The sequence below is a fragment of the Oncorhynchus masou genome, chromosome 10 (assembly GCF_036934945.1).
Source record: "Oncorhynchus masou masou isolate Uvic2021 chromosome 10, UVic_Omas_1.1, whole genome shotgun sequence".
In the NCBI taxonomy this organism is placed as follows: Eukaryota; Metazoa; Chordata; class Actinopteri; order Salmoniformes; family Salmonidae; genus Oncorhynchus; species Oncorhynchus masou.
The window spans coordinates 30,306,789-30,448,763 of NC_088221.1; the positions used below are offsets into that span (position 1 = coordinate 30,306,789).

The window sequence follows — 141,975 nt, forward strand, 5'->3', positions numbered from 1 at the left end:
AACATTGTATATCATACACTGCATTTGAGGAACAATGGGAAAGTAATTCTGCTTTGAAAGTTAATCAACTTGTAAACTCACTTTCGAGAAAATCACCGTTGAATGTTTTGGTATCTAGTGAAGAGCTCTTCGTCTACACCCATTCAGCATCGTTCACACCCTCTTAAGCTTGCACACTTGACACTCTGGCCAATGATTTGTTTACCTTTGGATAACATGAAAACAACCTAACCAGCTCTGCTGGTAACAATTTCATTACACTTTTTTGCAGACGTTTACTGGCACCGGCCATATATAACAGAGATCATCCGTTCACCTACACTGCGTCTCACAAAGACACAGCAGTTGGAACCAAAAATCTCAAATTTGGACTCATCAGAGCAAAAGACCGACTTCGACCAGTCTAATGTCCATTTCTCGTGTTTCTTGACCCAAGCAAGTATCTTCTTATTATTGGGGTTCTTTTAGTAGTGGTTTCTTTCCAGCAATTTGACCACGAAGGCCTGACTCCAGGACACCTACACCACCCGATGTTACAGGAAGGCCATAAAGATCATCAAGGACAACAACCACCCGAGCCACTGCCTGTTCACCCCGCTATCATCCAGAAGGCGAGGTCAGTACAGGTGCATCAAAGCTGGGACAGAGAGACTGAAAAACAGCTTCTATCTCAAGGCCATCAGACTGTTAAACAGCAACCACTAACATTGAGTGGTTGCTGCCAACACACTGACTCAACTCCAGCCACTTAATAATGGGAATTGATGGGAAATGATGTAAAATATATCACTAGCCACTTTAAACAATGCTACCTAATATAATGTTTACATACCCTACATTATTCATCTCATATGTATACGTATATACTGTACTCTATATCATCTACTGCATCCTTATGTAATACATGTATCACTAGCCACTAACTATGCCACTTTGTTTACATACTCATCTCATATGTATATACTGTACTCGATACCATCTACTGTATCTTGCCTATGCTGGTCTGTCCCATCACTCATTCATATATCTTTATGTACATATTCTTTATCCCCTTACACTTGTGTATAAGACAGTAGTTTTGGAATTGTTAGTTAGATTACTTGTTGGTTATTACTGCCTTGTCGGAACTAGAAGCACAAGCATTTTGCTACACTCGCATTAACATCTGCTAACCATGTGTATATGACAAATAAAATTTGATTTGATTTGATTCACGCAGGCGCCTCTGAACAGTTGATGTTGAGATGTGTCTGTTACTTGAACTCTCTGAAGCATTTATTTGGCCTGCAATTTCTTAGGCTGGTAACTCTAATGAACGTATCCCCTGCAGCAGAGGTAGTGGCGGTTCTCATGAGAGCCAGTTTCATCATAGCGCTTCATGGTTTCTGCGACTGCACTTGATGAAACTTCTAAATTTCTCTAAATTTTCCAAATTGACTGTCATTCATGTCTTAAAGTAATGATGGACTGTCGTTTCTCTTTGCTTATTTGAACTGTTCTTGCCATAATATGGACTTGGTCTTTTTCCCAAATAGGGCTATCTTCTGTATACCACCACTACCTTGTCACAACACAACTGATTTTGCTCAAGCGTATTAACACCTGTTCATTGAAATGCATTCCAGGTGACTACCTCATGAGGCTGGTTGAGAGAATGCCAAGAGTGTGCAAAGCTGTCATCAAGGAAATAGGTGGCTATATTTTTAATTGTTTAACACTTTATTCTGGTTACTACATGATTCCATATGTGTTATTTTATAGTTTTGATGTCTTTAATGTTATTCTACAATGTAAAAAAAAGAAGAAAAAAATTGAATGAGTAGGTGTGTCCAAACTTTTGACTGGTACTGTAGTTTCACTCCTGACCAATTTCCTTTCAGGAGGGTTAAGAGAGAGAGAGAGAGCAGGAGGGCTGACAGCGAAAAAGAGAGAGCATGGGTTTGGCAGAGAATTAGAGGGAGAAGGAGAGAGCAGGAGGGATGAGGGAGATAAATTAATGGCTTTCTAACAGTACAGTACAGCTGAGCCTATTCACTGCTTCTGTAGCGAAGCTTGTTGCTAAGCAACCACTTAATCAATACCTGCTGCCTGCCAGAGTTGGGCACTACACACATTTTTTTTACCACTTACACATGATATTACATGAACCAACTACTACTGATATTCCGTGCATGGCTTCTGTAGGAATGACATCATTAACAGACACAATTAGTGCTCTGTGTGTGTGTGTGTGTGTGTGTGTGTGTGTGTGTGTGTGTGTGTGTGTGTGTGTGTGTGTGCGTCGTATATACGCGCCTATGGATGTTCCTATTCTTTCTGAGAATCATTCAACAGATCATTAAAATACATGTACAGTATGTGGGTGTGTGTAGTTGTACATGTGGGTGCATGTGCTGACACTATGTACGCACATGAGAAGGCGTTAAGTGTTACAGTAGGCTGTTTTAAAGTTGGGATGAAATGTTTAAATACAATTAAAAAATGGTGATAAAATCAAATCTGTGTGTTAGAGTAATCGTAATAACAAGGCAAAATCAGGAATTTAAAATATGCTTTTTTTTTTACATTTCAGCTACAGTTTTTCAAGACAAGTAAAATGAAATAAGCCAAATGAGTCTTGGTTATAAACCTCTCCACTTCTCCACGACATGTCAAAGAGACTGCTTGAGCAGGACACCCAAGTCTAATCTGATTAATCTCAAGGAGTTTCATTTCTTGATTATTTATGATTCATCAAGTCATGCACCATATTGCATTAACTCAAATGAATCATACCGCCATGTTGTTTTACCAGTATTAGAGCAGGGCAGTTGACTGTTACCTGCAGTGCTTTCAGTGAACACAGCCAGAGTCTATACACTGTGCATGGTCATTGGATGGTCCCGTGGGGCTCGTACCGACGCTGCCTTCTCCCCAAATGAAGACAGGCTGGTCAGGTCCTCATTCAGTGAGAATGACACCTGGGGATACACCACAGACCCATGAATCAGCTAACATCCCAGCATAGGTGTAGGCTTTTGTTCCAACCAAGCAGTAACACATCTGATTCAACTAATAATATTCTATGAATATATAAACATGACATCCAATAATTCAACTTATATCCAATAATACAGCTACTGTTTTCTAGAATACTTCCAAAAGTTGGAGGTATTAGAGGATGAGGAACAGTGTATGGGTTTACAGTGACACCATGTGGCGACAAGTACCAGACTTACATCTGCTTTTCCTTGATTCCTGTAGGACAAAATACAAAAAGGAAACTACAACATACACTACACACATTTTCTCATTAGACAACTGACTCCTGAAAAAAACTCAATTCAACATTTCTATTTTTGGCATTGTTGGAGCCTTCTGAAAATACATCATGTTTTCTGTAAAGAACAAATGTGGAGTTGTAGCCAAAAGCCAGTTCTTACTTTCCAACCTCTCCTTTTCCTGAAGCGTTGGCGCACTGCTGGGCTCGGTACTGGAAACCTGATCAGGTAAAACTAGAGACCGGGGCAGAGGTGGTACTGTCGTTTAGCTTGCTAAATGCTAGGCTAGGTCTTCAAGACAACTGACAAGTGTGACCAACATGTTTATGGATATGACTTATCGTTCAAATACATTTTAGGCAACAAACCTTTACTAGTCATACGCCATGGTTTTGCTTAGCTCCGGTTAAATCAACCCCATTTTTTTCCGATATAGCAGCAAATCCTTTGATTTATGTTCTTCACGTGCAGTTGATAACAGTTGGGTCACAAACAGTTGACGACCTTAAGGGAAAAAAACACAGAAATTTGATCAATGACTCTACTGCAGCGATATTAAGTTACCACCCACCGACGGTCGACAGTAGAAAAAAGAAAATAAATATATATATATATTATTATACTTCAAATTGTTCAAACATATACGACACTTGAAAAATACATTCAAAATGCATATTTTGTAAAGAACATAACCAAGCACACACACACGTGTGTGTGTGTGTGTATATATATATATATATATATATATATATATATATATATATATATATATATATATATATATATATATATATATATAAACGTCAGAGGTCTTATACTGTACATTAAATTATACATATCATATCAGCTTGTATGGAACAAAGGCAGCACTGCGTTTCAGGACTTGTTTGTTTTTAACAAATCTTAATGATTGCACAAAAATATCAAGCTAACTTTAAAAAATCAATAATGAGTGGGTAGTCTTCAAAAATCCACATTTGTGTACAAATAAATAGTCTAAAACAATTATATTATTGACCAGGAAATTGAAATCGTTATCATCTTGGAATAAACGAAATTGTATGTGAACTTGTCAATTTTAATATTCTTTGAAGTTAATTAGTCATGTAACTCCACCCAGAATGTGGTAATATGATTGCAATAAAATATGTTAAGTAGTTTCAATGTCATTCCCACAAAATGTACAGTCATTTACATTTACGCTTTACATTTTAAATGATTCATTTTGGCCTTGGTTGGTAAAGGGAAAGATACATATTTTGTTCTTATTTTCTTCATTACAGATACATAAAAAATTGGACAGATATAAAAATAAATGATAACTGTTTTTGGAAATAACTTGTCTACCATGTTTATTGTTACACTTCTTATCCCACAAACAACAGCCATCTATGTACAAAGAGAGTAGGCAAGGAGACACATCTGAACATAACATCACCTTTCACCAGCAGTACAAGACTAGAAGAAATAGCATTCATGACTGTACAGTATTGCTTAGGGCAACAAGGAAAGTCATGTTTTATCATAAAATCATTATAGCGGAGGATATTACCACTTTCATCTGAAAGAGCTGTAACAGACCAAATATTTTTGTAAATCCATTCTTCAAAGTAATTGGTCTTGTTATGGTACAGAATACACCTGTTATTCCACATTGGTGTGTTATATGAAGTAAAGTTGTGTTTTATATGCCAATTTCTAATATAATAACATTTTATTGGTGAAATGCAGAAAGTTTCACAGGTAATTTGTTAATATTGAAGATACATCTAAGCAAGAAATCTATTCTTCCAATATTTTTTTTAAAGAACGTGGGGACACTGAACCACAGGCCATCCATATCACAGAGAAAAGACTAACCACATTAGTTTAATATACCATTCATACATTCAAAATCAATAACATTCAAGCTCCAATCCTTGTATGGTCTTAAAACATCACCCTTTCCTATGCAATGAAATGAATGGATGGTCATGTATGGCCATAAGCTCAAATGTATAAAAATGGTGAAATTGGGCAGCTTTGTCGAATTACACGATTAATGTTGAATCGTGGAGAGGTATAAAAACAAAGAGAGTCACACACTCCACATGTATTACCTCCCAGTAATGTATTGGGTAAATAAACACCAAAGTTTCAGCATCACTGTGCCGCCTTCGGGGTGATGTCATGCTTGAACCAGGTTATGTAGAAAAAAACAGTGCAATTATTGCAACCAATGACAATAGTGAGGGGTGTGTCTTAATTGCTAGGTTGATCAGAATGAATTGAGCAACACTGTTAAGAGACAATAGCCCACAGCATATTGAATATATTATGACATTGCTATCATTGAGGTAATATGGACATGTAGGTAGAGTTATTAAAGTGACTATGCATAGATGATGACAACAACAGAGAGTAGCAGCGATGTAAAGGGGGTGGGGGGGGGCAATGCAAATAGTCTGGGTGGCCATTTGATTAGATGTTCAGTAGTCTTATGGCCTGGGGGTAGAAGCTGTTTAGAAGCCTCTTGGACCTAGACTTGGTGCTCCGGTACCGCTTGCCGTACGGTAGCAGAGAGAACAGTCTATGACTAGGGTGGCTGGAGTCTTTGATAACTTAGGGCCTTCCTTTGACGCCGCCTGGTATAGAGGTCCTGGATAGCAGGAAGCTTGGCCCCAGTGACGTACTGGGACGTCTGCACTACCCTCTGTAATACCTTGCGGTCGGAGGCCAAGCAGTTGCCATACCAGAAAGTGATGCTACCAGTGCTCTCGATGGTCTCGATGGTGCAACTGTAGAACCTTTTGAGGATCTGAGGACCCATACCAAATATTTTCAGTCTCCTGAGGGGGAATACGTTTTGTCATGCCTGACTGTTTTGGTGTGCTTGGACCATGATAGTTTGTTGGTGATGTGGACACCAAGGATCTGAAGCTCTGCCTCACAATACTCTTTAAATTCTATTGAAGGAATATGGCTTTTAATTTAAAAAAAATCATTGCAGTTAATGGGCGAGTAGGATGAGGAATATAAATGTACAGTTGAAGTTGGAAGTTTACATACACTTAGGTTGGAATCATTAAAACTAGTTTTTCAACCTCTCCACAAATTTCTTGTTAACAAACTATAGTTTTGGCAAGTCATTTAAGACATCTACTGTGTGCATGACGCAAGTAATTTTTTCAACAATTGTTTAAAGACAGATTATTTCACTTATAACTCACTGTATCACAATTCCAGTGGGTCAGAAGTTTACATACACTAAATTGACTGTGCCTTTAAACAGCTTGAAAAATTCCAGAAAATGATGTCATGACTTTAGAAGCTTCTGATAGGCTAATTGACATCATTTGAGTCCTTTGGAGGTGTACCTGTGAATGTATTTCAAGGCCTACCTTCAAACTCAGTGCCTCTTTGCTTGACATCATGGGGAAATCAAAAGAAATCAACCAAGATCTCAGAAAATAATTGGAGACCTCCACAAGTCTGGTTCATCCTTGGGAGCAATTTCCAAATGCCTGAAGGTGCCATGTTCATCTGTACAAACAATAGTACGCAAGTATAAACACCATAGGACCACGCAGCCATCATAACGCTCAGGAAGGAGACGCAGTCTGTCTCCTAGAGATGAACGTACTTTGGTGCGAAAAGTGCAAATCAATCCCAGAACAACAGCAAAGGACCTTGTGAAGATGCTGGAGGGAACAGGTACAATGGTATCTATATCCACAGTAAAACGAGTCCTATATCGACACAACCTGAAAGGCCGCTCAGCAAGGAAGAAACCACTGCTCCAATACCGCCATAAAAAAGCCAGACTACGGTTGGCAACTGCACATGGGGACGGCACAAGATCGTATGTTTTGGGCCAAAATCCACCCAACTTATTGTGGGAAGCTTGTGGAAGGCTACCCAAAACGTTTGACCCAAGTTAAACAATGTAAAGGCAATGCTACAAAATACTAATTGAGTGTATGTAAAATTCTGACCCACTGGGAATGTGATGAAAGAAATAAAAGCTGAAATTAATCATTCTCTCTACTATTATTCTGACATTTATTCTTAAAATGAAGTGTTGATCCTAACTGACCTAAGACAGGGAATTTTTACTTGGACTAAATGTCAGGAATGGTTAAAAACTGAGTTTAAATTTATTTTTCTAAGGTCTATGTAAACTTCCGACTTCAACTGTATAAATATATATTATTTCTGTAGCAATCAACTTTGGTTCTGACCTTTTATATTAACATACTATGGATTTATAACGTTCCTTTCCTCAAGTCTGCTAAAGTAAGTGTTTTCTTTTCTCCTATCCACTTTAATCTGCTGGCCTTCTTTATGTTAACGTCATCCAATTTGGATTGTAAAATATGTATCTTATTTTTGTCATCTACAGACAAATCTGACTTGTTACAAAGTATATTGATTTCGTTAACCAAATCGAACTCTGTCTTTTACACTGAAAAACCTTTTTACTAAAAGAAAATTCACATATCTTAAATTTGAGATATTCCCATCTCCTTCTGTACGCACATACAGTGGGGCAAAAAAGTATTTAGTCAGCCACCAATTGTGCAAGTTCTCCCACTTAAAAAGATGATAGTGGCCTGTAATTTTCATCATAGGTACACTTGAACTATGACAGACAAAATTAGAAAAAAAATCCAGAAAATCACATTGTAGGATTTTTTATGAATTTATTTGCAAATTATGGTGGAAAGCCTACCATCAGTAACACACTACGCCGCCAGGGACTCAAATCCTGCAGTGCCAGACGTGTCCCCCTGCTTAAGCCAGTACATGTCCAGGCCCGTCTGAAGTTTGCTAGAGAGCATTTGGATGATCCAGAAGAAGATTGGGAGAATGTCATATGGTCAGATGAAACCAAAATATAACTTTTTGGTAAAAACTCAACTCGTCTTTTTTGGGGGACAAAGAATGCTGAGTTGCATCCAAAGAACACCATACCTACTGTGAAGCATGGGGGTGGAGACATCATGCTTTGGGGCTGTTTTTCTGCAAAGGGACCAGGACGACTGATCCGTGTAAAGGAAAGAATGAATGGGGCCATGTATCGTGAGATTTTGAGTGAAAACCTCCTTCCATCAGCAAGGGCATTAAAGATGAAACATGGCTGGGTCTTTCAGCATGACAATGATCCCAAACACACCGCCCGGGCAACGAAGGAGTGGCTTCGTAAGAAGCATTTCAAGGTCCTGGAGTGGCCTAGCCAGTCTCCAGATCTCAACCCCATAGAAAATCTTTGGAGGGAGTTGAAAGTCCGTGTTGCCCAGCAACAGCCCCAAAACATCACTGCTCTAGGAGATCTGCATGGAGGAATGGGCCAAAATACCAGCTACAGTGTGTGAAAACCTTGTGAAGACTTACAGAAAACATTTGACCTCTGTCATTGCCAACAAAGGGTATATAACAAAGTATTGAGATAAACTTTTGTTCTTGACCAAATACTTATTTTCCACCATAATTTGCAAATAAATTCATTTAAAATCCTACAATGTGATTTTCTGGATTGTTTTTCTCCATTTTGTCTGTCATAGTCGAAGTGTACATATGATGAAAATTACAGGCCTCTCTCATCTTTTTAAGTGGGAGAACTTGCACAATTGGTGGCTGACTAAATACTTTTTTGCCCCACTGTAACTCTCATCCTGAAGAAAATCAGCGTTAAATGTCCAGATTTATGGATAGTAGGTTTTAAACCGCGAGATATGACACAACGATCAGTGAGAATAGAAGCTGAAACATAAGTGTTAGACATAGGTGGCTAAATTATTTGAAATAAGTCAATAATCAATTCTTGATTTTCTGGGACCATTGGTTTTGAACCATGAAAATGGCTTAATAGCTGGTTTCTGAACTATGCATAAGAGTCACAAAAGTTGGAGATAAGACTATTTTAATGCACATAATATCTGGGGGGGATATCTATTAGTTGACTCATCTGGGGCCATGTTGAAATCACCCCCAACAATTATATTCTCTGTAGGAGAATAACCCTTTTAATTCTGAGATAAGATCTTTCAGCTTGTTAAGTGGGATTAAGTTTTGGTTGTTGTTATTATAGCCATCCACATTATAGTAAAAAAAAGTCCCTTCAACATTCAGTAACACAGCTAACCAGTGACCATTTTCCATCAACTTTGTTGAATGAAATAATTGTATTTTATTTGTCAACATGTCACGCCAGGGTAAACCTACACGAACACAGACCTTATATATGAAGTACAGTAGTTCTAAAATCCCAGATGCAAAAATGAATGGTGAAAAAACTATTGGAAGTATTACCGGTTTTTACCGCTAGGTTTTATGGGTATTATGATGCTTCCACTGTGCCAAACTATTGTGCAATTGTGATAAGCTTTCATGGTGAATTTGGTCCATTTTATTTATTGAAATATATTTTAAATAGCACACTAGCTCTTAGCGTATTGATACATTTGTAACTATATATGGAGCGGGTATTTGGTTACAGTAAATGCAGAGTTTAATTCTAGATGGGATGAGATCTGTTCACTCAATGATTTATTGACATGACTAATTTATCACTAAATAGAGCTTTTCCACATGACTAGATCAAGGGAACAACTTCATTCACAATTGGGGTGATTAGGCAGATACAGCATGTAGGCCTAGTCTACATGTAGGCTATTTATGTGGATAACCTGAACATTTTAAGTTCTCAAATATAAAAAATGTTTGAGGTCAGACCACCAGGTCAAAACATTGTCCCCTGTTGCTCGTGTTGTTGACTAGACACATATCCTGTTTTCCTCAGCGATCTCACCACATTGTGGCCCAGCAGCACCATGTCCTGGTCCACACAGACCTCTGACTCCTACATGACGGCTCTCAGAGCCTCTCAGCCTGACTACTGTTCATCACCTTCACATTTACCTCAGAACCCTTCACCACATCAGGGCACTTCACCCACAGACTTCCTTCAGCCTGGCAAGACTTATCTTCCTTATGGGAAAGTGTCGAAAGGCTATGAACAAGGACAGAGTTAGAGGCCAGCAGATCATGCGGTTACTGTACAGTAGTATCCAATAGGCACTCACTCAAGCTTGAGCACACAAACATTAGTGTAAGAACGCACACACGCATGAACAATCTCAATACACATGCTTTCAAGACCAGTCGGGTCGATGCATCAGCGAGTGATTAGCAGTATGGAGAATCCCTGGTGTACTCTAAGTTCCTTCCTATTCAGTAGATTCTCCACACACTTTTCTCAGGGCTCAGATTTCACTCTGACTGTGTCACAGTGGCTTTTCCTTAAACCTGAGAGAAGTGTTGACAGGCCTCTTGCATAACGTCAGAAACAGCTGAAAGATCCTCTATCCCATTTTTCATCATGAGCAAAATGAACACTGCCATGGCTATGACATAGGGCTTTGATTCTCCTGTCAAGGTCAACATTATTTTGAGGTTTACATTTATGTAATTGTTTATTTCACTTGCTTTGGCAATGTAAACACGTTTCCCATGCCAATAAAGCCCCCAAATTGAATTGATGGATAGAAGGAAAAAGAACAGATAATTTACCACTATTGTTGCTTTGATCACTCTCTCTGTCCGATCACTCACTGCCCAGCACCCAGTAGAAGGATGGAGCATTCATAAACATGATTAGATTCAGTTAGCTAGGCAGCGTAGCAATACATTCCAGTCTCATAAATCTATAGAGAAGGGGCCAAATTGAATCATGCTGTTAAAAGGAGAACAGTGTTGTTTAACACAACTAAATATTTGTTTAGTACGCTGTTTGGCACTGTTAACTGTAATAGTCTTGTTATTTTAAAAACTATCAGTCAGATATTGTTTATTTTTCATTGCTCCAATTCATTGACTGACATACAGTGGGCTGTGCGTGACAAGTCGGTGATATGTGAAACGTATAAGTGCTGCTCTGTTAGCTGTAAGAGATGTGTGTTTATGAAGTGGCACCATAGAGGAGCTTTAAAAGGTTGTTTCATGTGTGTTCAACATACCTCTGTTCATGGATTATCTAACAAAGATGTAATATCTCCCTGTCTCTGTCATTCAGATGAGCTCCTTCCTTCCTCTGGGCTAGAGAGACAGGACCAATGGGCAAGACTAGAGCAGTTGTCACACCCTGATCGGTTTCACGTCTTGTGCTTGTCTCCACCCCCCACCAGGTGTCTCCCATTTTCCCCATTATCCCCTGTGTATTTATACCTGCGTTTTCTGTTTGTCTGTTGCCAGTTCGTCTTGTATTGTCTGGTCGTCCCAGCGTGTTTCCTGGTTTTCACTGTTTTCTAGCATTTCCAGTTCTGACTTTTCACCCTGCCCTGACCCTGATTGCCGTTCTGTATCTGCCTGATTCTGACATGGTTTATGAACTTCTGCCTGACCTGAGCCTGTCTGACGTCCAGTACCTGTCGAACTCTGATCTGGTTACGTACCTCTGCCTGTCCTCGACCTGCCCTTTGCCTGCTCCCCGTGTTATAATAAATTATCTGAGAACTGAACCATCCGGCTCCTGGGTTTGCATCTGGGTCATATCCATATGCATATGGGTCATATGTCTATACAGTGCCTTCAGACAGTATTCTCACACCCCTTGACTTTTTCCACATTTTGTTGTGTTACAGCCTGTATTTAAAATTAGATACCCCATAATGTCAAAGTGGAATTATGTTTTCAGTGATGTTTACAAATTAAAAATTAAAGTAAATACGTTTTCAACCCCTTTGTTATGGCAAGCCAAATAAGTTCTGGAGTAAAAATGTGCCTAACAAGTCACATAAGTTGCACGGACTCATTCTGTGTGAAATAATAGTGTTTAATAGAGGGAGGACACTGTAATTACCAAACCACTTCTGATGACCAATAATTCACATTATAACCTCCAGACCAGGGGATGCCCAAGCTTTTGGACTCAGAAATGTAATTTCAGTAATCAGCTTCAGTCCACACTTTGGGCAGCCCTGCTCTAAACAAATCAAAACATTCTGGGCATGTAATGGCCACTCCAAAACTGAAAGTTAACATTGACAATGTGCTCAGTAAAATGACAATCCAATAGCTCTTCTCTGATAGGATGGTGGAGATGAATTGAGGAGGGATGGCTCATTAATAAACATCTTGTTTTTATTTTATAATTCATTTTCTCACCCTAGTGTTTGCAGTATGTTAAATGTGACATGCATGATGCCACTCCATTTGAACCTGTCCTCCACAATTTAACTACACCATTTAACTACACTTAACTTTACACGCCTTGTCTCTCCACGTGATCACAGACACTTATCTTCACAAGGATCTTCCTGGATGCAATGGACAGTGTGCCGGAAGTCTAATCTGCCAATATATTTGGGGCCTTCCTTTGAATCAATGCCTTTGTAACGTAGACGCAAGGAGATGGAAAGCAAGTGCAGTTAGTGAGTTTAAACATGATTATTTGTTTGTTTTTAATTTAAAGAATTTTACCCCTCTTTTCTCCCCAATTTCGTGGTATCCAATTGTTAGTAGTTACTATCTTTTCTCATCGCTACAACTCCCGTACGTGCTTGGGAGAGACAAAGGTCGAAAGCCATACGTCCTCTGAAACACAACCCAACCAGGCCGCACTTCTTAACACAGTGCGCATCCAACCCGGAAGCCAGCCGCACCAATGTGTCGGAGGAAACACTGTGCACCTGGCAACCTTGGTTAGCGTGCACTGCGCCTGGCCCGCCACAGGAGTCGCTGGTGCGCAATGAGACAAGGATATCCCTACTGGCCAAACTCTCCCTAACCCGGACGACGCTAGGCCAATTGTGCGTTGCCCCACGGACCTCCCAGTCGCGGCCGGTTACGACAGAGCCTGGGCGCGAACCCAGAGTCTCTGGTGGCACAGCTGGTGCTGCAGTACATGTCCTTGACCCATTGCGCTCTAGTGACTCCTTTTGCGGGCCGGGTGCATGCATGCTGACACGGTTGCCAGTTGTATGGTGTTTCCTCCCGACACATTGGCTGGCTTTGCAGCGATAGGACAAGACTGTAACTACCAATTAGATATCATGAAAAATTGGGGAGAAAAAGTACAAAAGTTTAATATGACCCGACTTTGGACACGGGAGACTCTCACGAATACGATTGTATTCTCCATTTTGCTCCACGACCCCCACAACTCGCATGGGACTCATCTGAAGGTAACCTGGTACCGGTTTAGAAATAATGAATGGAAGTATAGAGGTAGTTTTTGTGCCAACAAAAAAAGGGGTTAAATACAGTGACTTCAGAAAGTATTCACACCCCTTGACTTTTTTCACATTTTGTTGTGTTACACCCTGAATTTAAAATGGATTGAATTGAGATTTTTGTCACTGGCCTACACACAACACCCCATAATGTCAAAGTGGAATTGTGTTTTTCAAAATGTTTACAAATTAATAAAAAATAAAAAGCTGAAATGTCTTGAGTCAATACGTATTCAACCCCTTTGTTATGGCAAGCTGAAATAAGTACAGGAGTAAAACTTTGCTTAACAAGTCACATAAAACAGTATGTTATGGGTATCCTTGTAATCGTTAAGGACTGGGGAGTTTTTCAGGATAAAAAAGAAATGGAATGGAGCTAAGCACAGGTAAAATCCTAGAGGGAAACCTGATTCAGTCTGCTTCCACCAGACACTGGGCGATGAATTCACCTTTCAGCAGGACAATAACCTTAAACACAAGGTCAAATCTACACTGAAGTTGCTTATCAAGAAGACAGTGAATGTTACAATTTTACAATTTTTACTTAAATCTATGTCAAAATCTTAAAATGGTTGTCTAGCAATGATCAGCAACCAATTTGATAGAGCTTGAAAAGAACAATGGGCAAATATTGTATAATTCAGGTGTGGGAAGCTCTTAGAGACTCATAGCAGTAATCGCTGCCAAAGGTGCTTACAAAGGATTGACTCAGGGGTGTGAATACTTATGTGAATTAGATCTTTCTTTCCTTCTCAATACATTTGCAAAATATTCTATAAACATGTTTTCATTATGCCATTATGGGGTATTGTGTGTAGATGGGTGAGAAAAATAATTAGTTCATTACATTTTCAATTGCTTATGATTTTTTTTGGACCGTCTGTTTTTAATTTATGAATGTGTTATTCAATGTGTTTCTATAGGCTATAGTAGTAAATATATATATTTTTATACCTACATTGGTCCTAAAATTCCAAATCAAATAGCTTAATGATCCATGGTATGACCATCATTAAACAATTCCATATGTTAGCTTAGTAGAAATCCCCCTCCACACTACGAGGTTGGAATAATACTGTGCAATGATTTGATATTGAGATAAAAACCGATGCATTGGGCCTTTAAAGCACTATGAATTACTCATGATTTGGGTCTGACCAAATCATGGTCTGGTACCACCAAGTGTAAGAGTTGGTGATACCAGTGGAAAATGTTCGTCTGTAGCCTTGTAATAGTAATTAACACTCATGGAAGGTGTTGATTCAGGGGAACATATATGACAGGTACTAATTTGCAATATAGACAAAGTTGTTAGCTTGACGTTGATAATGTATTTTTATTTTTTATTTTACCTTTATTTAACTAGGCAAGTCAGTTAAGAACAAATTCGTATTTTCAATGACGGTCTAGGAACAGTGGGTTAACTGCCTGTTCAGGGGCAGAATGACAGATTTGTACCTTGTCAGCTCAGGGGTTTGAACTTGCAACCTTCCGGTTACTAGTCCAACTCTCTAACCACTAGGCTTAAGCAGACAGGCAGAGAACAAGAAGAAGTACATAGTGACAGCAGAGAATATGCTGAGACAGACAGCACAACAGGGAGGCAGACAAACTGTCTAGAGCAGAGGATCAGTTATAGAGGTGAGCTGTATCTCCAGTGGTGTTTTTACATATTGTATTCGTTTTAAACATGAGCTAGATAAAACAGTGGAGGTCCCTCTCACCAGTCACTTGTACAGAAATGGTTGAGAAACACCATGCAGTCATTTTAAGTGGCAGCACTACTGCCTGTGTCTAAAGGCGTATAGGGTCAGGGTGTATTTGTGTTTGGCTGGTGGACCACCGGGGTATGGTGGTGATATGAGTTGACGGTGCACACAGTGATATGGGTTGGTGTAGATAAAATGCTGAATTTTTGTCCCAGTCCGCCCCTGTGCTATTCAACTAAAGAATTGATAAAGATACCAAATATTTGAGTATATTCTGTAGCACTCTGGCTCTATATACTACACTAGCCAGGGCTATAGCCTACGTGAGAAGAAAAAGTAATGAATGAATATGCGGGGCCATAGGGTATTTAAAGTACTGAGTACAACAGACATATTTTCTGGTAGGCGGACTGTCCAACAAATAAGCCATTGCTTCCCAATCTCTCTCTCTCTCTCTCTCTCTCTCTCTCACTCACTCACTCACACTCACACACACACACACACACACACACACACACACACACACACACACACACACACACACACACACACACACACACACACACACACATAAACGGGAGGTTGAGAGGACACAAGGTCCAGACAGAGGGACTGGGACTGGCACTCTAGACTGTACCACTGGGCATTGCCCGCTCTTCTCCCGACCCTAAGCCCCTGTTGTTTCAGAAATTCCTCTTCTGTTCACCAGTATGCTGAACTGAACTACATCCACAACAGCCTCCCTAATATCAAGAGCTGTGAAATGCAGTATAGCCTATTGGTTTGCCTTTGAACACATTGAGGTGTTATTTATTGTGTCCAGCAACGTGTTGATTGACTGACTGTCCTGTGAAGGTTAAAAACCTGGGTTACAGAGGTGCCCAATTTACAGTAGACCTACTGTTGTGTTGCATGTTGAGTAATACATCACAGAGAGATCATACATGTACAGTACAGGAACACCTTTGTCATTCCTATCAGAGAAATGAGTGTTTACAAAATGAAAGCCGTGCCAGGTGTATACATTGAGCATTATTGTTAGGGCAGGACAATAGCGCTCAGTGTGTTTTGTTGTGAAGTGCCAGTGTGATTTAAAGCTGCTGACTGCACCAGACGCTTACATTGCACTCGCCTCTCACTGGCTCTCTCTCTCCCTCCGTCATTTGTATGGATGGACACAAACTCTGTCTGCCTGCATGGTTTGGTCATAGCCTGCTGTTGCCTGCCTGCCTGCCAGTCACCCACAATGGGCACATGTTCTCTCTCTCTCTCTTTGTCTCTGTCTCACTATCTCCCCCATATCGCATTTCTCTGATTCTCTCATTATTTCATTCACTCCCTTAAATCTTCCTCTCTCTTCTCTCCCCTCCAAACACATACAGTATCTCTCTCTCTCGACAACTCTCTCATATACTCCATAAAGCATCCCACAGTGTAACAACCCGAAAGGCCTTCTGGTGTTTTAATTAACTAGTTGGTGGCTGTGACTGAGTCAAGGAGTTAGGGATAGGAGGAGGAAAGAGAATAGGAGGAGGAGAGGAGAATGTCTTGACGAAACAATAGTCAGAGGGGTTGGCGAAACGAAGCACATCCAGATGGAATCAGACTATCTGCTGTTATTCACGAAGACATTCACAACAACAGGTGGGTCTGTTCTGATAAAGCAGAAAGCACAGGAAAGCAGGGAGGTTGAAGCGCACACACACACACACACACACAGGCACACACACACACACACACACACACACACACACAGGCACACAGGCACAAATACACACACAACCAGAACACACTTCCTGGAAATGGGAGGGGTTGTTGACCTGGAGTACCAACACAATACACACAATACCTCAGCCTGGTCCCATAGGCTAGACGTAACATAGTAAATCCGAGATGGTCAAATTAGAATATGTTACATTTGGTTTTGTTACATAAGCTCCTGCTGGGCTCCCGAGAGGCGTAGTGGTCTAAGGCACTGCATCTCAGTGCAAGAGGCATCACTACAGTCCCTGGTTCAAATCCAAGCTGTATCACATCCGACCGTGGTTGGGAGTCCCATTGGGCAGCGCACAATTGGCCCAGCATTGGCCAGGGAAGGCTGTCATTGTAAATAAGAATTTATTCTTAACTGACTTGCCTAGTTAAATAAAGGTTACATTTAAAAATATATATATAAAAAAAACAAGAGATGGTTACAAGTGTGAGTCTCATCACTGACAAATTTAGCATGTTAGCTAATTAGCAACTTTTCTATTACTTGTTACTTTTTGCGACGTTGCAACTACATGTTAGCGAACCTTAACCCTTTTAGCTAACCCTTCTCCTAACCTTAACCCTTTAACCCAGGGGTGGGGAATTCCAGTCCTTGAGGGCCTGATTGGTGTCACAGTTTTGCCCCAGCCCCAGCTAACACACCCGACTCCAATAATCACCTAATCATCTTCAGTTTAGAATGCAATTTGATTAATCAGCTGTGTTTGCTAGGGATGGAGAAAAAGTGTGACACCAATCAGGCTCCCGAGGACTGGAGTTGCCCACCTCTGCTTTAACCTATCTCCTAAACTTAACCCTAACCTTAAACCTAACCCCTAGCCTAGCTAACGTTAGCAATCTAGCTAGAATTCGTAACATATGATACGTTTTCAAAATTTGTAACATAGTACTTTTGCAAATTCGTAATATATTATACGTAATGGGTGATGGACATCCACAAATTAATACATACGAAACTTAACATATCATACTAAATAGTATTTCACGGATCTAAGTACAGAATAATACGAAATGCTCTGAGACCAGGTTGCAGCCCTGCATGTAGAATAATCCTCAATGCAGTGAACACATGTGTCTGGTAGCTCCATTTTGTCTGCAGAATAGTCCAGTACCTCTCTGCATGCCTTTTGTTTCACAGTAAAAACACAACTGATCTTGTTGTTTGTGTTGTTCAGACCAAAACATTTCCTTTTGGTCAGACATTAAAGGGAAAACAGAAGTCTGTGGCCCTATGATAACTGCATAACTATACATGGCTGATGGAACACATATATACTTTGAGTGATTGCTCACCTCATGTTGATACTCTTGTCTACTGTTCATGAAAATAATGTGATTGGCATGATGACACGGATAATAACACATTTCCCTATCCATCTCATAAGCCTATTTGAAATTATGTTATTAACCACATAAAACGTATGCAGTAAAGTTGCCCAAGGATAATGGGAATATTCTGCAAGAGTCATTTAGTTCCATCGTCTATGTCCATCGGTATTTTCCGGAACATGATCTCTTCTAGGTCTTCTGAAGCTAGTTTTTGCGAGTTGCCTGTCTGTCTCTCCCCTGTTCTCCCCCACCCGTTTATCCCCAGACTGCTTTATGTCTGGCTAGTCTGGGCGTCAGTGAGCATGCGCGGTCGCCATGTTAGCAAGTTCTCTCCTCCCCCTTCGGTCTCGTCACACTCCGACAGCTCGAGTCACAGTGCAAGAAGGCGGACTGGCTGTAGATGGCTCTTGGATCAGTGAGTGATACAGCAAACATTGGACTATAACAAAGACTTGTCTGAATGGATTGAACTGTTTTGCGAGACATTGAAGTGGATATATTCTCCTAAGGATAACCTTATATCGGTGAAGGATTGCTTGTTTATTTTATTTTTTTGCTTCTGAGAAATTAAATAATGCGACTCTCCACAGTGTGTGGATAGTGATGGAGCGAGCTAACGTTACACTTCTATCTCAGCTCTCGCTTTGGATGTGTACTGCATACTCTCTTTGTGTTAGCTATTTATTTTAGATAAGATATTAAACGACGAAATGCTGGTTTGTGTGTGAGAAAATACGCGTATGTGACTGGATAACAAGCCCATCAGCTGACGTTAGCCAACTAGCTTGTTAGCATTTCTGCTCGCCAATCGACTGTCAAACGCGAGCATTCTCCGTCACGAGAGGGGACGTTTATATACCCATAAAAGCTAAATAATCGAACCTTGTATTTAAGACGGATTTATTTATTGTCAGCTGATATTATATTGTTAAATATCAGTCTTTTGACCTAGTCTTTGTCAAAACGGCGGCCCCAAAACATTGTAACTTTAGACGAGACTATCAGAGTCTAGCCGCTACCCCCTGGAATCTTTCAAAATGCACCATCCTGATTCTGCAGGAGACTCTGGCAGCGTCAGAAAGATGGCGCACCCGGCGAATTTTCCTAGAAGGGGTAACACTGGCGCCGGGAGTGGCCCCATGTCAACACCAGCTAGTTCGGCTGTTAGCAACAGCCACGTCCCCGCTGAAGACTACCAATCCCCCCTCCTGATGCAGTCTCAACCCCTTGTTGGATCATCCTCCCCCGGGCCTCCGCACCCTCCCCACAGCCTGAACCTGCACTCCCAGCCACAGCCCCAGGCTCTGTCCGGTGGGTCACAGGTGAAGAAGAAAAGCGGCTTCCAGATCACTAGCGTGACCCCAGCCCAGATCTCTGTGAGCACCAACAACAGCATAGCAGAAGACACCGAGAGCTATGATGATCTTGATGAGTCTCATACGGAGGATCTTTCCTCTTCAGAGATCCTGGATGTCTCCCTCTCTAAGGCCAACGACATGGCTGGGGGTGAGAGGAGTTCCTCGGAGGAGACACTGAATAACTTCCATGAGGCGGTCACACCCGGGGCAGTCTCCCCCAACCAGCCCCCCCACTCCTTAATCCAGGGACCCCAGCACGGTGGGATGGTTAACGGGAATGTGCACCACCACCATCATCATCACCACTACCACCATCAGCAGGGGCAACATAATCATCCTCACCAGGCCCTGGCTCAGCCTCCTTCCTCAGCCCCCCACTCAACCCCCACGTCTGGAGGAGTTGGTGGTGGCTCAAAGATGCCTTCTGCCATGGGGGTCCTTCTGGAAAATGTTTCAGTGGGTTCTGCCAGTGTTGCTGCTCAGCCTGTAGCAGTTGTCCCTCACCCTAGAATGCATGGCTCTACTGCTGGTGCTACCATTAGCATAGCTAATCCCCTGACCAGCAATATTAGTATTGTGGATATGTACATCTCTTCCAATGTGCCTGTGATGGGGGGTGTTAGCACCAGCGCTAGCAGCAGTGGTGGTGGCTTCCCCCCCAGTGTGATGAGTAGCAGTGGTGGGGTTGGAGGTTTGATGGGGAGTGGCTTTGGCAACACCAACCCCAATATCAATTTGATACAAAATCAATGCTCTGGAACTGTGAACTCGAGCATCACTATGAATTCTGCTGCTGCCACTGCTTCTGTGGTGTTGGGGCCCTCCAGTGGCACCCAGGGTGGAGGAGCTGCCATGCCCCAGCCAGGAAAGAGCTCTGGCATGGCTTCGGCCTCAGTCCCCTCCTCCCAGCCAGCCCCAACCCTAGCTCCTGCCACCACCAGCTCCCGTTTCAGAGTGGTCAAGCTTGACTCCAGCTCGGAGCCTTTTAAAAAGGGCAGATGGACATGTACTGAGTACTATGACAAGGAGACCCCAGGTTCAGCCCCTGCCCCCTCTTTCTCTGAAGTTTCTCTACCTAGTGGATGGGGTGTGGAGAGCATGCGACTGTGCGGGCCTGAGATTGTGACAGGGGGGTCGGAGAGAGAGGGCATCAGTGGGAGTTCAGTGAACAGCATAGTCAGCACACTGAGTCACTACACAGATAATGTTGGCAGTGGAGAGGCCGGAGGCACCCCATTACTCCAGTCTCAGTCTCACTACCAGGACTACTCCAACCCCCCTAAGGCCTTCCAGACCTCCCACCCCAGCCTCCCCATGGGGGTTTCCCAGCCTCACCTGCTGACCACTGTGGCTCCCTCAGTCCCCGCCAGTGCTCATCAGCCTGCCACAATCAACATGGCTGGCCTCAAGACCACCCAAGGCCACCCTACCACTCCCATGCCCCAACAGCCGCTCACCTACGCCCAGGCAGCCTCTATCCCAGCCCCAGACTCAGCTCAGGGACTAGTGGGGGTGCATCAGCAGCAGATGAGCTATGCTCTTCCCCAGCAGCCTTCTGTCCCTTCCCATGCAGCCCCAGTGCACAGGCTGAGCCAGGTTGGAGGTATGCATCCAGACTACCCTCATCCCCAGGCAGGCCTACCCCAACCTGTTCTCCCACAGGCCCTGCCTGGACCCGGGCAGATGGAAGTCCCGCAGCAGCAGGTGGTTGGCTCCATGCTCCAACCCCAGGGTCTTCTCCAACAGCAGCCCCAGCAGACCTCTCTCCAGGCCTCTGCGGCAGGAACGGGGCTAATGCCTCAGATGGGCCCAGGAGTGCCCGGGTTTGGGCAGCAGCCACAAGGACACCCTCTCCCCCTGGACCACCAACATCAACAGCAGCCATCACTCCCGGGCCAAGCCCAAGGACTTGCCACCCAGATTCCTGCCCCCCCTAACCAGGGCTGCCTAGCCTCCATTGTGCCTCATTCTAACCCCCAGAACGACCCCCAGCCCCAGAACAGCAGTGGACTGGCCCAATCTCAACTCCAGACCCAGCCACCCAGGGTCAGCATGCCCCAGGCTGTGGCTGCCCAGGCCAGCGCCCTGTATGCCAGCCTGCCCTCCTTCACCTCCACCCAGCTGGAGGATGCCCAGCGCCTGCTCTTCCAGCACCAGTCTGCCTTGCTGGCACAGGCCCTGCCCAAGTTGGCTGGGGAGGGTGGCTCTGAGATAGGCACAGTGCTGGGGACTGAAAGTAACCCTGCCGCCACCGCGGTCAGTGCCTTAACCGCTTCTGCCGGACTCTTCAAAGCTGTGGACGGAGACGATGATGGGTGAGTCCCAAATCTAAGCCATTAGTATAGGTTTTTGATCAATTGATTGCTTGATTTGATTTTGGGGTATAGAACAATATTTCTTTAACATATCCACTAATCCACTACAGTAGTAGGCCTGCTGATACAGACAATATAACTAAAGAGATGGTCCCATGTTTTCTCATTTATCCGCAGCAAACAGTTTGTTCCCTAATGTTGTTTCTGATGTGCTGAATGGCATTCAGACCATGAAATGTTAAGTCAGTGTTGGCCTTAAAACACAGTGTTCTGAACATGACGTTACATTCTAGCATTGAAACAGTGAATGCACTTTTTAGGGAGGAATCGGGGGAACCATGGTACTACCAATTATGTATATATACACTAGATGACTGATCGGGGGCACTGTGTTGAAGCCACGTGCCTCAATTTTGGCACTCCCCTACCGTTTGTAAAAAAGAAAAGACAAATGCAATTGTCTACTTTAGTTTTTGCCACATGTATTCTATTACAGACACCTTAATGCATTCTTTAAAATGATATAATGTGAGCTAAACATCAAATAAAACACACAAAAATATACAATATAATTTTCCTTTAAAGGTTACTTTTTTTTGTTACTGTCCCCAATACAACAACAAATACTTAAATACATGTAATTTTGTCCTTTAAATGTTGAACTGAAATACTGTAGAATTCCATTCATTCCTACTGGGGAGTGTCAATATGGCTTACCGGTGGTTTCAAAGCCTCAATGGCCAATACATGGCATTGACAGTCCAGGGTTAAAATACAGTACTTTCAGAAAGTACATTTTACATTTACATTAAGTCATTTAGCAGACGCTCTTATCCAGAGCGACTTACAAATTGGTGAATTCACCTTCTGACATCCAGTGGAACAGCCACTTTACAATAGTGCATCTAAATCATTAGGGGGGGGGGGGTGAGAAGGATTACTTATCCTATCCTAGGTATTCCTTGAAGAGGTGGGGTTTCAGGTGTCTCCGGAAGGTGGTGATTGACTCCGCTGTCCTGGCGTCGTGAGGGAGTTTGTTCCACCATTGGGGGGCCAGAGCAGCAAACAGTTTTGACTGGGCTGAGCGGGAACTGTACTTCCTCAGTGGTAGGGAGGCGAGCAGGCCAGAGGTGGATGAACGCAGTGCCCTTGTTTAGGTGTAGGGCCTGATCAGAGCCTGGAGGTACTGAGGTGCCGTTCCCCTCACAGCTCCGTAGGCAAGCACCATGGTCTTGTAGCGGATGCGAGCTTCAACTGGAAGCCAGTGGAGAGAGCGGACCCCTTGAGTATTCAGACCCCTTGACTTTTTCCAATTTTTTTTAACGTTACAGCCTTGAATTAATCAAATAAATGATATTACATTTACATAAGTATTCAGAGCCTTTACTGAATAATTTGAAGCACCTTTGGAAGCGATTACAGCCTCGACTTCTTGGGAATGACGCTACAAGCTTGGCACACCTGTATTTGGGGAGTTTCTCCCATTCCTCTCTGCAGATCTTCTCAAACTCTGTCAGGTTGGATGGGGAGTGTCGCGGCACAGCAATTTTCAGGTCTCTGGCTGGGCCATTCAAGGACATTGAGACTTGTCCCGAAGCCCCTCCTGCGTTGTCTTTGCTGTGTGCTTAGGGTTGTTGTCCTGTTGGAAGGTTAACCTTCACCCAGTCTGAGATCCTGAGTGCTCTGGAGAAGGTTTTCATCAAGGATCTCTGTACTTTGCGCCGCTCATCTTTCCCTCGATCCGGACGAGTCTCTCAGTCCCTGCCACTGAAAAACATCCCCACAGCATGATGCTGCCACCACCACAATGCTTCACCGTAGAGATGGTGCCAGATTTTCTCCAGGTGTGATGTTTGGCATTGTCTTGGTTTCATCAGTCCAGAGAATCTTGTCCATTAGGTGCCTTTTGGCAAACTCCAAGCGGGCTGTCATGTGCCTTTTTACTGAGAAATGGCTTCTGTCTGGCCAGTCTACCATAATGGCCTGAATGGTGGAGTGCTGCAGAGATGGTTGGCGGTCAGCTCTAGGAAAAGTCTTGGTGGTTCCAAACTTCCATTTAAGAACGATTGAGGCTACTGTGTTCTTGGGGACCTTCAATGCTGCAGAAATTTTTTGGTACCCTTCCCCAGATCCGTGCCTGGACACAATCCTGTCCTGGAGCTCTACGGACAATTCCTTTCGACCTCATGCCTTGGTTTTTGCTCTGACATACACTGTCAACTGGGGGGACCTTATATAAACTGCTGTGTGCCTTTCCAAATAATGTCCAATCAATTTAATTTACCAAAGGTGGACTCCAAGTTGTAGAAACATCTCAAGGAAGATCAATGGAAACGGGATGCACCTGAGCTCAATTTTGATTCTCAGCAAAGGGTCTGAATACTTATGTAAATTTTATTTTTATTTTTTATCTTTAATAAATGTGCCAACTTTTCTAAACCTGTTTTCGCTTTCTCATTATGGGGTATTGTGTGTAGTTTGAGGGTAATTAAAAAAAATACATTTCAAAATAAAACTAACATAACAAAGTGGAAAAAGTCAAGGGGTCTGAATACTTTCTGAATGCACTTTACATCATTGGGTACTTCCTAATGGAATGGTGCAACCTGCTGAGTGTCTGTGGTTGCTAGGACTTGTGCTGTGGTGGTTGAGCTAGTTTGGATTGGGGGAATCCAGGTCGCCACGGCAGTACCGTGTGTGGGTGAATGGGATGCCAGACTGCTGGTGAGATGGTAGACAAAACAGTGTGTGTGCGCACCCACTGTCTGAGAGAGCTGTATGCTAATCTGCCCCTCCTCCACCTTAGACACTAGACAGTGCAGTGCTCAGCTGGAGGTGACATTTTGACTACTTCAGACTGCAGTGACTGCATTTAGTGTGATTATATATATATATATTTACGTGCACACACACACACACACTCTCAGTGCCCCAGTTGTGTCAGCTTTTGACAGATGTCGCACAGATCCATCCTTGTCTGCTGCACAGACCACTTTCTGCTACCACAATATTGTTTTCACCCTTTCCAATCAGTGCAGATGAGAGGAAACAAGGAGAGGCTAGATTGCCATACACACTCAGCACTTTGATGTCTTACTGCAGGGAAAAGGTGGTTTAGGGTTCATGAACATTTAATTTTTAATTCATTTTTTTAATTGGACCTTTTATTTAACTAGGCAAGTCAGTTAACCTCTTGGAACTACCCATCCCGGATCCTGGAGAATTGTCATCAACTACACTAATTAACATAGTGCAACGGTCAAAAAATATTACTTGAAAATATTCATGAAATCACGAGTGAAATATAGTGAAACACAGCTTAGCCTTTTGTTAATCACCCTGTCATCTCAGATTTTGAAATTATGCTTTACAGCCAAAGCAAGACAAGCGTTTGTGTAAGTTTATCGATAGCCTAGCATAGCATTATGTCCAGCTAGCAGCAGGAAGCTTGGTCACGAAAATCAGAAAAGCAATCAAATTAATAATTTAGCTTTGAGCTTCGTATGTTTTCACTTACGAGACTCCCAGTTAGACAGCAAATGTTCCTTTTGTTCCATAAAGATTATTTTTATACCCAAAATACCTCCGTTTGTTGGTCACATTATGTTGAGAAATCCACCGGAAATAGCAGTAACGACAACGCAGATTTTTTGTTCAAATTATATCCATAATATCGACAGAAACATGGCAAACGTTTTTTATAATCAATCCTCAAGGTGTTTTTCAAATATCTATTCGATAATATATCAACCAGGACAATTGGCTTTTCAGTAGGAGCAAGAGGAAAAATGACTACCTGTCTTTTACGCAAGAATCACTCTGAGAGCCCTCAGCTGGCCACTTACGCAATGTAGTCGTTTACGCTCATTCTTCAACATAAAGTCGTGAAACTACGTCAAAATGCTGTAGACATTTTAGGGAATACATCGAAAAAGGAATCTGGTTGATATCCCTTTCAATGGCCAATAGGGGTGCATAGGAACACAACGGTTTCAAAACATGAGTCACTTCCTGATTGGATTTTTCTTAGGTTATACTCACAGACAATATTTTTACAGTTTTGGAAACTTTTGTGTTTTCTATCCTAAGCTGTCAATTATATGCATATTCTAGCATCTGGTCCTGAGAAATAGGCCGTTTTCTACTTATGTTAGGTTAAATAATGTAATGTTAACTTGTTTATTTGAATGTAAAGCTTTGCACACTAGCAGAAAATCTTTCATGCTTTATCTAGAAGACCATTGAATTGAATTTAACTGACCATTGGTCAGTGGCAGCGCTATGAATGTGAGGGAAAGTAAATGGAATTTCACTCTTTAATACGTTTAGAAGTCCGTGTTTGAGATTAGTGCGGAATTATTTTTTTATGTGCTTTGCAGCTGAAATTTAACTGCTTTTAGGTTACCAACTTTCTTAAACTTTTTTTACTTTGTCTAGAGCCGGAGTTTAGGTGAAGGTTCTGGAATATGGTACCAGTTTGGAGAGCACACCAACTTTGTAGAAAAGTGTAGTGAACCAGGGTTTTGGACCAACAATAACTTTGTCTTAATCGTTTTGAGTATTCTACAGCCAGCTAGACATGGTCATATGGAGGTCTTTGCTACTGTTAGAAACCCCTGGGCTGCGGCTCACCTCCCCAGCCGTAGCTATATTGGACCTGAGGGATGGCTACTCCTGTCACATGACGGTGTACTCTGAGGAATGTGTCATTTAGGAGGATAATGTGGATTATAGTCTTTAATAAACGCAGCATTTGAGCTCGCAGCCCAAATCCCTTTTCACAAATGAGCAGATTGTCTTGGTGAATTAGCCTCCTAACCAGCTGTTTACCTTCTTAAATAATTAATAACTTTACATTGACTTGTATTGAGTTTAGCCTTAGTCACCTCAGGATAATCAAGGAGTTTTTGACATACAATTACATTTTCTGCAAATGGGGGTAGTATGGTCATTGATGTTGGTTAGATGTATAGGCCTAGTTTTTTTTAGTACTTGACATCTTGCTGTAACAGATGTCAGTAGGATGATGTTTGATAATGATGACTGGCTGTGTCAGTGACACGCCTAAACAGCCCAGGCAGCTCCACTGTCAGAGTTAATCAGCACAGCACAACCAACCAGCGCAGGCAGCGGGAAGAAATGAATGCTCACTCAGTGTAGGGTTGGGCAATGTCAAACTTTGTCCTATTGTGATTTAAGTACCCATAAAACATTGATATATGAAGGTATCGCCCTATATTGGCCAATATTTGTTTGGTTAAAAACGAAACAGAAAAAGACGTCTTAAAAGGACCGCTAGCACAAGCTCGCATGCTTAGGGCGGGACTAGAGAAATCATGACAAAATATATTTTGGAGCCAAATCTTTTTTATTTGCCTTCTTTTGGAGCTGTGGCACGAAAGAGGTGTGTGTCTGTGTGTGTCGACCTGCAAGTGACAGTCAGGAAGCCTAGCTGGCTGTGTGATGGGTTGTAAAATCATCAAGGTCCCGGCTGCAGGCAAACAACTCTGATTTCCCCAGAACTGGATAATTTTTCATTGATTTGCATTTTTGCCTAATCTTCCTCTCTTATCAGGCCTTATTACCTAATTCTATACGTGGTAGGTAGGTTGTAGCCTATATTACTAATAGTAGGCTATGGAAATAGGCTGTGTAGAGTAGGCCTTTAATCAAATACTTTTTTTTGTCACATGCTTCGTAAAAAACAGGTGTAGACTAACAGTGAAATGCTTACTTTTGAGTTGAAAGTAAAGAATTAAAAAATAATTGAAATAGTGACACAAGGAATAAATACACAGTGAATAACGAATAGCAGAGTCGATGTGCAGGAGTACGAGATAATTGAGTTACCTATGTACATATAGTGCCTTCAGTAAGTACTCACACGCCTTTTTTGCAAATGTATAAAAATTTTTTTTGTCAAAATGGCATGTGTATATTGATGAGGATAAAAAAAAATCAATAACGTAATACCCCATAATGACAAATGTTTTTTAAATACATTTGCAAAAATGCATAAAAACGCAAAGACAGGTTCATTATGGGGTATTGTGTGTAGATTGCCGAGGCAATAGTTTTCTTAAATCTATTTGAGAATAAGGCTGTAACGTAAAATGTGGAAAACGTCAAGGCTTCTGACCACTTTACTTTTTCCACATTTTGTTTTTCTCAGAAATATATCCACAATACCCCATAATGACAAAACATGTTTTTAGATAAAAAAATAAAATAAAAAACGTATTTACGTAAGTATTCAGACCCTTTGCTATAAGACTCGAAATGTAACTCTGGTTTGTCCTGTTTCCATTGATCATCTTTGAGATGTTTCTACAACTTAATTGGAGTCCACCTGTGGTAAGGTCAATTGATTGGACATTATTTGGAAAGGCACACACCTGTCTATATAAGGTTACACAGTTGAGGTTGACCAATTTTATGATTTTTCAACGCTGATACCGATTATTGGAGGACCAAAAAAGCCAATACCGATTAATCGTCCGATTTAAAAAAAATAAATAAATCAACAAATATAAAAAATAAAAAACATTTTTAAATTTGTAATAATGACAATTACAACAATACTGAATTAACACTTATATTAACTTAATACATCAATAAAATCAATTTAGCCTCAAATAATGAAACATGTTCAATTTGGTTTAAATAATGCAAAAACAAAGTGTTGGAGAAGAAAGTAAAAGTAAATATGTGCTATGTAAGAAAGCTAACGTTTAAGTTCCTTGTTCACAACATGAGAACATATGAAAGCTGGTGGTTCCTTTTAACATGAGTCTTCAATATTCCCAGGTAAGAAGTTTTAGGTTGTAGTTATTATAGGACTATTTCCCTCTATGCCATTTGTATTTCATTAACCTTTGACTATTGGATGTTCTTATATGCACTTTAGTATTGCCAGTGTAACAGTATAGCTTCCGTCCCTGTCCAACCTCTTCCCTGGGCTCGAACCAGGAACACAACGACAACAGCCACCCTCGAAGCAGCGTTACCCATGCAGAGCAAGGGAAACAACCACTCCAAGTCTCGGAGCAAGTGACGTTTGAAACACTATTAGCTAGCCATTTCACTTCGGTTCCACCAGCCTCATCTCGGGAGTTGATAGGCTTGAAGTCATAAACAGCGCAATGCTTGACGCACAACGAAGAGCTGCTGGCAAAACGCAAAGAAAGTGCTGTTTGAATGAATGTTTGGGCGCCTGCTTCTGCCTACCACCGTTCAGTCAGATACTTAGATGCTTGTATGCTCAGTCAGATTATATGCAACGCAAGACACACTAGATATTACTAGATATTATCATCATCCATGTGTAGTTAACTAGTGATTATGATTGATTGTTTTTATAAGATAAGTTTAATGCTAGCTAGCAACTTACCTTGGCTTTCTGCATTCGCGTAACAGGCAGTCTCCTTGTGGAGTGCAACGAGAGAGGCAGGTCGTTATTGCGTTTGGACTAGTTAACTGTAAGGTTGCAAGATTGGCTCCCCCGAGATGACAAGGTGAAAATCTGTCGTTCTGCCCCTGAACGAGGCAGTTAACCCACCCTTTCTAGGCCATCATTGAAAATAAGAATGTTCTTAACTGACTTGTCAAGTTAAATAAAGATTAAATAAAGGTGTGAAAAAAACACCGAAAAAATGGCCAAATCGGTGCCCAAAAATACCGATTTCCGATTGTTATGAAAACTTGAAATCGGCCCTAATTAATCGGCCATTCCGATTAGTCGGTCGACCTCTATTACACAGTTGGCAGTGCAGCATTGAAGATCCCTAAGAACAGTGGCCTTGATCATTCTTAAATGGAAGAAGTTTAGAACCACCAAGATTCTTCCTCGAGTTGGCCGCCTGATCAAACTGTGCTATCTGGGGAGAAGGGCCTTGGTCAGGAAGGTGACCAAGAACCCGATCACTCTGACAGAGGTCCTCTGTGGAGATGGGAGAACCTTTCAGAAGGACAACCATCTCTGCAGCACTCCACAAATCAGACGTTTATGATACGACAGCCCGTTTTGGAGTTTGTCAAAAGACACCTAAAGACTCTCAGACCATGAGGAACACGATTCTCTGGTCTGATGAAACCAAGATTGAACTCTTTGGCCCGAATGCCAAGCGTCATTTCTGGAGGCAACCTGGCCCCATCCCTACGGTGAAGCATGGTGGTGGCAGCATCATGCTGTGGGGATGTTTTTCAGCGGCAGGGACTGGGAGGTTTGTCCGGATTGAGGTATAGATGACCGGAGCAAAGTACAGAGAAATACTTGATGAATACCTGCTCCAGAGTGGACCTCAGACTGGGGTGAAGGTTCACCTTCCAACAGGACAATGACCCTAAGCACACAGCCAAGACAATGCAGGAGTGTCTTCGGAACAAGTATCTGAATGTTCTTGAGTGGCCCAGCCAGAGCCCGAATTTAAAACCGATCTAACATGTCTCGAGAGACCTGAAAATAGCTCTGCATCAATGCTCCCCATCCAACCTGACAGAGCTTGAGAGGATCTGCAGAGAGGAATGGGAGAAACTCTTCAAATACAGCTGTGTCAAGCTTGTAGTATCATTCCAAAGAAGATCGAGGCTGTAATCCCTGCCAAATGTGCTTCATCAAAGTAAGCAAAGGGTCTGAATACCTATGTGAATGTGATATTTCACCTTTTTGTTAAAACATTTTTTATTAATACTTTTGCAAAAATGTGTAAACATGTTTTTGCTTCGTCATTATGGGGTATTGTGTGTAAATTGACGAGGGGGAAATAAATAAAAAATATATTTTCAGAGTAAGGCTGTAATGTTATAAAATGTGGAACAAGTCAAGGTCTGAATACTTTCCGAATACACTATAGATAATAGAAAGTAGAAGCAGCAGCGTATGTGGTGAATGTGTGTGTGGCGTCAGTATGCATGTGTGCGCATGTTATGTGTTTCAATGCAGGTATTCCGGATAGCCATTTGATTAGCTATTTAGCAGTCTTGTTTAGCAGTCTAATGGCTTGGGGGTGTTCAGGAAGCTGTTCAGGGTTCTTTTGATTCCAGACTTTAGTACCGCTTGCCGTGCGGTAGCAGAGAGAAGTCTATGGCATGGGTGGCTGGAGTCTGGGCAATATATTGAATTAATTTGCACGGTGCACCTTCCCACACAGACACCAAGCCCCTTACTCTGTCACTCACATCAACAACCACGACGAAAGATCACTACTTCCTCTCTGACCACAAGCAGTTTAAACTCTATTTGCATTTGAGGTTTGGTCCAACGGAATGGGTCGTATGGACACTGAAACAAAGATACTATTTTACTGAAATAGAGAAGTTAACCTTTCTAATGATACCCTTTTTATGTAGAGCAGACCATATCAAAACGAGAGTATGAATGAACATGATTGTGGAAAATGTACGCTCAGTTTCTGTTGCGCGTGGTATTGCGGTACCACGTACCACGAGCAGCATTTTTGCAACAGATTTGTGTGCTAGCTGTTTAGTCAGTGTTTTTTATAAATGTGCAATGAGCAATAAAATACTAATTTCTATCAGGAATTGGCATTCTGTTCTAATTCTGAGAAATAACCATCTTCTTATCCAGGTAGGCCACTTTGTTTCAACAATCTAAACAAAGTGAACATGTTATGTGGTTCGAACAGTTGGAAACCGACAGGAGGATGTAAGCCTATTCATAACAGTTCAACTGTTCTACTTTGTTAGCAAGCGAATATATCAAAGTTGGCTTGACTTTAAATATAAAGATTGGCTGGCCCATCACTAGCATGTTAGCTTGTGCTTGAGAGATTGTTTGAGACCTGTGTTCATTTTCTATGCCTGCTACAAGACGTTGGTCACCATTAGTGGATGTGCATGGTTCTGGTTAAATTTGTAACAAAAATTGTCCTTTTCATAGACTTAAGATCAGTGATTATTGCAAAAAAGCAGGTTAAGCTATTTTGAAAAAATCATTAAATGATTAGTGCGTCTTATAGTTTAAGGGTTATATTTGGTCTAGTTATAATTTTACAAGCCCTGAATTCATTACATTATTCCTGACTGTTTGAAATGCAGTGTATTGACCTTTTAATTGTGCAACAAAGCTTATTTTGAGTGAACGTTGAAAAATCTAGATCCAGAAAGTATTCATGATCCTTGTCTTATTCCACATTTTGTTGATACAGCCTGAATTTAAAATGGGTGAGCAAAATAATTGTATCCATCTAAACACAATACCACATAAGGACAAAGTGAAAACATATATTTTTTTAAATGTTTGAAAACGAAATAAAGAAATTTAAATAAGTATTCACACCCCTGAATTAATACATGTTAGAATCACCTTTGGCAGCGACTACAGCTGTGACTCTTTCTGGCAAATTGTCGTAAGAGCTTTCCACACCTGGATTGTACAATATTTGCCCATTTTTATTATTTTCAATCTCTCAGGAAGATTCACTGTCTTCTTGGCAAGCAACTACAGTCTAGATTTGGCCTTGTGTTTTAGGTTATTGTCCTGCTGAAAGGTGAATTCATCTCCCAGTGTCTGGTTGTAGGCAGACTGAACCAGGTTAACTACTAGGATTTTGCTTGTACTGAGCTCCATTCTGTCACTTTTTTTATCCTGAAACTCTCCTGTCGTTAACGATGGCAAGCATACCCATGTCATAATGCAGCCACCACTATGCTTGACAATGTGGAGAGAGGTACTGACCCCAAACACAACACTTTGTATTCAGGACAAAAACATAATTGTTTTACCACATTTTGGCAGTATTACTTTAGTGCCTGTTTTGAAATATATGTATTCTGTATAGGCCTCCTTTTCACTCTGTCAATTAGGTTAATATTGTGGAGTAACTACAATGTTGTTGATCTGTCCTCAGTTTTCTATCACAGCCATTAAACTCTAACTGTTTTAAAGTCACGATTGGCCTCATGGTGAAATCAATGTGCGGTTTCCTTCCTCTCCGGCAAATAAGTTAGGAAGAACGCCTGTGTCTTTGTAGTAACTGGGTGTATTGATACATCATCCAAAGTGTAATTAATCACGTCACTATGCTCAAAGGGATCTATTTTAATCCATTTTAAATTCCGGCTGTAACACAACAAAATGTGGAACATTTCAGGGGTGTGAATACTTTCGAAAGGCACTATGTATGTATGTATGTATGTATGTATGTATGTATGTATGTATGTATGTATGTATGTATGTATGTATGTATGTATGTATGTAATTCACTAATAAATTGGAGAAAAAAAAATTGATATGATTTTCAAGCCATATCTACTGGAGTCTTTGACAATCTCTGACATCGCCTGGTATAGAGGTCCTGGATGGCAGGGAGCTCGGCCCCAGTGATCTACTGGGCCGTACTCACCACCCTCTGTAGCGCCTTGCGGGCGTGTGCCTTGCAGTTGCCGTGGTGATTCAGCAAGTCAAGATGCTCTCAATGATGCAGCTGTAGAAGTGTGGATGATCTGAGGGTCCAGACCAAATCTTTCCAGCCACCTGAGGGGGAGAGGCGCTGTTGTGCCCTCTTCACAACTTTGTAGGTGTGTTTGGACTAGAGGTTGGCCGATTTAATTAGGTGCGATTTTCAATGACGGCCTAGGAGTGGTGGGTTAACTGCCTCAATCAGGGGCAGAACGACAGATTTTCACCCTGTCAGCTCGGGGGATCCAATCTTGCAACCATACAGTTAACTAGTCCAACGCAATAACGACCTGCCTCTCTCGTTGCACTCCACAAGGAGACTGCATGTTACGCGAATGCAGAAAGCCAAGGTAAGTTGCTAGCTAGCATTAAACTTATAAAAAAACAATCAATAATAATCACTAGTTAACTACACATGGTTGTTGATATTACTAGATATTATCTATAATGTCCTGCTTTGCATATAATCTGACTGAGCATACAAGCATATAAGTATCGAAGTATCTGTCTGAATGGTGGTCGGCAGAAGCAGGCGAGTAAACATTTATTCAAACAGCACTTTCTTTGCGTTTTGCCAGCAGCTCTTCGTTGCTCGTCAAGCATTGCGCTGTTTATGACTTCAAGCCTATCAACTCCCGAGATGAGGCTGGTGGAACCGAAGTGAAATGGCCAGCTAGTTAGCGCGCGCTAATATTGTTTCAAACGTCACTCTCTGAGCCTTCTAGTAGTTGTTCCCCTTGCTCTGCATGGGTAACGCTGCTTCGAGGGTGGCTGTTGTCGTTGTGTTCCTGGTTCGAGCCCAGGGAAGAGCGAGGAGCGGAACGGAAGCTATACTGTTACACTGGCAATACTAAAGTGCCTATAAGAACATCCAATAGTCAAAGGTTAATGAAATACAAATGGTATAGAGGGAAATAGTCCTATAATTCCTATAACTACAACCTAAAACTTCTTACCTGGGAATATTGAAGACTCATGTTAAAAGGAACCACCAGCTGTCATATGTTCTCATGTTGTGAGCAAGGAACTGAAACGTTAGCTTTCTTACATAGCACATATTGCACTTTTACTTTCTTCTCCAACACTTTGTTTTAGCATTATTTAAACCAAATTGAACATGTTTCATTATTTACTTGAGGCTAAATTGATTTTATTGATGTATTATATAAGTTAAAATAAGTGTTCATTCAGTATTGTTGTAATTGTCATTATTAAAAATAAATAAAAATCGGCCGATTTAATCGGTATCTGCTTTTTTGGTCCTCCAATTATCAGTGTTGTCATTGAAAAATCATAATCGGTCGACCTCTAGTTTGGACCTTAATGATGTGAACGCTTGATGCTCTCTCCGGCTCCACTACAGCCCGATTGATGTGGATGGATGTGTGCTCGCCCCTCCGTTTCCTATAGTCCACGATCAGCTCCTTTGTCTAGCTGACATTGAGGGAAAGGTTGTTGTCCTGGCACAACTCTGCTAGGTCTCTGACCACTTTTTTTTTTATAGGCTGCCTCGTCGTCGGTGAACAGTCCTACCACCGTTGCGTCGTCAGCAAACTTGATGATGACATTGGAGTCCTGTGTTGTCATGCTGTCGTGGGTGAACAGGGAGTACAGGAAGGGACTAAGCAAGTGATGAACTTGGAGGGGACTATGGTGTTGAATGCTGAGCAGCGTTCTTGCATAGGTATTCCTTTTTTCCAGGTGGGTGAAAGCATGTGGAATGAGTGAGCCGTCTGGCTCTGTGGGGGCGGTATGGGAATTGGAGTGGGTCCAGGGTGTCCAGGATGATGGTGTTGTGGGCCATGACCAGCCTTTCAAAGCATTTCATGGCAAAAAATGTGATTGCTATGGGGGGTGATAGTCATTAGGCAGGTTACCTTGATGTTCTTGGTCACAGGGACTATGGTGGTCTGCTTTGAACAAGTTGGTATTACAGACCGGGTCAAGGATAGTTTGTCAGTGAAGACACTTGCAAGCTTGTCAGCACATGCTTCAAGTACTCATCCTGGTATTCCGTTTGGCCCGCGGCCTTGCAAATGTTAAGATTTTTTTTTCCCCCCAATGTCTGTTGATCTGGGCCATATAGCCAAAACCTATTACTTTTTGTTTTATAGTGGACACTCCAGAGTCTATTTTAAATGCCTAGTTTTGTCATTTTTATTATAGTCTAAGCTTTGCTCAGCTTTTACTTGTCCATGTATTTTTCCATCTTGATATTTTTTTGCTCAATTTCACATCTTGTTGCAGGTAATATTTGTCATTCAAAATAAAGCTGTGATAGAGAATCGCCTATAGACTCTGACTTACACAATTGTTCCCATTTGAAAGCTGCAACATTAAGACCCTAAACACTATTAGAATAGCCTATTTGGGAAATAGCTTTACCTTGTCCTAATGCTTTTGATAAGCTATTTTAATTAGTATTGCTTTTGATGCATGCATCATTTCTTGTATGGTAGGCTATGCTTTGCTCAACTACGGTTTGTTCAAACTACTCATTCGATTTTTCTATCTTTCTGGTGTTTGTTCTACTTCTCTCATTATTCTGGGGAAGGGGATACCTAGTCAGTTGTACAACTGAATGCCTTCAACTGGAATGTATCTTCCGCATTTAACCCAACCCCTCTGAATCAGAGATGTGTGGGTGGCTGCCTTGATCGACATCCACGTCTTCAGTGTCCTGGGAACAGTGCCTTGCTCAGGGGCAGAACAACAGATTTTTACCTTGTCAGCTCGGGGATTCGTTCCAGAAAACCTTTGGTTACTGGCCCAACGCTCTAACCACTAGGCTATCTGCCTATTATGTGTTTAGGTTATTCAAAAGCGACTTAACTTTCTGAGAGCGGGCGCTTAGCTCGCCGTTAGATTAATGTATTGTTTGATCATGAAGTGTCACGGCTGGAGAAAGTCGGGATACATAAGAACTGAAGTCCTATTCATATCCAGTGGAGATAAAATACAAAATTTGACTTTAAAAATAAGTAGACACTTGAGCGTCCACAAAACGAACATAAAGGTTCTAACTATATGGCCCAGGACATCTGACATTGAGAGAAAAAACGGAACACATTTTCTGACTGGAAATTTTGCGCTGCTTTGGTAAATCTTAGTACATTGTTGGGTTGCATTCTGCTCTTTACTGCTTGGTGCCAGTCAAGTTGAAATACGCTGTTCATCGTCTGCCACATCACAATGTCGTCACCATCGACAATGGCTGTCAATCATTTTTGATATCTGAAACTACCATAATATTGTTTAACCCTAGCTCAGTGGTAACCTCATTTACATTTGCTGCACACTCAACCAGGGTGTCAGTGTTGGGTGAGAGAGAGAAAATGACTGCCTACTAGGACTGTTCTGCCTCTATTGTATTAGATGACTGTTCTGCCTCGATTGTACTAGGCTAATTGACAACATGTCTTCCACCGTTTTCCCTCTCGTCCTCGTAATGCTCATAGTGGCCTGATTTTTACCACTGTCAAATGCAAGGCATATGGAGTCATATTTCTGATGTTTTTTTCTGTTTAGTTGGATCCCATTCATAACACAAGGTTTCATCGCGTTATCCTTTTGGTTGCAAACCCTGCAAGTACCCACAGCACTTGTCCTTAGTCAATAATAGACACATTGGATTGTTCTTATGCTGGCAGATTTCTCAATTTCACTGATATTCATCATTTTATTAGGACCAGAAGTTTTTTCACAACATTCACAGCCCTAACTCTGTTGTTGGACATGGTGATGATAACCTCTCACAGTGAATTGCGGTGTTGTTAGGTTGGGCTATTTTGTAGTTTCTTCTAGTTTACCATGACTGATACAAGTGCCAGTCATTGTTTTGTAAAGGACATGTCACTCCTCTTCCATGTAGACCAGGGCTGCAACAACCCTCTTCCTGGAGATCTACTGTCCTGTGGGTTTTCAGTTCAACCCTCATTTAACACACCTGATTCTACTAATTAGCTGCTCAACAAGATCTTAACTAGCTGAATCAGGTGTGTTAAATTAGGGTTCGACTGCACCTACAGGACAGTAGATCTCCAGGAAGAAGTTTGTGCAGTCATGATGTAGGCTAATGGTGCTGTGAAAACCAATTAAGGCATAAGAAGAAAAGGTCACCTGAAGAACTCTGATGCAAGTTTTTCTTCATGTAGACTATAAATGACTGTCGTAGAGCAGCCAGCAACACTGTGTCATAGGCCAGGACTCCTCTTTGTTCTAATGAGCAGAGCCAGGCCATTCGGTCTTTGTCCGGTCCAACAGATTAATGACTGCAAGACAGCCAGGCAGGACAGGGCAGGCAGCTTGTAATGTTTGTTTTAATGGCCTGCTCTAACCTCACTGTAGCTCATATACAGTCCACTGTCAGTGTCTTGTCTTCATGTGTGGGGGGGGGTGTCTCCTCTCGCGCTCTCTCTTTCTTCCGGGAGACAGCAGGAAACATGCCATCTTAGCCCTCCTCTGAGCCACTATGTAGATTTGTGAGTGTTGCATGATGTGTGTGACTCTTAATACTACAATAAGAGGTGGTTAATGGAAGATTTTGTAGACTGAAAGTGGTATGTAAAATCAGCAAAAAAAAAAGAAACGTCCTCACTGTCAACTGCGTTTATTTTCAGCAAACTTAACGTGTAAAATTTGTATGAACAACTGAGACATAAACTGAACAGGTTCCACAGACATGTGACAAACATAAATGGAATAATGTGTCCCTGAACAAAGGGGGGGGGGGGGGTCAAAATCAAAAGTAACAGTCAGTATCTGGTGTGGCCACCAGCTGCATTAAGTACTGCAGTGCATCTCCTCCTCATAGACTGCACCAGATTTGCTAGTTCTTGCTGTGAGATGTTACCCCACTCTTCCACCAAGGCACCTGCAAGTTCCTGGAAATTTCTGGGGGGAATGGCCCTAGCCCTCACCCTCTAATCCAACAGGTCCCAGACGTGCTCAATGGAATTGAGATCCAGGCTCTTCGCTGGCCATGGCAGAACACTGACATTCCTGTCTTGCAAGAAATCACGCACAGAATGGGCAGTAATGGCTGGTGGCATTGTCATGCTGGAGGTTCATGGAATTACACTTAAAAATCTTAATGTATTTGTTTTCTTCCAGACCCCCCCCCCCAAAAAAAAAAAAAAATTTTTTTTAGCGTTGACTTGAAATCAGAAAATTTCACTATGATCAATTGTAATTTTAAGAGTGAAAAACAAAATCTAAAACCATATATATTTTCCCAAAATATGTTCAGTAAAAATGTTTTTTTGGGCGATATTGCCAAAATATATGGTATTTTTTAAATTTGATGGTATTTTATGTTTTTGATTAATAAAAGTTCTACATTTGTTTTATGAATAGTGCGTGACCCTAGGGTGGCAACACATATATTCTAAATTATTTCAATGGGTCTTTCTCCATTCTGATTGTTTTATACTGTTCAATTCAACCTTAAATAATTTCCTGCATTTCCAACAATTTCTGCATTTCCTGCACTCATTTGAGATAATTTCCACACTGCCACAATATGGGCAAAAACACTAGGTCTTATTTTTAACCAAATGTTGCAATTGCGATTTAGATCAAACACTTGGGTGAACTTTTGGAGTCATGGAAATGGAATGTTTATTTTAATTCTATAGTTAGAATATAAATAATAGTGGGCACTTTGAATACAGTGTTTGACACGAGAACGAATAAAAATGCCATGGATGAGTTATTGTGACAGGGTAGGAACCAAAGTTATGTTCAGTGTTTCCTATGGGACCCTATAGTCTTTGGCTACATTACATTTTTATTCAAGCTATGCCTATTCCTCTTTAGAAGATTTAGAAGATACCGTTTCACAAACAACCTGCTGATTTTAGGCCTCCACCAGTACTGCTGTCAGGCTGTATTGGCGAGCTACGTTTGCTCTGACTCAGTACTTTTATTAGCTAGCCAGCTAACTAGCGATTAGCATTAGTGGCTAACACGATTTGGCTTAACTTGCTAAGAAAATACCATCTAGCTGTTTGCAGATGTAAGAAACACAAACTAATATTGTAATTATAGAACGCTTATCGCGTAATATTAAGATCAAAGTAGAAACCACATCGTTGTCATCAACATTATTGCATGTGCTGCATTGACCATGCAGACTGAACGAAAGTGTCTTGTGGTCAAGCAACAACATGCGCTCCTTGATGAGGTGGAACTAGGTCTGTGTGGAAAGAGAGAGTGCGGAGAGGGATGACTCAAGTCGCGTAAACTATAAAAATGGACGTTACACACGTATCACACGTATCACATTTAACAAACCAAACATTTAAAATACCGTTGTAGAAGGTAAAGTAGAAATCCAAACAGGTCCGTGCATCTATACCGGTATATAGTAAAGTACGGTATACTGTCCAGCCCTAGGGCCCCCTTAGTAGTAGTTTATTAACCATTCTTTTACTAGGTATATTAACAGAACAGTGCACTACTTTCTCTTGTACATTAAGGACCTGGGAAGAGATGCAGAGGAGAAGAAAACACGGTGCCTATTTGAAAGCTAGATACAAATAAGTAGCTTGCGACGTTTCATTTTTTTAAAGTAACTTCCATGCTAGAGAAGGTTGGAGAACCCTGGTCTAGTGAGTGTAGGTTCAGTGCAGATGGTTTGGGTTCCATTAATTTACTTTATCAGTTTATGGCTTGGGGGTAGAAGCTTTCTCGGAACCAGACGGTCCGAGGGCCGATGCTTCTGTACTGTTTCCCGGACTATAGCAGAGTGAACAGTCTATAGCTTGGGTGGCTGGAGTCTTTTGAAATTTTCTGACATTGCCTGGTATATTGGTCTTGGATGCCAGGGAGCTCAGTCCCAGTGATGTACTGGGCTGTCCGCACCCCTCTGTAATGCTTTGCGGTCAGGGGCAGTGAATTTGCCATACGAAGCGGTGATGCAGCCAGGTAAGAGTAGGTAACAACAACTCAAATCTCTTCACCCTACTGGGGAGGAAGAGGTGCTGTCGTGCCGCCTTCGTGACTGTGCGGGGGGGGGGGTGGACCATGCTAAGTCCTTAGCAATGTGGACACTAAGAAACTTGAAGCTCTCTACCTTCTCCACAACATCCCAGTTGATGTAGATGGTTGCGTGCTCTAACCTCTTTCTCCTATAGTCCACGATCAGCTCCTTGGTCTTAATGACGTTGAGGCAGAGGTTGTTGTCCTGGCACCACACTGCTAAGTCTCTGACCTCCTCCCTCTAGGCTTATTCATCGTTGTCAGCACACAGTCCTGGGTGAACAGGGAGTATAGCAGGTGACTAAGCACACACCCCTGAGGGGACCCGGTGTTAAGGGTCAGCATGGCAGAGTTGTTGTTACCTACTCTTACCACCTGTGTCCGACCTGCCAGGAAATCCAGGATCCAGTGTCAGATAAAGGGGTTCAGTCCCAGGGACCCTAGCTTGGTGACAAATTTGGAGGGGACTATGGTGTTGAATAGAGATGCTTATCTGTGTTGTCTCTGTTGTGAATGTGATGTGGCTGTAGGGCAGGGAGCCATAGGAGTGAGGCTGTCATTGTGTGGAGATCATCTAGATTAGCTCCCAAATTAACACCAGGGACAGAGAGAAAGTGGCTCGGGTCAGCCTAGTTTGAACCAGTTTAGACCAGTACGGAGAACTTGGAACAGACTGGAGTGAAGTGGGGAGCATGTCATCAGATGGTCACTAACTGAAATATGAAAAGCACTCAGACATCCAATGATTCTTTATGCAGGTCCTTGAGAATGTTTAAGTTATGACTTGGAGAAAACATGTTAGTGACCGGTGACATGCTCCATCTGGCCATGCTACTATTAGCCTACTAGTTGGTGGGTGTTGCCTACCATGAAGCTTTGCGTCTTCACCTACCACCTAGCTCTGAATCACTTCCACTGTCATTCAACAGATAAGAATAGATGATCTGACGCAGCAGTAATTGTCTGACTGAGGCCACAGCCTCATCTGTTTGCCTTTTTAGAATGCTGATCCATCAAAAGAAAATGTATTTGTCATGTTCTTTGTAAACAAGTGTAGACTAACAGTGATGATGGAAATAAATAATAACACAAGGAATAAATACAGAGTAAGAAAAACATGTATACAAGAGGTAACGAGTTGCTGTACGGGGTAATTGAGGTAGATATACAGTTGCAGTCAGAAGTTTACATACACTTAGGTTGGAGTCATTAAAACTAGTTTTTTTCAACCACTCCACAAATTTCTTGTTAACAAACTAGTTTTGGCACATCATTTAGGACATATTCTTTGTGCATGACACAAGTAATGTTTCCAACAATTGTTTAAAGACAGATTATTTCACTTATAATTCACTGTATCCCAATTCCAGTGGGTCAGAAGTTTACATTCACTAAGTTGACTGTGCTTTTAAACAGCTTGGAAAATTCCAGAAAATTATGTCATGGCTTTAGAAGCTTCTGATAGGCTAATTGACATAATTTTAGTCAATTGGAGGTGTATCTGTGGATGTATTTCAAGGCCTACCTTCAAACTCAGTGCCTCTTTGCTTGACATAACGGGGAAAATCAAAAGAAATCAGCCAAGACCACAAGTCTGGTTCATCCTTGGGAGCAATTTCCAAATGCCTCATGGTACCACGTTCATCTGTACAAACAATAGTACACAAGTATAAACACCATGGGACCACGCAGCCGTCATACCGCTCAGGAAGGAGACATGTTCTGTCTCCTAGAGATGAACATACTTTGGTGCGAAAAGTGCAAATCAATCCCAGAACAGCAAAATACCTTGTGAAGATGCTGGAGGAAATGGGTACAAAAGTATATCCACAGTAGAACGAGACCTATATCGACAACCTGAAAGGCCACTCAACAAGGAAGCAGCCACTGCTCCAATACCATCATAAAAAAGCTAGACTACAGTTGGCAACTGCACATGGGGACAAAGATCATACTTTTTTTTTAGAAATGTACTCTGGTTTGATGAAACAAAAATACAAATGTTTAGCCATAATGACCATCGTTGTTTGGAGGGAAAAGGGGGATGCTTGCAAGCTGAAGAACACCTTCCCAGCTGTGAATGACTGGGTGGCAGCAGCATGTTGTGGAGTGCTTTGCTGCAGGAGGGACTGGTGCTCTTCACAAAATAGATGGCATCATGAGGCAGGAAATTTGTTGATATATTTAGGTTGATATATTGAAGCAACATCTCAAGACATCAGTCAGGAAGTTAAAGCTTGGTCGCAAATGGGTCTTCCAAAGAGACAATGACCCAAAGCATACTTCCAAAGTTGTGGCAAAATGGCTTAAGGACAACAAAGTAAAGGTATTGGAGTGGCCATCACAAAGCCCTGACCTCAATCCTATTGAAGGTTTTGGGTAGAACTGAAAAAGCATTTGCAAGCAAGGAGGCCTACAAACCTGACTGTTACACCAGCTCTGTCAGGAGAAGTGGGCCAAAATTCATCCAACTTATTGTGGGAAGCTTGTGGAAGACTCCCCGAAACATTTGACCCAAGTTAAACAATTTAAAGGCAATGCTACCAATATACTTGCATACTATTGTTTGTACAGATGAACGTGGTACCTTCAGGCATTTGGTAATTGCTCCCAAGGATGAACCAGTACTGTGGAGGTCAACAAAAAAATGTCTGAGGTCTTGGCTGATTTCTTTTGATTTTCCCATGATGTCAAGCAAAAAGGCACTGAGTTTGAAGGTAGGCCTTGAAATACATCCACAGGTACCCCTACAATTGACTCAAATGCTGTAAATTAGCCTATCAGACGCTTCTAAAGTCATGACATAATTCTTTGGAATGTTCCAAGCTGTTTAAAGGCAGTCAACTTAGTGAATGTAAACTTCTGACCCACTGGATTTGGGATACAGTTAATTATAAGTTAAATAATCTGTCTGAAAACAATTGTTTGAAAAATGACTTGTTTGCACAAATTCAATGTCCTGACCGGCTTGCCAAAACTATAGTTTTGTTAACAAGATATTTTTGGAGTGGTTGAAGTCAATTAAACTAGTTTATGTAAACGACTTCAACTGTACGTACGGTCACTGTGGGTCGAGGCACCGATGACTGATTTGCGAGCAAGGAGGCCTACAAACCTGACTGTTACACCAGCTCTGTCTGAAGCTATTAAAGTACCTCAGAAGTAGTACACTATAGAGAATAGAGTGCCATTTGAAATGCAGATTATAACAGATAAATCCCTGTACATATTCCAGTCTCTGCTTGCGAAACAGTCCTGTAGCTTAACATCTGCTTCATCGGACCACTTCCGTATTGATCGCGTCACTGGTTCTTATTGTTTGATTTTTTTTTGCTTGTAAGCAGGAATCAGGAGGATAGATTTATGGCCAATTTGCAAAATGGAGGGCTAGGGAGAGCTTTGTATGCGTTTCTGTGTGTGTATTAAAGGTTATCTAGAGTATTTTTCGACTCTTTGCACAGGTGACATGCTGGTAAAAGTGAGGTACGACAGGTTTCAGTTTCCCTGTCTTACGGATACAGGTATCCTGTGGGGTATTTGTATTTTTCCTCTGTCCTATAACAGGTGGCAATCATCACACATCAATCTGAAGACACCTTCTCCTGTTTCCCTTACCCAATCACATCCCCTTTCCTTTGGTTTAAAAACCCAGTCAGTTGTTTTCCCCAGAGTCTCTCGCTCTCTCTCTCTTTGGATTTGCTGAAAACCACATTCTTTCATACCCCACCGTTTAGTTTGTGCGGATACGTCTCACATTGTCTGTTATCATGTGAGTGTGTTCTGTCTGCTGTGGTGTATTATGGTTGGTGGGAAAAGGGGATAACCAGCCAAGTCGCACTTGGGCATACATTACCCATAGGAAAACTTTGTCGAAATACCCTAGTTAGAACTGGGTGGACCACCCCCTGTATTTTATTGGTTAGTTAGCTAGCTGTTCTTTAGCCAGTAAAATTTGCTTAGGGTTTTTTGGATATTTATGATTTCTTTCCTTGGGTCCAGCTCCACCCCTTTTCCCCACACCCCGTTACCGTTTGTTTGACAAGAAACCGAAAGTGTTTGACGGAAGATTTGTATTTTTTCTGTGGATTTCTTTTAGTTCTCACGGTTTCTTTTCATTATTGTGATTTGCATGAGATATGTTACGGTCTCGTTTCCCTCCCCCCAGACTGCTGGGAAAAGGGGGTTCATAACACCCTGCATTAAAATCATCGGCCACCAGGAGCAGTGGCTCTGGATGTGCTTTTTCTTGTTTGCTTACGGCCGTATACAACTCGTTGAGTGCGGTCTAAGTACCAGCATCTGTTTGTGGTGGTAAATAGACGGCTTTGAAAATGTATCTCTCTGTAAATATTATGGTCTGCAGTTTATCGTGACGTATTCTAATTCAGGCGAGCAAAACTGTGAGACCTTTTAATTTTAGAGATTGCGCACCAGCTTTTGTTAACGAAATACACACCTTACCCGAAGCTGCCGTTCAGTCCTGACGAGACATAGAAAACCAGCTAGATGTGTATTATCCATTTCCATGTCCAGCCACGACTCTGAGGAACATTGGATATTACAGGTCCCGTTAATAGGATAGTCTTGAACGGAGCTCGTCAAGTTTGTTCTCTAGTGATTGTATGTTCGCCAGTAGAACAGACTGAGGCAATATTTTTTCTCCAAGTAGTCTCGTCAGTGAGCCCGCTTGTTTGCCTCTCTCGCTCCATCTCTTTCAAGTCCTAGGGATTAGGGCCTGGTCCAGGATGAGCAGTACATCCACAACTGCCGAATTGTTGAAGTAGAAACCAAATCGAGGTTAGCCATCGCTGATCTGATGTCCAGAAGCTGTTTTTGGTCATAGAAAATTATAGTGGAAATATTATGTACAAAAAAGTTGATCAGCGTAAAAAAACACAAAATAGCAGAATTGGCTCGGAAGCCCGTAAAACGGCAGCTAACCATCTCTGCAGCGCCATCTCTTTTTTCAGTCAGTGGGAATGTCTTCAGTCATATTCACATTTGTTTCACTCAGAGGGGGTTGAAGTCATCTCCAAATGATGCAAATGTGACTGTGTGTCTGAATGTGTGTCCATGTTGATGTCATCTCCGCTACAGAGAAACTCTCCCGTGGGATCTGTGATCTCTCTGGGTCTGAAAAGAGCTTCCTGTCCATGCTCTCCCAGGAGCCTTTGCTTTTCAATGATGTCATTGGGATTAGGTCCTTCTCTTCCTGGTGTCTTTTGTTCCCGCTGCTCTGAGGTGTGTGTTCATGCGCTCCATTAGCTTTCAGAAATCAACATTTTCAAAATGCAGACTACCAGAAAAACATTTCACTTGCGTTTCATATTGAAAGTGTTTTTTGTTGCTTCAACAGAGTGATAAGACGTATGCAACTAGTTTTTCTAATACATTAGTGAAAGACATTTGGCAGAAAATAATTGTCATAAGATGACAACAGAAGTGCATTGCTTTTTGGCGTTCTTCGCAAAATCACTGCATGGCCATCATATTTCATAGAAAGAATGTAGCCAGCTCCATGTCCTAATGTTTCCTTGCAGTTAATCTTGCATTTAATCTTGCTACCGGAGAAAACTAGCCTACACAGTCTGAGCGCTGTCTGGTGATCCAATGATGAGAGAAAATATATTTCATCTGAGTGGAAATGTGCAACTGAAGCACAAAATTTGGAGACTGAAGCAGAGTAGAATTTACAATAAGAAGCATTTTAGATCTGCGTTTATGAAACGCAGCAAAAAATCTTTTCCTGCGATTTATCTTTCCTTTTCAGCTTGGAAACACAGAATCCTGAGTTAGGCTTACACAACCCAAGGTCTGTGTCTGGCTGTGTGTCTTTGTTCCTGGAGCGTTCTTAAGACAAATGACTGCTTTATCAGGACTGAAACATGATCTGGGACCCAAAATGGCATCAGCAGTCTCTTGCTGTCACCTGTCCTGACTGTCTTATCCCAGCTGTGTGTGGACCGCAGTATTGGATTTTATAAACTGATTTATGTGTTTACCTCTTGTGTTTAGATCCCTGGCTTTATGCTAATTATTTCCTCTGCTTTATTGGATGCTAAAAAACTTGTCATGGTCTGCAAACATTGATTATAGGCCTCCTACTAGACTACCATAGCAGCATGCACATTGTGCTTGGTAATACAGGGTGGAGTGGAGAGAGACTCTATAATGCTATATTTATGGTCCTAGTTGGGAAATAGTTTTGGATTATTTATCTTCATGCAGCGTACGTGTTACTCTCTGTGTAAGTATACTACCAGTTTCCATTTGCCAGTAATAGCCGGCTTTTGGCCTATAAAAAAAAATAAAAAAATAGAATAGCCAACAAATTAAATTGCCGCCGGCCAATTGTCCGGGAGAAGAAAAAAATCCCATTGCAAAATAATGCTTTTTTGCCTATTAATTGATGGAAACACCAGTCGATGTAAATACATTTGATTGGTCATGCTTATCAGTCTATAGGTTAATTTGCATAATTTAGTGGAATTAAATTGGTGTGTGTGTAGGCAACAGTGTATCTTACTTCACACCCGTACAGCAAACAGAGCCTTTGAGTGGAAAATGTGTCAGACAGTGGGAGAGCTGCTGCAGCATCTCAAATGGCAACAGAAGGCAGTCTTCATCAATGCGTCACACTACTGTGCAATGAGCTGGTGGCAGTAGGCTATGCGTTTTGAAAAAGTAGACTTATTTGTTTGAATCCTGCATGTTTTCATACATATTATGTGGCATGTCTTACCTTGCTTCAAAGTAGCCTATTATTAGATATCCTCTCTTTCTAGCCCCCTCACCACACAGGTTATTCAATCATTACATCCAAACTGCATGAGTGTGTCAATGAACATCTGCGTTGCCAGGCGCTAAAATGGTACTTGGTTATATTTTTGACGCTGCAAGTCCCGCCTCTCCCATCTCCTCATTGATTTTTAGGAGCATATACCCATGTGGCTGATTCTGAAAGTTGAACTGAAACTAACTAGAAAACGGTAAACCTAGTTAGTTTATCTGTGGATTAATTGTCGGAGTAGAGGACCTTGTGCATTTCAGGTAAAATAATGACCCGATGTTTATAGTAACAGCAAGCTAGATAAATTGCCATGAATGTTTCATGCGTTTTGACCTGTCCCCAAATTAATATAGTTGGTTCAGAGTTCGTTTTGATATTTCAATCTGCGTGTCCTGATTGCATCTGGTGTGGATGGACAAAACAACATGTGTGCGATGGCGCATGCGGACAGGCGCATGCCCGGTCTACACAGCATGTCAGCTCGTCTGGGCATGGACTCTACAGGGTGTTGAAAGTGTTCCACAAGGATTCTGGCCCATGTTGACTCCAATGCTTCCCACAGATGTATCAAGTTATGGGATGTCTTTTGGTTGGTGGACCATTCTTATTATTATAAGAGTGCGCAAAGCTGTCAAGGCAAAGGGTGGCTACTTTGAAGAAATATTTTAATTTGTTTAACACTTGGATAGTACATGATTCCATATGTGTTATCTCATAGTTTTGATGTCTTCACTATTATTCTACAGTGTAGAAAATAGTAAAAATAAAGAAAATCTGTTGAATGAGTAGGTGTGTCCAAACTTTTGACTGGTACTGTATTTGTTTACATCCCAGTTAGTGAGCATTTCTCCTATGCCAAGATAATTCATCCACCTGACACATGTGGCATATCAAGAAGCCGATTTAAACAGCACAATGATTACATAGGTGCACCTTGTGCTGGGGACAATAAAAGGCCACTCTAAAATGTGTAATTTTGTCACACAACACAATGCCACAGATGTCAAGTTTTGAGGGAGCGTGCAATTGACATGCTAACTGCAGGAATGTCCACCAGAGCTGTTGCCAGAGAATTGAATGTTAATTTCTCTACCATAAGCTGGTTTAAATTGTTTAAGGTATCTGTGACCAACAGATGCATATCTGTATTCAAAGTAATAAAAAATCCATAGATTAGGGCCTCATAAATTTATTTAAATTGACATATTTTCTTATCTACTGTGACTTTCAAAGATTTTACTATGTGTTTCTATTTTTGTTCTGTGTGTGATATATTGATATCATTTATTGTTATTTTTTTAATGGGTTGGTCACCCCCGCCTCACGGGGATGCGTGCTACGCACCTGCCAATAACAACAAGGTAATTATAACTATAAGAAAAATATAAATTATATCCAGCTCAGGGCTCCAGCTATGCATTTGGTTTGCCAAGTCAGCCTTTCTTAAAGTATGGGTCGCTACCCAAAATGGATTGCGTCGTGTCAGAGTAAATTCATAATTATTTAATTTATTACTGGAATGAATTTGGCCAAGTGCATCTGCGCTCTCTGTCCAGTGCTCTCTGCTTAGCAGCCGTCTCTGCTCAGTTTGGCAGTTGCGGGAGTGGGAGTTGTGCTTCGCGAAGATCGCGCCGCAACACATACCATGCAGCGCTGTCATTCAGCAGCAGATGATGCGCTGTCAGCCGCTGACATATCATTCTCACTCGCCATCACTCACCGCTGTCATCAAATGGACTCATGCCAGCCGCATGTTCTGACTGAGCTCAATTGTCATGAACCGCAAATACAGTGATATGTTTCTCTCTTTCATACAAACTTATTACGAGAAGCGCCCACAATGTGTTTTGTGCGGGGAAGTGCTTAGTAGTGCTTCGACAGTGGAAAAATAAGTCAGCTAGCAAGGCGAGGTCATTTTAACAGGTGATGATAAGCAGAAATAAGGGAGTACTAACTCTCATAGTAGTTGATGTGAGTTCTTTCAAACAATCCCCTGGCCTTGTACACAGCTAATAGCTAACATTAGCCAAAGCAAGCTAGCTACTGTGCAACCCTTAGTAACAGTACAGATGAAAAATGATCAGGCCTACTGTAGATCTTACTATAGAAATGATTGTTAAGCTAGTCTAGGTTGGAACTGTTGCTGTTAAAATAAAAAGTACATTTGATTCTTAACTGGAATAAACTGATTGAAGCGAGATACGTTTTGAGGCAAACCCACTCCCACAGTTCTGGGTTGCTCATCTACAGCAGGAAGCGGTCTCCTGACTGAGAAAGCAGTAGATGTTCTGATCCAGTTTGGCACCACATACCTATGCGAGTCTGTTGCACTGTCAAAAACAGAGCTCAGAATAGACATGCTTGTTGAACTTAAACCAGACACACACCTCTCATTAGGACTGTGTCATGTGTGTCTGGTCTACATCTGTGTGATGTGATCTTTCAGTTTATTCCAGTTCAGAATAGAAAATGTGTTGTATTTTAACAGCAACAGTTCCAACCTAGACTTTCTTTCAACAATCATTTTTTACAGTAAGCTGTGCCTGATCATTTTTCACCTGTACTGTTACTTCGGGTTGCACTGTCAAAAAGACTGTGTGTGCTGTTATTCATCTGTGTGATGTGATCTTTCAGTTTATTCCAGTTCAGAACAAAAATGATTTATTGTATTTTAACAGTTCCAACCTAGACAGATGTGTTTTTAATGGGGGGAAATAAACATGAATATATATTTATATGGATATTTAATTGTTATTTGTTTTTGTCTATATTGCATTAATTTTAGGCAGAAGAGCAATATGAGGGAAACGGGAAACTACACACTGCTCTTGATAGTATCACTGATCTTTAATAAGTTTACGTATCTGCCTCACAGCCTTCGTCAGAGCTTTTGTGAGTAAAATTTTTTTTTGCACCCTCATGTAGACCTAGCCCCACCCATATCCGTTCAACGCATTGAAAGATGTTGGAGGCGAAGGAAAAGCTACCAAATATAACAATATGCATTCATAAATATTTGAATAGTGTGTAAATAAGATGTATTAAACACATCTGTAAAACCACAATGAGAACACATCAAGTTTTCATTAATCATTGGGTACATTGTACGAAAAACAGAGTAATCTTAAATAGGGACATAATTTATGTTCAAATTCACAACATAACATAGACATTTCATCATTAAGGCCTTTAGGAAATAATCTCCGGAGGGCGAAAATCCCCAAATATTCTCTTTTACTCAGTATTATTGATATCACCTCCCCTGTCTGATATCTTAGCTTTCTAGGGTCCTGTGTGGCTCAGTCGGTAGAGCATGGCGCTTGCAACGCCAAGCGTCGTGGGTTCGATTCCCGCTGGGCCCACCCATATGTAAAAGTAGTGGCCCCAGCCGACTTGTAAGTCGCTTTGGACAAAAGCGTCTGCTAAATGGGATATATATTATTATATATTATATATTATATTATTATATATTTCTCTACGCCACAAAATCTAGAGGTAGACATTCAATGCTCTAGGTCATTAAAATGTACTACGACTGGATAATTTAGTTTCTCCTGATTTGAACTTTTATGTTCACTGATTCTCTGTTGTGGAGCCCATCAATGTTCCATTCGTTTGGAGGTAGTTTTCATCATCAAACCTGAAATAGTGATGTCAAAACATATTCAGCTCTAGAATAGTTTGTTGGTGGATATTCATAAGTATCTCTGTCTCCCAAATAGTGAGCTGCCAGCCACCTCACATGGGGAATGCTGGTGTATAGACTCGACATCTAATGTGACCAAAATACAGTCTTCTGTTAAACCCGTTATTGGTGAGATCTTGTCTATGGAGTCTTTCACATATGATGGCAATGCTTGCACATGAGTTTTAATAAAATAGTCTACAAAGATCCACAAGGGCTCTAGCATTGAGCCTATTCCTGCAACCACTGGTCTGCCTGGAAAATTGCCTTGTGTTTTAGGTTTGTATAATTTCGGTAAAATGTACAGGCATGAACGTATGGCAGATTTGCAGCAAAGATATTCATGTTCAGGTTTTCAGAAGGTTGTTTTAATGGGGCTCGAGATTAGAGCAGATTTCCCTTTGCAACACCTGTGTGGGATCAACACTCAGTTTTCTATAGAAACGTTCATTGCTTTGTTGTCTCTGAATGTCTTTATTTTCATAGTCTAAAACAACCACCGCACGCACCCCCCTTATCTGCAGGTTTAATAACCAAAGATGAATCTTTCATTAATTAATTAAGTACCTATTCTTCTGTTCTAGTGAGATTCTTCTGAATGTGGTTTGTTTGTCTCATATTGTCTTGCGAAAGAATTTAAACCATTCGATACGAAAGTAGATCTGCTTATCTGTACATGTAGGTAGAAAAGAGAGGCCCTTGGATAAGACTGAGACTTGTGCCTCAGTAAGGTATTTTTTGGAGAGGTTAATTACCGTGTCCTGCTGTAGCTCTGTGTCCACGGCCTGTGTTCCTGGTCCCCTCTTCGACTGGTTAACTCTCCTACATCGTTTCTTCCCTTTTGTGGAGCCTTGTGTTGCTTCCGGGCTAAAAAGATTTGTGTGCAACGGTAGCTGGAGTCGCTGTCTGTATGGAATTCACTTTTAGTGGATGCCTCTGTGTCCAAGTTTCCTTGTCCTCCTGCTTCTTCGCCCCCCGATCAGTGGTGAGTCATTAAGTCGGCCTCTCTGTGCTCCTGTCTTTGGGCCTTCCCATGCGTACACCTGGTTGAGCTGGTTGTCCTCTGTCTCGCTGATATTTCTTGATCTTTGTTGTTTGTAGAAAGTCTCTGTATTTCCCAATGGACTGATTGATCTTGTCGTCTATGGCTGTGAAATTTTTACCAAGAATCTCCATTATATCCTCATGTTCGCTAATCTTAACTTCAACTTTTACTTCCTTCGACACATGTTCAACGATTAATAGCATTAAATCTATAGAACATTTGAGGATTTCACCCCATTTCTGAACAAAAGTTTTGTCTTTTTTCCCTATTGTAGGCTCTTTCTGTATTCTCAGTCCTCTTGGAATGTGCTTGTTGCGCCAATACTCGCTAAGAGTGCAGGAACAAACAAGTGAATTTTTTCCGGAGTCTCTGGAGTTGGATTTGAAGTTCGACAGTCGAGTGCGGAACTGGGTAGTCCATGTTGGAGGTAGGGAAAATAATCTTGTTGGCGTCTTGTGTGAATGAAAGGGTACTCGCACAATACGTGTTAAGTGAGTTGATCTCTCGTAGTGGATCCATTGTATACTTGGTACTACTTTTTCTTTTTGCGTTTACTTACAAGATTTCAGAGTGACAAATAGTCATTCAAACGGCACTTGCACATCTGAGCAATCTTTTTTGCAGGTGCATGGTAACGTACGCTAACCCCATTCTGTACAAATGTGCGTAACCGCGACATTCAAAGGAGGCTGCAAAGAAAACAACTAATGGGACTGTAGCAACTGTGTTGACATCAAAATCTGTGGTGTGAACTACGTTTCTATTCAAGCGTTGATTGACATGGTAATGGCTCTATATAGTATCTGAGAAAAGTTGAAAAACCTGACCCCTCTGCCGCTGTACGTTACATCGTGACCTGTCATGGCGTAACGTACAGCACGCATAAAGCAACTAATTCTGCCTACCAGCCTCTCTCTACCAGGTGTAACACTTCTCTCACCGTTTAAAAACAAGAAAGCGACAGGGTAAGCGGGTTACCGAGTCATTTTTTGCGTCATCACTGCAAGTGATCATGACTCTCAAAAGACAATGTTTACTTCTGAAGATCACTTTAGCACCGCCCTAAAAACCAGACTCAAATTTGACACACACCTTCAAATAGGTATGTAATGACACATTATATAAACTCTTTATAGTGTATTATTTACATTTTAGAGGCGATAAGTTGGACAGATCGAGTGAAAAAAGCCGCTGCCCCACACGACATCTCTCCTTCTCACTATCACGCAACAAGTTTCGCTTCCCCACCCGCCATTTTAAAAAATAAAAGAAGACCCGACGGAGCTCATTGCCTTGATTCATGCAGAGATGGGCATCATGAAGGCCTTGTCATTGATTTGGTTGGAACGGGGAGAAATGGTGTTTTACAATGGTATTAATATTACAGTTGATCTGGAAGTATTCCGTTTTTCAATAAGGTAAATTGTATGGACCAGCGCGATGTACAAAAGTGAGTGAGTTTACGTTAACAGTTGAACAAGATGAAGGAGAAAGGAAACTGCACACTGCTCTTGATAGTATCACTGATCTTTAATATGCTTACGTATCGGCCTCACGGCCTTCGTCGGAGCTTTTGTGAGTTTCAAAAAAATGTGCACCCTTATGAAGACCTAGCCCCACCCACATCCGTTCCACGCATCGAAAGGGGTTGGAGGCGAAGGAAAAACAAATAAGTGCTAAGACCGATACGTACGCTTATTAAAGATCAGTGATACTATCAAGAGCAGTGTGCGGTTTCCTTTCTCCTTCATCTTGTTCAACTGTTACCATGCACCTGCAAAAATGATTGCTCAGATGTGCGAGTGCCTTTTGAATTTAGGCGTAAGTGCAATGAAATGTACTGATTATGTATAGTTGCTTATTTTCCTAAGCTTGCGTCCCAGGAAAACACTGAATTTCTAATTTGGGTCCCAGGCTGAAATAGTTTAAGAACCCCTGCACTAACTTGCTGGCTACGTGGCTCGATGTCAAGCTTCTTGATTACAGCAGAGAAATTAAATCAGAGAGATCCTATTAAATTAGTATTCTTAATTCTAATTTCTATGCATTCGCCACCTTCTACACAAATCACCACCTGGATCGAAATCCCTGTTGCCTAAATAGTTTTGTGTGTCTCCACAAAAAATAGTAATAATGGTGCCTCTTGTCTGCACATTCGGTAAAACCGTATACCCAGGTATGGTACAGAAACGTTATGAAAATGTGCATACCGCCCAAACCTACTAAGTACTCTCGGCTAGGAAACGCCATTGGTGTGTCTGAGCCCTAAGTCCTGTTATAATACTCCACTGGCTGTGCTGCTGCAGGGCTCTGTTAATAGATTCAGACTTAGCCAGCCTCTCTCTTTGGAAAGCGCTTTAATGTAAACAACATTTATTATGCTGAAGCCTCTCTCTCTCTTGTCGTCTCTGTCCCTCTTCTCCTATACAACACAGCCCAGAGAACACAGCAGTGCAGCAACGTGTGTGTCTGTGTGTTGCAAAGTATTAGTGGACAATTAATACCACTATTTGATCCAGGTGCAGATGTGCCTTTGCTTTCTGATGTTTTATCTCTCTTTTGATGATTTCTATTTTTATTCTAGCCATTAAGGGGATCAATTGGTGTGCGTGTGTGTAGGCCTTGTTAATGCTAATGGATTATAATGGACAATAATGGCCTGTGTTTGTAGTTGACCTTTCATCTCAGAGGCCTTAGAGCTTTAGATAGCATAACACCCTCCTTCACCAATGGATAGGAGTAGGAGGAACCACCTTTATATCAAGTAGATGTGGGACACCACTTAGAGTCAAGCTTTTCAACAGGCAAAGCTCCTCCTTTTAGGCCTAGCCTTTTACCTTCTTGATGGGGTTTGATCACATTGTATTGGAGCTCTTCTAATTTGAGCAGCGTTTCATTTAAACTTCAGTTATTGTGAATAAAGCTCATGTGTGAGTCATTCGCTCTGTCCTCTCTCTCGTGTCTGTCTCACTCTGTCTCGGTCTCTCCTTCTGTTGCGCTCTGGTTCTGTCTCCTTCTGTTGCGCTCTGGTTCTGTCTCCTTCTGTTGCGCTCTGGTTCTGTCTCCTTCTGTTGCGCTCTGGTTCTGTCTCCTTCTGTTGCGCTCTGGTTCTGTCTCCTTCTGTTGCGCTCTGGTTCTGTCTCCTTCTGTTGCGCTCTGGTTCTGTCTCCTTCTGTTGCGCTCTGGTTCTGTCTCCTTCTGTTGCGCTCTGGTTCTGTCTCCTTCTGTTGCGCTCTGGTTCTGTCTCCTTCTGTCGCGCTCTGGTTCTGTCTGGTTGTTGCCTCTCACTCTGTCGCGGTTGCGCTCTGTCATCGTGTCTGTGGTGGTCCACTCTGTCTTGTGGTTACGCACTCCTTCTGTCTCAGAGACCAAATTAACCTCCTAAATGAGCTGCTCTGTCTCGCTCTCTCTGTTTCGCGCTCTCTGTCTCGCGCTCTGTCTCCCATGCCCTCTGTCTCGCTGTCTGTTGCTCTTTCTCTCCTTATATTAGTATTGAGAGGTGTTGATGGACTCTACTAGTCAGCTTTCTGAACATGCTGTAATGTGCTGAATCATGCCTGAAATTCCTGTGACCAATACGCTGTCAAGTCAGGACCAGGAATGTGTACACACAGGCACACACACCTGCGATAAATGACTTTGCACATCACACACTGTCTCGATCTGCCTGAACCCCCCTCTCTGTGGATGTGCTGCAGCCTTAAATGAGTGCTCATGTGGCTCTGCTGCTCTAGTGAGCAGGCACAATTACATTTCTCCTCCTTGTGTCACTGGCTGGACAGGCCCTGTCTAATCAAGCCAGGGAGCCCTCCTTAACGGCCTTCCTGGCCCAGCCATGTGAAATTAGGTCACTGGGCGACAATGGCTTGGTCTGGCACAAAATGATTTTATCCCCCTCTTTCTTCCTCTCTCACTCTTGTCTCTCATTGCCAAAAATAGTCCAAGAAAGTTATTCTGAATTTGCAAACTCCCATATTTTCCCTCAATTACCTGCCTCAAATCGGTAGTATGTAGTCACACATTCTTGAAGACCTGTTTGGGTTTTAGCTGCCATTTAGATATTAGCTACCACGTCATCAAGCAACAGATTTCAGCAAAGCACGCAACAGAACAGTGTACTGTCTACACTCGGTTTGTTGTTTTTATGAAATAGGTTTAATTTAATGGTTTTGAATCATAGCTGAAGTTTGTATTGCTACTGGTTCTGCGACATGGTCCGCCTTTACAGCTGGGAACGCAGGTTTGTGTCCGGGATTCCTGTTAAGTAGCAGTTAGTGTTAGCTGTTAGCCTGCTCCATTTTCATGATGGCTATCTGTCCTAGCCCACCAGTGTTTTTATCCACGGCTGGGCATAAATGCTTCAGGTGTGAGCATTGTGATTTCCACACAATCACAAGATGCAGATAAGGTGGAAGTGGAAAATGGACAGGGATGTGTCTGCCCTAAATGCACCACCATCAAACATCTTGGGGAGAGGTCCTCCGGCTGTTAGCTCGGCTGAGAGAAAGGAAAACCTGCTTTCTAAGTACACCGACCTTGCTGTAACCCAGGCAACCCCTATCTCAGTTAAATTCCTCCGATTAGCAAAGATTTTGAGTCTGTCCCAATCAAACGCTCAGATGTTAAGCCATGGGAGACTGGACACTCGCAAGCCGTAGGAGATCAGGGAGGCAGTCTTGGCCACCCATCTATCCAAGAATATCCGGTCCAGCTATCAAACAGCCTTTCCTGGCTTGAGGCGAACCTACCAGCCCCGGGAGTCAGCACGAATCCTAGGTGTATACCAGCCGCCCAGTGGCACCCTTTTGGCCTGCCTACTGTCTGTGGACCGACCCAGGAGCACGTGTTATTGCCCACAGTTCTGACCAACTACTCCGATATTGACACCATCGTCACTCACACGGGTTTTAACAACCGTTGTTTTAGGCGATCTGAGGGAGGACTACAAACATATTTTTTAACGACCCTCGCTAGCACAGGGAATCATTTTTTTTCTGGCCCCCTCTCGTGCTACCGAAGGGGTTTGGAACGCTTTAGCTGACTTTTTGCCTTAAACGAGTACCTAAAGAAACTTTGGAATGACAGGAATGTCTCTTTTTGTGTCAACTTTGATTTGCTGTGGGAGCAACCAGCACTTTTTTAAGACTGGATCCATCCGAACCACATGGATTGCAGGATTATCATCCTCTATTTTTACTGGTGCTCTCTGCTTTAAGGGCTTTTCATTTGGCGACTTTGGATCTTTTGAGCATCTTGCTTTACTGTTTAAATATCAGCCACCATTGCTGACCATAACCTTGTATAGGCCACCAAAGCACTGCCCACTTTCTTTATTGATTTCTGAGAACTATGATGAAATCATTGATGGGTGATTTTTAATATTCATGTTGACAAAGAGACTTGACTGCAAGGCCATTGGATTTATGCATCTTTTGAGCTCTATGGACTTTATCCAACATGTTACTGGACCCACCCATAACCGCAGCCAAAATCTGGATGTGGTTATTACCAAGGGGCTTTCTACTGACATATCCTCTATTGTTGATGTTGCTTTATCTGATCATGACTGTTTTTTACTAGCTTGTAGCCCATAGCACAGGGAATTACTGAACACATTATTAAGAAACGCTATCTTACCTCTGAAGGTACTACAGATTCTGTGTATGAACAATACTCCATGACCTTTTCTGCCTTCCTCTGGTGATGATTTAGTTAACTTCAATAGGAATTAAAGGCAACTGTTGATACCATAGTTCCAGTAAAGTTGAAAAAGGACACATCCAAATGGAGACCCCTTGGATGAGTGAGGAAACGTATCAATTAAAGAGAAATTGCAGAAAAGCAGAGTGGAAGTGGAGAAAGTCAGTTACAGGTCCATTATGATATTCTGAGAAAGCAACTTGGCATATACAGTACCAGTCGAAAGTTTGGACACACCTACTTCTACATTGTAGAATAATAGTGAAGACCTCAAACTATGAAATAACACACATGGAATCATGTACTAACCAGACAAGGGTTAAATACATTCGATTTTAGATTCTTCAAAGTAGCCACCCTTTGCCTTGATGACAGCTTTGCGCACTCTTGGCATTCTCTAAACCAGCTTCACCTGGAATGCTTTTCCAACAGTCTTGAAGGAGTTCCCACATATGCTGAGCACTTGTTGACTGCTTTTCCTTCACTCTGCGGTCCAACTCATCCCAAACCATCTCAATTTGGTTGAGGTCAGGTGATTGTGGAGGCCAGGTCATTTGATGTAGCACTCCATCACTGTCCTTCTTGGTCAAATAGCCCTTACACAGCCTGGAGGTGTGTTGGGTCATTGTCCTGTTGTAAAACAAATGATAGTCATGCTAAGCGCAAACCAGATGAGAAGGCGTATCTCTGCAAAATGCTGTGGAATCTAAATAAATCACAGACAGTCTCACCAGCAAATCACCATCACACCACCTCCATGCTTCCCGGCTGGAACCACACATCCGGAGATCATCCGTTCACCTACTCGCCATGTTACAAAAACACGGTGGTTGGAACCAAAAATCTCAAATTTGGACTCAGGCCAAAGGACAAATTTCCACTGGTCTAATGTCCATTGCTCTCGTTTCTTGGCCAAAGCAAGTCTCTTCTTCTTATTGGTGTCCTTTTAGTAGTGGTTTCTTTGCAGCAATTTGACCATGGCCTGATTCACGCAGTCTCCTCTGAACAGTTGATGTGTCTGTTACTTGAACTCTGACGCATTTATTTGGGCTGAGATTTCTGAGGCTGGTAACTCGAATGAACTTATCCTCTGCAGCAGAGGTAACTCTGGGTCTTCCTTTCATGTGGCGGTCCTCACGAGAGCCAGTTTCATCATAGCACTTGATGGTTTTTGCAACTGCACTTGAAGAAACTTTCAAAGTTCTTGAAATGTTCCGTATTGACTGACCTTCATGTCTTAAAGTAGTGGACTGTCATTTCTCTTTGCTTATTTGAGCTGTTATTGCCATAATATGGACTTGGTATTTTACCAAATAGGGCTATCTTCTGTATACCCCCCTTAACTTGTTCACAACTCAACTGATTGTCTCAAACGCAATTGCCTTCCAGGTAACTACCTCATGAAGCTGGTTGAGAGACTGTTAAGTTGTCAAGGCAATGGGTGTCTACTTTGAAGAATATTTAAATGTTTTTATAACACTTTTTTTGATTACTCCATGATTGCATATGTGTTATTTCATAGTTTTGATGTCTTCACTATTATTCTACAATGTAAAAAAATAAAGAAAAACCCTGGAATGAGTAGGTGTGTCCATACTTATGAATGGTACTGTATAACAAGGCAATTAGAAATGCTAGACGGGCTCATTTTTCACTCATACTCTAAATAATTAGTGCTCTTCTCGACCATTGATGTCCTGATATAGGATTGAGGTCAGGGCTTAGTTATCGCCACTTCAATACCTTGACTTTGTTGTCCTTCCCCCGCAAACCTATGTGAACTTTCCTCCACATCTAAATGTAATGATTTGCGGCTTATTTCAGAGATAAGATGACAAACATTCGGCTGGGTATCAGTCAACCAAGACCTGCCCTAGCCTACCACGCAAAGGGACTATGTATTTATTTTCCCTGGTTGACACAGACATGCTCAGCAAGGTGATATCACAAATGAAGCCTTCTACCTGCCTTTTTTTGATTCTATTCCCTTCACCCACTTTAACAGTTTTTAATTGCATATCTGAAGAAGTGCAACTACCGTTAATCACTCCCTTTTCACAGGCACATTCCTCACTGCACTAAAAACGTCTAAGTTGAAACCCCTTCCTGAAGAAAAGTAATCTAGATTATTCAGCTCCTAAAGTGGAAAATGATTTTAGAGCCAACACAGAGGCCTAACAGCTCTCTGTCCTTGTGCTCTTGGATTTAAGTGCTGCATTCAACACTGTTGATCATGTCCTTCTGGACAGACTGGAGAGGTGGGTTGGCCCTTCTGGTCCAGTTCTAAATTGTTTTAGGACCTATAACCGGTCGAGAGATTTTCCTGTCACCCTTGGTGAACATTACTCAGAGAAAAAAAAAATCACGTGGCGTTCCACAAGGTTTGATTTTGGGTCCGGTATGGTTCAGTTTATGTTACCCTTTACCTCCGTTATCAGAAAGCACAGCATTGATTTTCACTGCTACGCAGACGATACACAACTTTGCATTTCTGTGTCACCAGAGGATTTTAGCACCACATATAAATTATTAGATTGTATTAGTGATTTAAATACTTGGATGGCTCACAACTTCCTCTAAATCAAGACCAGACGAGGTACTTACTGTTGGAGCCAAAGCACAGAGAGAGAGAATCTGGCCGCACGTTTTAATTCACGGGTAATAAAGACACAACACCAGGTAAAAAAAACCTAGTCGTTATTTTAGATTCTGAACTCCATTTCGAATCCCACATTAGGAATATATCTTTACCACCTGAGAAACATTGCCACGGTGCAACCGTTTCTCTGGCCTTTTAACTATCTCAAAGCCTAGGACAAGGAGGCATGGAGAGGCATCCTTTAGTTACTGTGCCCTCAGCCTCTGGAATAGGCTGCTGGAGAACCTGAAAGGGGCCAAAACTGGACATATTTAAAATATCTTAAAACACGTATTTTTAGTATGTCAGCATTATCATACAGCGCAACCTACATTCGCCTTTAGCTTACCCCTCTGCAGCATGCTCATCCCTTGTTCTTGCTTTCAGCACTGAGTAGCCCTTGTTCTAGCCCTTAGCTTAGCATTCAGTCATTGTTTTAGTATCAGTGCTGTGGCTGCCAGGTCCTCACCCTTCACCACACCACTGACTACCCCCTCTCTCTCCCTGGCTGGCCAGCACTTCTCCATACCCCTTTGTCTGTGTCTCCAATGACACCCTATTCGACATATAGTGCACTACTTTTGACCAGAGCCATATAGGGCAAAACATTTTGTGCACTATATGAGGGATAGCTAGTCATTATGAGTTTTCAGCCTGTCTGAATGAGGTAAGATGGCAGTGGGACAGACCGTCTGTCTGACTGGCTGGCCTAAAGCCCCTAGCACAGCCATTCTCCAGCCAAGAGTGACTGCATCACCCTCACCAAGCCTCTATACACACACACACAGGCAGCAGCAGCACCACCTCTCAATGTCCCAATCACGCTTCATGCAGAATGGAAAATCTCCTGGATTATGTTTATGCATAGTGTATAGACGGGTGAGTTGTTTAGCAACAAAACCGATGCGTGCACAACAGTGGAGAAAAACAGGCGCGGTTGGCTTAGAATGAAAGGACTGTTGACAACATGTAAACTATTTCCTCTCCGAATCTGTATTGAAACCATAAATACATTTGCATAATGATCACTTGTTGTCTCAAATACATTGTTACGGAGAGGGGGAGTGAAGAGAGGTGCTTCAGGGATTTGTTGGCTGCTTGTTCTCATAAGAAGGCAGGGAAACTTGTGTGTTCTGCCATGGCATGTTCAAAGTTTAAAAGTGCGGCAGCTTCTATTCTTTTACAGTATATCTTCAATCGCCTGGGGATCGCCTGGGGCTTCAGTCAGCCATCTGACCCCCATCTAAACTCCAACCCTTCAGAAGCCTGTTCAGTGAGTCAGCAGGTTTAACCAGCTTCTGATGATGATGATGATGATGACACGGCTGTTCTGTCTGTCTATGCCGGCATAGATCTCTCTGACAGGTGCCATTTACTGTAGCGTTGCCCCGGGTACATCTTACCGTACCTGCTTATCTGGGCTCTCTGCCGAGTTTGTTTCTCCCATACTTCCTCACATCCTGTAATTCCCTTTTTATTTGTTCTTTCACTCCGGTGCTTTCCACCGCTGCAACCGCAACAGCTTTGTTATTATCTAAATTAAGAGGGTGGTGACCGCTTCTGAATAACAGAAGGCATGACAGTCATTCTGATCTTTGCACTGCAGGGGGAGGGGGGGGGGTGCTCATAAATTGAGATAGGAACTTTTCAATCAATTGTCATCGTTTCTGGTTCCATAGCAGGTGTTGTCTGGCTGTACCCAGGTCCCGGAGCTCTTCATATTTATAATGTATAAAACCACATGTTAGTTCTGTTAATTTACTATCAGTTTATTGTTATGATGACTAGTTTTCATGGTACCCAGTCGCTTGTACCACATCGTATGCAGACACACTGACATTCAGAGCTCCAGTGCCGGTATTATGCAGTATTGATGGGGGGGGGAAGATATCAACAGAAATAAAATATACATCACCTCAACTCAGGGCTGCTCTTTCACAACTGTTTAGTGTTGCATCAGATACACATGACTATGAACAGGGTGCATGTAGGCTATGTCCTGCAATAACCACAATACAGGTTTTCTTAAAGCTACTGTTTAGTCTCAACCACACACTGACGTCATTGGCAGTGAGTCGTGCTGACCTCAGTCAGAGCTCGTTAAAGTCCTAATATTACACAGATCCATTGTCAGAAATCATATGTCCCAACCTGGTTCATTCTTAGTGGTGTGAGTGAGAATGGGTTTTGTTTGTACTTGTCTTTTCAGCTGACAGAACACACCCACAGGCAGAGAACATACTGAAGGTGCTGGGTTCTTTTCTAAAGTTGCATGGATTGGACACACACCCACCTAGCTACACCCACACAGCCCTGTGGTAATAGAGAGGTGTATGTAGTAGAGGAGAAGGATTCCCCCTCATGTCTTGGATTCCACCTCATGTCTCGGATGGATGTGTTGTGTTCAGAACAAGGAGACGTTTTAACAGACTTTTTAGGGCCGGTAAGGTACCAGCAATCGCGGAACATTAACGTCATCCATTTATCTGTTTTCCAAGCTGTATCACACACTATTTTACATAAAGCAGGTTTTTAAAGAGCAAAAGATCTGCTTTGTGTTTTCATTTTTGCCATGGAAACAATATTGTGACACTGGTATCGTCACAGCCTTATGACTTTATTTTTGTTTTGGAACCAGCTAGTTCAGGTTACATTACATCATCCTGTACTTACTCATGCTCACATGAATAGTCAGGGAAATTATAGTTCTTCAAAACATTCATGCATCACCGACACTGAGTACACAAAACATTAAGAACACCTGCTCTTTCCATGACATTGACTGACCAGGTGAATCCAGGTCAAAGCTATGATCCATTATTGATGTATTTGTTAAATCCACTTCAATCAGTATAGATGAAGGGGATGAGACGGGTTAAAGAAGGATTTTTAATCTTTGAGACATTTTAGACATGGATTGTGTGTGCCGTTCAGAGGGTGAATGGGCAAGACAAAATATATAGTTTCCCGTGTTTATCAAGAAAGGTCCACCACCCAGGCACCCAAAGGACATCCAGCCAACTTGACACAACTGTGGGAAGCAGTGGAGTCAACATGGGTCAGAATCCCTGTGGAAGGCTTTTTACACCTTGTGAAGTCCATGCCCTGACGAATTGAGGCTGTTCTGAGGGCAAAACGGGGGGTGCAATATTAGGAAGGTGTTCCTAATGTTTTGTACACTAAGTGTAAATGCACAACAACTCTAACTATTTAGTGAGTTTTATAAAGGCACTGTGATGCATTACCTTGCTGACTCTTGCTCTGTCTCTGTTACTATAACTCTTTTCACTCATTACATACGCTACTGCTTATTATCTATCCTGCTGCGTAGTCACTTTACCCCTACCTATATGTACACTACCATTCAAATTTCACTTAGAAACGTCAGTTTTTTAATGAAAAGCATGTTTTTTTAATGAAAAGCATGTTTTTTTTGTCCATTAAAATCACATCAAATTGATCAGAAATATTGTTGACATTTAATGTTGTAAATGACTATTGTAGCTGGAAACTGCAGATTTTTAATGGAATATCTACATAGGTGTACAGAGGCCCATTATCAGCAACCATCAGTCCTGTGTTCTAATGGCACGTTGTTAGCTAATCCAACTTTATAATTTTAAAAGGCTAATTGATCGTTAGAAAACACTTTTTAGCAATTGTTAGCACAGCTGAAAACTTGTTTTCATTAAAGAAGAAATAAAATAGCCTTCTTTAGACTAGTTGAGTATCTGGAGCATTTGTGGGTTCAATTACAGGCTCAAAATTCCCAGAAACAAAACTTTCTTCTGAAATTCATCCAGTCTATTATTGTTCTGAGAAATGAAGGCTACTCCATGCGAGAAATTGCCAAGAAACTGAAGATCTCATACAATGCTGTGTACTACTCCCTACACAGAACAGCACAAACCGGCTCTAACCAGAATAGAAAGAGTGGTAGGCCCCGGTGCACAACTGAGCAAGAGGACAGGTACATTAGTGTCTAGTTTGAGAAACAGACACCTCACATTGGCAGCTTCATTAAATAGTACCCGCAAAACACCAGTCTCAACGTCAACAGTGAAGCAGCGACTCCAGGATGCTGGCCTTCTAGTCAGAGTTGCAAAGAAAAAGCCATATCTCAGACTGGCCAATAAAAAAGATCAAGATGGGTGAAATAACAGACACTGGACAGAGGAACTCTGCCTTGAAGGCCAGTGTCCCAGAGTCGCCTCTTCACTGTTGACGTTAGGACTGGTGTTTTGCGGGTACTATTTAATGAAGCTGCCATTTGAGGCCTCTGCACTCGGCGCTGATACCCCTTGTATATTACCAAGTTCTCATTACTCATTGTGTATTTCTTTCACATTTTTAAAATTTATTTTATTTTTACACTGAACTAAAATATAAACGCCACATGTAAAGTGTTGGTCCATTGTTTGATGAGCTGAAATAAGATCCCAGAAATTGTGCACAAATTTGTTTACATCCCTGTTAGTGAGCATTTCTTCTTTGCCAATATAATCCATCCAACTGACATGTGGCATATCAAGAAGCTGATTAAACAGCACGATCATTACACAGGTGCACCTTGTGCTTGGGACAAAGGCCACTCTAAAATGTGTAGTTTTGTCACAACACAATGCCACAGATGTCTCAAGTTTTGAGGGAGCGTGCAATTGGCATGCTGACTGCAGGAATGTCCACCAGAGCTGTTGCCAGAGAATTTAATGTTCATTTCTCTACCATAAGCCATCTCCATTGTCGATTTTATCAGTATGTCCAAACCCCTTCACAACCGCAGACCACATATATGGCGTTGTGTTAGCCAGCAGTTTGTTGATGTCAACGTTGTAAACCGAATAGATTTTGCATGCCCATAGCATAATCCCACCGGCACCATGGGGCATTCTCGATTGTTTCTTTAGCAGTATGCTTAGGGTCATTGTCCTGCTGGAAGGTGAACCTCTGTCCCAGTCTCAAATCTCTTGAAGACTGAAACTGGTTTCCCTCAAGAATTTCCCTTTATTTAGCGCCACCCATCATACCTTCAATTCTGACCAATTTCCCAGTCCCTGCCGATGAAAAAACATCTCCACAGCGTGATGCGGGATGCTGGGATGATGTTCTCGGGTGTGATGAGGTGTTGTCTTTGTACCAGACATAGCGTTTTCCTTGATGGCCAAAAAGCTCAATTTTAGTCTCCTCTAACCAGAGTACCTTCTTCCATATGTTTGAGGAGTCTCCCACATTACTTTTGGCGAACACCAAAAGTGTTCGCTTATTTTTTTCAATAATCAATGGCTTTTTTCTGGTCATTCTTCCATAAACCCCAGCTCTGTGGAGTTTACGGTTTAAAGTGATCCTACCGACAGATACTCCAATCTCCGCTGTGGAGCTTTGCAGCTCCTTCGGGGTTATCTTTGGTCTCTTTGTTGCCTCTCTGATTAATGCTCTCCTTGCCTGGTCTGTGAGTTTTGGTGTGCGGCCCTCTCTTGGCAGGTTTGTTGTGGTGCCATATTCTTTCCATTTTTTAATAATGGATTTAATGGTGCTCTGTGGGATGTTCAATGTTTTGGATTTTTTTTTAAACGCAACCCCGGTCTGTACCTCTCCACCATTTTTTCCCTGACCTGTTTGGAGAGCTCCTTGGTCTTCATGATGCCCCTTGCTTAGTAGTGTTGCAGACTGGGGCCTTTCAGAACAGGTGTATATATACTGAGATCATGTAACACTTAGTTTGCACGCAGGTGGACTTTATTTAACTAATTATGTGACTTCTGAAGGTAATTGGTTTCACCAGATCTTATTTAGGGGCTTCATAGGGAAGGGGCTGAATACATATGCTCGCACCACTTTTCTGTTTGTTTTTTAAATTCTTTGAAACAAGTTATTTTTTTCATTTCCCTGAATACTTTTGCAAGGCACTGTAACTCTAAAGTCTTTGAAATTGTTGCATGTTGTGTTCATATTTTTGTTCAATGTATATACATTTCTCTGCACTGTTGGGAAGGACCTATGTAAGTGAACATTTCACTTTGTTTACAAAGCATGTGACATTGATTTGATAAAGGTTGGGTAAAATGTATCATGGTTCACAAAATGTATTTTTGGAGAGAGGAGCATTTTTGCTAATGTGTAGAGTGGACTGGGTCTGTAGTGTCAGTAGAGCTTTTAGGTACAAGGTCAGTATTATCTGCAGACTCGACAGGACTCAGGAGAGACTCGGAAGGTAATGGATCTATGACAAGGCAGGACTGAGGAGAGACCAAGGTAATGGGTCTCATTTCAGCCATGAGTCACTTCTCTACTGAAACGTGTGTTTGGTAGTCTCTGGCGACATCTAGTGGTTATGTGGCTGTCAGGATTCGTTTTTTCCCCTAAGCAAAATACATTGTTGGCTCAAGTTAATGGTTCTCAAACCTTTCTGCATTGTGACTCATCTAATGTTCCTAGTCAAAGCTTGAAGCCATAAATGTCTCACCACCTGAATGAATCAGTGACTGTTGTTCAAGCGCTATTACTGTTTGTATAAGTGATTGAAATTGCTACCCTGGTAATATTTTTACGTGAATTGGTAATGTTATCTCACATAACTGTACCTATATGATTATTTTTGTTTTCCATTGTCTTCTAAAACCTTGGTTTTTATCACTGGCAGAAATCTTGAGCTTGAGAGATCAAGTTGATGTTGGCAGAACAACCATCGTGTGTGTCAGTCATCTTGGGGAGAACGACTGCCCCCTCTCATTGAAGCCACGGGTGTACAAGGCCAACCGCGGTACTGCAGGCATTGTTCGCGGAAAACGGAATCCCGCAGTATCGTGAATGGAAAAATGGCACTCTTCATGTACATTTTTTATTTTTAAGACAATTAGGGTATCAATAATTGCTTCCAATATACCAGATGTATGTCTTTGAACCAATTTTATTTTAAAATCGTACACCAAAGAAGTTAAAAGGGTAATTTATTGCTAATGGCAGTCTGCAGTACCCTGGTCAACCTTCAGCTTGAGTTACTCAATGAGAGGGGGGGGGCACTGAGCTAGCCTGCAACGTCACTTCCTGGAGTAGCTCAAACTGCGCATGTTATGTCTCCATGATACACCGTAGCCAACTTAATTTAGCTTCAATACGCTATTGAGTCTTCACAGGAATAAATTGTGGCATTGTCCATTCATATAGATGGGTTGGTTGTTTAGCAACAAAAACGACGCGTTCCCAACTATTGGGCAAAACAGATGAGGTTGGCTCAGATTGTTGACAATATGTGAACTGTTTTATTGAAAACATAATTATGCACAATGAGCACTTGTCTCAAATACATTAGTTGTTGGTTAGCTAGCTAGCAAATCTGAGCCATATTGGCATAATGTGACATAAAACTAGTTGAAACAAGCCACCTACGATTCCCCATATGACAACTTCTTTTCATTCTGTATGGCCAGATAGCTAGCAACAATCACTCAACACACAGAATTTTACCCCATTGAAGCGTGCACATCGCTTTCATTGACGCTATCCAATCCATTGGTGATTTTGGCATGTAAATCTTGGTGGGGCAAACATTAAAAAAAAATAATGCGGGATGCATGCCAGCAAAGCCACTACACAACTCTATACAATACATGAATTGCTCTAGAACGGTGCCCACAAACTGTTAGGGCCTTCATAAAGCTGTCCCAACAGCAGTCCCAACGTCTTACCACTGCTGCACCTGGCTATCAGCGGAGCGTTGTCTGGCAGCGAAGTAGTTCATTCAACTTCATTTGCTTCCTTAAAACAAAAAAACTTAGCTGATAAGGCTGACTTGCTTTAACAAATGTGCTTTCTACTGACAATTGAGATGTACAAACTATGACATAAGGGGACAACAAGCGGAAAAGAGGCAATCTGTTTCGATTAAGACATTAATGAGCTATCTCGGACCATCATGGACAATACAACTATTTATTCAGCACTTTTGAAACGTACAGCGACAATTCAGAACATGGGCTGTTCTTAGTGTTCTCCCTGTATACCAAGTCAGAATCGTAGGATAAATAAAGGGGGCATATAAGCAGACAATGAAAGCTCTTAGAATATTCAATGATTGCATTTCTCTAAAACAGGTTAAAGGCTACATGTAGTGGTGCAACGGATCACAAAACTCATGGATCGGATCATGGTTTTGAGTCACAGATCAGATAATGTTTTGGATAAAAAAAGGGAGACAAATAACTTTGCTTTCCATTTATTACTTAAAGAACACTTATAGCAAGGAACTTTTTGATGTTTGAATAAAATCTTAAAATAAAGTATTCAATACTCAATTGTTAAATTAAAGTGCAGTATGAGGAATGATACCTTCTTTCTTTGAACAATAGTGAATGAAAAAAATAGCATGTGTTCACATAAAAAAGTTTAAAAAAAGAAAGCAAAGCAGACCTGAGCTTTATAACTTCAAATTATTTTTCAAAAAGATGAGGATGTCTACATTGTCTGGGGAGAGGGTAGACTTCTTTGCAGTCACTATGTCCCTTGCTGTGGAGAATACCCTCTCGCTAGGAACTGAAGTGCCAGGCACAGCCAAGTAGAATCTTGCCGTCATGGCAGGCAATGTGAGGGTATTTACACTCCATTGCTTTTCCACCATGTTAGTGGATCACCATCCACTTGAATGCCGCTTGCTGCCTTGTAGGATGCCACCTCCTCTTTGATGGTGTTGGCAAACATGTTGCCTGTGTCTTTGCTCGCAAAGGCCTCCCCAAAAAGCTCCTTCATGACACAATTATTTTGTGGAGGAGATGCCTCTGAGTTTGCTCCTGTCGGCTCTGTGGCTTGACCCTGCAGAAAAATTACTTGATCTATTAAACTAACTAATTATTTATTTTCATATTTCATAGAACTATAATTATGGAAATATAATTTAATACAATTTCAAATAAAATAGTAGCAATAGCATAGACTAAGATTAGACAACAGTATATTTATTATTTAAGTAATTCACTCTTGTTTTTGTTTTTTACTTATTCAGTGGCCACCACCTCAGTGGTGAGGTGGTGCGATCCCTCATGGGCAAATTTTGTCATCAAACTCTCATCAATCTCAGGCGTTCTCTGTAGTTATGGTGCTTTCCAGACACCCGGGAATTCTGTGGGGGGGGGGCACAAGGTTGAGTCATGATGACGTCAGTGATCTTCAAGTCGTAACTCCAGAAAGAGGCCCGAGTTTCCATTTCCGAGTTGGAGGACCGTTCAAAATGTATGTTCCCAGTCGGAACTCGTTTCCCCCAGAGTTCTCATTCATCTTGAACTCACTGAAGTCAGATTTCCCAGTTCTGAGTGAAGTTGTTTTGAGCACGGCACAATTCATGGCCAATGTTGAATGTTTATCATTTTAAACTTGGAAAAGAGACCCTTAATCCCAGATTTAGGACCACACAGCCACTCCACTGAATAGCAGGCTGGTGATTGCTTTGCAATGCTTGCCGTTAGCCACTGATTTCTTCCAAACAACTCATTGTTGAATTTGTGATTTCCAACTTATTGTGTAATGTTAATGGCCGATGAGCACCGAAATGTATATTTCTCTTCATTATTTCTCTTCATATAACAAGTATTAAAAAGGATTTGCCAGTGATGTCAGTGTGAACTTAATTCACTCCAATCAACTCCAATCAAAGCTACTGTAGGTATGTGATTTGACTTAATTGTATCTGTGGCCAATGACCTTGAGCTTTCTTGGGTGGGCACTTCTAATGTAACTATGGCAGCACCCAAGGGGCTTGAATTTTTGAGCTCTACCCTTCGTCTTGGCGGTGACAGTGTCTCCATGAGTGACAGAACACTGAGCCAATCATGGTGCAACTAGAGAACATTACCAACACCTACGCTCTGTATTTTCCGCTGGCTGCCCCAACACCACAGAAAGCACGGAGCTAGGCTGAACACCTGCATTTTGTAGCTGCCTTATTCAAGAAAGCAAAAAAAAGAGACCATGGTTGGTATGGGCTTTATTAACTCAATGATGAAATTAGATTTTTTTTTGCATTTTTTTTTTTTACATTGTTTGCAAACTGATATGTGACGCATATTAATGCCAAAATAACATTAATACGTTAATAACATTTTATTTATTTTTTAGCTAAAAATATGGTGCTCAAATGACTGGTCGCCACTGATCCCATCTATAGTGCCTTTGGAAAGTATTCTGTCTCCTTGACTTTTTCCACATTCTTTTACGTTACAGCTATTCAAAAATTGATTAAATAAATATCCTCAGCAATCTATATACACTACCCCATAATGACAAAGCAAAAACTGTTTTTTGGTATTTTGCAAATGTATTGAAAATAGAAAAACAGAAATACCTTATTTACATAAGTGTTCAGACCCTTTGCTGTGAGACTCGATTGAGCTCAGGTGCATCCTGAGTAAAGGGTCTGAATACGTAGTTTTTTATTTTGAATAAATTATCAAACATTTCTAAAAAACAGTGTTTTCTTTGTCATTATGGGGTATTGTGTGTAGATTTGATGAGGGGGGCAAAAAACTATTTAATCAATTTTAGAATAAGGCTGTAACAAAACAAAATGTGGAAATAAATTCATTAAAAAATGTATTAAAAATCCTACAATGTGATTTTCTGGATTTTTTTTCTCATTTTGTCTGTCATAGTTGAAGTGATGAAAATTACAGGCCTCGTCTTTTTAAGTGGGAGAACTTGCACAATTGGTGGCTGACTAAATGCTTTTTTGCCCCACTGTATATACTGTATATACATACAGTCATTGCTGTCATCGGAAAACTCTAAACTATGCAGTTACCTCTAACGTCCACCAGATGTCTGTGTCATTCCTTTAATCAGCCTCCTCCCTCTGCTGTTCTCTGGAGAATTTCCCTGATGGGTTGAGTTTGCCTGCTGGTTTTGGGGAGGGAGAGAGAGAACCGTAGACTTATTCTGTGTAAATATTCCCCACTGGGTCTGTTGGTGGTTTATAAAAAATAAATAATTATGTATGCCATTTAGCAGACTCTTAAGTGTCTTGGTCATGTGTGCATAGATGTATTTATTTAAGTATGGTTAGAGATTTGCTGTACTGGTGTGAAGTGGGAGGAGACCAATGGACAGTTACCTAATGATGTTACTTTGAGTAACAATGACAACACCACACCCCAGCCTCTGAATGTATGGAACACACAGCCTTACCTAGTCATGGCCTAGAGGTATAGGCCTGTTTATGGCTATGGTGTAGTGTCGATTTAGAATAGGTTGGGTGAGGATAGGCCATATGGCTCTGGGTTGAATGTGTCAGCAGGCTTGGTGACTACAGAGAAACCGAGAGAGGGAGCAAGAGGGTGTGCGTGTGTGGGGTGACTTGTGGCACGGGTATCTATACTACTATGGGCATTTATTATGAAGATATTTTCTATTGTGTAACCGTATAATGTAGCCTACACACAGGCTCTACCAATAATTGTTTTGCTCTACCCTCTCTTTTGGCCTAGTCACTGTGCCTGCCCTAACCTTCACCTTGCCTAACCTCACTATTTACATGTGGATTACTTACACACAGACAAAATCAAATTTGATTTGAGACACACACACACACACACACACACACACACACACACACACACACACACACACACATACACACAGAGAGCCTACATTCATTGTAAACCTACAGTGCATTCGGAAGGTATTCAGACCCCTTGTCTTTTCCACATTTTGTAACGTTAGTTTTACTCTAAAATTGATTTGGGGTTTTTTCCCTCACCAATCTACACAATACCCCATAATGACAAAGCAAAAATAAGTTAACACAGGTGGATGCCAATCAAGTTGAAGAAACATATCAATGGAAACAGGATGCACCGGAGCTAAATTTCAAGTCTCATAGCTAGAGTTGCACATTTTGGGGAATATTCTGAAGTGGAAACTTTCTGTGGGAATTAACGGGAATATATGGGAATTACCGTGAATATATGGGAATTAATGGAGATATATGCAAATTAATATTAATACCATTTAAATGTAGATGTTTTTTGCATTGGATATATGTACCATTTCATATGGAGACAAACATAAGCCAAAACTTATCATAAGTAGACATAATTGCAAATGATTAAATCCTTACAATAGAAATAAACAATTTAGTTATGAATTGAACTTTATTTAAATGAGTTGACTATTCACATGGGATGATTTCACTGAATAACAAAATAAAGGGAATATTGAATGATCCCCAATGGTCTATCCAAATGTTTTTAACATCTGTAAAATGATGTTCCATGTCTTCTGGACCTCCTCAATGTCCACCTCTTGAACATCAGACTCTGAGGCCTCATCTTCACTGTCACTTTCCAACCTTGTTGAGGATGGCTTGTTGTCATGCTCGAAAAGCCTCAAATTTGCCCGTATGGCCACCAATTCTTCAACCCTTGTATTGGTCAGCCTGTTCCATGCTTTGGTGTGTGTGTGTTCTCAAACAAGGACCAGTTGCGCTCTGAGGCGACGGATGTTGTTGGGATTTGGAGGATGATGGAGGCAACAGGGGAAAGACCCTCGGATTCACAAAGTCCCTTCCACCAGGTGGCGGCTGATATATGGTGGCCAGCAGACTTGGGGTCAAACATGTACAGGCTTCAGGCAAAAGTCTTTGCGCTTTTTAATGTATTTCAGAACTGCAGTTTCCTCTGCTTTGAGCAACAGTGAAGTGGACAGGGCAGTATGGATTTCTTCCCTTACATCTGCAAGCAGAGGAGTCTGAACATCAGACATGATGGCATTGTCTCCCTCAATCCGTGCAATGGCGACTGTGATAGGTTTCAGGAGTTTTAGGCTGCTTACCACTCTCTACAAAATACATCATCCTGATGGACCCTCATTTCTTGGAGAGACTCCTTCCCCTCCAGGAGACTGTCAAACATGATAACACCACTCCAACGGGTGTTGCTGGCCAGCTTCAATGTGGTGCTCTTAATCTTCTCACTTTGCTTGGTGAGGTAGATTGCTGCTATAACTTGATGACCATTCACATACCTAACCATTTCCTTGGCTCTCTTGTAGTGTGTACCAATTGTTTTCTGTGCCATGGTGTCCTTGATGAGCAGATTCACTACATGAGCAGCACAGCCAATGGGTGTGATGTGAGGGTAGGACTCCTCTACTTTAGACCAAGCAGCCTTCATGTTCGCAGCATTGTCTGTCACCAGTGCAAATATCTTCTGTGGTCCAAGGTCATTGACAGCCTTCAGCTCATCTGCAATGTGGAAACCGGTGTCTGTTGTCCCTTGTCTGTGCTCTTGTAGAATACTGGTTGAGGGGTGGAGATGACGTAGTTAATAATTCCTTGCCCACGAACATTCGACCACCAGTCAGAGATGATTACAATAGTCTGCTTTCTCTGATTTGCTTGACCTTCACTTGATCTCTGTTGAACTCTGCATCCGGCAAATTAATAGATAAAGCATCTCTGGTTGGAGGGGTGTATGCTGGGCGAAGAACATTCAGAAATCTCTTCCAATACACATTGCTTGTGAGCATCAGAGATGAACCAGTTACATACACAGATCGAGCAAGACATTCATCAGCATTCCTCTGACTACGTTCCTCTATTGAGTCAAAAGAAAATAATTCTGATTCCAGTAGGACCATGAGCTGTTGCTATCGATAAGGTGTCCAATTCATCATTTTCATCTAGAATAGAGGTAGAGGGAATTTTGTCAGGTTGGTTGTTGTGAGCACTGAGGGAACTATGCTCTTGGCCAGATGATTCAGCATCTTTGTTGCGTTCTTCACATATGATTTGGCACAGTATTTGCAAATGTACACCGCTTTTCCTTCTACATTAGCTGCAGTGAAATGTCTCCACACATCAGATAGTGGCCGTGGCATTTTCCTGTAAAGATTAGGGGGGGGGGGGGAATAAAATAAAATAAATTCTAAGTACAGATAAATTAGTTAAACAGTTAGATTAAACAACTCCTTTGTAAGATGTTTTAAAATTAAACATGTATGGAAACAGGTGAATTAACACTCCTCAGTTAGCAGGCTGATGCAAGTGAAAACCCACATGGTAGCAAAAACTAACTAGCAGAAATTGTTAACAAAAAAAAAAAGTTAGAAATGATTTAAACACACTTTGCTGTAGGCTACTATTTACTAGTTAACAAAGAATCATGTATGTCATATAAAATATATTCACCCCACCCAGTATTGTAATCAAAACTTACCAGAAAGCATGTAGTCCTTGGCTCAGACAGTGTAGTAGTGTAGGCTCAATAGCATCTCATTTGTGTGCAAGATCTTGAGAATCAGTTGTACATGTGATGGAAGAATGCACTCTGCATGCAGAGGATTGCAATTCCATTGAATTTGGGATAGTTTCACCAAAATACGCCACAACCTAGAATTTGTGTGTATCCCTCAAAGGTTCACTATTATAAGTAAACTTTTTTGATGAAGGTAAGCAATATTCCTGGGCTTAACTTCCCATCAAAAAATTCTGGAAAAATTATAGAAATTTACTGGAAAGTTTGACCCTTTGCAAAAGGGTCTGAATACTTATGTAAATAAGGTATTTCTGTTTTTAATTTTTAATGTTGCAAACATTCCTAAAAACCTGCAGATTGAGGGAAAAATTACATTTAATCCATTTTAGAACAAGGCTGTAACGTATCATGTGGAAAAAGGGAAGGGGTCTGAATATTTTCTGAATGCACTGTATACCAAATGCTGTTCAGAAGTGACTTGTGGCAGTCACACCCTTGTTGAACTGTGAATCATGTGTGGATGTATGCATGTACTATACTGTATGTTAATCTGTTGTTTTGTCTCCCTTCCCCCCCATGTTCTCTCCTGACCTGCCCTTATGCTGCCCACCTGTAGGTGAGTTCCCTTATGCCATTACATTAAACAGTGAAATATGTAGTTAGTAGGGTCATTTCACAAATGAGTGCCTTTTGTGTTCCTTTGATATTATAAATAGAAATTGTGCACAAATACTCCATTCCAAAAGCCTGTTATATTAAATAGTGCCCTTTAATATAGACCACATAGAAAGTTCAGTATTCAATATATGAACAAAGGCTTGCTGAAGTGCAAAAATTGCATTTTCACATGTCCCTCCAACCCTGTCACTTCTAAAAATATTTTAATCCACTTAATCCCAAAATGTCTCCAAGTTTGTCCGTCATTGTAAAGCCTTAGTTATTTTGTTGCTTTGACAGTCATTTCTGAAGATTATTAATTATTTAATACGATTTAGTGATTCATTTATGCCTGTCCCTTATTTTAAGGTCAACCCTGTTATGTGAACTGAACTCTCGTTTTAATATGGTGAAACTATACATTTTTAAAAAGGAAATTGAAAAGAAATATCGAACATATTATAGTCTAATCGTTGAGTAAAAGCAGGTGAGCTGGTTATATGCTTTTCGGCATTTTTGTGGCGGAAAACTGAGCGGGTCGAGCATTACAAGTCAAATCTGTTGCCCGTAGATACAGGCTAGAAATGTTTAAACAATTTCATTTTTTGACCATAGCTGTGTTTGTATAATCATGCTAACTGCACTAACCTTACTATTTGTCACCTAAATTGAGTATGTAGTATGCTTATTGGTCATAGTATGGATATAGTAAGTATGCCAAAAGTTCCCGGATGTCGTACTACATATACAAGCAGTGGACACTATATTTCCGTGCTTTTAAGGGCCCATAATGCAATTCTTCAGGCAATGGGCGTAGCTTCGCAATATTTTGGGATTTGAAGAAAATTGAGGTAAATACGCAGCCAAAGTCCAATGAGAGTGGATAGAAATTCATTGCTTTGACTAATTATGACAAATGTTAAGCAATGAAATAAACTAATGACTTTTGAAATAAGTTACATTATGTTGACTGACAGTTTGTTAGCTATGCTAGCCATACAAACTGCATAGCTAGGTACCCATCGTTAGTTGGCTACCAATACATCGAACTTGCCAGTTTATTAACTATATGCTATCTAACTAGCTACCCAACATTTGAGTTGAATATTCACGTAATTCTTAGCTTAGCTAAGTGGTATATTTGTTGTGCATACATTAATGAAGTCGTAAGATGTCTAGCTAGTAATTTGTTATGGTAACAAGCTAGCAAGAAGTTGCATAGCAACAGCATCAACTTCCAGTTGACAGGCGGAGCGCTAGTACACTCAACTGAAAGGCTATCGTTTGTTTACAGTATACTAAAATGACCTAATAGTATGTAGTGTATATTTTTTTATTTTTTTTTATTTTACCTTTATTTTACCAGGCAAGTCAGTTAAGAACAAATTCTTATTTTCAATGACGGCCTAGGAACAGTGGGTTAACTGCCTGTTCAGGGGCAGAACGACAGATTTTGTACCTTGTCAGCTCGGGGATTTGAACTTGCAACCTTTCGGTTACTAGTCCAATGCTCTAACCACTAGGCTACACTGCCGCCCCATATACTCATCAAGTATGTAGAATACAGTATGGGTATTCGAACACAGCTCATGACAATGTTAAAATAGGTGAAATCAAACATATATATTTTTTTACACTTCTCAAAAGACAATTGGTGAAATGACCCAGTAATGTTAAGACTTCACTCTGACCACTTGACTGTAGTTTGGCCGGGTTGACCAGTGATGGCATTAGATGGTAGGCCCTAAATGGCCACAGGCCCCATCCAGCCCTGTGCTGTTACTTACTGCTACGGGCATCTGATTAAAGCATCCTAACTGGCCTGCAGTGTTGTGATGCTGTAATAGGACCTGTCCTTTAGAACAGTCAGTCACAGCTGACCAGTTCAAACCTGTTCTGCTCTGCATCTGCCCCCGCACCACAGCTATATCTCAGGCTCCATCCTTCTAGCTTTTTCTTTCTCTGTTCCTCTCTCTTGTTGTTCCTCTGACCTCTGGGCTCTCAATGTCATAATATAAACACTCTCTCAAATGCACACAGCATCTCCATTGGCCTCAACAGTAGTATCCAGGCTAGAGGTTGTATCTGTATCTGTGTGTTACTGCCCAGGACACAGGTCAGTGTCTGCGCTAACTAGCACAGGAAGACATTTCTGAAGATTTCTGTGAAAGTAGCATATCCGGAGATGGACTCACTCTCCTCTGTGTTAGTGGTCCAAAAATAGTGCATTCAGAAAATATTCAGACCCCTTGACTTTTGCCACATTTTATTACGTAACTGCCTTATTCTAAAATGGATTAAATAAAAATGTCCTCATCAATCTACACAAAATACAGCATAATGACACAGCAAAAACCGGTGTTTAGAAATTTTAGCAAATGTATTAAAAAACTAACTTATTTACAGAAGTATTCAGACCCTTTACTATGAGACTCAAAATTGAGCTCAGGTGCATCCTGTTTCCATTGATCATCCTTGATGTTTCCACAACTTGGTTGGTGTCCACCTATGGTAAATTTAATTGATTGGACATGATTTGGAAAGGCACACACCTGTCTATATAAGGTCCCACAGTTGACAGTGCATGTCAGCAATAACCAAGCAATGAGGTCGAAGGAATTGTCCGTAGAGCTCAGAGACAGGATTGTCGGCACAGATCTGGGGAAGGGTACCAACATTTGTTTTGCAGCATTGAAGGTCCCCAAGAACACAGTGGCCTCCATCATTCTTAAGTGGAAGTAGTTTGGAACCATCAAGACTCTTCCTAGAGCAGGCCGCCCGGCCCAACTAAGCAATCAGGAGAGAAGGGCGTTTCTTGGTGGAGATGGGAGAAACTTCCAGAAGGACAACCTTCTCTGCAGCACTCCACCAATCAGACAGAAGCCACTCCTCAGTAAAATGCACATGACAGCCTGCTTGGAGTTTCCCAAAAGACACCTAAAGGACTCTGACCATGAGAAACAAGATTCTCTGGTCTGATGAAACTAAGATTAAGCTCTTTGGCCTGAGTGCCAAGCGTCACGTCTGGAGGAAACCTGGCACCGTCCCTACGGTGAAGCATGGTGGTGGCAGCATCATGCTGTGGGGAATGTTTTTCAGTGGCAGGGACTGGGAGACTAGTCAGGATCGAGGGAATGATGAACGGCACAAAGTACAGAGATCCTTGATGAAAACATTCTCCAGATTGGGCCAAAGGTTCACCTTCCAACAGGAAGGACTAGTCTCTGAACATCCTTTAGTGTCCCAGCCAGAGCCCAGATGTGAACCCTATTGAACATCTCTGGAGAGACCTGAAAATGGATGTACAGCTGTGCTCCCCATCTAACCTGACAGAGCTTGAGCGGATCTGCAGAGAAGAATGGGAGAAACTCCTCATACAGGTGTGCCAAGCTTGTAATGTCATACCCAAGAAGAGTCTAGGGTGTAATTGCTGCCAAAGGTGCTTCAACAAAGTACTGAGTAAAGGGTCTGAATACTGATGTAAATGTGGTATTTCAGTTTTTTTATTTTGAATAATTGGTTAAACATTTCTAAAAAACCTGTTTTTGATTCGTCCTTATAGTGTATTGTGTGTAGATTGATGGGGGAGGGGGGGGGGGAGAATCATCCCTTTTAGAATAAGGACGTGACGTAACGTAACAATGTGGAAAAAGTCTAGGGGTCTGAATACTTTCCGAATGCACTGTACACACACACGGTGTGTATATCCCAGTCCATGTATGGATCTGCAGCCACTGAGCTATGTGTTTTCTGTAGGATTAAGAGGTGCTTATGTTAGCCCTCTGTCGTCACTGCCTTTGGCCTGATGCAGTTTTTCTAGTTATTCCACTCGCTTCCTCTTCTCTCTCTGAACATCTTATAAGGTACAACAACACACACGGGAAGGAGAGGAGTCAGGGCCTGTAGTCCTACAGGCCAGGGTTTAGCTGTATATCCGCGCAGAATGAAATTCCATGATCAACTTCTCTGAAGCGGCAGATAAGCAAAGCTCAGGTGTTGGTCAACTGATGTCTTTAACTCAAGACCAGAAACTGAGAGAAAGGATAATGGTTAGAGGTCTGTACTACACACCTTTTTATAACTAGCATCAATCATCCAATTTCCTGAAAGGGCTATTCAAGTGTTTTAGTTGGTGTTGAAGTGAAAGTGTACCAGTTGTCACACTAACAACTACTCTATAGGTTTACACGTACAGATACACACGGGGAATACCGGAGGATTTGAGGGAGCAGTAATGGCTCTAATTTGGAAATTATGTAATTTCTCCTATATTCTGGGATGACAGACACCTATGGAGACGGGGGTATTGGAGCTCGTAATCAGTAAGATCGTTCAGGGAGCTAAGCTCTATTATTATATAACATGGACCACCGCTTATTTTATTACTGTACACTATTTGCTACTAGCATTAGGCACTTAGTTAAACCACTTCATGTCAAGTCCCTGTCCTATAATGTGCAGATAGTTACTCATCATTAGGCTATACTGTAGCATGTCAGAGAAGCAGTGAGGAAAAAGCCATATTCAAATCCTCTCAGAAGAGAGGCTTGTGTGCGCATGCTCTGCGTGCTGTGGCTTTTTATCTGCACATTATAGGATGTGTGTTTGTGGCTCTGGGCAGTAGCTCGTGTTCTCTCTGTGTGTATATGAGTATAGTCTGAAAGAGTCATAAGGGTGTATAGCACTGAGCCCCAGCAGTTCATGTCTCTGTGAGAGGGCATGGATGGGTAGGGCTGGCTGATAAGCTGGCAGTGGACAGAAGCTAGTTCCTCTCTCCCCTCTGCTCTCTGCTATGTCATGGAGATGTAGGTTGGAAAGCTCTTTGTCTGTGTCTTTCTCTCTCTCTCCCTCCCTCCCTTCTTCCAAAGCGGATTGTAGCTGTTCCCCACTACTGTTCCAGTCAGAAGATGGACAGGGCAGTCATCAGCTGACCAGACAGATGGACAGCTGAAGAGCGGGAAGGATGGGAGGGAAGCAGGGGGAGGTTGTTGAGTGGTTGTGGGAAAACAACATATACTACCGTTCAAAAGTTTGGGGTCACTTAGAAATGTTCTTGTTTTTGAAAGAAAAGCAAACATTTTTGTCCATTTTTAAAATGACATCAAATTGATCAGAAGTACAGTGTAGACATTGTTAATGTTGTAAATGACTATAGTAGCTGGAAAGGGCAGATTTAAAAAATAAAAAGGAATATCTACATAGGCGTACAGAGGCCCATTATCAGCAATCAATCAATCAAATGTGTTTATAAAGCCCTTCTTACATCAGCTGATATCTCAAAGTGCTGTGCAGAAACCCAGCCTAAAACTCCAAACAGCAAGCAATGCAGGCGTAGAAGCACGGTGGCTAGGAAAAACTCCCTAGAAAGGCCAGAACCTAGCAAGAAACCTAGAGGAACAAGGCAATGAGGGGTGGCCAGTCCTCTTCTGGCTGTGCCGGGTGGGGATTATAACAGAACATGGCCAAGAGGTTCATAGATGACCAGCAGGGTTGTCAGTGGTAATCAGTGGTTGTCTAGGGTGCAACAGGTCAGCACTTCAGGGGTAAATGTCAGTTGGCTTTTCATAGCCGATCATTGAGAGTATCTCTACTGCTCCTGCTATCTCTAGAGAGTTGAAAACAGCAGGTCTGGGACAGGTAGCACATCCGGTGAACAGGTCAGGGTTCCTTAGCCGCAGGCAGAACAGTTGAAACTGGAGCAGCAGCACGACCAGGTGGACTGGGGACAGCAAGGAGTCATCTGGCCTCTCTCTGAAAGAGAGAGAAAGAAAGAGAAAAGGAGAGAAAGAGAGAATTAGAGAGAGCATACTTAAATTCACACAGGACACCGGATAAGACGGGAGAAATACTCCAGATATAACAGACTGACCCTAGCCCCCTGACAGATAAAATACTGCAGCATATATACTGGAGGCTGGGACGGGAGGGGTCGGGAGACACCATACCCCATCCGACGATACGCCCGGACAGGGCCAAACAGGCAGGATATAACCCCACCCACAGCAACCATCACTCCTGTGTTCCAATAGCACGTTGTGTTAGCTAATCCAAGTTGATCATTTTAAAAGGCTAATTGATCATTAGAAAACCCTTTTGCAATTGTTAGCACAGCTGAAAACTGTTGTGCTGATTTTAAAGAAGCAATAAAACCGTCCTTCTTTAGACTAGTTGAGTATCTGGAGTGTCAGCATTTGTAGGTTCGATTACATGCTCAAAATGGCCAGAAACAAAGACCTTTCTTCTGAAACTCGACAGTCTATTCTTGTTCTGAGAAATGAATGCTATTCCATGCGAGAAATTGCAGAGAAACTGAAGATCTGGTACAACGCTGTGTACTACTCGCTTCACAGAACAGCGCAAACTGTCCCAAACCAGAATAGAAAGAGGAGTGGGAGGCCCTGGTGCACAACTAAGCAAGAGGACAAATCCATTAGGGTCTAGTTTAAGAAACAGTCGCCTCGCAAGTCCTCAACTGGCAACTTCATTAAATAGTACCCGCAAAACTCCCGTCTCAACATCAACAGTGAAGAGGCAACTCCGGGATGCTGGCCTTCTAGGCAGAGTTGCAAAGAAAAAGCCATATCTCAGACTGGCCAATAAAAATAAAAGATAGGCTAAATAACACAGACACTGGACAGAGGAAATCTTAATAAAACAGACCAGCATCCCGGAGTCGCCTCTTCACTTTTGACGTTGAGACTGTTGTTTTACGGGTACTAGTTGAGGACTTGTGAGTTGTCTGTTTCTCAAGCGTGACACTCTAATGTACTTGTAGCTTGATCGCAAATGGGTCTTCCAACTGGACAATGACCCCAAGCATACTTCAAAAGTTGTAGCAAAATGGCTTAAGGACCACAAAGTCAACGTATTGGAGTGGCCATCACAAAGCCCTGGACTCAATCCTATAGAAGATTTGTGGGCAGAACTGAAAAAGTGTGTACGAGCAAGAGGGCATACAAACCTGACTCAGTTACACCAGCTCTGTCAGGAGGAATGGGTCAACATTCACCCAACTTATTGTCGGAAGCTTGTGGAAGGCTCCCCAAAATGTTTGACCCAAGTAAAAAAAAAAAAAAAATGATGGCAATCCTACCAAATACTAATTGAGTGTATGTAAACTTCTGACCCACTTGGGAATATGACGAAATAAATAAAAGCTTAAATAAATCATTCTCTCTCTAAATCATTCTTTAAATAAAGTGGTGATCCTTACTGACCTAAGACTGGGAATGTTTACTAGGATAAAATGTCAGGAATTGTGAAAAACTTAGTTTAAATGTATTTGGCTTGTATGTAAATGTATGTAAACTTCCGAATTCAACTGTAGATATTCCATTTTAAAAAATCAGCCATTTACAGCTACACAATAGTAATTTACAACATTAACAATGTATACACTGTATTTCTAATCAAGTTGATGTTATTTTAAGGGACTAAAAATGTGCTTTTATTTCAAAAACATTGACATTTCTAAGTGACCCCAAACTTTTGAACGGTAGTGTAAATCTGGTAGTTTAGTAATTGTTGGGACAATAACGATTAAAATGGGGACATTCTTTTGAAGAGTTTACAGATCAACACTAGAACCTTCTGTAAGGACTGTCCTGACTTCTCTGAAATATCAGACTTTGGACTTTACAGTCAGTGTACTTCACTATTCTGTCTTCTCTCTTGTGAGTGTGAGTGTGTGTGTGGGGGTCTGTGTGTTTTTAGTGCAGTATTTATGCTTTGAAGCTGCTCTCTGTTACCAAGAGGGATTACTCTTGTCCAGTAGAACATGAGCTGCACAGGAGTACACAGCACACTAACATGAACAGCCACACGCATGAACACACATGCATGAACACACACATCTCATTTAACAGAGAAACATTCCTTATGCAGGAACACAATGTCCCCAATTTATAGGACATTTGACGCGTGTCTCTATTGCATTGCATTTCAGTGGATGTGGGTAAAGAAGTTGGCTGGTTTACACTCTACATAAACTGTACACGTCTGCCCTCCGGTTAACCCTCTATTGGCAGTGTGTGTGTGAGAGCCTGTGTGTGGTGCATTGGTCTGTGAGTCTGTGTGAATCCTATCAGTTGATTACTGACAGTATATTGATGAGGACCTGTGCTATGTTACATCACTTACAAATACTGTTCTTTTTTGATGACTTTTCAGCGTTTATATTCCAGGAAATAAAAACTATTGATAGTGTACAGTATGTACTAGATGGTGGATTAGGATCTGTTATCTGGTAGTGTGAAGTCCTGGTCTGTTTGGAAACAATCAAACCACCCATCTGTCCCATCTGTGTTTGGGTATGTGCGGACAGTAAGAGTCCTAAAGATAAGTGTGTGTCTCATGAGGTTAATAGTGTGAAAGGGCCAACCAATCCTATTTGATTAAGACTTTCACTCTGGGGGTCCATATAACATACTATAACATGACTATGTGACTGACCCACAGCGCCGGTGAGTGTACAGTATCATACATCCAGCTCAGCCCTCCCAGTTCACTCAACTGCTGGAGTGGAAGTAATGTTCTGGCTTGACTAGCCGTCTGGAGCTAGAACATCATGTTCCAGGCCAATGTACAGATCCCCCTCTCTTCCTTCTTTCGTTTCCCTCTATCCTCATTGCCCCCTCTTTCTCTCCCATCGCCCCAATTTGGACAGCTCTGCTATTGTCTCTGGGGATAAGCCCAAGTTCACACCGCAGTGACCGCACACACTCACACACACACTGGAGTGGTCCAGCCGTGTTGGTGGTTGCGTGTGGAGGGGAACATCAGTTGGTTCTAGGCTCCAGTAAAGGCTTCTAACATCACACCTCCCCATGTGTCACTTCTCATCAACAGCCCAGTGACTCCACACAAAGACTGATGAGGGAGACTACTGTTACAGCCGCAGGCACGACTGACTCTGGCTCTCTTTCCGCCTCTTTCTCTCTGTCCCCCTCTCATTCCCTCTCCCTTTCTGTCCCCCTCTCTTTCCCTCTCCCTTTCTGTCCCCCTCGCTTTCCCTCTCCCTTTCTGTCCCCCTCGCTTTCCCTCTCCCTTTCTGTCCCCCTCGCTTTCCCTCTCCCTTTCTGTCCCCCTCGCTTTCCCTCTCCCTTTCTGTCCCCCTCGCTTTCCCTCTCCCTTTCTGTCCCCCTCGCTTTTTCCCTCTCCCTTTCTGTCCCCCTCACTTTCCCTCTCCTTTCTGTCCCCCTCTCTTTCTTTCCCTCTCCCTTTCTGTCCCCCTCGCTTTCCCTCTCCCTTTCTGTCCCCCTCGCTTTCCCTCTCCCTTTCTGTCCCCCTCTTTCTTTCCCTCTCCCTTTCTGTCCCCCTCTTTTTCTTTCCCTCTCCCTTTCTGTCCCCCTCTCTTTCTTTCCCTCTCCCTTTCTGTCCCCCTCTCTTTCTTCCCCCCTCTTTCCCTCTCCCTTTCTGCCCCCTCTTTCCCTCTTCCTTTCCCCCTCTCTTTCCCTCTCCCTTTCTGCCCCCCTCTTTTTCCCTCTCCCTTTCTGTCCCCCTCTCTTTCCCTCTCCCTTTCTGCCCCCCTTTCTTTCCCTCTCCCTTTCTGCCCCCTCTCTTTCTTTCCCTCTCCCTTTCTGTCCCCCTCTCTTTCTTTCCCTCTCCCTTTCTGTCCCCCTCTCTTTCTTTCCCTCTCCCTTTCTGTCCCCCTCTCTTTCTTTCCCTCTCCCTTTCTGTCCCCCTCCCTTTCTGTTTCTTTCCCTCTCCCTTTCTGTCCCCCTCTCTTTCTGTCCCCCTCTCTTTCCCTCTCCCTTTCTGTCCCCCTCTCTTTCCCTCTCCCTTTCTGTCCCCCTCTCTTTCCCTCTCCCTTTCTGTCCCCCTCTCTTTCTTTCCCCCGCTCTTTCCCTCTCCCTTTCTGCCCCCCTCTTTCTTTCCCTCTCCCTTTCTGCCCCCCCTCTCTTTCCCTCTCCCTTTCTGTCCCCCTCCCTTTCTGTCCCCCTCTCTTTCTTTCCCTCTCCCTTTCTCTCCCCCTCTCTTTCCCTCTCCCTTTCTGTCCCCCTCTCTTTCTTTCCCTCTCCCTTTCCGTCCCCCTCTCTTTCTTTCCTTTCCTCCCTTTCCGTCCCCCCTCTCTTTCTTTCCGTCCCCCTCTCTTTCTTTCCCTCTCCCTTTCTGCCCCTCTCTTTCCCTCTCCCTTTCTGCCCCCTCTCTTTCCCTCTTCCCTCCCTCCCTTTCTGTCCCCCTCTCTTTCTTTCCCTCTCCCTTTCTGTCCCCCCTCTCTTTCCCCCTCCCTTTCTGTCCCCCTCTCTTTCTTTCCCTCTCCCTTTCTGTCCCCCTCTCTTTCTTTCCCTCTCCCTTTCTGTCCCCCTCTCTTTCTTTCCCTCTCCCTTTCTGTCCCCCTCTCTTTCTTTCCCTCTCCCTTTCTGTCCCCCTCTCTTTCTTTCCCTCTCCCTTTCTGTCCCCCCTCTTTCTTTCCCTCTCCCTTTCTGTCCCCCTCTCTTTCCCTCTCCCTTTCTGTCCCCCTCTCTTTCCCTCTCCCTTTCTGTCCCCCTCTCTTTCTTTCCCTCTCCCTTTCTGTCCCCCTCTTTCTTTCCCTCTCCCTTTCTGTCCCCCTCTCTTTCTTTCCCTCTCCCTTTCTGTCCCCCTCTCTTTCTTTCCCTCTCCCTTTCTGTCCCCCTCTCTTTCTTTCCCTCTCCCTTTCTGTCCCCCTCTCTTTCCCTCTCCCTTTCTGTCCCCCTCTCTTTCTTTCCCTCTCCCTTTCTGTCCCCCTCTCTTTCTTTCCCTCTCCCTTTCCGTCCCCCTCTCTTTCTTTCCCCCTCTCTTTCTTTCTCCCTCTTCTTTCTTTCCCTCTCCCTTTCTGCCGCCCTCACTTTCCCTCTTTTCATGGTTCATGTAAGAATCTCTAGTCTTTGAGCGTATTCAAAATGTCTTTGGGCGGTGCATCGTGCCCCAGAATAATGTGTGGGAGTGTTTTGAGTGTGTTAGACCTGCTAATGCCTGGTTTCACTCCACATTAGTCATACCTGTAGCCTTTATTTTTCTCACACACATCTATGTAATGGCCGCTGTGTGGATCAGCACACGCTTTGTCAGACACCTCTCATTGGGCTGAGAATTGCTTGGGACCTCACGATACAATATTGTCACGATGCTTGACGTCGTAAGTTTACATACACTTAGGTTGGAGTCATTAACTCGTTTTTCAACCACTCCACAAATTTCTTGTTCACAAACTATAGTTTTGGCAAGTCGGTTAGGACATCTACTTTGTACATGACACAAGTAATGTTTCCAATAATTGTTTACAGACAGATTATTTAACTTATAATTCACTGTATCACAATTCCAATGGGTCAGACGTTTACATACACAAAGTTGACTGTGCCTTTAAACAGCTTGGAAAATGTCCGAAAATGATGTCATGGCTTTAGAAGTTTCTGTCAATTGGAGGTGTACCTGTGGATGTATTTCAAGGCCTACCTTCAAACTCAGTGCCTCTTTGCTTGACATCATGGGAAAATCTAAAGAAATGAGCCAAGACCTCCAAGTCTGGTTCATCCTTGGGAGCAATTTCCAAACGCCTGAAGGTACCACGTTCATCTGTACAAACAATAGTACACAAGTATAAACACCATGGGACCATGCAGCCGTCACACCGCTCTGGAAGTAAACGCGTTCTGTCTCCTAGAGATGAACGTACTTTGGTGTGTGTAAAGTGCAAATCAATCCCAGAACAACATCAAAGGACCTTGTGATGGAAACGGGTACAAAAGTATCTATATCCACAGTAAAACAAGTCCTATATCGACATAACCTGAAAGGCCGCTCAGCAAGGAAGTAGAAACTGCTCCAAAACTGCCATAAAAAAAGCCAGACTACGGTTTGCAACTGCACATGGGGAATAAGATCGTACTTTTTGGAGAAATGTTTTCTGGTCTGATGAAACAAACAGAACTGTTTGGCCATAATGACCATCGGTATGTGTGGAGGAAAAAGAGTCTTCCAAATGGACAATGACCCCAAGTATACATCCAAAGTTGTGGCAAAATGGCTTAAAGACAACAAAGTCAAGGTATTGGAGTGGCCACACAAAGCCCTGACCTCAATCCTATAGAACATGTGTGGGCAGAAATGAAAAAGTGTGTGTGAGCAAGGAGGCCTATAAACCTGACTCAGTTACACCAGCTCTGTCAGGAGGAATGGGCCAAAATTCACCCAACTTATTGTGGGAAGCTTGTGGAAGGCTACCCGAAACCCAAGTTAAACAATTTAAAGGCAATGCTACCAAATACTAATTGAGTGTATGTAAACTTCTGACCCACTAGGAATGTGATGAAATAAATAAAAGCTGAAATAAATAATTTCCTCCACTATTATTCTGACTTTTCACATTCTTCAAATAAAGTGGTGATCCTAACTGACCTAAGACAGGGAATTTTTACTAGGATTAAATGTCAGGAATTGTGAAAATCTGAGTTTAAATGTATTTGGCTAAGGTGTATGTAAACTTCCGACTTCAGCTGTAGGTGCCAATACAATATTTATTTAGTTTCTCTCGATTCAGTATGTATTGCAACTCGATATTGCGATTTGATGTTTCAAACATATTGTTCACTCGATGTCTGTTGCAGAGAGACGAGGACATGAGAGAACGAGTTTTGATTAGTAAAGCAAATAAAAGTGCTGCAAACATGTTGGCTCAATATTTAAACAATAAAGTACATGATATAGGATGAAAAATACTGCAGTTTTTGCACATGTACAGCCGAATAGCTTACGTTACCTAATCATCCCCAGCTTACAATCAGCTCATTCATCGCCTCTCCCCTGTAACTATTCCCCTGGTCGTTGCTGTAATTGAGAATGTGTTCTCAGTCAACTTACCTGGTACAATAAGGGTTAAATAAATGTAAAAAGAACTACAGTAGCAAGTTTATTATTTGTATGTTTTTTTTTAAATAATCGATACTTGGAGTAAGATATCGATATATCATCCCAGAATAATATGACGATATAATATATAATATGACGATACTGAAACTATCGATTTCTCCCCCCTATCACTACTATCCATTTATCCCTATCAGACCATACACCCACATAGCAGAGCACCTTTTGAGAACTCAGCTTAGTAAACCTGTACGTATCTTAGTAATGTTTGGGGATATGTGTTGAATGGTGGGCTGTAAAACGCCATCTGAACCTTTTCATGAAATATTGGATCCACTTGACCACATGTTACATATGGGAATTGCTATAAACTAGGAATGTAACATTTTACCAATTTGCATTGGTCCCCGGTTCAAATATTTAAGAGGTCTGTGGGAGCCCAATCCAAATTAAGCATGCATCGGTCAGAAAACACATTATTATATTAGGAATTGACTGTTTTTACTCATTCAGATTTTATTTAGGTTGTTCAGGTTCACAGTAAGAAAATAGTTTTGGTGGTTTTTCTGTAAACAGTTTGTGTATTTGGTCATTTTTAAATGTACAGGGTAATTTCGTAAAGGACAGCTATAATTTTGCTTTCACGGAACAAGTTCTCCTAACTTTACAAACGTTCTAACCATTTGCTTTCGAGACCAGGGTAAAATCCAAAGGTGCATTATATTAATTGACTAAATGCCATGCTAATTCCTAAATATAAATATTGACTTACTGTAATATTAGCTCAAACATTTTCAATCTGCAATCTATTCAGTGGGTGATGGCGAGACAGTAGTGGTAGGCCTGATTACCAACAATGATGAGACGGGGAGGTGAGAGCCCTGGCAGAAGGGACCCAGGAAAATAACCTCTCCCTCAACATCAACAAAATGAAGAGGCTGATTGTGGACTACAGGTGATAGCAGAGAGAGCACACCCCATCCACATTGACGGGGCTGCAGTGGAGAGGGTCCGAGCTTCAGATTCCTCTGTGTGCACATCACTGACAACCTGAAATGGTGCCTTCATGCAACAGCACCTCTTCAACCTCAGGAGGCTGAAGAAGTTCAGCTTGACCCCTAGGAACCTCATACATTTTTCCACCATTCAGAGCATCCTGTCAGGCTGTATCACGGCCTGATACAACAATTGCACCGACCGCAACTACCGTGCTCTCCAGAGGCTGGTGCGGTCAGCCCAACACATCGCATGGGAACAGGATCCATGTACTTCATACACCTCTCTCTCTCCGCCTCTCTGAGATGGTGTAACATGCTGAGGCGGTGTTTCTGGTCCGTTCTTCTCTGTTGAGAGTCCCAGCTGGAGAGAGCAGGACTCAACTCTGTTGAGAGAGAGAGATGGAGAGAGCAGGACTCAACTCTGTTGAGAGAGAGAGAGAGAGCAGGACTCAACTCTGTTGAGAGAGAGAGAGAGAGCAGGACTCAACTCTGTTGAGAGAGAGAGAGCAGGACTCAACTCTGTTGAGAGAGAGAGAGCAGGACTCAACTCTGTTGAGAGCAGGACTCAAGAGAGAGAGCAGGACTCAACTCTGTTGAGAGAGAGAGCAGGACTCAACTCTGTTGAGAGAGAGAGAGCAGGACTCAGAGAGAGCAGGACTCAACTCTGTTGAGAGAGAGAGAGCAGGACTCAACTCTGTTGAGAGAGAGAGAGCAGGACTCAACTCTGTTGAGAGAGAGAGCAGGACTCAACTCTGTTGAGAGAGAGAGAGCAGGACTCAACTCTGTTGAGAGAGAGAGAGAGAGCAGGACTCAACTCTGTTGAGAGAGAGAGAGAGAGCAGGACTCAACTCTGTTGAGAGAGAGCAGGACTCAACTCTGTTGAGAGAGAGAGAGAGAGCAGGACTCAACTCTGTTGAGAGAGAGAGAGAGCAGGACTCAACTCTGTTGAGAGGACTCAACTCTGTTGAGAGAGAGAGCAGGACTCAACTCTGTTGAGCAGGACTCAACTCTGTTGAGAGAGAGAGAGCAGGACTCAACTCTGTTGAGAGAGAGAGCAGGACTCAACTCTGTTGAGAGAGAGAGAGAGCAGGACTCAACTCTGTTGAGAGAGAGAGCAGGACTCAACTATCTTGAGAGAGAGAGAGCAGGACTCAACTCTGTTGAGAGAGAGAGAGCAGGACTCAACTCTGTTGAGAGAGCAGGACTCAACTCTGTTGAGAGAGAGAGCAGGACTCAACTCTGGAGAGAGCAGGACTCAACTCTGTTGAGAGAGAGAGAGAGCAGGACTCAACTCTGTTGAGAGAGAGAGCAGGACTCAACTCTGTTGAGAGAGAGAGAGAGAGCAGGACTCAACTCTGTTGAGAGAGAGAGAGAGAGCAGGACTCAACTCTGTTGAGAGAGAGAGAGAGAGCAGGACTCAACTCTGTTGAGAGAGAGAGAGCAGGACTCAAGAGAGAGAGAGAGCAGGACTCAACTCTGTTGAGAGAGAGAGAGCAGGACTCAACTCTGTTGAGAGAGAGAGAGAGCAGGACTCAACTCTGTTGAGAGAGAGAGAGCAGGACTCAACTCTGTTGAGAGAGAGAGAGCAGGACTCAACTCTGTTGAGAGAGAGAGAGCAGGACTCAACTCTGTTGAGAGAGAGAGAGCAGGACTCAACTCTGTTGAGAGAGAGAGCAGGACTCAACTCTGTTGAGAGAGAGAGAGAGCAGGACTCAACTCTGTTGAGAGAGAGAGAGCAGGACTCAACTCTGTTGAGAGAGAGAGCAGGACTCAACTCTGTGAGAGAGAGAGAGAGAGCAGGACTCAACTCTGAGAGAGAGAGAGAGCAGGACTCAACTCTGTTGAGAGAGAGAGAGAGAGGACTCAGGACTCAACTCTGTTGAGAGAGAGAGAGAGCAGGACTCAACTCTGTTGAGAGAGAGAGAGCAGGACTCAACTCTGTTGAGAGAGAGAGAGCAGGACTCAACTCTGTTGAGAGAGAGAGAGCAGGACTCAACTCTGTTGAGAGAGAGAGAGCAGGACTCAACTCTGTTGAGAGAGAGAGAGCAGGACTCAACTCTGTTGAGAGAGAGAGAGCAGGACTCAACTCTGTTGAGAGAGAGAGAGCAGGACTCAACTCTGTTGAGAGAGAGAGAGAGCAGGACTCAACTCTGTTGAGAGAGAGAGAGAGCAGGACTCAACTCTGTTGAGAGAGAGAGAGAGCAGGACTCAACTCTGTTGAGAGAGAGAGAGCAGGACTCAACTCTGTTGAGAGAGAGCAGGACTCAACTCTGTTGAGAGAGAGAGAGAGCAGGACTCAACTCTGTTGAGAGAGAGAGAGCAGCAGGACTCAACTCTGTGAGAGAGAGAGAGAGCAGGACTCAACTCTGTTGAGAGAGAGAGAGAGCAGGACTCAACTCTCTGACTCAACTCTGTTGAGAGAGAGAGAGCAGGACTCAAGAGCAGGACTCAACTCTGTTGAGAGAGAGAGAGAGCAGGACTCAACTCTGTTGAGAGAGAGAGAGAGCAGGACTCAACTCTGTTGAGAGAGAGAGAGCAGGACTCAACTCTGTTGAGAGAGAGAGAGAGAGCAGGACTCAACTCTGTTGAGAGAGAGAGAGAGCAGGACTCAACTCTGTTGAGAGAGAGAGAGAGCAGGACTCAACTCTGTTGAAAGTGAGAGCTGGAACGAGCAGGACTCATCTCTTGTGTGACCTGCTCCTCTCATTCCAAATATTCAAATGGCACCTGTCTCTTTCCTTCTCCCTTTCTACCTATATTCCATGTATAAGCTGAGGGACATTCTCCAAATCTCTTTCACAAAATAAAATCTCTTTCACATTGTCAGTGAATGGTTTAGGACTTGCTATTTATAAACTGGTGGTTGTGTATGAAGTAGGCTACACATTCATACACGTTGGGTTGACATATACAAACACACGCACAAATGGTAAGGATCAGACTGGCAGATCAGGGGTAGCATCTTTAGCCCACTATTTCCCAAATGTACCAAACAATAGAATATGACTGGATCAATCCCCTCGGGGTTAATTTAACCAGGCATAATCAGCAACACAATTACAATACAGTATGTTGCTCTATAACATACTGTGTTCCACCCCATCACCATCTGTGGGCCTTCACTTGAGTTTACCAACCAATCAGAGCACTTGTAGACATAAAATGTGTTTATCAATATGGTATAAGTTATTAGATGGCTTATTAAGTGTGTGTAGTCAGTTGCGTGTGAAAGAGGTTGATGTCACATCATGGGTCAAGTCCGTATCCTTCAGGCTAATGTAAACTGCCCCAGTTGGACATCTGAACAATAGAAAGCCCACTCTGACTCAGGCCTCAGTGTATTTAAACAGGTAAATCCCTCTGCTTTGTCCTTGTCTGTGTTATTCCCCTAACCCAGGCTGCTGGCTGACTAAGTTTGCAGACGCGTGTGTGTGTTGTACTCTTTCTGTGTATGCAGGCGTTAAGCCCCCCATTAGCCCACCCTGTTGATGAGAAGTGACAAGATAAGACCTGGCTCAAATACAGGGGCCGGACTCGGCCCTCCTGACACCCTGCCTTTGGGGGGGGGGTCTCCTAAACAGAGAGGGGGCCCAACACCACCCTGGAGGAAGGGAGAGGGCAAGTGAGAAGAGGTGAATGTTTAGAGGACGGTGGTGTAGTGTGAGAATGGTAACCACCTCTCTTGTCTGTTGGAGTGTAGTAGACCCAGGGCTCACCAGGGAGGGGAGGAGAGAGGGAAAGGGGAGGATAGGAGGAGGAGGAGGAGGAGGAGAAGTGCTCATCAGGGAAGAAGCTAATCTGTTTTGATGGTTTATGTAACACTAGGTCACATGACTGCACGCAGTACTGTGATGTCACAGGTGCCCTAGTCTTGTTTTTGCTCAATCAGTCGCTAGTTCGCCTGCCTTGGAGAAGCACACAGAGGCTAAAGACATGCATACGCAGCCTTGGCTTGTCCCCACATCTCCACCAATGCTCTCCAGACTGGTGGAACTCAGAAGGAATATACAGTGATTTTAAGAGAGAGTAAGGGACCGAGGGACTAGAAAATAGGAATATATCTGATTCTATTGGAGGAGAGTTGACGGACAGCCCGATGAGAGAGCTGGTGGTCCGGGTGCAAAGCCGGGACGAGATGGCCATGAAGCTGTTGTTCAGGGAACTGGAGCAACACCTCAAGAGGTAAACAAAATACTCATACTAGAGCTAAACGATGCCTTACTGGAGCTAGTCTACTGTTGACCTAGTCTCTTTGTCTACCGTGTCTGCTAACAACAGGGTTAGTCTCTTAATACTGTAACTGAAGAGGTATAGACTTTGTCTGTCTGCTCTAACTGTACAGGAGTCTGGAAACAAGCCAATGGAAGGAAGACACTAAGCTGCATTGTCTCTATTGCTCTTGGCTTTGTCAGTCTAACCATTGGTTTAACGATTGGTATTACTGTTTTCATTTGAAACATGGATGGTAATTAAATTTAATACAGTTGTGGAATTGGAATGTGCGCATGGCAGTATTTAAAAATTGACTGTATGATAATGTTATGGAAAAACTATGTATGGTACATAGTAAAGATATTATGTAGGGTAAGGGTTAATTGTTTGTCTTGTTTTTTACAGAACAAAATTAACTTAAAATTAATATCTTAAGCTTTTGTGTGTTGATAGTTGTGTGCCTGTTCAGTTGTTTTCATAGTTGCATGGTTTAGGGGACTGACGTTGTCACTATTTGTCAGTTGACAGTTTGATGGTTGCTAAGTTGTTGCCTGCTGGTTGCATGGCATTTGTCAGTATGTAGTAGTTGCATGCATGATGTAGGTGAGTGTATTGGATTGGGGCCAGATCAGATCCTTACTGAGTCTTCAGCAGGTCTTCGACCTAACCATGTACGATACAGCAATATGGCACAAAGTACATAGTCAAAATGAAGGTTAGCTCATCTTAGGTATGTGTTTAACATCTACCAGGCCACCATCACATTGAATGGACAAGAGAAGCAATATTGTCAGAATTGGTGTGCGAGTACATTAACTAAGTTAGTAAGTTTGCCTTGTCTGAGACATTAACTGCTTATAATGTTTTTATTATATATATTTTTTGGAGTTAAGGATAGGGTTTATTTTATATTCAGTTTAAGTCTGAAGTTTACATACACCTCAGCCAAATACATTTAAACTCAGTTTTTCACAATTCCTGACTTTAATCCTCGTAAAAATTCTCTGTTTTAGGTCAGTTAGGATCACCACTTTATTTTAAGACTGTGAAATGTCAGAATAAGAGTAGAGAGAATGATTTATTTCATCACATTCCCAGTGGGTCAGAGGTTTACATACACTCAATTAGTATTTGGTAGCATTGCCTTTTAAATTGTTTAACTTGGGTCAAATGTTTTGGGTAGCCTTTCACAAGCTTCCCACAATAAGTTGGGTGAATTTTGGCCCATTCACCCTGGCAGAGCTGGTGTAACTGAGTCAGGTTTGTAGGCTTCCTTGCTTGCACATGCTTTTTCAGTTCTGCCCAGAAATGATCTATGGGATTGAGGTCAGGGCTTTGTGATGGCCACTCCAATACCTTGACTTTGTTGTCCTTAAGCCATTTTGCCACCACTTTGAAAGTATGCTTGGGCTCATTGTCCATTTGTAAGACCCATTTGCGACCAAGCTTTAACTTCCTGACGTCTTGAGACATTGCTTAAATATATCCACATTATTTTCTTTCCTCATGGTGCCATCTATTTTGTGAAGTGCACCAGTCCCTCATGCAGCAAAGCGCTGCCACCCCTGTGCTTCACGGTGGGATGGTGTTCTTCGGCTTGCAAGCCTACCGCTTTTTCCTCCAAACACAACGATGGTCATTATGGCCAAACAGTTCTATTTTTTATTTTTTTTTCAGACCAGAGGACATTTCTCCAGAAAGTACGATCTTTGTCCCCATGTGCAGTTGCAAACCGTAGTCTCGCTTTTTTATGGCGGTTTTGGACCAGTGAATTCTTCCTTGCTGAGCGGCCTTTCAGGCTATGTTGATATAGGACTCGTTTTACTGTGGATATAGATACTTTTGTACCTGTTTCCTCCAGCAACTTCACAAGGTCATTTGCTGTTGTTCTGGGATTGATTTACACTTTTTGCACCAAAGTACGTTCATCTCTCGGAGACAGAACGCTTCTCCTTCCTGAGCGGTATGCCGGCTGCGTGGTCCCATGGTGTTTATACTTGTGTACTATTGTTTGTACAGATGAACGTGGTACCTTCAGGCATTTGGAAATCGCTCCCAAGGATGATCCAGACTTGTGGAGGTCTACAATATTTTTTTCTGAGGTCTTGGCTGATTTCTTTTGATTTTCCCATAATGTCAAGCAAACAGGCACCGATTTTGACGGTAGGCCTTGAAATACAATCCACAGGTACACCTCCAGTTGACTGAAAGTATGTCAATTAGCCTATCAGAAGCTTCTAAAGCCATGACAATTTCTGGAATTTTACGAGTTGTTTAAAGGCACAGTCAACTTAGTGTATGTAAACTTCTGACCCACTGAAATTGTGATACAGTGAAATTATCTGTTTGTAGAAAATTGTTGGAAAATTACTTGCCATGCACAAAGTAGATGTCCTAACCGACTTTCCAAAACTATAGTTTGTTAACAATAAATTTGTGGAGTGGTTATAAAAAAAGTTTTAATGACTCCAACCTAAGTGTATGTAAACTTCCGACTTCAACTCTATTTTTTACCTTTATTTAAGGATCTGATATGGGAAGTCAGTTAAGAACAAATTCTTATTTACAGTGGCGACCTACCAGGGAACAGTGAGTTAACTGCCTTGTTCAGGGGCAGAACGACAGATTGTTACCTTGTCTGCTCAGGGATTCGATCCAGCAACCTTTCCGGCCCCAACACTCTAACCACTAGGCTACCTGCTGCCCCAGGTAGAAAAAAGCACTTCTGTGATTGGAAAATGCTGTTGACCAGGTAGTCACCGCCGATCTCCGTTATGTTGCTTATCATTGGCTAGGGACCTACAGGTCAGTGACACTGAGAGGGAACAGAACATTGGTTAAGCACAACTTCCTGGAAGCCTGTCCTAGTATGGCCCTAGTGCTTTATGAATGGAGCCCAGTATAGCTCAGGGCTAAGTAGCTTTGGTCGCTGTTTGTGTGTGTGGACTGAGGTCAGGCTGAGCACTTCCAGGTATATATTTGAGTCTGTGTAATAGGTTAAAGCCACCTCCAGTCAAAGAGGACAGGAAGAGAGAACAGCGCACTGAGCCTCTTACTGAGCTGTAGGGCCTCAGTGGGAACAGTGCTGCTGTAATTAGGATCACTGTTGGATGGACTCAGTACAGTACTGAGCACCTCAGGCTAACCACAAGCCAAGTTCTGCAGAACTAGTTAAGGTTTTGTGAATTGTGTGTAAAGATGGACGCCTTTCCTATGACTGAAGAGGGCACGACAAAATCTATTCCCCCTCAGGAGACTGAAAGGATTTGGCATGGGTCCTCAGATCCTCAAAAGGTTTTACACCTGCACCATCGAGAGCATCCTGACGGATTGCATCACTGCCTGGTATGGCAACTGCTCAGCCTACGACCGCAAGGCACTACAGAGGGAAGTGCGTACAGCCCAGTACATTACCGTGGCCAAGCTTCCTGCCATCCAGGACCACTATACCAGGCAGTGTCAGAGGAAGGCCCTAAAATGTGTCCGACTCCAGCCACCCTAGTTATAGACCGTTCTCTCTGCTACCGCACAGCAAGCGGTACCGGAGCGCCAAGTCTAGGGCCAAGAGGCTTCTAAACAGCTTCTACCCCCAAGCCAAACCATAAGACCCCTGAACATCTAGCCAAATGGCTACCCAGACTATTTGCATTGCCCCCCCCCCCACGCTGCTGCTCCTCTGTTATTACCTATGCATAGTCACTTTGATAGCAACAAAAAGTAACATCCTCTCACTGTCAGCGTTTCGACGGAGGACACCAAGCGGGCACCTGGTAAATGTAGTCTCTTATGGTCAATCTTCCAATGATATGCCTACAAATACGTCACAATGCTGCAGACACCTTGGGGAAACGACAGAAAGGCTCATTCCTGGCGCATTCACAGCCATATAAGGAGACATTGGAACACAGCGCCCTCAAAATCTGGGCCATTTCCTGTTTGAAATTTCATGATTTCTTGGTTTCATCAGTAGCATCAGTTCTGTGGCACTCACAGATAATATCTTTGCAGTTTTGGAAACGTCAGTGTTTTCTTTCCATAGCTGTCAATTATATGCATAGTCAAGCATCTTTTTGTGACAAAATATCTTGTTTAAAACGGGAACGTTTTTTATCCAAAAATTAAGAGCGCCCCTATATTGAAGAAGTTAACGACCGTTCCACAGGTGCATGTTCATGAATTGTTTATGGTTCATTGAACAAGCATGGTAAACAGTGTTTAAACCCTCTACAATGAAGATCTGTGAAGTTATTTGGATTTTTACAAATTATCTTTGAAAGACAGGGTCCTGAAAAAGGGACGTCTCTTTTTTTTGCTGAGTTTATTACCTCAATTACCTCGACACTGGTGCCCCCACATATCAACCCTGTACTATTACCCACTGTATATAGCCCCGCTATTGTTATATTACTGCTCCTCTTTAAATATTTGTTTTCAGTATTTTCTTAAAACTGCGTTGTTGGTTTAAGGTCTTGTAAGTAAGCATTTCACTGTAATTCGGCACATGTGACATAAAATGTGATGTGATCTGTGAATAACTGGATGAAATGGTGGCCTTACTATGTAGTAGCCTATTTTGTACATTTAGTATTGGATCTTAGTGCAGTCAAAAACTTGATTGTCCTGTGTTCTTTATATATATTTCCACACTGGAGTTGAAATAATACTGTTAAAATGATAATGTACTATTGTGGGATGGAGTTTTGGCCAGGGTTAATTAGTTAATAATAGACCAAATAACAAGAGCGTTCCAAACCCCTCTGCCAACAGCTAGTTTTCACTATTCTCCTCCAGACCACTCCCAGAAAGTACTAGTAACATTATTGCTTAAAAGTTGCTCTTTGCTGAAAATCTATTTTTGTTTTCAATTAGTATGGTAAAAAAGAAAATCACAGTAAGGTACTTAATTATTACCCTGAAATTATTTGATATTGAGATCAAAATTGCTGTATTTGACCTTTTAATATCCTGTGATGATATTACACCACCTCCTGTGACAAAACCGTATGGTTTCATAGGAAACCATACTACCCTACATTCTATTCTCTGTGTGCAAGGCTCTGGCTCTAGTGTGCCTGTAACTCTGTGTCTCTGGTATTAATCGCTACACCCTGCTGAAAGAATTGACCATTCTTCAACAGCAGCCTCCTCCCTCTTTCCCTCCCTGAACCCCACCTTTCCTCTCTCCCTCCTTTCCTCCCAGGTAGGGTGTGAAAAATCACCCCAGCTCAGCCTATACACAGCGAGGTCAGATTTCTTGTGTGTGGAATGAAAGATGTGGGTTGGGTTGAGGTGTGAATGGAATCTGTTTGAGAAGTGTTATGGCTGCATGTAAGAGGTAATGTGTGTTTTTGAGGTACAGTTGAAGTCGGAATTTTACATACACCTTAGACAAATACATGTAAACTCAGTTTTAACAATTCCTGACGTTTAATCCTAGTAAAAATTCCCTGTCTTAGGTCAGTTAGAATCACCACTTTATTTTAAGAATGTGAAATGTCAGAATAATAGTGATTTATTTCAGCTATTATTTATTTCATCACATTCCCAGTGGGTCAGAAGTTTACATACACTCAATTAGTATTTGGTAGCATTGCCTGTAAATTGTTTAGCTTGTGTCAAACGTTTCGGGTAGCCTTCCGCAATCTTCCCACAGTAAGTTGGGTGAATTTTGGCCTATTCCTCCTGACAGAGCTGGTGTAACTGAGCCAGTGTGCTCACACTTTTTCAGTTCTGCCCACAAATGTTCGATAGGATTGAGGTCAGGGCTTTGTTATCGCCACTTCAATACCTTGACTTTGTTGTCCTTAAGCCAATTTTCCACAGCTTTGGAAGTATGCTTGGGGTCATTGTCCATTTGGAAGACCCATTTGCGACCAAGCTTTAACTTCCTGACTGATGTCTTGAGATGTTGCTTCAATATATCCACATAATTTTCCTGCCTCATGTAGCCATCTATTTTGTGAAGTGCACCAGTCCCTAGATTCTTTTGTACCTGATTTCTCCAGCAACTTCACATGGTTATTTGCTGTTGTTCTGGGATTGATTTGCACTTTTCGCACCAAAGTACGTTCATCTCTCGGAAACAGAACCTGTCTACTTCCAGAGCGGTGTGACGGCTGCATGGTCCCATGGTGTTTATACTTGCGTACTATTGTTTGTACAGATGAGCATTGTACCTTCTGGCGTTTGGAAATTGCTCCCAAGGATGAACCAGACTTGTGGAGGTCTACAAAAACAATTCTGAGGTCCTTGTCTGCTGTACATATGTAGGCCAGCCATAATGCTCATCCACATCATTATAAAACGACAGTTTGGTTTGCATTCTAATGAATATAGAAACTAGGATTTCTACACTACTGTTGTATGGTTCACTCAATCATTTTTTCAGACAAAACTTTTAGCCAAAGAACAGAAGCTTTTTCTTTGACTAACTCCAGGCTATTTTACTGACAGTTACTGTAGATGGATTACCACAAATGTCATATTTAAAGACAACCTTTAGGCCTTTACTGTAACTTCTGTGATGAGCAAGGCATGTCCATGCGTATTCTGTACATCCTAGTACTGAAGTTATATAACAAGAAAAAGTATATTTATTTGACTTGCACTCAGTGGCCAGTTTGAGGTACACCCATCTAGTACCAGGTCGAACCCACCTTTTCCTCCAACATAGCCTGAATTCTTTGGGGCATGGAAATGTTGCTCAATTGGTATCCAGGAGCCTAACGTGCGCCAGGAAAACATTCCCCATGCCACTGCCACCAGCCTGTACCATTGACACCAGGCCGGATGGGGCCATTGAATCATATTGCTTAAGTCAGATCCTGACGCAACAAGAACCGGGATTCATCGGACCAGGCAATGTTTTTCCACTCAATTGTCCAGAGTTGGTGATCACGTGCCCACTGGAGCAGCTTCTTCTTGTTTTTAGCTGATAGGAGTTGAACCCAGTGTGGTTGTCTGATGTGTGATGAGCTTTCTCTGGCGTAAAATTAATAAGGCACAAGCGGCAATGCTGTATCATCAATACAATCACAGGTAAATGTTATTCAGCCCAACGTGATAGCCTTATTGCTTTTATTCAATTACAATGAATTGCATATTTTCATCAATGTTAATTTGATAAGTAAATGAGCTGATAACGTTTAATTCCTTCACCAGAAGACATAGTACGGACATAATAGTTGCTGTGCAAAAAGACTGGTCGTCCGTTCTAAACAAAATGGTACGCAGGCTGGATATCTTTCTTGTCACTTGCTCGCTAGCCAGCCAAATTCCGCTAACTCAGTCACGTCAAAAGTTGAACCTGGGATGTCGGTATACACAAGCTGCATTTCCGTTTCAGTTTTTTTTCTTTTGGCATTTATTTGGATATGTCCCGTGATAATGACGATGTGTAATTTCCATTGGCTCAGACAAAGTTGTCTGGCACCATTCACTCTATGTATGGTACTACAGAGATCTAAATTCAAAAGTGAAACATTGTTTCCCGAGGTCGGACAGGCAGATAGCGTGGCTTATATTAACCCCGCTGTACCAAACTACATGCTAGGCTGGAAGCAAGGGGAAATAATGTGGAAGTTGATATAAATACAAGAGATGATTCAGACCGCAACATTAACATGATATTCTTATGGAGGCGCAGTGATAATTTTCAGATGGAACTGTTAGCAGGCATAGGTGTGTCTGTGATGGCCAATACACCACGGCTTGAAACGCTGCTTGTCCAATCAGCATCCAGGATCCAAACAACCAGTTGTATTATGGCTACCATGACATCACCCAGTTGCTTGCTACACTGAGGTGTTTTTTTGCCCCATACAATAAAAAGTGCTTGGAGCATCTGAACAAGTGCTATTTAAAACCAACCCCTTAATTGAGTTAATGGACATCTCTTACTTCAGACTGAAAATATCTAAAGACTAGCTATAGCTTGGGGTCAGGGAGAAGCCACAGGCACTAGCCTATAACATAGTTTCTGAGTCTGTAAATACGAGGAAGTGAGCAAAGAAACAGAAATTTGATTTTAAACTGAAAAATGTTCTCTCGGCTCCATTTGTAGAATTGCATGAAATGTTTTAAAATTGCAACATTTTCTCTCAGCTGTATGGCAAAATGTGTAGAATTGCAGGTAATGTGCTTTAAAACTGAAAAAATCTATCTCAGCTCCATAGAGAAATGTTCTGTAAAATTCAGCCACCCCCGTGCCACACCTGCCACCTTAAGCACCTTTTTGTACCATAAAAAACCCTGTGATGAATTGTACATGGCTAATTTATTGAATGATGTGATTGACGATTAGGTGACCACTTTGGATCAACTTTGCTAGTTCTGGAATACAGAAAATAAGTGTAAAGGCTTGGGGTGCTCAATGAGATGATTGGAAAACACTGGTTCAGTTTCTAAGTTTTTCTAGCATTGTCTTTTCCAGAACATTTATAAAATGATCCACTATCCATCTTGCCAGTCAAGTCACTTACCCACTTCTTAGTGATTTGCTCACAGTCAATAGGTCTTTTGTGAGGCTACATTGTTTTTGTTTGGAGACTGACGCACAACATCTCTTCTCCTAATTTCTGAAGAACTAAAAAATGTAGCACATGTGTCTCTGGCTTGTCTCAGTAATTTGAGGCATGATGGATGGAGGGCTTCCCTCACGTGAATTGGGTTAGTGTCTGACTCATCTATAGTCTGTCTGGCAATCCTGTGACCCAGGCACACATACACAACTTGTGATGGAAGAGATCTGAATGAATCTGTTCACTTGTTGTTATTGGGTATTTTCTTAATTGTTGGAGTAAACACTGTCTGTCACTTTTCATACATTTTAACTCTGCATTGTTGGGAAAGGGCTCATGAGTAACCATTTCACAGTAAAGTCTACACCTGTTGTATTCAGCGTATGTGACAATTTGATTTGATCCTTGTCTTGTGTGGGACTCTTGTTCTCATAGTAACCGCCAGGGGGTGGTATGTTAACATTGAAGTGTTTTGTTTTTGCACCTGCAAGGGTCTTGAAAGGTTATTTTCTACTATATGTGAATGCATTCTTTAGATTTTGTTTATCGGTTTACAGTCATTTTGGTTGTTGTAAATGCACAAAATACATCCGTTCATTTTCACCTTTCTCGTGTTGTGGCTGCCAGGCATTCATGGTATTCAGCCAATTGTTGGTAGCATAATTCTCGACAAGTAAACATCCCTTTGTGTCTTGGAGGGACTGTTGTGTTCCTCATCTCATCCGGTTTTTCCCAGTTTCGGCGGGTGAGGGCGCATCTCTGAATAATTTATGATAATGTGTCGGCTGAGCCTCAGGTAGGGGCGTTCCTACATGGATTATGCTAATATCAGTATCTCTCCACCAATGGGCAACATCGGAGCACTGTTTTTCTTAGATAAATTATGCAAATGTTCCAGGCTGCAGATTTTCTGCTGCGATGAACTGACCTTGGATATTCTTTGTGGTGCAGCGGAAGATGTACAGGCTCCCCGGGATAGGATGATTTTCTGACGGGACACTAAGTGCCTAATACCGCCTCTCCGAACCACGGAAGTAGAGAATGTGATACACGATAAACGTCGAGTTTTCCGTTGGTTAAAGCTTAGTTTATCTGTGATATAGCATGAATACTCCGTGCTATACAACAGTGGCGATGGATCTCGGTGTTTGCCAGTTAAGGAATTTTTCTATTTCATTTTTATCTTCGTTGCTGAGCGCGGATAGTTCGCCTGTCAGGCTCGACAATAGGTAAATATAGCTATGACTTGCTGCAAGAAGGATGCTTAGTGTGGGCAGTTTATATAGTCTGTATGCCGAAAGAAACCTTCGTTTATACACGGAGTCAATCTATTATAGAGGACTGTAACATCAATGAAATACAAGTATAGCCTAATGATGCTGCCATTTTTTTATTGGGTTCAGTAAGAGAAAATGTGACTTGTCGTCATGATGCATTTCTGGGTTGGCTTCGCTTACTGTTGGCTCGGGAGATGCTGTTCCTTAAATGTGTACACCACCCATGGTTAATTTTTACATGGATGACAATGAAATAACATATTCTTATTATTTGGGAGGCATATTGTCTACGGTCATTTCAGTACACCCAGAACACTTTGCTCCAGAATGGTCTTTAGCGGAAGTGGTCACCTGTATACGGATATTTATACTGTATTCCACTGTGTATTGAAATAGCTGGTATTAGATCTGTAACATTGACAGTATGCCTACCATTTAATCATTCATTCTTACCGATGATGCAGTGTGTTAAGACATTTTTCTTTTCATTCTTTCAGTTCGTCAGGGGCCAGTGTGGTGGCCATAGACAACAAAATCGAACAGGCTATGGTAAGTTGATATATTATATTAACTCACCTTTCTTGTCTGCCATCTATACTACATAAATCACATGCATGTATAACGTATATCGAAGGACACATGCGGAGAATGATCAGTTCAGAAGAAAACGTTGCATCAGTCAGTTTAATGAATGGATTACATAACCACGTAACCGAGCAGAACTGGGAAGTCACGCAAAATACAGACGTATTGCTGGTTACCTTTGCAAAATGCCTACTACTGCAGTTGAAACATGTCGCTCTTGATTTCCTCGTTTCTTTGTAACCACTTTTTTTTGGCGCTGTTACATAGATGATGGCTCGTGAATACCTTGATGCTCTGGCAACTATGTAGCAGCATATGGTGTTATGTGCCTTGACGTCAGTTTAATACGTCGTTTGCCAAAGTGTATCTATGGGGACATTAACGTTAGCCATGTATCATCATTGACATTCGTATCAATATGACATGCACTTTTACCATCCAGTTTACCGTGGTAGCACAATCGCTTTATTTTTAATTTGTGTAATCTGTAGTAAGGATTCAGTTTCGATTTCTACCTGAAGCTACCATTTATTTGAATAAACTCGTTGACACAGGGAGATGAGCGTGCGTGCAGACTTTTATTTTCAGTTCCTCATGGTTCTAATATTTTATTGTCCCTAGATCCCCGCCTGCTGAGGACGCTCTCTTTCACACGCCATCCTGTGCTTGGCTTGCGGTTGTTGCTAGGCATACAAAGTCTTTGACGCCTGGGTATAAATATCGCGGGCTCCGATTGGCTAAAGCCTATATGTGGGCCGGCCATTTTGTGTGTTTGGTGACGTTGCGTCCTGGTTTCAGAGGAAGGGGAGGGTTAGACACTAGGACTATTTGTTTTATAATCTACATAATCTTTCTTTTGATTTTCACCACATGTTTTCACCACATGTTCAACATAGTACATAGTACATATTACATAGTAATTCTCATAGAAAGGCCAGCAGTAATGCTATGCTTACATCTTTCATATCAAGAGTATGATATATGTTTAAGGTCATTTGAAAAACACAACACAAACTTAAAAAATATTTTTTGTTTGTTTGTGATTTTGGTAACATTATGCATTTCATTTATGGTTGGCTTCAGGAATCAAACCCACAATCCTGGTGTTATAAAGTGCCATTCCCTACCAACTGAGCCATACAGCCGTTGTGTTTTTTTTGTATGTGTAATTATTGCCATGTTAAACTGTGTTTTCCGTTCCTCTCTGTGCCTTTAGGACCTGGTGAAGAGCCACCTGATGTACGCAGTGAGGGAGGAAGTGGAGGTTCTGAAGGAGCAGATCAAGGAGCTGATTGAGAGGAACTCGCAGCTTGAGCAGGAGAACAGCCTTCTGAAGACCCTGGCCAGCCCAGAGCAGATGGCTCAATTCCAGGCTCAGACCCAGGCGGGCTCCCCTCCCACCTCCACACAGCCACCGACCCAGGCACCAGCCCTACCCCCAACCCAACTGCAGCCAACCTCACACAATTCTGGACCCTCCGCATAGCATCACCGCCTACCCCGGGGGAGGGGTGGATGAAGCAACCTATCGACCAACCAGGGTCTGACTGACTGTCCTCAGACATATTCTGTTCTAACACTGCAGAACAACCAGGCCTCCACTGCAGGAGGCTACGCTGTTAAGACAAGAATTTGCACATATTTAACTCTGGGAGCGGCGGCGGGTGGTGTCGTCGTTTCAAGGCGCTTTAAAACACACTATCAAAGACAATCTGCCTATGAGAGGAGAAAAGGAGGCTGTTATAGGAGAATGAACATTGCCCAAAAATACATGGAAGAAAAACTTAACAAACAAAAAAGTGAACATAGAATCACTGTGCCTGTATCAATGGATTTCAGGTGATGTCGACTTCAGTGGTAACAATGGAGGGAGGGAGATGGTGATGGGAGTCACCATGCTTCGCTGAATCCTAATAATGTACATAAATGCAGCTGTTCTCTTTTTTTCTGCGCGATACAGAGAGGGACAGACGGAGAATAGAGCATCTCTCATTGTGACAACTTCAATAATCTGTGAGGATTTATCATCGTGTAATAGTCCCCATCTGGCATGGGGCGAGAGGAGAGGGGGTCTAGAGGGAGAACACGACACTTCCATTGACGTCATCATTTTAACTGTGAGGTTGAAGGGAGTTGTAGCCTACATTTGCTTATTAGAGGCAGGATAGTGATAATGAGGGTTTTTCCCTGTATTTAAGTTTGAGCCCTTCAGCCTTGCACCCTGTTATCTTGGTGGATTCTCTATTCATGTAATGAAGCTGAGGGGTTAAGATGTTAGGCTAAGCTGCATTTTCAAAGATGAGTTGATGGCCTTTCCACATTATGTATATCTCTGTATATTTAGTGTAAGTACTGTGTAATATAGTGGTATAAGGAGAGAAGACCAGATGCTATGTAGGTGAAGTACAAATGAAGAGGGAGCTAGTAATGGGCTGGCCTGAAGATTTGTGCAGTCTCTTTATAATGCTGTAATTCAGGAGTATGGCGAGCTGTGGAGGTTATTTAACAGACAGACGACTGTATCCACTATTCATATCCTGGGTTACAACATTAACGGTTACTGTAAACCATTGTTCACTTGAAATTATTTGAAGTATTGCACCCCTCGTGAATTTTTCATTTGTTTTCATTTTTTGACGGTGAAGTACTTCCTGATCAACTCTTTAACTTAACAAACACCGTACTCTGAATATCATAAAGAAAAACAAATTGATTTTTTGCATTCTATGTATAAGTTGTACGCTCATGTTCTGTGCATGTTTCCTCAAACCAGATGAGGTATTGTAGACATACATAATACAATTACAGTTGCACTTCACAACTTTCAATAAAAATGTTTAAGGAATCAGAATCCACTTGTTCATGTCTCTTCTTGCGATTCATGCTTCTATGGTTAAATAGATAACCTTATTTTACATATGTAGTTTAAATAATTTTGAATCCGTAGGATATTTTTTGTCAAAGTCTGTCTCGTGAGATTTGCGAGAGGATAGAAATATTTTTGTCACGAAATGAAAGGTGGCGTAACAGTTTTTTGTGAGTTTATTTTGTTCCTGCCCACAGCTTGCAGCACCCAAGTAATCAATTAGGAGCGCAGCCGATGGTAATGCCCATGGTCAATTTGGTCGGACATTCGATATCCCTATGGGTCTAGTTAGGAACCAGCAGTAAATGACACAATTTACAATATTTTAAAAGGTTAATATCTCCAAATTTCAATGACTTAAAAACATCAAACCAACTATAAATTGTAGAAATTCTTATCCAAATATTGAAAGTGTTTAATGAAACAACTAAAAGATGTGCAACATGAAAATATTCTCCCATTTTACATTGTGTAATGTATTGACGGCCCCTGACTATCCCTAGAGAGGGGCTACCTAAAGTCCAGGGTTGCATATTTTTGCTGGTTATGGATAACCGTTACTGTGTTTTTGTAAAGCCTTACATTTAAAGGTTTAAAAAAAAAACAGGAACTGTAATCTGTAACCAGCAAAAATATTGTAATCAGGTTCCAGAAACGTTTGAAAACCTAGATGACTACTGAGAGGATTACTTTTAAAATTCAGAAAGGATGTTTGCGAGTCTGACGACAAGTCAGAGACAACTATGATGACACTAAATGTGTTTGATCATTTGTGGGAAAAGAGAAAGAATAGGCTTTTGTAGGCTACAGTCCAAGCTATGTCTTCCAATCGTGTGACTGCTGTCAGCATCCAAAGATTATGCAGTGGTGTAGTCTACTGCGATACGGATATACAGTGGGGCAAAAAGTATTTAGTCAGCCACCAATTGTGCAAGTTCTCCCACTGCAAAATATAACCTTGTTTTTCTCCAATGTTTCTCCAACATTTTAAATGCATAGCATAACATGGTTAAAACAATCATTTTGATATCATGGATGGTCCTTGCATCCATAGCTCTGTCTATTAATCTGAGAGTGGTTACATTTCTCCAGGGCCATCCCTCAGAGGCGGGATGCCCATTTTGTTGTTGTTCCATCTGGATTTGCCCTATAAATAGCTGCATATTATCAAGATATCAAAGTGTCACCAACAAAAAGGTAAACAATAGGCCTATAGCAAATGCAGCATATGGCATTCATTTTTCACATGTAAAATCATTATTTCACATATACAATTTCAGTAGTGTTCAGCTCATGCCATTCCATAAGCGCAGCATTTATTTTCAACTCGAAGCAATGAGCCCATTCAGTCCACTATGACAACAAAATCATAAACAGAGTAGGACTGGCAAATAAGTCCTTCGTTTTGGGCTTATGCTCAGGTAAAATAATCTATGCTTCCATATTCCAAATCCTATTCTTGAAGATCTTTGGTTTTTATTGTAAAGATATAATTTAATCGTGTTGTTATATGTAGTAGAAAGCGATGGGTGAGAAGAAGTCTATATAACCAACCCATAAATTAAAATGTAACATCCATATATGGCCAGCTATGTAAACTTTAACATTGATTTATCCTGCAATAGACGTTGTTCACTTAGTAACATACATATTTGTCGTCTTCTAGTGCTTCTTATGTGGAAAGTAATCTAAAAGTAACTAAATGTAATCAGATTGTTACTGAGTTTGGGTAATCCAAATGTTACGTTACTGATTACAATTTTGGACAGGTAACTAGTAACTGTAACGGATTACATTTAGAAAGTAACCTACCCAACCCTGCCAAAGTCAAACCAACTTTTTCACGATCACACACCAGCCTGGTTGAAGCTAATTGGCAAAATGATTTGGTTAACTATTCCCAACTGCGAACACACACAAGACACCCACATCAAACCACACCCCGAAACCAACTCATGTTTGAATTCAGTCATGGCCGCTAGCATGAACCAAACCTAAAACGAGGCCAACTCAGGAAGTCACCCTTTAACCATTATGGAGGGGAAATGTAAAACTGGCCTAAGATCAGTGTCTGGACTCGAGCAACATCATCTTACTGTACACTGAAGAATATATGAAACAGACTGCTGCACTGCCTGTATACTGCGAGCTATTGGTTGAGCTCTTCCTTGCTTCCTGCTTTTCACCAGGGTCGGCCTTAGCTAGCAGCTGCATAGATTACATGGTCCACAAATCACCCCAACTCCCGAACAACTGGGAATGAAAAGCGCCTTGCTCAGGCTGATGATTCATGTGAACAAACAGCGATTGTATAACTCCACACCTCACTGAACAGCATTCTATTCAAATGAAGATCTGCCACTTGCCTTGAAGTAGGATGGTTTGGGGAGACCAATTGTGTAAAGTACTTAAGTAAAAATACTTTAAAGTACTACTTAAGTAGTTTTTGGGGGTATCTGTACTGTTTTAAATTTTACTTCACTACATTCCTAAAGAAAATAATATACTTTTTACTCCATACATTTTCCCTGACATCCAAAAGTACTAGTTACATTTTTAATGCTTATCAGGACAGGAAAATGGTCAAATTCACACAATTATCAAGAGGACATCCCTGGTCATCCTTACTGCCTCTGATCTGGCGGACTCACTATACACGAACACTTCCTTTGTAAATTATGTCTGAGTGTAGGCGTGTGCCCCTGGCTATCCATAATTTAAAATAAAAAAAATACATATTTGTGCCGTCTGGCTTGCTTGATATAAGGAATTTTAAATTATGTATATTTTTACTTTTGATACTTAAGTATATTTTAGAAATGACATAAACTTAAGTATCAAAAGTTGATTTGAAACCAAATACTTCAAAACTTTTATTCAACTGATATTTTACTGGGTGACTAACTTTTACTTTAGTTATTTTTTATTAAGGTATCTATACTTTTACTCAAGTATGACTATTGGGTACTTTTTCCACTCCAGGAGACATAAGGTTGAGAAGCTGAGTAATAAGACATACCCGTTTCATACAGATACTTACTGTATGTTAGTTGGAGAAAGGGCATGACATTAGAATCCTGGTAATTAGTCATGGTACTTTAACACCTAGAATTTAGACACCTGCATTCCGCAAGGGTGCGGTTCCATGATGATAAGTTACAGTGCATTTGGAAAGTATTCAGACACCTTGACTTTTTCCACATTTTGTTACGTTACAGCCTTATTCTAAAATTGTTTAAATTGTTGTTTTTTTCCCCTCATCAATCTACACACGATACCCCATAATGACAAAATTTTAGCAAATGTATTAATACAAAACTGAAATATCACATTTACATTAAGTATTTAGACCCTCTACTCAGTACTTTGTTGAAGGACCTTTGGCAGCAATTATAGCCTAGAGTCTTCTTGCGTATGATGCTAGAAGCTTGGCACACCTATATTTGGGGAGATTCTCCCATTCTTTTCTGCAGATCCTCTCAAGCTCTATCAGGTTGGATGGGGAGAGCCGCTGCACTGCTATTTTCAGGTCTCTCCAGAGATGTTCAATTGGGTTCAAGTCCGGGCTCTAGCTGGGCCACTAAAGGACATTCAGAGACTTGTTCCAAAGCCTCTCCTGCGTTGTCTTAGCTGTGTGCTTAGGGTCGTTGTCCTGTACGAAGATGAACCTTCATCCCAGTCTGAGGTCCTGAGCACTCTGGAGCAGGTTTTCATCAAGGATCTCTTTGCACTTTGCTCCGTTAATCTTTCCCTCAATCCTGACTAGTCTCCCAGTCCCTGACACTGAAAAACATCCCCAAAGCATTATGCTGCCACTACCATGCTTCACCGAAGGGATGGTGCCAGGTTTCCTCCAGACGTGACGCTTGGCATTAAGGCCAAAGAGTTCAATCTTGGTTTTATCAGACCAGAGAATCTGGTTTCTCATGGTCTGAGAGTCCTTTAGGTGCCTTTTGGCAAATTAAGCGGGTTGTCATGTGCTTTTTACTGGGGAGTGGCATCCGTCTGGTTGGTGGAGTGCTGCAGAGATGGTTGTCTTTCTGGAAGGTTCTCTCATTTCGACAGAGGAACTCTGGATGTCTGTCAGGGTGACCATCAGGTTCTTGGTCACGTCCCTGCCCAAGGCCCTTCTCCCCCGATTGCTCAGATTGGCCAGGTGGTCAGCTCTAGGAAGAGTCTTGGTAGTTCCAAACTTCTTTCATTTAGAGACCACTGTGTTCTTGGGGACCTTCAATGCTGCAACATTGTTTTGGTACCCTTCCCCAGATCTGTGCCTCGACACAATCCTGTCTCTGAGCTCTATGGACAATTCCTTCGATCTCATGGCTTGGTTTTTGCTCTGGCATGCACTGTCAACTGTCCGGCCTTATATAGGCAAGTGTGTGCCTTTCCAAATCATATTCAATCAATTGAATTTACCACAGGTTGACTCGAATCAAGTTAAAGAAACATCTCATGGATGATAAATGGAAACAGGATGCATTTGCGCTCAATTTCGAGTCTCACAGCAAAGGGTCTGAATATTTTTGTAAATAAGGTATTTCTGTTTTTTATTTGTAATTAATTTAGCAAAAATGTATTAAAACCAATTTTCGCTTTGTCATTATGGGGTATTGTGTGTCGATTGCTGAGGATTAAAAAAATAATAATTTTTTAGAATAAGACTAACTTAACAATGTGGAAAAAGTCGAGGGGTCTGAATACGTTCCGATTGCACTGTATATAACACATACTGTACACACACCAGGAAACAAATAGCTAGGAATCCCCAAATTAACCACAATGTAAACAGGCTTCATTTGCAGACAACATGCACTGGGATAGGAGCAGCCAAAGTGGAACTGAAACCAGACATTTCCCAAACAAAGTCACATTTATTTAAAAAAAGGTTCTCACGCAACACAGATAAATATAGAAACACAGCAGTATGGCACATCGTCAGCAGCCAGTCACATCTTGGACTGCACACACTCTCTCACACACACGTACACTCACACATATGAGCAGGTATAAGACACACTGTACAAGGTTCATCCAGCCAGTTGTTGTGGTTCAAACTGTCAGTAGAAAAGCTTTCATCTTCCTGCCCTGGAACTCTGTAAATGTGATCGAGGATGGCAGGGGGGAAGGGGGGAGGTCCATTCCTCTCCCAGGCCTGCCCTGATGGACAAAGAGCTGTCCTCCTGGAGGTGTTAGGAACGTAGGGTGGCGAGCAGCCCCAGGTCTGGTGAAGGGGTGTGAGGGGGAAAGGGGAGTCTGGTGGGGCCTCTGGATCACATTCCCATCCTGATGCTCTGGATGATCTGAAAAATGGCTGAGAGAGAAAGTGGCTGCTGTTACACAGAACAACATCCAGTCAGGTGAAGTCCCTGAGCAGGAACTGAAGAGAAACTGAAATCTGGTTAGTTCCCTACGTGAGTAATATCAAGGCTAATGTGAAACAGAAAGTTGAACTCCTGATTGAATGAATGAGTTTCCACAGTTCTCTCACACATCTCCACAGAATCTGGGCATTACCTGATCCACAGACGACGAAGACGAACAGAGCCAGGAGCCACGGCCCCACGGGGTACTTCTCCTCCTGAGGTCGCTGAGAGGGAGTGGGGAGAGAAAACAACAATGTTCAACCACTGAGACATATAGGTCAAATGTCATTAAAACTTCACTATGTGATATGGGTTGTCTTTAGTGCTGAGCAATTAGTGCCATTTGAGGTCGGTTCAGTTTCGATTATTACAAATTATCATGGTTTTCGATTTGTTTCAATAATTGTTTTAAACATTACATGCACTATGTATTATGTGGGTTGAATGCTGTAACAACACAGAATAAAACATTTCCTAAAAGTCCCATGATGGCAGAGTAGGGTATTCATTTAGTAATCCCAAATTGGGAAATTGTTTTATCACAGCATGCATCATCAATAACTTACAAGGACAGGACACGTAACAATGACGGACACATTAAAAAAACACATTGACACATGAAAGTACATGCACCTCAGTATCTGTAAAATAATAAAGTCAATTTCAAGTGCTGTTTTCTATCTTACTCAGGAGGAAAAACAAGCAAAAACACTGTTCACAATAGGAAGACATCAAAATGTTAATCAATTACACTCGTTATAAAGCCTCATGGCTGTGGGTAAAAATGGCCATCTAAACCTCTGTGGAACTTCTGCGCAGGACGAACCTGCTACTGAAGCTTATCCTCCTGTGTTGCGTGAGGGTGGAGTGGGTGTGTGTCATTGTCCATGATCATGTGTGTTTTTGCTTGCAGCCTTTTTATAAACATGTCCCGCATTGATTCCAGGCTGCAGCAAATTGTAGCACTGGCTTTCTTGATGATTTTGTCAAGGTTGTTTAAGTCCTCCTTGGCTACATTTCCTTTCCAGCACAATGGAATAGCGCACTACACTCGCCACAACACTGCTGTAGAAAATCTGACCTTTACTCCTTATCACTTATTGACCATCAGTTATTCACATTACATTAATAAAATATTTGTGTATATTACATTTGTTTTATTTGATGACTTTATTTCATTCCAAGTCATCATCTCATCTCTATAGAGCGGCTGCCTATGATGTCTGACAAAATCTCTATTTTAGTAGTTCTTAAAAGTAAATAAGGAACACTTTCATGACTGCTGAATACCAACTACCAATCACTTAGATCATCCATTTTCAGGTAGACGCCTCGCAAAGCAACAGCTCTCAATCCCACTTTCCTCTCTCTCCGTGTCTTCCCCACATTAACCGAATGTAGCAGGCATAAAAGAAACACATGGGACGCATTCGATAGCTTCAAAACTGTGGTGTATCATGGGTAAATTGTGACAGACTGACTAATCTACAAATAATATTGAGTAGTTATTTAGGATGCAAGATGATTTGTAGATCAATCAGTCTCAATTCGCCTTTAAAGTCAGCTGCAATGGAATACGGTAATTGTAGTTAATTACCACGTTTTCTATGTAGAATATTGGCCTGTTGGAAACTACAATTCACAGTTGGGCATGATCTGATTTATCTCTAGAGAAATTGTATAATGTGCACATTGTGCTCATATAAAAAAAATGGAATTCAAATAATTGAACCTTTGTCAGTCAATTAGTTGTTTAAAACCCCAAAATGTTGGTTAATGTTGGCCACACACACCGAACACAAGGTCGGACATAAGGTTAATGTTAGTATGACGATCAAGGTTAGACGTTGTTTAAGGGCGGTCAAATCATGGCAGAATATGGCCCTGCAGGAAACAGAACTTGGTGGAGGAAGACCAACCAGGTTGAACAAACATCCAAGGGAGGAAGGTTCTTACAATGTTATTATCTCTAGACTTACATCAAGAGTAAGTGCTGAATAGGGCAAGTTTCTGATCAGGTTTTAAACTCTGCCCTCATCACTGTGTAGGTGTTTTTTACACAGTCACACCAGAATAGGCCTGAGTGGATCTAATAATAATCTGAGTTATGCAGAGTTAGCATGGCTGTCTAGACCTGTAGCACATGACTCACCAACATAAGCTATTACAAGGTCTGGTCTGGGTGATGTCATACAGTTGGACATCACTCATGTGCTTACTGATGGTGGTGTGTATTATTGTGGATAACACAATTAGAGGTCGACCGATTAATTAGGGCCAATTTCAAGTTTTCATAACAATCAGATATCTGTATTTTTGGATGCTGAATTCTTTATTTTACAACTTTATTTAACGAGGCAAGTCAGTTAAGAACACATTCTTATTATCAATGACGGCCTAGGAACGGTGAGTTAACTGCCTTGTTCAGGGGCAGAACGACAGATTTTTACTTGTCAGCTCAGAGATTCAATCTTGAAACCTTACTCATCCAACGCTCTAACCACCTGACTCACGAGGAGCCTGCCTGTTACGCGAATGCAGTAAGAAGCCAAGGTAAGTTGCTAGCTAGCATTAAACTTATCTTATAAAAAATAATCAATCAATCATAAGCACTAGATATGACTACACATGGTTGATGATATTACCAGTTTATCTAGCGTGTCCTGCTTTGCATATAATCAATGCGGTGCGCATTCGCGAAAAAGGACTGTCGTTGCTCCAACGTGTACCTAACCATAAGCATCAATGCCTTTCTTAAAATCATTTTTTTTAAATTTACCTTTATTTTACTAGGCAAGTCAGTTAAGAACAAATTCTTATTTTCAATGACAGCCTAGGAACAGTGGGTTAACTGCCTGTTCAGGGGCAGAACGACAGATTTGTACGTTGTCAGCTCGGGGATTCAAACATGCAACCTTTCGGTTACTAGTCCAACGCTCTAACCACTAGGCTACCACTAGGCTCAATATCCAGAAGTATATATTTTTAAACCTGCATATTTAGCTAAAAGAAAGGTTAGCAGGCAATATTAACCAGGTGAAATTGTGTCACTTCTCTTGCATTCATTGGAGGGTATATGCAACAGTTTGGGCCGCCTGGCTCATTGCGAACTAATTTGTCCGAATTTTACGTAATTATGACGTAACATTGAAGGTTGTGCAATGTAACAGCAATATTTAGACTTAGGGATGCCAACCCTTAGGTAAAATACGGAACGGTTCCGTATTTCACTGAAAGAATAAACGTCTTGTTTTCGAAATGACAGTTTCCGGATTCAACCATATTAATGACCTAAGGCTCGCATTTCTGTGTGTTATTATGTTATAATTAAGTCTATGATTTGATAGAGCAGTCTGACCGAGCGATGGTAGGCACCAGCAGGCTCGTAAGCATTCATTCAAACAGCACTTTCGTGCGTTTTGCCAGCAGATCTTCACAATGCTTCAATCATTGCGCTGTTTATGACTTCAAGCCTATCAACTCCCGAGATTAGGCTGGTGTTACCGATGTAAAATGGCTAGCTAGTTAGTAGGGTGCGCGCTAATAGCGTTTCAAACGTCACTCGCTTTGAGACTTGGAGTAGTTGTTCCCCTTGCTCTGCATAGGTAACGCTGCTTCGAGGGTGGCTGTTGTCGATGTGTTCCTGGTTCGAGCCCAGGTAGCGGCGAGGAGAGGGATGGAAGCTATACTGTTACACTGGCAATAATAAAGTGCCTATAAGAACATCCAATAGTCAAAGGTATATGAAATACAAATCGTATAGAAAGAAATAGTCCTATAATTCCTATAATAACTACAACCTAAAACTTCTTACCTGGGAATATTGAAGACTCATGTTAAAATGGACCACCAGCTTTCATATGTTTTCATGTTCTGAGCAAGGAACTGAAACGTTAGCTTTCTTACATGGCACATATTGCACTTTGACTTTCTTCTCCAACAATTTGTTTTTGTATTATTTAAACCAAATTGAACATGTTTCATTATTTATTTGAGGCTAAATTTATTTTATTGATGTATTATATTAAGTTAAAATAAGTGTTCATTCAGTATTGTTGTAATTGTCATTATTACAAATACATCTAGAAAAGAAATTGGCTGATTAATCGGTATCGGCTTTTTTTTGGTCTTCCAATAATCGTCATCGGTATCGGCGTTGAAAAATCCAAATCGGTCGACCTCTAAACACAATAGCTATCTAGAATATACAGTGTAAACCCCAAGTTTTCCTTCATTCTAATACATACAATGACAACAACCTGTATCCCCCAGTGAGCTAGCTATTCCATACAGTGTCACCTTACAGGGCGGCAGGGTAGCCTAGTGGTTAGAGCGTTGGACTAGTAACCGGAAGTTTGCGAGTTCAAAACCCCCGAGCTGACAAGGTACAAATCTGTCGTTCTGCCCCTGAACAGGCAGTTAACCCACTGTTCCTAGGCCGTCATTGAAAATGAGAATTTGTTCTTAACTGACTTGCCTGGTTAAATAAAGGTAAAATAAAAACACAATGCAGTCATGTTGACGGCAGGTAAAGATTTCTGGTATAGTTTCATAATTCAATGTTGACAGAAGAAAAGCAGGCATCTCAAGGAGCACCAATAGAACAAATCAGCCAGCCTTAAAAGGAATGTTAGAGGGTGGATAGATTGGGAACCAAATACAGTAACTTTAGATTCAGCAGTTAGGGATGCACGATATATCGGTGAGCATATTGGAATAGGACGATATTCAATAACAATGCCAACATTGGCCCAATGTCTAGTTTAATGCAAAACTGATATCAAAGCTTACGTACATACCTATATAATGTAGGTAGATGAGGTACATACCTATATAACGTAGGTAGATGAGGTACATACCTATATAACGTAGGTAGATGAGGTACATACCTATATAATGTAGGTAGATGACGTGCATACCTATATAACGTAGGTAGATGAGGTACATACCTATATAACGTAGGTAGATGACGTACATACCTATATAACGTAGGTAGATGACGTGCATACCTATATAACGTAGGTAGATGACGTACATACCTATATAACGTAGGTAGATGAGGTACATACCTATATAACGTAGGTAGATGAGGTACATACCTATATAATGTAGGTAGATGAGGTACATACCTATATAATGTAGGTAGATGAGGTACATACCTATATAACGTAGGTAGATGAGGTACATAGCTATATAACGTAGGTAGATGACGTGCATACCTATATAACGTAGGTAGATGATGTACATACCTATATAACGTAGGTAGATGAGGTACATAGCTATATAACGTAGGTAGATGACGTGCATACCTATATAACGTAGGTAGATGAGGTACATACCTATATAACGTAGGTAGATGACGTGCATACCTATATAACGTAGGTAGATGAGGTACATACCGATATAACGTAGGTAGATGAGGTACATACCGATATAACGTAGGTAGATGAGGTACATACCGATATAACGTAGGTAGATGAGGTACATACCTATATAATGTAGGTAGATGAGGTACATACCGATATAACGTAGGTAGATGAGGTACATACCTATATAACGTAGGTAGATGACGTACATACCTACATAACGTAGGTAGATGACGTACATACCTACATAACGTAGGTAGATGACGTACATACCTATATAACGTAGGTAGATGACGTGCATACCTATATAACGTAGGTAGATGACGTACATACCTACATAACGTAGGTAGATGACGTACATACCTACATAACGTAGGTAGATGACGTACATACCTACATAACGTAGGTAGATGACGTACATACCTACATAACGTAGGTAGATGACGTACATACCTACATAACGTAGGTAGATGACGTGCATACCTATATAACGTAGGTAGATGAGGTACATACCTATATAATGTAGGTAGATGACGTGCATACCTATATAACGTAGGTAGATGAGGTACATACCTATATAATGTAGGTAGATGACGTGCATACCTATATAACGTAGGTAGATGAGGTACATACCTATATAACGTAGGTAGATGAGGTACATACCTATATAATGTAGGTAGATGACGTGCATACCGATATAACGTAGGTAGATGACGTGCATACCTATATAACGTAGGTAGATGAGGTACATACCTATATAATGTAGGTAGATGACGTGCATACCTATATAACGTAGGTAGATGAGGTACATACCTATATAATGTAGGTAGATGACGTGCATACCTATCACGTAGGTAGATGAACACATACCTATATAACAGGTAGATGACGTACATACCTATATAACGTAGGTAGATTACGTACATACCTATATAACGTAGGTAGATTACGTACATACCTATATAACGTAGGTAGATGAGGTACATACCTATATAGCGTAGGTAGATGAGGTACATACCTATATAATGTAGCTAGATGAGGTACATACCTATATAACGTAGGTAGATGAGGTACATACCTATATGACGTAGGTAGATGACGTACATACCTATATAACGTAGGTAGATGATGTAATGACGCCACGGAAAATACAGCGCTACACAGAACAAAAGCAGAAAAATACTAAGCGCTACACTTCCAACAACTAAACAAGTACAAGTCCAGCAGTCATTTAAAAGAGTAATAACATTTCAGCGAGACAACTCAAATGCGAAATCCACTAACGCCAAGATAATGGAATTCATTGCCCTTGACAGTCAACTGTCCTCTGTCGTGGATGATGTTGGCTTTTGCCGACTGGTCGAGCACCGGCATACACTATTTTTCAGATGTTGCCCTACCGGAGTTACACAGTATTGTTGAAACGTACATCTATGAGCTACTTGCTATGGGCGTAACTGTTATTAGCTCCACAACTGACATTTGGCCAGCGATGTCAGCCCCATGAGTATGCTGAGTCTGACATCACAGTGGGTCGATGAGGATTTCATACTGAGGAAAGACGTATTGCTCAATAATGTGCTGGTTCTCATACCACTGCTGCCATTTCAGTGGCATTTGAGAACATGTTTGAAACTTGGAAACATGAACACACTCCTAGCGCCATTCGAACAACTGACTTCAGAAATAAGCGAACCAACTGCGTCTGCAGCAGACGTGATACCCTCTGTCATGGCACTGAAACACCTGCTCAACAAAACAGCAGACGTGATACCCTCTGTCATGGCACTGAAACACCTGCTCAACAAAACAGCAGACGTGATACCCTCTGTCATGGCACTGAAACACCTGCTCAACAAAACAGCAGACGTGATACCCTCTGTCATGGCACTGAAACACCTGTTCAACAAAACAGCAGACGTGATACCCTCTGTCATGGCACTGAAACACCTGCTCAACAAAACAGCAGACGTGATACCCTCTGTCATGGCACTGAAACACCTGCTCAACAAAACAGCAGACGTGATACCCTCTGTCATGGCACTGAAACACCTGCTCAACAAAACAGCAGACGTGATACCCTCTGTCATGGCACTGAAACACCTGCTCAACAAAACAGCAGACGTGATACCCTGTCATGGCACTGAAACACCTGCTCAACAAAACTGCCGATACAGACCGTGGGGTTAAAACTTACAACAGTACTTGAGGCTGTGAACAAGCAATTTGGTAGCATTCTCTCTGAGCCTCTTTACTGTGTTGCCACCATACTAGATGCTAAGTACAAGGACCGCTACTTCGATGCAGACAAGAAACAGGGTTTACGTGAAATGTTACATACACAGCTGTGAGCACCGAGGAAGAGAGGCCACGGACAGACAGCTGAAACTTCACTGCTTGACATGTATGATGAAATCCTGGTTGAGACTGAAATGACTGAACAAATGAACAAGGAAACAGCAAGTAAGTGAAATAAATAGGTTTTGATTATGTTTCACTGGTAATGGGGACATACGTAAATGACAACAAAATAACTTTTTTGTCAGTGTGGTATGGTTTGTGGGTGTGTGTGTGTGTGTGTAACCTTTAATTAACAAGGCAAGTCAGTTAAGAACAAATTCTTATTTACAATGACGGCCTACTCTGGCCAAACCCAGACAACGTTGGGCCAAATGTGCGCCACCCTATGGGACTCCCAATCACGGCCGGATGTGATACAGCCTGGATTCAAACCAGGGACTATAGTGACGCCTCTTGCACTGAGATGCAGTGCCTTAGACCGGTGTGTCCATGTGTGTGTTAACCATTTAACTGTACTAGAATGATTAAAAGGGCGCTAAAATGTTACATTTCGGGTATCGGTATCAGTTTTTTCTTGGCAAGGACAATATCGGACATCGGTATCAGCCAAAAATGTCCTATTGGTGCATCCCTAATGACAACATAGTAAAATTACTCACACCTCCCATTTCTCTAAGGCTATAGGTTATTACAGCACACAATTTAAAAAGTGTACAGTATCTCTTTCTAAACTAATACAGGACAGTGTAACCTATTCATAACAGGAAGGGAAACATACATTCCAGGGTCACATAATAATCACTACCACCATCTGTCATACATCCTTTGTGTGTGTTCGTATGTATGTATGTATGTATGTATGTATGTATGTATGTATGTATGTATGTATGTATGTATGTATGTATGTATGTATGTATGTATGTATGTATGTATGTATGTATGTGTGTGTGTGTGTGTATGTATGTATGTATGTATGTATGTATGTATGTATGTATGTATGTATGTGTGTGTGTGTGTGGGGGGGGGGGACCTGGTCAGGATACAGATGGACCATAGAGTTCATCAACAACCTCAGGCTCTCTTTATGGACTGAACAACCAGATGATGACACCATCCAAATCGACAATCTAGACCGTTATCTACGTGGCATTGATTTCTTAGAAATTATTGATCAGGATAATCGCGGGCTGTAAACCGAGTGGCAAACCACAGGTTTGAGCATGAACACCACCAGACCATAAAGGAAACATACAGCCATCAATGATCAACATACCAACACGTTAACCTATGGTCCATGAATAACAATACATGGAGAAGGGCTTGAACTCACGTTCATTGCGCCCTGTGGTTTGTGATTGATCCGAACGATTTAAAATTAATCATATGACATGCTGAGTCTGATGTGACGAGAGATGAGCAGCGTTATCGACAGCCAAGTTGAGCCATAACATAACATCAGATACACCATTAATAATTTATCATTATGAAATGGATGGGTCACATTTTTTTGAAATGATGCCATTCTCAGTGACGATTAACTGAATCGGTGTCATCATGCTTGCACCTCCTTTCGTCTGACGATGGAACCCACACAGCCTGAAGAAAAGCGTCGCCTCACCAGGGTCTTTGCAACGTTGCCTCTCTGCGTGATGTTTTTGCTGTGCTTTTCGTTTGCCATACGGATCCTTTGTTTTGCTACCATCTTCTGAGAATGTTATATTGATGTAAAAGTATTATATACCGGCGTTATTCTGATGCAGTGATGATGAAGCCACGAGACCCCACTTCTCTCTGTCTGCACCTGCTGACGTGCGCGTGGACGGAAGTGCGCTTCCATGGAGCTGGGCGCGCGCGCTCTGTTAAACTGTTTTTTTTCTGCCTCACCTCTCAATCTAACCAGCCATTTAGTCAAACTATTTATTGTTGAAAAATGTAATGGATTAATAGTTATGCCATTTGCCAGAGAAAAACACTTTTACTGTAGTCTTAGTTGTCACCAATGCACAATCAGTGGTCTATTAAGTTATTCTACCTTTCTCAGACAGAAGCTGTTGTCAGGGCCTTGCCTATGAGCTGCACATGCCTGGGGTGTCTGGAGAAAGAGCATCATGTGTTTATTTGACAAACCTTACATACAGTACAGGACAGTGACTATGGTGGTCTAGAGAATGATGCAAAATTAGGTTAGAAACATTTAAGTGACCTGTTTTTTTATTTATTTTAAATACAGAATACTTTAAGTCTGAATTTCAACCCTCTCCACCATTTATAACTAACAGCTTCTGGGTTTTTTTAATACTCACAAAATTATATAATATCTTTAGATGTGATTATGTTGGTAAAGTAGGGGTACAGATTTAAAATACCGAAGTGCATTATGGGTAACGTAGTCATTTAACTTTCATTTTTTGACCCAGTTGTTGTGGTGGCGGAGATGAAACCAAACTCTGAGCTACGCGCTTTTTTCTCCGTTTGCCCACTATTTTATTTTGTCATTCAGACTACTCACATGGTGTACAAGTTTAATAAATGTTAACTACTTAAGTGGAATTCCAGACTAACTCGTCATTAGCAGCGGATAAGATCCACAAAGGTGGGAATTACCCCAAAGCATCCGTGAATTGCTCTGGCCCTGAAGCTAGCAAGTGAAGGCTCCCCTGAGCCGTCTCGACTGTGGTCTGGAGGCGAGGCAGCAAAGGTAACACCGGGGGCTCGTCCAGGATGAAGGAACCAGAAGGTCAACTGGCGAAGTGGCTCGAGAAGTTTGGGGAGTATAACTTACATCATTCAGGACGCCACCACGAAAATGCTAATGTCCTGTTCAGGAGGCTCTGCCGCCAGACTTGCCCCTGCACTATACAGGACCAAACCCAGAACAATGACTGTTTTAGGCACCAGGAAGTGCAGTGTGGCCTCGGCCCCAGCATAGCTGATTACACTGTGGAATCAATCAATCAAATGTATTTTTAAAGCCCTTTTTACATCAAAGCCCTTTTTACATACAACATGCCGAGTCTGATGTGACGAGAGAGATGAGCAGCGTTATCGATAGCCAATTTGAGCATAACATAACTGCTGGGTGGTACTGCTTCCCTCTGCCGTTTTCTGTGGGAATGAGCTTGTATACACAACATATACTGAGTATATGTTCTGCGATTCATCCAATGGCATTGAGGAGTATACCACCTCAGTCACTGGCTTCATCAATAAGTGCATCGACGACGTCGTCCCCACATTGACCGAACGTACATTTCCTAACCAGAAACCATGGATTACAGGCAACATCTGCACCGAGCTAAAGGATAGAGCTGCCACTTTCAAGGAGTGGGACACTAATCTAACTCTTATAAGAAATCCTGCTATGCCCTCAGATGAACCCAGCCATGAGCTGCCCAGTGGTGCGAGCCAACCATATTAGCAAATGCCATTTATGCTCGCTTCGAGGCAAGCAAATTGAAGCATGCATGAGAGTACCGGATGACTGTGTGATCCGGATGACTGTGTGATCACTCACAGCCAATGTGAGCAAGACCTTTAAACAGGTCAACATTCATAAAGCCGCTGGTCCAGATGGATTACCAAGACGTGGACTCAAAGCATGCGCAGACCAACTGTCAAGTGACTTCGCTGACATTTTCAACCTCTCTCTGACTGAGTCTGTAATACTTACATGTTTCAAGCAGACCACCACAGTCCCTGTGCCCAAGAAAGCAAAAGTAACCTGTCTAAATAATTACCACCCCATAATACTCACGTCGGTAGTCTTGAAGTGCTTTGAAAGGCTGGTCATGGCTCACTTCAACACCATCATGCCAGAAACACTAGACCTACTCCAATTCACATACCACCCCAACAGATCCACAGATGACGCAATCTCTATTGCACTCCACACTGCCCTTTTCCACCTGGACAAAAGGAACACCTATGTGAGAATGCTGTTCACTGACTACAGCTCAGTGTTCAACGCCATAGTGCCCACAAAGCTCATCACTAAGCTAAGGACCCTGGGACTAAACACCTCCCTCTGCAACTGGATCCTGGACTTCCTGACAGACCGCCCCAGGTGGTAAGAGTAGACAACAACACATCTGCCATGCTGATCCTCAACACAGGAGCCCCTCAGTGGTGCGTGCTTAGTCCCCTCCTGTACTCCCTGTTCACCCACGACTGTGTGGCCAAGCACGACTCCAACACCATCATTAAGTTTGCTGATGACACAATAGTGGTAGGCCTGATCACCGACAATGATAATAGGGAGGAGGTCAGAGACCTGGTCGTGTGGTGCCAGGACAACAACGTCTCCCTCAATGTGAGCAAGACAAAGGAGCTGATCGTAGACTAATGGAAAAGGGGGCCCCCATTAACATCGACAGCCCTGAAGTGGAACGGGTCCAGAGTTTCAAGTTCCTTGGTGTCCGCGTCACCAACAAACTATCATGGTCCAAACACACCAAGACAGTTTGAACGAGGGCACGACAACACCTTTTCCCCCTCAGGAGACTGAATAGATTTCAGAAAGTTATACAGCTACACCATTGAGAGCATCCTGACCGGTTGCATCACTGCCTCGTATGGCAACTGCTTAGCAACTGACCGTAAGGCGCTACAGACGGTAGTGCGTACGGCCGTGTACATCACTGGGGCCAAGCTTCCTGACACGCCAGTCACCCAAGTCAAAGACTGTTCTCTCTTCTACCGCACGGCAAGCGGTACCGGAGCACCAAGTCTAAGACCAAAAGGCTCCTTAACAGCTTCTATCCCCAAGCCATAAGACTGCTGAACAATTAATCAAATGGCCACACAGACTATTTACATTGACCCCCCCCCAAATGACCTGGACTAACCTGTACCCCCTCACATTGACTCGGTACCGGTACCCCCTGTATATAGCCTCCCTATTGTTATGTAATTTTCTTGCGTTACCTTTTCATTCATTTTTAAAATATTTTAAACTTTAGTTTAGTTAGTGAATATTTTATTAACTCTATTTCTTGAACTGCATTATTGGTTAAGGGCTTGTAAGTAAGCATTTCACGGTAAGGTCTACACCTGTAGTATTCGGCGCATGTGACAAATAAAATTTGATTTGATTTGAGATAACGTCAGTGTAGTCAGCAGTGCTACAATGGGACCCATGGTGCTAATGAGTGGTTGCCTAGCAACTGCATCTAGGGGTGGGCCAGCCAGGGTTTCACAGCAGCACTGTGCCTGGGCAGGGAGGACTTCAGACATAGCTCAACCCACCGATGGATTCCATTCTATTTACTTTACTTTATTTATATACAATTAATAAACGTCTAATAACATTGTTTTATCTATTAAATGTCTGTTACAGCGTATGTAAGATTTCCAGTCATTTCAACCAATGAATTGTGTGTTCTCTGTTCACAGTGTCATTTTGGCTCTTTTTTTATTAATGGTGTTGCACAGCACTGCACATCGTTAAGTCAAATGCATCAGTTCACTTTGCAACAACAGTTTGTCTCCTCTTCCCCACAGTATCTGTAAAATTGTATATTCCTATATTCAGCCAAATTGCAGCGCAACAACCTCCAATAGGAAGAACTCAGCTTTGACACACTTAGATGTGTTGTTGTGTGTTTATTGTGACTATGCAGAAAGTGTGTGTGGTCTACCTTGCTTCTGAATGTGGAGGGCAGTCTCAGCCCAGCCCAAGGACACACGGAAAGCAGAGGACAGGGTTAAAGTAGAGGAGAGCAGCAGACGAGGTGAGGAGATCGGGGGTTAGGAGGGAGGGGAAGAAAGAGGAGAGGGGAGGAGAGGAGGGAGCAAGGAAAGGTAGAGGATAAAAGGCAGCACTGAGAGATGAGAGAGAAAATGAGAAAGAGCTAGAGACATAAAGATAGAGGGAGAGAGAGAGAGACATAAATAGAGAGAGAGAGAGACAGAGAGAAAGAGAGAGAGAGACAGATTGGAGATTTAGGTCCTACATGCCTGCTCCTATTGAGGATCCATGACTATATTGCTTATTCTACTCAGGCGTGTCCCAGCCTACCTCAGCAATGAGGAGCATGCCAATGACTCCTCTCATGTACAGAGAGGTTGAATGTGACCCCTGTGAGTTTAGCTTGTGTGTGAACCATATAAATTCAACATGCTTTGGCGGGAAGTCATCATATCTGTGTCCCAGGGCTCTAATCAATGGGAATGAGGATGGATCTCACAGCGACATACTGTGTTGTTATTGTGCTAGTAGGACACTCTCACCTGGTTTAACAGACTCACATAATAGAGTAGAGTCATTGTGGAAATCATCTCATTGGCAGTCTGAACATTGTTTATGCTTGATGGTATGTTGGCCAACAGAAAGTCAACCCTGGTTTTGGGACAGTTCTATAAGTAGTCAATGGAGTCGTCTTTCACCCTGTAGTTCCCTGTAGCCTTTGTTGTCTCTGATCGATGGCTGTGTCAGACCTTTTATTTACCCGATGACTGCTTGAATCCCATTCTAACCCCTCTAACACTATGGAATGAGGCCAACTCTGGTATGGTACTTTGTCACAGAAAGCAAAATACCTGCAGGACAGGAGGTGTAACCTGTTACAGTGTACACACCCAGACCCATAGACCCCACACGCATGCATGCACCACACACACACGCACGCACACACACACATACACGCAGGAATGTTGACATGCAGAGCTAATAACACACTATACAGTTCAACCCCATCCTTTGTGACAGTAAAACCCTGTCATTGTAAGACATCTCCACCCTCTATAGTACACCATCTATTTCTGCAGTGAAACAGAGAGAATATCTGACCCACTTTCAGACAAGTTTACCTCCAATTTACCCCCTAATTATGCTGCTGTTGCTCCCCCCATTCTACAGACGTCTGTGTATATGTATGCACAGCATATGTACAATGAGTGTACAAAACATTAAGAACACCTTCCTTTTGCCCGCTGAATAGCCTCGGTTTCTCGGGGCATGGACTTTAAAAGGTGTGGAAAGCTGGCCCATGTTGACTCAAATGCTTCCCACAGTTGTGTCAAGTTGGCTATGTGTCCTTTGGGAGGTGGACCATTTTTGATACACATAGAAAACTGTTGAGGATGAAAAACCCAGCAGTGTTGCAGGTCTTGACACAAGCCTTGCACTACCATACCCCGTTTAAAGGCACTTCAATATTTTGTCTTGCCTGTTCATCCTCTGAATGGCACACATACACAATCCATCATCTACACTGATGAAGTGGATTTAACAAGTGTTGATGTTTTTACTACAGGATCAGAGAGGAAGGTAAATAGCAGCTGCTGCTAGCTGAACACAGGCCTGAAACAGGAGAGGAATCCAGGTAATGTCAGGCAGATATGGAGGATATGTGTGTGTGTGTGTGTGTGTGTGTGTGTGTGTGTGTGTGTGTGTGTGTGTGTGTGTGTGTGTGTGTGTGTGTGTGTGTGTGTGTGTGTGTGTGTGTGTGTGTGTGTGTGTGTGTGTGTGTGTGTGTGACAGGATGGTAAAGGGGTGAAGGTGTCAGATGAACAGAAAGCTAGGTCTCTGAGTAGTCACACACACACACACACGCGCGCGCACACACACACACACACACACACACACACACACACACACACACACACACACACACACACACACACACACACACACACACACACACACACACACACACACACACACACACACACACACACACACACACACACACACACACACACTGTCCCTCTCTCCAGGGCTAAATTCTACAGTAATTGCTTGGGGATCATATAATACCCCCAGTGACTCAGATGACATTTTAAATGTCACACACACCTACACAAATGCTATATGATGATCTGAGAGAAACAATGTTTTTTTTCTCCTTCACTTTCCCAATTCCTATCCAGCATTGTAATTGGGAAGGAAGAAAGGCTTTCTCAGCTTCTGCCTGCTGTATTGTTTGAGCTAATCTTCTTCATCATGTCTCTGTGTGCTGCTCTCCCTGCCACTCTCCCCGGACCCTGTATGGTAGGCTACTCTGCTCTTGTGATGAATAAGAGATGACATAAATGCAGCTCCAGCATTTACATGCTGCTGTTCTATTCTGTCTCTCAGTACTCTCGTGTCCTGGGTTCAACCTGCCACACTACCACACTGGCTCTGCATCCCACTATGCCACATTTTTTGTATTAATTAAGTGCATTTTCAGATTTTTTTTCTGAATTGAGAACTGAGTTAACCCCATGGAAGCATTGAAGAGAACGACAGAGAGAGAGGGAGGTAAGGGGAGAAGGAGGAAAGGAACAATGTACATGTGTCAGGTAGGACATAAGCTAGTGACTGTTTTGGTTCTGGTGTGGGCCTATGTTTGAAGTTCTACTCCTCTCTTCATGTACAGTGTTTTCCAAAGGACACAACTTGTCATTATCCCTTTTCATAAGGCACTCAACAATATCCTGAGCTCGACCACCACTTCTAATCACTCTGTACCTGCAGGCACAGCCATCCACTGTGGCAACATCCTTTGATTGAATGTTCATCTAACTTGTGAACTAGAAACCTTTCTGCGACCTTACAAAAAAAACATGAAAACTTCACGTGTCTGAAAACCACATGTATTTTTTTTCCATGTTAAAAACGTATACATGAAAACATGAACATGCGAAAACTCCACACGTGTCACGCCCTGACCTTAGAGATCCTTTTTATTCTCCATGTTTGGTTAGGTCAGGGTGTGACTCTGGTGGGAAAGTCTATGTTTTCTATTTCTTTGTTTTTGGCCGTGTGTGGTTCCCAATCAGAGGCAGCTGTCTATCGTTGTCTCTGATTGAGGATCATATATAAGTTGTCATTTTCCTTTTGGGTTTTGTGGGATCTTGTTTTCTGTTTAGTGTCTGTACCTGACAGCTGTACGTTTTCACTTTGGTTATTTTGTTTGAATGTTTTTTGAAAATAAAATCATGAACACTTTCAACACTTTTTTTTTTTTTTGTAAGGGGCATAGCCAGATATCCGGAGAGAATCCACCGTCTCTCTCCCATTGTCTCTTGGCAGTTACATCTGGGACGCAGGAGGCTAGTAAAGAGAAGGCAAGCAGATGCAGCAGATATTTAGGTCAGAAGTGGAAAGTGGGACAAGTGTTTCCATCAGACCCCCTCCCACCCCTCCCTTGGGTGTCTATCCACTGTGGATTATTCTCTCTCAGGGCCATTAGGGACTTAATAGAACGCTGACAGGCTGATGTACGGGACACATGCACCATGTCCTTTACTAGGACCCGGAATGGGCTTGTCTGGCTACAGGTGATTGACTGGACTAGAGCTAGTGCTGTGACTGGAGATGGACCTGCAACCACAAACACAAAGCTTTCTACATGTACATATGGCAGCTGACAGACAGGACAGTTAGTCCTAGTTAATAGAGGGTTTGCTAGTGAATGTTATTGTTAGGATAGCTGAAGCCGTCCATGATGAGTTGTTGAGGCTGTCTGGGTGACAAAGTGGAACTCGGCTAATCTTAAAAGAGTGCACGTGGACTCATACACAGGCATGCATACACACCCTCCAGTGGCCCCAGACGTTTTGACTGAAGCTCACCTCACACCAGTCACACAGGTATATGAGCGAGGAGAAAAAGGGTAGGAAAAAGATAGGAAACCAGAATATGGGGTAAAGACTAAGAAGGATACAGGAAACAAGGCCTAGGGCAGGTGACAAGGGGGAGAGAGAAAGAGGTGAAAGAGGGATGGGATGTTTAAGAGGGTGATTGAGGTCAGCGTTATAGAGGCCAGCAGGGTAGAGGAGATCAGTGTTCTAGTAGATTCAGTTACTTATTCATTAGTTACTGATTCACTATCTTCCCTCAGTCAGAGGCTGAATCAACAGGTTCCTTCTGTAGCCACAACCAGATGGGCTCGTCTGTCTCTCCCCCTGTCTCTCCCGCTGTCTCTGTCTATGTCTCTCCCTCTCTCTCTCTCTCTGTCTCTGTCTATGTCTCTCCCTCTCTCTCTCTCTGTCTATGTCTATGTCTCTCCCTCTCTCTCTGTCTCTCCCTCAGTCTATGTGTCTCCCTCTCTCTCTGTCTCTCCCTCTGTCTCTGTGTCAACCTTTCCCTCTCTCGCTGTCTCTCCCTCTCCCTATCTCTCTGTCTCTCCCTGTCTATGTGTCAACCTCTCCCTCTCTCTCTGTCTCTCCCTCTGTCTCTGTCTCCCTCTCCCTATGTCTCTGTCTCTCCCTCTGTCTCTGTGTCTCCCTCTCCCTCTCTCTCTGTCTCTCCCTCTGTCTCTGTCTCCTTCTCCCTCTCTCTCTCTCTCTCCCTCTTCTCTGTGTCTCCCTCTCTCTCTGTCTCTCGCTCTGTCTCTGTGTCTCCCTCTCCCTCTCTCTCGCTGTCTCTGTTTCTGTCTCTGTATTTGTCTCTCCCTCCTTCTTTCTCTTTCTCTCTGTCTCTCCCCCTGTCTCCGTATCTCCCTCTGTCTCTGTTTCTGTCTCCCTCTCCCTCTGTCTCTGTCGTTGTCTCTCTCTCACTCTTTCTCTCTCCCCCTTTCTCTCTTTCTCTCTCCCTCTCTCCCTGTCTTTCCCTGTCTCTGTCTCTCCCTCTGTCTCTATCTCCCTCTCCCTATGTCTCTGTCTCTCCCTCTCCCTCTCTCTCTGTCTATGTGTCTCCCTCTGTCTCTGCCTCTCTGTCTTTCTCCCTCTCCCTATGTCTCTGTCTCTCCCTCTCCCTCTGTCTATCTGTCTCCCTCTCCCTCTCTCTCCCTCTGTTTCTGTATTTGTCTCTCCCTCCCACTTCCTCTTCCCCCCCCCCCCTCTCTCTCTCTCTCTCTTTTCACTTATCTGAGTAAATACAGGCTTGTAATGAAACCACAGCGGATCATAAAACACACACACACGTCTGGAAACAATATTTAATAACAGGCGAGAAAACTGCCTCAGCTGCTACTCAGAACAACAGACAGATTTTGAACTGCCACTTAAAGAGATAGAAAGAGAAAGAGAAAGAGAAAGAGGAGGAGAGATGAGGGTGAGAAAAAGTGGTTAGCATCAGTAGCATCTTCATATGTGCAGCAGCAGCAGTATTCCATGTGAGCAGCAACAGGGGCTCAGATACTATAATAACCTAATACAGAGAGCTAGAGAGCGAGAGATAGAGAGCGAGAGATAGAGAGAGAGAGATAGAGATAAAACATACGACATCATAAAATCCATGTACACAAACAACAAGTGTGCGGTTAAAATTGGCAAAAAACACACAAATTTCTTCACACAGGGTCGTGGGGTTAGACAGGGATGCAGCTTAAGCCCCACCCTCTTCAACATATATATCAACGAACTGGCGCGGGCACTAGAAAAGTCTGCAGCACCCGGCCTCACCCTACTACAATCTGAAGTCAAATGTCTGCTGTTTGCTGATGATCTGGAGCTTCTGTCACCAACCAAGGAGGGCCTACAGCAGCACCTAGATCTTATGCACAGATTCTGTCAGACCTGGGCCCTGACAGTAAATCTCAGTAAGCCCAAAATAATGGTGTTCCAAAAAAGGTCCAGTCACCAGGACCACAAATACAAATTCCATCTAGACACTGTTGCCCTAGAGCACACAAAAAACTATACATACCTTGGCCTAAACATCAGCGCCACAGGTAACTTCCACAAAGCTGTGAACGATCTGAGAGACAAGGCAAGAAGGGCATTCTATGCCATCAAAAGGAACATAAATTTCAACATACCAATTAGGATTTAGCTAAAAATACTTGAATCAGTCATAAAGCCCATTGCCCTTTATGGTTGTGAGGTCTGGGGTCCGCTCACCAACCAAGACTTCACAAAATGGGACAAACACCAAATTGAGACTCTGCACGCAGAATTCTGCAAAAATATCATCCGTGTACAACGTAGAGCACCAAATAATGCATGCAGAGCAGAATTAGGCCGATACCCACTAATTATCAAAATCCAGAAAAGAGCTGTTAAGTTCTATAACCACCTAAAAGGAAGCGATTCCCAAACCTTCCACAACAAAGCCATCACCTACAGAGAGATGAACCTGGAGAAGAGTCCCCTAAGCAAACTGGTCCTGGGGCTCTGTTCACAAACACACCCTACAGAGCCCCATGACAGCAGCACAATTAGATCCAACCAAATCATGAGAAAACAAAAAGATAATTACTTGACACATTGGAAAGAATTAACAAAAAAACAGAGCAAACTAGAATGCTATTTGGCCCTACACAGAGAGTACACAGCGGCAGAATACCTGACCACTGTGACTGACCCAAAATTAAGGAAAGCTTTGACTATGTACAGACTCAGCGAGCATAGCCTTGCTATTGAGAACGGCCGCCGTAGGCAGACATGGCTCTCAAGAGAAGACAGGCTATGTGCTCACCGCCCACAAAATGAGGTGGAAACTGAGCTGCACTTCCTAACCTCCTGCCCAATGTGTGACCATATTAGAGAGACATATTTCCCTCAGATTACACAGATCCACAAAGAATTCGAAAACAAATCCAATTTTGAAAAACTCCCATATCTACTGGGTGAAATTCCACAGTGTGCCATCACAACAGCAAGATTTGTGACCTGTTGCCACGAGAAAAGGGCAACCAGTGAAGAACACACACCATTGTAAATACAACCCATATCTATGCTTATTTATTTTATCTTGTGTCCTTTACCATTTGTACATTGTAAAAACACTGTATATATATATAAAATGACATTTGTAATGTCTTTATTGTTTTGAAACTTCTGTATGTGTGATGTCTACTGTTCATTTTTATTGTTTATTTCACTTTATATATTATCTACCTTACTTGCTTTGGCAATGTTAACACATGTTACCCATGCCAACAAAGCCCCTTGAATTGAATTGAGAATTGATAGAGAGAGAGAGATAGAGAGCGAGATATATATATATATATATATATATATATATATATAGAGAGAGAGAGAGAGAGAGAGAGAGAGAGAGAGAGAGAGAGAGAGAGCAAACATAGACTGGGGTCTGAACAGATTGTTCAGTACTTCTGCTCTTTTCTATAACCTGTAAGTAACAGAATATATGGTATATGCTTGGTATGTAGGTTTCTTACTTATGGGAGGCACAAACTGTGATTTGGGGGAGGGAAATGGGCAGGATGTGTATGCAAATTAAATACTGTAGTATTTTCTATTTAAAAAGGCGTAGTATTTTTTTCTGACATTACTGTAGTGTTTACCACAGTGCTTTTTTGCGGATTATACTGTTGTATTTACTACAACATTCTATAATAAGTACTGCACATGACCGAGGAACACGACAGTGTGTAGTATAGTATTTTACAGAATACCACATTTTACTACAGAATTCTATAGTTAGTACAGTAGTATTCTATAGTAAACTGTAGTATTTTTTATGTGTGTGTAGACAGGATCATAATGTGCGCACACACACGCTACCCCATCCCTTCTCTCTGTCCCTCTCTCTACCCCATCCCTTATCTCTGTCCCTCTTTCTACCCCATCTATTATCTCTGTCCACACACACACTCAAATGCTGAAACACATGCACGCAGCATTATATGGAAGGATGAAGCTTGCCATTACTGTGTGCGTTTCTCACCCTGTCTTTCTCCCCCTCTATCCAGGGTGTGTGCCAGTATAAACTGGGAGACTGTCTGCTACTTTGATGTTCCTCCCTTAGTAAGATGAGACATGGCCTCTTTTGTACCTGTATTCACAACCGCATTACTCTCGTTGTTTTCACTGTATCTCCCATCCCTTATCTCTGTCCCTCCCTGTAACCCGCCCTTATCTCTGTCCCTCCCTCTACCCCGCCCTTATCTCTGTCCCTCTCTCTACCCCATCCCTTCTCTCTGTCCCTCCCTGTACCCCGCCTTCTCTCTGTCGCTCTCTCTACCCCACCCCTTCTCTCTGTCCATCCCTGTACCCCGCCCTTATCTCTGTCCCTCCCTGTACCCCGCCCTTATCTCTGTCCCTCCCTATACCCCTCCCTTATCTCTGTCCTTCCCTGTAACCCGCCCTTATCTCTGTCCCTCCCTCTACCCGCCCTTATCTCTGTCCCTCTCTCTACCCCATCCTTTCTCTCTGTCCCTCCCTGTACCCGCCTTCTCTCTGTCCCTCTCTCTACCCCATCCCTTATCTCTGTCCCTCTCTCTACCCCATCCCTTCTCTCTGTCCCTCCCTGTACCCCGCCCTTATCTCTGTCCCTCCCTCTACCCCGCCCTTATCTCTGTCCCTCTCTCTACCCCATCCCTTCTCTCTGTCCCTCCCTGCACCCCGCCCTTATCTCTGTCCCTCCCTCTACCCCGCCCTTATCTCTGTCCCTCTCTCTACCCCATCCCTTCTCTCTGTCCCTCCCTGTAACCCACCCTTATCTCTGTCCCTCTCTCTACCCCATTCCTTCTCTCTGCCCCTCCCTGTACCCCACCCTTATCTCTGTCCCTCCCTGTACCACGCCCTTATCTCTGTCCCTCCCTATACCCCGCCCTTATCTCTGTCCCTCTCTCTACCCCATCCCTTCTCTCTGTCCCTCCCTGTACCACGCATTATCTCTGTCCCTCTCTCTACCCCATCCCATCCCTTATCTCTGTCCCTCTCTCTACCCCATCCCTTATCTCTGTCCCTCTCTCTACCCCATCCCATCCCTTCTCTCTGTCCCTCTCTCTAACCCATCCCTTATCTCTGTCCCTCTTTCTACCCCATCCCTTCTCTCTGTCCCTCCCTGTACCCCGCCTTATCTCTGTCCCCCTCTCTACCCCATCCCATCCCTTATCTCTGTCCCTCTCTCTACCCCATCCCTTATCTCTGTCCCTCTTTCTACCCCATCCATTATCTCTGTCCACACACACACACTCAAATGCTGAAACACATGCACGCAGCATTATATGGAAGGATGAAGCTTGCCATTACTGTGTGCGTTTCTCACCCTGTCTTTCTCCCCCTCTATCCAGGGTGTGTGCCAGTATAAACTGGGAGACTGTCTGCTACTTTGATGTTCCTCCCTCAGTAAGATGAGACATGGCCTCTTTTGTACCTGTATTCACAACCGCATTACTCTCGTTGTTTTCACTGTATCTCCCATCCCTTATCTCTGTCCCTCCCTGTAACCCGCCCTTATCTCTGTCCCTCCCTCTACCCCGCCCTTATCTCTGTCCCTCTCTCTACCCCATCCCTTCTCTCTGTCCCTCCCTGTACCCCGCCTTCTCTCTGTCGCTCTCTCTACCCCACCCCTTCTCTCTGTCCATCCCTGTACCCCATCCCTTATCTCTGTCCCTCCCTGTACCCCGCCCTTATCTCTGTCCCTCCCTATACCCCTCCCTTATCTCTGTCTTTCCCTGTAACCCGCCCTTATCTCTGTCCCTCCCTCTACCCGCCCTTATCTCTGTCCCTCTCTCTACCCCATCCTTTCTCTCTGTCCCTCCCTGTATCTGTCCCTCTCTCTACCCCATCCCTTATCTCTGTCCCTCTCTCTACCCCATCCCTTCTCTCTGTCCCTCCCTGTACCATGGCCCTTATCTCTGTCCCTCCCTCTACCCCGCCCTTATCTCTGTCCCTCTCTCTACCCCATCCCTTCTCTCTGTCCCTCCCTGCACCCGCCCTTATCTCTGTCCCTCCCTCTACCCCGCCCTTATCTCTGTCCCTCTCTCTACCCCATCCCTTCTCTCTGTCCCTCCCTGTAACCCACCCTTATCTCTGTCCCTCTCTCTACCCCATTCCTTCTCTCTGTCCCTCCCTGTACCCCGCCTTCTCTCTGTCCCTCTCTCTACCCCATCCCTTATCTCTGTCCCTCTCTCTACCCCATCCCTTCTCTCTGTCCCTCCCTGTACCCCGCCCTTATCTCTGTCCCTCCCTCTACCCCGCCCTTATCTCTGTCCCTCTCTCTACCCCATCCCTTCTCTCTGTCCCTCCCTGCACCCCGCCCTTATCTCTGTCCCTCCCTCTACCCCGCCCTTATCTCTGTCCCTCTCTCTACCCCATCCCTTCTCTCTGTCCCTCCCTGTAACCCACCCTTATCTCTGTCCCTCTCTCTACCCCATTCCTTCTCTCTGTCCCTCCCTGTACCCCGCCCTTATCTCTGTCCCTCCCTGTACCACGCCCTTATCTCTGTCCCTCCCTATACCCCGCCCTTATCTCTGTCCCTCTCTCTACCCCATCCCTTCTCTCTGTCCCTCCCTGTACCACGCATTATCTCTGTCCCTCTCTCTACCCCATCCCATCCCTTATCTCTGTCCCTTTCTCTACCCCATCCCTTATCTCTGTCCCTCTCTCTACCCCATCCCATCCCTTCTCTCTGTCCCTCTCTCTAACCCATCCCTTATCTCTGTCCCTCTCTACCCCATCCCTTCTCTCTGTCCCTCCCTGTACCCCGCCTTATCTCTGTCCCTCTCTCTACCCCATCCCATCCCTTATCTCTGTCCCTCTCTCTACCCCATCCCTTATCTCTGTCCCTCTCTCTACCCCATCCCATCCCTTCTCTCTGTCCCTCTCTCTACCCCATCCCTTATCTCTGTCCCTCTCTCTACCCCATCCCTTATCTCTGTCCCTCTCTCTACCCCATCCCATCCCTTCTCTCTGTCCCTCTCTCTACCCTATCCCTTATCTCTGTCCCTCTTTCTACCCCATCCCTTATCTCTGTCCCTCTCTCTACCCCATCCCATCCCTTCTCTCTGTCCCTCTTTCTACCCCATCCCTTCTCTCTGTCCCTCTCTCTACCCCATCCCTTCTCTCTGTCCCTCTTTCTACCCCATCCCTTCTCTCTGTCCCTCTCTCTACCCCATCCCATCCCTTCTCTCTGTCCCTCTCTCTACCCCATCCCATCCCTTCTCTCTGTTCCTCCCTGTACCCCGCCCCCTTATCGTTGTCCCTCCCTCTACCCCGCCCCTTCTCTCTGTCCATCTCTCTCTACCCCGCCCCCTTCTCTCTGTCCCTCACTCTACCCCGCCCCCTTTTCTCCTGTAGTAGTATCCAACCACTGAGTTCAGTTTAACATTCCTTTTCTTAACAATAATAACACTTTTATTGTATCAAATATGCTTCATTGGCATGACAGGTAAAGGAACAAGCTTTGAATGAGATATTACAGTGCCCTCCTGTGTTAATGGATGGTTTAAACGGCCTGGTCTCGTTTTAATGACCTTATGAATATGTAACAGCTCAACACAGTCCTCCCTCCCCTCTCTTGCAGTCTGCAACATCATTAATTCTGCAACGGTATCCTGTCACACTGTGTGTGTGTGTGTGTGTGTGTGTGTGTGTGTGTGTGTGTGTGTGTGTGTGTGTGTGTGTGTGTGTGTGTGTGTGTGTGTGTGTGTGTGTGTGTGTGTGTGTAAATCTGAGTGAATCTCTATGTATGCATGTGTGCGCCTGGAGGTGTGTGACCATGTCTGAGTTTGTCACCGTGTGTGTGTTTTCAAAGACCCTGCTCATCATTCTGCAGCCATGAGGCACACTAACCCACCATGATCAGATACCTAGATTTGCTCAGAGACACATCAGACAGGCAGCCTCTCTACCAGACAGAAATAGCAGCAATAACAAACCTAGCATCAGATTGGAGAAATAGAATTACAATCCGTCCCTGTGTGTGTCGGAGTGTTTTAGGTAAACAGACTGGTAAATGACTTCCCTCCGTGGCCCTGCCCTGCTGTAAAATGCTGAGGCCTGTTCAAAGGCAGCTGGATCTCTTACAAGCAGCCAAGGTCAACACACACACACCAGGCAGGTTTCCAGCCTTGGTGAATGACCCGCTGTCCCTCTGTTACCTGTCAACCCACAGCAAGGAAACTGGGTCGAGCTCTGACAGGCTAAACACACACACATTCACACTTGTCTTGCACGCGTGAGGTGCAGACATTCATCATGTTTTGTGTGTAGTGGGTGATGTCCATCCAATGAAGTTGTCATGGAGAGATGATGTGTTTATTTCAAAATTATACCATTTATTTATTTCATCTTTTATGGCTGAATGGAGCACACACTCTGAACCCTAATGCCATCTGTGTGTTGTCGCACATGAGGTCAAGGTGAGATGGATTGTCACGACTATGGTCAGGCTGTGACATGGATACTGGATACTCTCATGGTTTCTCACTCTGTCTCCAAGCAGACAGTCCAGAGACTGTGACGGCTTAGGGGTTTCAAAATAGGACACACAAAGGGAAGCTGATTCCAAAGATATCCCTTATTAACCCTGCATTCAAGGATTCTCAGTAACACGGAGACTGAACCAAGGCTTAACTTCCTCACTTCTCAGACTGTTTTAAAAACACACACCATCTTGTCTACTGGACCAGTTGTCACGCCCTGGCCTTAGTATTCTGTGTTTTCGGTATTATTTTGGTTAGGCCAGGGTGTGACATGGGGATTTATGTGGTTTGTTTTGTCTGGGGTTGTTTGTAGTTATGGGATTGTGGTTAGAGTAGTACTCTAGGTAAGTCTATGGTTGCCGAGAGTGGTTCTCAATCAGAGGCAGGTGTTTATCGTTGTCTCTGATTGGGAACCATATTTAGGCAGCCATATTCTTTAGGTCTTTTGTGGGTGAATGTTCCTGTCTTTGTGTTTGTTTCACCAGAGAGGACTGTTTCGATTTTTCACATTTATTGTTTTGTATTATGTTCATGTTTGAGTTTTTTCTTTATTAAAGAACATGAACACCAACTACGCCGCATTTTGGTCCGATCCTTACTACACCTCCTCTTCAGAGGAGGAGGAAGAAGAGAACTGTTACACCAGTCGACCAGATCTTTCATGCCGGAGAGCCCTAGACATAAGTTGCCTGTAGATGCAGATCTAGGATCAGCCTACCTTCCCTGAATCAAGTCTAACATAAACACAGAACTGACTTAGACCCTCTCAACACTGCGCCTTCTGTCTGAAACATTTCGGAAACAATATTACATCGTGACGATGTCATGAGATGGTTAGGATGGTTGTGATCACGGGCTGGCTCATACCAGATTCTGTCACTCTCACTCTAGATGTGTGTGTGTGTTTGAAATGTTTGAACTGGCCATTCCTCATTGGGGTGTGAGAGGGGAACCATACATGGTGCACCAATGTTTGTAAATGGGACATGACAAAGGTATGTGACACTCCCCTCACCACTCCTGCCTGCCAGCTCCTGGAATGGCATACATGGGACGGCACGGGGCGGCAGGTAGCCTAGTGGTTAGACCGTTGGGCCAGTAACCAAAAGGTGACAAGGTAAAAATCATTCGTTCTGCCTCTGAACAAGGTAGTTAACCCACTGTTCCCCAGTAGGCCGTCATTGTAAATAAGAATTTGTTCTTAACTGACTTGCCTAGTTAAAAATAATTATTTTTAAACATGATAGGGCTGTGATGTATAGTGTTTCCACATGAACAGTAGTTGAATGTACTGCAATATGAATGGCCAGGTAATGTTCACCAAGGACTGATATGGCTGCAGGGAGAGACAGGGTGAGCTGTCTCTGCTGGTTTCCATCTGAAGGAATCCTATCTGCTATAACTGCTAATGGACTGTTGTATCAGGCGGAACCAGAACAGAACACACACAGCCACCTGTGGATTTGATTGTAATTGTATGTGAGCTGGAAGAGTGCTCAGAACATTGTCTTCTCTGCTCAGTCATCTGAGAGGTTTTTCACACAGTCCTCTCTTTCAGACACAACAATACTAACCCTATTACCCATAACCTAACACTCTGACAACCAGACTTACAGGAATTCAAGTATATATTTACCTGAACACACATGTAGCATGTATGCACCATTCCATATCAGGATTACCATTCTCAAAAAACAATCAACAAATATTATTTGAGAGTTTGTTACTAGTTTCTCTTTCTGGGAGTGACAATTGAGTCAAGAGTTGTCAGGAAGGTGATGCCACTCACATTGATAGACAACCAGTTGACAACAAGCTACAAACACACAAACATGTTTTCCTGCTAATTATCCTCCTGAGGTAAAACAGACATACAGGGTGTATCTCCTCTGTAGTTGTACACTACAGGTCAAACGTTTTAGAACACCTACTCATTCAAGGGTTTTTCTTTATTTGGACTATTTTCTACATTGTAGAATAATAGTGAAGACATCAAAACTATGAAGTAACACATATGGAATCATGTTGTAACAAAAAAAAGTGTTAAAAATCCCACATATACTGAGCGCTTGTTGGCTGCTTTCCCTTCACTCTGCGGTCCGACTCATCCCAAACTATCTCAATTTGGTTGAGGTCGGGGGATTGTGGAGGCCAGGTAAACTAATGCAGCACTCCATCACTCTTCTTCTTGGTTAAATAGCCCTTACACCGCCTGGAGGTGTTGTCAGGACCCGGTTACGAACCCGGGTCTCCGGAGTGAGAAACAGTCACTTAATCAACTGAGCCACGAATAGTCAGCAGAACCCAGAAGATGAGGCAGACACAGCAGTACTTGAGACGGTGTATTTAATAAAGTAAAAAGTGAAGTCCTTCAGGAAAACATGTAACTCCACAACCTCAAAAGGAATTCCACAAGAACAAGGTAATCCACAAGGTAATCCTCCAAGACAAAAAGGTAAATCCACAAGGTGGTAGGTAAAGCATAAAAAGCCTCAAAAGATACTCAAAAATAAATAAACAAGAACAAAAAACAGAATTCCACAAGAGCGTCCACCGGGATCAACAAGAGTACACAGAATACTAGGGCTGGGTGCTAACATACAAACACAGAGCAAAGAACTGAGGGAAACTAAGGGTTTAAATACAATCAGGGAAAACGAGGCACAGGTGCAAATAATAATGGGGATCAAGGGAAAGCAAAAGGTCAAAAAGCACAATGGGGGCATCTAGTGACCAAAAACCGGAACAACCCTTGCCCCTGGGGGCAAGTGCCCGGAAACAGGTCGATGGGGCAATCATAAGGTCTATGGGGTGGTAGCATGGTGGCCCTCTGTTTGCTAAACACCAGTTTGAGGTCATGGTAACACTCGGGAACTCGGGTCAGGTCGATGGATTCTAAAGACTCGGGAGTAGAACTCGGGAATTCGGGAAAATACAAGTAGCTTGGCACGTAGGACCCCACTGCTTGATAGTGCCCACAGACCAGTCAATGTGAGGGTTATGGCTGAGAAGCCAGGGGTATCCAAGGACGAGAGGGAACTCGGAACAGGAGATCAAATGAAAGTTCATCAATTCCTGGTGTTGTGAAACTGAAAGTCGCAAGGAGGTAGTGACATGAGTGACAAGTCCAGATCCCAAAGGGCTTCCATCCAATGTAGTAACCCTCATGGGGTCACTTAGAGGTTCAGAGGGAACGCCATTCTCCTTCGCCCAGACACCATCCATGAAGTTACCTGCGGCTCCAGAGTCTACCAAGGCTTGAAGGTGAAGCTTGTGGTTGTCCCAGCAAAGGGTGACTGGAATGAGCAGACGGGAGTTGGACGGATGGGAGGAGGTTATGTTTCCCGTTACAGTTCCCCCGGTCTGTACGGGACAGAGCGTTTCCCTGGAGCCCGGGACACGTGGAACGGAAATGGCCCGGTTTGCCGCAATATAGACAGCGTCGCTCCCTCATCCGGCGGTCTCTCTCAGCCTGGGAGATGCGTCCAATCTGCATGGGTTCCGGTGGAGCCAGCGAGGATAAAGGTGGGAACTCGGAGCTGGGACTGATAGGGGCTAGAGGTCTACGGTTGGGTTCTCTCTCTCTCAGACGCTGGTCAATGCGTGAGGCCAACTTGATCAGGGACTCGAGATTGTCCGGTGGTTCTCGAGTGGCCAGTTCATCTTGGATAGTGTCGGAAAGGCCTTTCAGAAAGCACACCGTGAGCGCCTCGTTGTTCCAGCCACTCGCTGCTGCCACCGTGCGGAACTGGATGGCATAGTCCGTCACGCTGCGCCGACCTTGGTGGAGAGTCAGGAGCTGTTTGGCTGAGTCAGAACCACTGCTTGGGCCTTGAAACACTCGTTTGAATTCCTCAGCAAAGGCAGAGTAGCTGGCACAGCAGGAACTATGGGCATCCCACACAGCAGTAGCCCAGGCCAGGGCTTTTTCCGACAGCAGGGTGATGATATATGCGATCTTAGACCGGTCGGTGGGAAACGACGAGGGTTGCAGCTCGAAGGAGAGAGAACATTGGGTGAGAAACCCTTTACAAGCACTTGGATCACCTGAGAACCGTTGGGGAGGTGGAAGACGAGGTTCAGCCAGGGGGTTAACTGCCATGGGTACGTGAATCTGAGGTACTGGGACGGGAACTGTTGCCGGGGTAAGTCAATCAGATATCTGCTTTATGGAAGTCAGCATCTCCGACAGAAGATGAGAATGTCTAGCCATTACGGCCTCTTGCTGAACCAGGGCGGCTTCGTGGCGTTGGACAGTCTCCTGGTGGTGGGATAGCATGGCAACAAGGTCCTGGGAACTGGCTGCCTCTGGGTTCATTTTTGGGCTCTGTGTTTCTGTCAGGACCCGGTTACGAACCCGGGTCTCCGGAGTGAGAAACAGTCACTTTAACCAACTGAGCCACGAATAGTCAGCAGAACCCAGAAGATGAGGCAGACACAGCAGTACTTGAGACGGTGTATTTAATAAAGTAAAAGTGAAGTCCTTCAGGAAAACATGTAACT

The 141,975-nt window shown here is 42.6% G+C and overlaps 2 protein-coding genes across 5 annotated transcripts; one reads left to right on the forward strand and one right to left on the reverse strand.

Annotated features, from left to right (window-relative positions):
- The first annotated feature begins 18,651 nt into the window (after nucleotides 1-18,651).
- Nucleotides 18,652-106,377, forward strand: LOC135547496 (TSC22 domain family protein 1-like). Of its 3 annotated transcripts, none has more exons than XM_064976565.1 (3): nucleotides 18,652-21,955; nucleotides 103,439-103,490; nucleotides 104,743-106,377. In XM_064976565.1, the coding sequence occupies exons 1-3, from the start codon at nucleotides 19,320-19,322 to the stop codon at nucleotides 105,010-105,012; spliced, it is 2,958 nt and encodes a 985-aa protein (XP_064832637.1). In that variant the 5' UTR covers nucleotides 18,652-19,319; the 3' UTR covers nucleotides 105,013-106,377. The 3 variants fall into 3 exon arrangements, with proteins under 3 accessions (XP_064832637.1, XP_064832639.1, XP_064832638.1); XM_064976567.1 differs by lacking the exon at nucleotides 18,652-21,955 and adding an exon at nucleotides 92,841-93,115; XM_064976566.1 differs by lacking the exon at nucleotides 18,652-21,955 and adding an exon at nucleotides 102,403-102,893.
- Nucleotides 106,378-111,253: 4,876 nt separating this feature from the next.
- Nucleotides 111,254-121,254, reverse strand: LOC135546977 (stress-associated endoplasmic reticulum protein 2). 2 transcript variants are annotated; one of them, XM_064975539.1, is made up of 3 exons: nucleotides 121,044-121,254; nucleotides 111,910-111,982; nucleotides 111,254-111,706 (listed from the first exon to the last, which is right to left on the reverse strand). In XM_064975539.1, exons 1-3 carry the CDS (start codon nucleotides 121,125-121,127, stop codon nucleotides 111,666-111,668), a joined length of 198 nt encoding a protein of 65 aa, XP_064831611.1. In that variant the 5' UTR covers nucleotides 121,128-121,254; the 3' UTR covers nucleotides 111,254-111,665. The 2 variants fall into 2 exon arrangements, with proteins under 2 accessions (XP_064831611.1, XP_064831610.1); XM_064975538.1 differs by having other exon boundaries at nucleotides 120,990-121,254.
- Between the last annotated feature and the right edge of the window lie 20,721 nt (nucleotides 121,255-141,975).

Bases quoted from the DNA above. Each gene is read 5' to 3' on its own strand.
- LOC135547496 (XM_064976565.1), top strand. From the start codon at position 19,320: ATGCACCATCCTGATTCTGCAGGAGACTCTGGCAGCGTCAGAAAGATG. The intron at 21,956-103,438 runs GTGAGTCCCAAA...TCATTCTTTCAG, and splicing joins GTGGACGGAGACGATGATGG to TTCGTCAGGGGCCAGTGTGG. The intron at 103,491-104,742 runs GTAAGTTGATAT...CTGTGCCTTTAG, and splicing joins ACAAAATCGAACAGGCTATG to GACCTGGTGAAGAGCCACCT.
- LOC135546977 (XM_064975538.1), bottom strand. From the start codon at position 121,127: ATGGTAGCAAAACAAAGGATCCGTATGGCAAACGAAAAGCACAGCAAA. The intron at 111,983-120,989 runs GTGCAAGCATGA...ACTCCCTCTCAG, and splicing joins CCATCGTCAGACGAAAGGAG to CGACCTCAGGAGGAGAAGTA. The intron at 111,707-111,909 runs GTAATGCCCAGA...TTTCTCTCTCAG, and splicing joins CTTCGTCGTCTGTGGATCAG to CCATTTTTCAGATCATCCAG.